Genomic DNA, 143,148 nt, shown 5'->3' with positions numbered 1-143,148 from the left:
CCAACTACTGATAATTACAACTGATGATATGATGATCAATCGAATGAGCGACAACAACTCTCATCAATCTTCCTCGATTCATCTTGATTGTAACTTTCGAATCATCTTTTTCATCGTAACTCTATAAACACTTTTCACAGAAAATTTACCCCCCTCCGTATAATTCCAAGCAAGACACTAACCTACACCAGTCCCACTATGGCTATAATTTTAGCTGACATTTTGAAAGAATTGGGTGAAGTAAACGCAGTATGATTGCTCCTTGAACCATCGGCGCTTACATTTGCATGAGATCATAGTAGTCAAGTAAGAGAAAAGTCGGATGGCTTCATATTTTTTAATGGACATGAACTAATGGAACACTCAAAGCCGCTGCTGGTGCAATTTGATTTTTGTTGGTTTGCTTGATGGCGCAATAATTCCCTTTGTTTATGAGCCCTCCCTCCACGTGGAGCTTCACATCTTCTCATTCCACGCCGTCCTACTGTCGGTGTCAGCTACAGTACAAAGGCCATGGACTACATCGTCTGTATTTATTGTAGATTATTTATATTTATATTTTTTATGATGTCTGTATTTATTATAGATTATTTTTTTATATGTATAAATAGACAATATCGAACTACATCGTCTTTTATATATGATATATTTTCTCTCTTTAGATGACCTTTCTTCTAATAAATTTCTAACAAAATATTTCAACAATTAATCTATCTATATATTTGCCACCAAAATTTAATCAATTAGTTTTTTAGCAATAACCGAAGGTGATCATTAATATAAAAAAATAAAAAAGAAATGGCTAACCAATCTTTTCTTTTATATCTTCACATGAACCGTGGCTCATGGATGGTAGCGACTCTAGTTATTAAATTGTCATTTAATTTTTAAACAATGTAATAGAATAACATTGACAATGTTATAGCAAATTCAAACATGTAAAAAATGTGTAACAAAATTAATCAATCAAATGTAAAGAAAGGATAATAAATTGCCCAACCCTAGATATAGCTGGGCAACGCTCAAAGAATATTAAATCGTTACATTTCTTTTTCTTCAAGCGACATATAGAAATTGTGTACCCTACTCTTCAAATTGGAAAGAGAGACAGACAATCACCAAACCCCACTTTTCTTGTTAAAATTAAATCATTTAAAAAAAATAAAAGTGATTTTCAACTACTACAAATATATGATTTATTATTATTTTAAATTATTATTTTATAACATTAACTATATTACAATATATATATATATAGGGATAGGATTCTCTTACACAATGTAAAACTCTTTTAGTTCTATACAGATTTAAAATTGTTGGATGAGTGAAAATAGATGGCTGAGATTAACGGTAGGAAATAAGAATATATTAACTGTAAAAAGAATAAGGAGTCAATTTCAACTATCTATTTTCGTTTATCCAACAATTATAAATCTGTGTAAAACTAAAGAATTTTATATTGTGTAATTAAATCCTAACCCATATATATATATAATACAAATATCAAATGAAGGATTTGGCCTAATGGCTAGGATGCCTCTACTTACCTCGAGTTCTCAAGTTTAATTCTCTCAATGTCACTCCTTTTCAATTTATTTTTCATCGTCTTATTAATTTTTTATTAAATTAAATAAGTTAAAATGAAGAAAAAGATCTTTTAATCAAATAGAGTGACATATGCCATGATACGTTTGTGAGAAGTGTTACTATAAAATTACAGGATTACATTTAATGAATTAAATTAAAATTAGGATCTATTGATAGAACATATATGTAATATAGATCAAATATGTAATTATATTAATTTTTTTAACAACCATAACATGTTTTCTGTTAAATGTTAACCGCTAGTAACTTAATTGATATTATTTATATAATTAAATCAATTGATTGATAAAATTAAAAGATTAATTATTAAATTAAAATATCTTAAAATTAAATGATCGTAATTATAATTTATAAAATTATTAAATATATAAAACAAAAACAAGAGAATAAAGGAGTGACGAAATAAATATATTACCCTAAAAATCCTAATCCACGTAGGTATAGATGGAAAATATTTGGGGATTCGCTATATTCATGCGTTTTAGAAATTGGGGTTAAGCTTAGGAATGACAAACGGGTATAATTTCGTGGATTTCGCACCGTATCTATTTTAATTGGAGTAGTGATGGGTATAATTTTAGTGGGTAGTGGGCGGGTGTGGATTTAGAAAGTGGTATCCATCGCGGGTAGTGGGCGGGTGATGGGTTTGAGATCTTACCCGCCCGTATCTGCCCGCCCATTAAATACCCATTAAATTTTGGACCATTATGAATTTAGGTATAATTTTAGAGAATAATTTATAAATCTTAATATTATATAAGATGTAACTTATAATTTAACCAAATATTATGTATAAGTTTATGAATCAATTTTTTTCTAGGCTTTAATTATGTATTTTATTATGATGTTTTATGTACTTTAAGATATATGTTAACACTTAACTCAAATAATCCTTGATTTATTTTATTATGTTTCTTAATGAACGTGTTTGTTTTATGTTTGTTGCTTATATATAACTTAAAGTTGCTGTTAGGCGGGTCTAGCTAGGTACGTCTCTAGTTAGGTAGTAGTGTGGGGATGAATTTGAGAATGTACCCATATAGAAATATGTGATTTGAAAAATTTTACCCATCATAAATAATAGACGGATAGTGAATTTAAAAATATTAAGTAGATATAAAAATAGAGAAAAAATATTCCCATTCGACCCGCCCATTTACCATGCTTAGTTAAGCTGTTTTTCCATATCAAAATTTTGGGGAAAAAAAAGGGTAAACGCCACGTGCATTAATTAATAGAAAAATTGAATTTTCACACTTAAAGAAGTCCATCTTCTACATATATAAAAGCACTCACCGCCACCATTATGCTCTGCAAACCCTGATTTTGCTACCTTCCAATTCCTTTCTTTCTCCCAAAGAAACAAAAAACATCGATTTCTCCAAAACCCGAACTGAGATCTCTGGGTTAAAGTTTGGGGATTTAAATGGAGTTTGTTCGAGGGGATACGATTGGACGTGAAAGTTTCGGCACTGTCAATTTGGTCGTACCCAGAAAAGGTTTCCCAAATTCTCCATTAATGGCCGTTAAGTCTTGTGAATCAATATGCTCTGTTTCTCTCAAGAATGAGAAGGAAGTGCTCGATAAACTCGGTTTTTGCCCGCAAATCATCCGTTGTTTCGGCGACGATTATACTGTCGTCAATTGCGAGAACTTTTATAATCTGTTCTTTGCGTACGCTAACAAAGGAAGTTTGGCCGATCGGGTGAAGAACAAAGGCGGGAACTTGATGGAATCCGATGTTAGAAGATACGTTAGATCGATACTTAAAGGGCTAAGCTTCGTTCACGCCAAAGTGTTTGTTCACTGTGACATTAAGCTTCAAAATATTCTTTTGTTTGGAAATGGTGATGTGAAGATAGCTGATTTTGGTTTAGCGAAGAGAAACGGGAGAGAAAAACAGAGGAGGATGGAAATCAGGGGAACCCCTTTGAATATCGCGCCAGAGTCCGTTAATGAGAGCGATTATTATTCCCCAGTTGATATATGGGCACTTGGATGCGCCATTGTCGAGATGTTTACCGGGAAACCGGTCTGGAATTTCAAAACAGGGATGAATGTGTCGGCTTTGTTGATTCAATTTGGGGTTGGCGATGAATTGCCTTGGATCCCTGAAGATTTATCCGAGGAAGGAAAAGATTTTATCGGAAAGTGTTTCGTCAAGGACCCGAAGAAGAGATGGACGGCCGAGATGCTCCTCAAGCATCCTTTCATGGCCCGCGACGAGGAGACAATGCTAATGAACCTAAATCAAGAAGAAGAATCAACTTCTCCAAATTGTTATCTTGAAGATATTTCTGAGTCTCCGAGATGTCATTTCGATTTCCCAGACTGGGTTTCAACTCAATCAACAGCTTCATCTTCTCAATCAATTTTCCAGGAAAATTCAAGGTTGGGGTCTTCGTTTATTCAATCACCTTTGGATCGGATTCAACAATTGGGTTGGGACGATGCACCAGAGTGGTCAGTGTGGGAGAACTGGATCACCGTGAGGTAGTGAACCTGACGGCTTTGATCCAATTGGTTGTGACTTTTCATTGTAAATGATTTGAGGGAAACCGTAGATCCGACTGACATTTATTTATTTTTTTCTTTGGGCGATTGAAGAGTTCTGATTGGCCACAGGTTGTATAGACCATTCTTTATTGAAATTTCATAAAACTTTTAAAATCTCAAGTTGTGGGTAAATAAATTCCAGGGTTTAATCTACCAATCCTTGTTTTTTTTATACTAACACTTGTTTTCTTACGAATATCATTGAATTAAAATATAAAATAATTATAACAACAATAATTATATCAGCAACAACGGGTTGGTTTAGTGACATAAGACATTAGATTACTTAATCAAGGTCAAGGGTTCAAACTCTGATGTTTGTGAATGGAACAACCTAGATTAGTCAATTAATATCCAATCATTATATATATATATATATATATGAAGGTTTTCCCCCTTTTGGGCCCTGTAATCTCAGCCCTTCATTCGAATTTCAAAATTAAACAATCAACATTATATAATGGAGTATCAATATTATTGTAGTTTAGAAAAAAATCACAATTAGTGAATTAATGATAAACAAAGCCTCATTGTCTTGAAGCAATAATGATGATTTCTCAACCGACAATTGTGTATTGAATGTCTGTCCTAAACCCATTTCGTAAAACATGTCGTCGGTGGTGGGTTAATCAAGATTTCTTTCACCTAATCAATGATTTTGCTTCATCTTAGATCTTCAATTTGTTTGAATAAGCCTTTTCATTTCTAGAACATGATCATACTTGTACCGGTTAAGTTAATCAAGAGTGGTTTAACACTTAATTAATGATGAACTTAACCATGAGAATGGGTGGTAGCTTTTTGTTTTTCTTAGGGAGTACGATGAGATTGACGTTGGAAGCAAAGGGCGGGTAATTGAGGCAATTAGAAGAGTTAGGCATCCAACTCAACCATGCTTTATCTTCTTTACCGAACTGCAAACAACCAAAATAACAGTTTAGAATTTGATAAAAACATAAGCCACAGGATAAGTGGCTGCCTTAGCTGCACGTGAGGAATTGAAAGCTGATTTATGTATACATTAATGGTTAGAGGGTTGTACATGCCGAAGGTCAAGGGCTTTTTACAGTACAAATTAAATGGTTAAGTAATTTTAAAATTTTAGAGAAATATAAACTTATAAAATTTTAAGAGACAAAAGTACATTATCAATAGAAAATATATTTTTAAAAAATATATGATAATTTAAAATTTTTAAATAACGATTGCCTTTGATCGTTTCCCCTCAATTCATCCTTGATTGGAATAAATCGTAATCTAACCTCATATCCCAAAGGCCAAAACTCGTTTAGATTACAAGTATAAACTACATTTAAACCAACGATCACCACTACATTTCCAATGCTCTGAGAATCATGAACCTTCCCGGAATCCGAGCCACTCTGTGTAACTGTAAACTTTGCCTTCCCATTGATACAAACAAATACAGCTGATGTATTATTGAATCACATTAGCTGTAAATGCATTTGTTTTGTAGTGAAATAGCCTTGTTCATCTTTTTGGGGTCCATGGTGACCCAACACTGAATCCTCTTATAGAACTTGGGCTTCATCAACCTTCCCAAAACATAAGCCCTTGAACGAACCATGAAGTCGAGTGTCAATGGCAATGGCTGAGTCGGTTCACCATTGAGACTAGCCAAGTTAGCCCCTCCTCCATACAAGGGAATATGACTCCCTTTCATCGTCACAATCAATGATTTTTGGCTCTTTCTCGATTGATAAAACGATCGTATCTGCAAAACCGAACACATATAATAAAACGATTTTTAATTGGGATGAATAAATAAATGAACCCCAAGTTTATGAAAAAGACTGCATAAAAAAATATTTAATATCGGTTTGATGAAGTCATCGCTGGTTTACCGATCCGGTGGCGACGGTGAGCTGAGAGTAAGAGAGATCTAAGGGTGCTGATGTTACATGGACCCCAAAGAACGTAGCTGTGTTTCGATATGTGAGCTTTATTGTGCAGTTGATCGACACCATTTCTGTGCTAACTCCCGAGAAATCCGCACCGGCTTGAACCCTGAATTCGTTAAATGAATGCTCTACAAAGCAAAAAACAACACAAAACCTTTTTTTTAATGATTTTGTGATCTAAGCTTAAAGGAGCAAAAATGACGAGATTGAAAAAATGCACTTCGAATCTATTTTTTATCTGACTGACCTTCATGGTGATTTTAGGTTTTTGGGGTCTACTCGCGCCTCATAGGATCAAAGAAAACGTGGGGAAGAGCACGAAGAAGCAGACGATGAATACTAGGAGATAGCAACGTCGAGGGTGGAGGCCTTTGTAGTCACCTTCACCGTCGAGTAAGCCTTCTTCTTCGATGGCGTCGAACTCTTTTCATGGCTGCTTGTGGTTGCGACCCGTGCGAGATCCATCGTGTTTACGTTGTGGTTTGAGGGATCCAGACAGGCGGGTGGAAGACGACTCGCGTGGAATGAGGGCCTAACGAAGCGTTGGAGTGGGAGTGAGGTGGTGAGCCGTCGAGTTGAACGAGTTGGTGGTCTTTTCACCATCGTGGGAGTCACTCGATGGAATCTGAACGTAGTACATTTGTCGACGAGGGGACCTCGCTGGTGAAGATTGACTCAGGATGCTCACCTCGGAGTCTGTCTTGGAGAGATGAGCCGACATTTTTCTCTCCTACTTTTGTTTTAGCTGAAGAAGAATAGCTTGAATTGGTGTTTACTGTGTAAAGGGAGTACGTTGTTTATTGGTATGGGATTCATTGTTTGTGAAAGTAATTAATGAGAGAAGATGGGGGCTTGGCAGAGGGACAGCAATAGCAGTTGTCCCCAATTAAATTTCTTTCTACTCATATTCTAAGTGTAAATTAAGGGGATGTGTGAGGCAAAACTTGAAGTTTGCTCCTTTGTCTATTTAGGGTAATCGTTATTCTAGTAAATCTAGTAGAATTCGTAATCTCTAAGAGCTCATAATAACATTGGTATAATTTTTTCTTTTATGTTAGTTTAAAGTAATTACAAAACCGTATATATTCATATTCTTTTTGGTTACTAATTCTTTATGAACATATACATAATTTATAAATACAATTATTTAAACTCAAAATTTTATGAAAAATAATACTCTTTTTTATCATTAAGATTATTTAATGAGTTCCACATTAGTACAACTGAGTTAATACACCCAGCTGCCAGATTAAATGGTATGAAAAGTGATTCAATCATTAACTGAAGCAATATATGCGAAGAGGTGAGTTGGTCCCTTGAGAATCATGTCATTGTCACGGTAAAATAAGTTCACTGAAGGGCGCTAATCACATACTTATCTTGAACTTAATGGAATAGAATTATCACATATAACGGACAGAAATGATAAAAAAAAAATTGGCGCCGACCTCAACGTTTTCCTCGCCCAATTCGGAAGTTCTTTCATCAGTTCTGTCCCCATTTAGATTATGTTTATAGCTCTGTTTTGGTATTTTTTTATATAAACATCTATTAAAACAACCTGCACCTTGAAACCAATAATCGAATCCAGTCATGTTCTAATTTGTTTTTCCATGTCCTCTATTTGATTACATATTTGTCCATGGATTTATTTGCGGGCTGAATTTTATATTTTTCAACCCAATTCATTATTTACTAAATAATCTAATATTTTATAATTAAAATGAAACAAAAAACAATTCATTATTTGTAAATCTTTTGGCAAGCCTCCTTGAACAGATACAAATAATCATATATCCAACATAAATGGAGAATCAACTTCACAGCTTCAACGATCATATCCAAGAGATCAGAATCTACATTAGAAAATTGCATATCCCAGATTTGTGCCATTAATTTCGTGTTCTGAGTGGAAGAGAACTTCCATAGCTCTAATCTGTATTTGTTTTGTATGCAAGGTTTAAACATGATCCATATGTGTTGCAGAAAAAAACAAATTTTTATTTTATTTGAGCATTGCATAAAAAAAATGGATTATTAAAGCACAAAGATAAGACAATAATGTGATGTATGAAGACTATGTTAAAAAAGCTCCTCCAGCTCCATTGGAATCATTACTTTGTACCTGCTATTTGTAAGCTAACTCCATGTAAAATATATCTCGGATTCTCAATGCAGCTCTCCGACAGGTGCCTCGTTGAGCCATAGGAAATGGATGAAATCATACAATTTTGCACTTACACTCACCTGGTTAGTGATAAGAAAAATGCTTTAAACTAGTTATAAGTTTGATCAGGAAAAGGATATTTTCATCATGTTACTCTAACAATACCTTGTATGGTGTTGGGTTTAATCTCCTGATGTGATCAGGCCTCATTTGCTCAAGCTGTTTGATGCAATGGTCTCTAATGTCCTTGAGAGCTGGTAATTCTTCTCTTTCTTTACCTTCAAGAGCCCAAAAAATAAAAATAAAAATCTTGTTTCAGAAAACGGGAATCAACAAATTGCTCAGGAGCCTCTCTTCTGCTCAACAGTATGTTACAAGGTACAACTAAGTACGGAGGTTCAAACTGGTCTGGTGTTTGATACTGATGTGGCAGGGGAACAGGAAATGATGTTTCGTGTATTGTTTCTTCATGTTCTCTAGACAATGCTAAATCTATTTAAAACTGGGCACTTTCCAGAAAAAATAAGATATATAAGGAATAAAAGAGACTACTGAATCGGTAAGGTTATCAATTCTGCCCTTGATAGGAGCCGAATTATACAAGGTTTGGAACCCCATACAAGGCTCTGCTTGCTACTCGCCCCTCTCTCTAAAAGAACTTATGCACTTCACTCATTACCACTAAACAACGAAGGCAGGTTCTTCCATAGTAAAGAATTGAAGATTGATTCTGAGCTCCTACCTGATTTCCCAGGCCAGTAACACTTCAGAAGCTCCTCAACACGCTTTGGTACCACATATGCTCTTTTGGATTCACTAAAAGGGTGGCGGCATAGAATTCGTTCTCCTATCTGCAGAATTGAAGAACAGAAAAATGAGGTCATTCAGCCTCATCATTTAGCATCTACGGAATTAAGTCTATATGCTGGTAAGCTGTGGTGCATACAGTTATTAGTAGTTGGTGACATGACAGGAATAAAACAATCCAAGCAAAAAAAAAAAAGATTATTTTGAAATCAAGCTGAACGGGCTACTTTAATGAGGATTTAAATCTCAATAAAGTGCATTCTAACACTACAAAGGTGAGTATCATTGTAGTTAATTAGTTTTTGATCAAGGTAGAAGCATTCATGCTGGGATGTGGGTAACTAATAAGATCATCAATTACATACTATCACAAACTTAGGCCGATATATTAAGAGTTTTAGTAAGTAGTAGATCATAATGCAGAAAAGTTAAGCATGTATTTAAGTTGAAAAATAAAATGATAGTATCTTTCTACATTGAACTCTCAAGTTAAAGTTAAAATTACATCAAAAATAACTGGCTGTAAACTCATTTCTATGTTCACATGTGACATGCCCTAAACCACACATTTTATAGTACTAAAGAGAAAATTAAGGATAAGACTGTTGGTAGCTAATCACAGAAAAGCTTTGGAGCCTATACAACTAGAGTTAATACCTTTGGACATGGTTCATTTTCCCCCGTCATGATGTCCACCAGGGAATATCCTTCCTTGCCATACAATCTGTAGCATCGCTTTTTGCATGGTATAGAGACCTAGCATTTAAGAAATAAATAAATGAAAAGAAGAGAGAAAGTAGGAAATTTATCATATGAAAGAGTATGCTGCTAAAATTTCAGGTCAGCCCAGTCAAACCTTAGACACATCCTCTGAAAGCTTGATGCGTGGCTGATTATTGATCTCAACAAGCTTGAAAACACAACCCAAAGCTGCTTGCGCATAGCAAGTAACCAAATAGGTTCCTATTCCAAAACAATCCACCTCATGACCCTGCAGAGGAAAAGTGTGGTTGAAGATGTGCACAAAAGTGAATGGTGTACTATACTGGAAGCAATATCATTCTGATTCAGGCTGTTAAACAGTAATGAATTATGCAAAGAAGTTTTAGTTTACATTACAAACCTGCTTTTTTAGTCCATCTAAAGTTTCTTCATTCAAATCATTACTAGCAGTAATGCTTGTCCTTCCAAAATCAGGAACCCCAAATTCCTTCTCAATTGTATGGAAGATCTTTCGGGCTTCACTAGACAAGTATGCTAGATCACCAGAGTCCAATCTAATGCCAACAGCTTTGTACCTGCATTTTTTTGAGTATTCAACGTATCTCAGGAATTAAGTATGACCCACCATGCTTACTGGCATGGATGAAATCCAGAGAGTCCTTCAGAAGTTATGTTGACAAAAGTATGATCTAAAAACTATATGATCCAACATGAATGAAGAAGATAAAAAGCTTTAATACAAGTATAATGTTACACATAAACAAAAAGAAAAGCAATAGAGGCAGTATCTGTTGACACATGACGCATAAATCCATGTTACTTTGTGCCTTTCTTCATATGTTTTAGTTTCAATGTAAGTTTAGCCACCATGATCCCAACATATAATCATACATTAGTCCATTTTCTCTCAAGCCAACAAGCAAAATTCTACCATGCCACTAATACAATCAGCTTGATTACATGAATTGATGTTTGAAAGTCATTGGAAATACAACAGAAAATTACTAAAGTGAAGGTAATTATAGATAAAGCATCAAATGAGAACAAAAGGATTCTTTTGACCCAAATTTTTGCAAATGAGTAATTGTTCTTATAAGAAGCGAGACTTCTATATATTAAGCACTTGAGACATACCCAAGTCATTGAGTGCCAAAGCAACTGCACAAAAGTTGGGGACTCCACTCCTCATTACCTGGTAAAATGGATTTCAAAACTGCAATGTTAATACTGATATATGACAATGTAGACTGCATCAAAATGTGGTTTTAAACTCAAAAGCTCAAGGAAAACTACTTACATCATATGTATCTACAAGAGCAAGAAAGTTGTTAGGAAATGCCAAGGCATATGATATGAAAGCTGCTAACTCACTCTGATTGGTCTCTCCAAAAGTGCCCCCCAGTGATTTCAACAACTACAAAACATGCAATGATTAGATATAACATAAGCTAGGTGAAGCAAAAGAATACATTGGTCTCTCTCTCAACCAAATTCCTATATATCATCCTCTCAAAGTAATAAAAGCTTGGTCCATCTAATTCATGTGATGTAGGTATAGCAGGAATGAGTTTTTGCATTACGTATGGAATCAAAGTTATGGGTGATAATCCTTTAAAATTAGTCATTTTTTTATGACAAAATATCAACCAATGTTGTCTAAAAGGCAGAAGAATAATCCATTTCTGAGTGATTAAATCTACCCATAATAAAGATATAACTTGGATTTTGAGAATAAAAGAACTAAATTTGTAAGCTTGATTACCCAATTTTTTTCGAACTTTAACATGTAGCACCAATCGATTTTGGTCAACGTACTTTGAAAAAAGTAATACCATAACATATATCTCTAGCTAAACAAGAAAAGACATCAAAGAATTTTTTAAAAGAAATTTACTAGGCCATCCACAACACCTGTATTTTGCTTAACCATGACTGAACAAGAGCGACAAAATCCTCACAAGTACTTGAACCATCAGAGCTACACAGGGATCTCTCAAGGATTTCATCTGGTCCCTGCAAATCAAAATCCGAATTATCTCATATTCAAAGAAGCATAAAAAGATCCAATGAAGATACCATAATATTCAATGCATGAAAACACAAGAGGGCAATGATCAAAAGAATGACAAAGAAAACAGGAAGAAATGATAAGCAAAGGTCCCGAACATTGATGGAGTATGGATCCATTCAACAAGAGAGAAGAAACTAAAGTATCAAACAACTAACATTTAGATATAAACAATGATAGGTGATACCCAATAGCAAGGGTTAAACTCAAGCACATTATCAGAAAGTAATAAAAGTGTTTTCCAAATTAAAAGCACTATACAGATGAAAACTTTATTTGTCACTCAAATCTCATCACTTGCAGTCACGTCATGCCACACATATGCAAATAGGTATTACCGCTCATATATTAATAATCAAATAATCAATGAAAATAAACAGGGCCAACAGCAAAGGAGCTAACAAAACGTGTCCATTCATGTGGAAATTTCTAATTATGACTTTACAGGTCAACATTTGCATATCATTGTAGACATGTGGAATAAACACATGCAAACACTTGAGCATATTCCACCCGCAGGTGCGTATATCTCCATAACATTTAAATTAAAATATTAAGTTAATTTCCAGCAAATTTGACTGACCATAAATGAGCTAACAAAAGCATGGGAATGCGTGCCACGAAGAGGTATATTGAATAACCTTCCAGCTGCAACATTGCTGGTCAAAACACAACATATAAACAGAAACAAACCGAACAAAATATTAGCTTAGATCAAGTATCCACATTAGTGAAGAAGAATAAGAATAATAGAGCAGATCTGCAGAGAACAATTTTTAACTTTACTATAGGAACACATGAAAGCAGAGTGAAACAGGAAATACATATTCAGCAAATCACCTGGTAGCATCAAAACCTCCAATATAGCAATACTTTGATGCCCCTATAGCACCATCAGGTCCCTGCAATTAACATGAATGGAAATATTTATCAGAGAGAAACTTCAAATATTAACACTTCAAATAAGTGGATAAATTCGCTAACCTGAGCCCTTCGAAGCCCAAACTCAAGCAACATTTTAGATTTTCCAGCAACAAGTCTATGTCTAGCAGCATTTGTAGACACCAAGGATGCAAAATTCACAAGATTAAGAACTGGAGTCTCCAGTAATTGAACCACCTAAAAACAAAAAATTAACATTTAAAGAAAATGTAAGATGTAAAACATAGGGGCTGAAAACAAATAACAATTCAAAACAAGCTGATGCAGCCAAAAAAAAAAATAGTTAGATGGTACTCACAGCGACTGGCCCCTCAAGTCGGAGTAGCGGAACCTTTGGGAAAACAACTGTTCCCTCAGAAATAGCATATACTTCAACATCAGAACAGTCTATTTCTTTTAGATAATTCAGAAAGCCCTCCTGTCATTTGCAAACACAATGAATGAGTTAACCATCAAATCTAGCACAGTTCAGAAAAGAAGAGAACCACAACCGAAATATTATTTAAATAAATCCTTAATAAAATCAATTTGGTTTACCTCACATGAACCAGGCAAGGATTGGTGGATAAAGGAAATCTCTTCCTCGGTTAACTTGAAATTAGCAATGAGCTTTATGCATTCTTCCAAACCAGCAAACACTGTAAATTCACCACCAAACGGATTCTTCCGAAAGTACAGATCGAACCTGAATGCATATTTTAAATGCTAAGTCAAAGCTCATAACATTCAATCTTTCCAAACGGAAATACTTTCAATTTTTCAATTCAGAATTTAACATTTAACTAAAATACCAATAGTTAGAAAAAAAATCTATTATTCAATGCTACAACTAACTACATAGCAACCTCAACTGCATCAAATAATAAAATTAAAAGAGAGAAGAAAATAACAAAAAAAGAAATATACTGGAAGCAAGCAACTATAACTACTAACTAACTAATAACCACACAGCAACTATAATCTATTTCCGATCCGATTTTCATGGTATCCAAACAGAGAATAGATAAGAAAGCAAAAAAGGAAAAAAATATCAAAATGAAGTGAAATAAATGGAAAGAGTTGGAAAGTTACACGGCTCGGTCATTGTGTTTGCCGGCTTTCCAATAAGCGTAAGCCATGGTGAACTGATAAAGATCGGTGAGGAGAGGGGTGACCATCGGGTTCGTCGGACCGTCCACGACCCGACCCGCATTTTGAGTCGGCTTATTCGATTTCGCCTCCATTATTAATGTACAAGTCAAATACTTCCTTGCTTTCTGGGACTCTCTTATAGCTCAAAAAAAAAAAAGAACCCGCCTGCTTATATATTAGTGGAGGAAAGCAAGCGTGAGGCTCACGAATATAAGCAGAAAGTAAGTTGATGAGATCGTTGAAAATGGAGCGTATTTTCGTGGCTTTTCCATTCTTTTTTCCTTTTTTATGGAAATTTTTTTAAGAAAAAACTTGAATTGAATTTCATCCAAAACTCGTAAAATATAGAAAATTACATTTATGAGAGTAAATAAATTAAAAATTAAATCGAATTATAATATTTAAACTGATTATAATTTATAATTTTAAAATTTTAAAATATATAATTATTAAAATTAAATATGATTTTTATTTAATTTATAATTAATTTTATCAATTATTTTAGATATTTTTATGAAAAATAATATCAAAACCATAAAATAAAATCATTTACTTCATAGGTTCATCCTTTTATGAATTAAAATTTATTAATTAATGTAAAAATTATAAAATACAATCATTTTTCAATATAAATTTAAAACTAGAATCGGTTGATATAAAAATTTTAAAAATGATTTGAAGGAAAATGATTTTATGAATAAATTCGGTTTTTGTGATTAATTAGTTACTTTTAAAATTGTTTTTATACACTTCAAACAGTTTTCCCCCTGAATTGGTTGATTCAAGTTAATAGATTTGAAAAGCATTAATAATAAGAAAGAATAAGAAAAGGACAAATAAAGGGACTAAGTTATTTTGTTTGTTCACTTACGCACGGTCAAATACGTCTTTTTGTGGGGAAAAATTAAAAGAAACTAAAGACTTTGAATACATTTTGGAATGACAAGGGCAATAAAGCATGTTTGTGGAAAAAATTCAAAGAAACTAAAGACTTTGAATACATTTTGGAATGACAAGGGCAATAAAGCATGTGAACCTATGATTTACAATTTCCATTTTGTTCAAAGTTGGTGTATGTTCAAAGTCATTTTTTCTTTTAATGTTTTTTCTATTATTTCAATCAGGATGAACGTATGATTTTATATTAGGATGGTGAATTTATAAAATTTTAAAGGACAACGAACATATAAATTTTTAGGATACGAAAATAGATTATTGATAGAAAATACACATAAAATGAAGACGAAAATATATTATTGATTGAAAATACACATAAAATGCCTAAATATAAGAAATTTTAAAAATTTCACTAAACGATTGTACCCACATATCCCCTTTCTATCCATCCCTACTTTCAACCATATGTGAACTACATCATTACTATTCTCCAATGTTTCCCACTGAAATTGAATAGTTTGCTCTTGTTCCTATAGATTTATTTAGTTCCCTGTACCACCGATAACTCTCATGCCAAATTTATTGTACAAATTTTAGAGAAAAACTTGAAAGAAAGAAGATAGAGAAAAAAATTCAATATGAAATGCATATAATGGTAACTCAACAACTAAAATATGTTAGGGTAAAGTACACAAATGGCCCCCTCAACTTTAGGATATTGCTTTCTTGAGTATCATGTCTATTAAAAGTTATAAAATGATCACTGACTATAGGACGTTACTTTGTTGAGTCCTCCAACTATTAAAAGTTACAAAATAATCATCCGTCTATTCATATGTTCCAAACTCATACTTTTCCGTTTGAAAATGATGGTCATTTCAGATGGACGTTGATCTATTGACTGAGATATTATAAAATTTAATCCCAAAATTGTTTGAGTTTTATTTTGTGGATCGACTTTCTATTTACATTATACTGTCGAGCCAATACTTAAAACATTATATTGTTGAGAAAATGCTTGAAAGTAACAGTGGTGCCAGTATGCATCATTAAACTATGCCCAGTTCAGATGACCACAATTTTTTTATCGAAAAATGATGAGTTTGTAACATATGAATAGTCAGGTGATCATTTTGAAATTTTAACAGTTAGATGACTCAATAAAGTAATATCCTATAGTCGAGTGATCATTTTGTAACTTTTAATAGTCAATGTATTCAACAAAGTAACATCCTATAGTTAGAGAATCATTTGCATACTTTACCCAATATTTTAATGAATTTTATAATTTTATATTAAATCATGAAAAATAAACAAAAGATGCCACGTAGACAATTTGTTAGATGAATCTATCATTACCTCGTATTTTCTTGAAGGTTTTCTCTTCTTTCAACTTCTCCTAAATTCATAATTGAATCATCTTTTTTCTCTTAAATTAATCAATTTTGAATTTTCCCCTTTCACCCTTAATTTCATTCTATATTCCAATTTTCTCTCTTTTCCCGTTTAACGAAGATACGTCCAATAGCTGTTGTAGCCTTTCAACAACTAAATAAAAGTTGGGTTTAAAATATAAAAATGTGCAATTTACTCATATAGATTAGATTTTTTTTAGAAGTACTAAATGTTACTTTGGGAAATAACAAATGTTTGCAATAGGAATATGCCCCCATTGAAAATACCAACCAAACATGGTTGTTGGTAGAGTCTTCTGCAATTGAACACGACATATAATGACATGAACCATATATACCATGTTGTTTTCTTTGCCGTCCTTGTTTGTTTGGATTCACTCGTTTGTATTCTTCCTAAAGTAATTGATTTAATCCAAAGATTGATCACACAGTCATTATTCTTCAAACAACTATTTACTGCGTATTTTTCAACCTTAATATACAGACACTGACATGTTTGTTTTAAGTCTATAATTATAGCTTCTTTGGTTATGTTTTTGTTTCTTATATATTATAATGTCATTAATCAATGTCGGAAAAGGTTGGTAGGCGGCAAGTCCAAGCAAATCTATCATAGAAAAATAGATAAGAAAATTTGACGTTTATATGTTATCGTGTTACAATGAGATGGGAGCTTCCAACTTGGCGACTAATGGTCGATAAATTTCCAACAAGACACAATACCAATATATGCCAGTTAAGTCTGATGTTGGGTTCTGCCAATGGATGTTTTAACAGGTATTTCAAGAGTTAAGACCTTGTTGTAAGAAACATAAAAGAGACACAGAAACCTGACAATAATTGCTGCTTTTGGGGTCCTGCAATGGTAATGATTCCCCCCTCCCCCATTGGTTTTATGCATTGTTGTTCATATGACTTACCTGAGATGACGAAATGAGCTGAAATGGCCCGAACTGGCCTTGGATTGATTCCATTCCCGATGATGTATTTGAAGAAACTATGTTCGACAGGTTGAGTATGGATTCAGGGGGCATATCGAATACCATCTGCGGAGAGGTTTCTTGATTTGCTGGCACCAGGCCCGACGCATTCATGGGACGAGAGCAGTCTCCGTTGCCGAAATCTATTCCAGTTTGGGAAAACTGGAGTGGTAGCAAAATTCCAGGCAAGTACATGGGATGCAGGCTTAATCCATTTCTCATTGAGAGCATCTGATATAGAAATACAGGGCAAATAAATCAGAAACCGAAGTTTTCCCCCCGAAATCCGTCAACTGACATCGTTACCACTCATCATATTTCCACTTGTTATTAGCAATTATACATAGACAATAAATGGATAGGATTAAGGTCACAAAACAAACATCCTGCAGCAGATAGAAATGAAGTCAAACAGTGTTCATGATTGAAATTATAGTAGACTAAAACCAATGAATAGCTTATGATCTTGCTAGTGAGCTTTGGAATGCTTTATTTTCTTTCTATATCTTCGAAATTCTCGTTACTTTAGACAGTGGATTCACACAGAAAAGAAAAAGGAAGTTGTAAAGTTGTCAACATACCCGAACTTGAAGCTGAAGGTTCTTCAAGTACTCAATAACTTCATCAAGCATCGAAGCCTTATCTGTCTGTTAATCCTTCATTATATTACTCGAATCAGTAATGCCACACGGTAGAACACAAAGTTATATGAATATCTCAAATTAATATAAATAACATAATAAATAGAAAATGAATACCTTGTTAGAATTTGGAACCAGTTTTTGCAATGCTTTCATTTTCTCATTAATCCTGTTCCTCCTCTGCATCTTGCAAGAAATTCAGAACACATCAGCGGTGATGTTCCATTATTTAGTACAGATTTAATATTAAAAAAACACTGGACAAAATCACTAACCTTTTCAGACAAATTATGAACCTCGGCAGCTCTGTTTCTTTTTAAGGAACTACGAGATGGTGCTGCTGGCTTTGTTGGTGTCTCAGCCAATGCTTCAAGACCATCCTGCTCATGACAAATTTCAAACTATAAAGAACAAAATTTGAATCTTTGTTCAATTTAAATTGTAAAGTGGCCAGAAAAAAAATTCTTTGAATGGTCATTGGTTTTTAATTAATGTAATTAAATTTTAATTACTGCATGTGACTATACTTGTTAAGATCTTAGCTTCCTCAACCAAAATGACCCAAATTCCTCCCTTTTCCTTCAACATTTTCTCGGCAAAAGGAATCGATAAAACCGCTAAACCAATACTCACCTCACGTTCGCATTCACAATCATCAGTAGTACCGTTATCGTCAGCAGCTCCGACGATAGAATCAACGCTCAATATCATCCCTTGCTTCATAGCTCCACCAATAGGCGGAGCCTCTGACCTGTTGCGGAAGACGGCTATCGGATAGAGCAAGATCGCAACTGATAATTTGAGAAAATAAAAATGAAGATAAAAGAGACACAAAATTTACGTGGAAAAGCCCTAAATAATATAGGGTAAAAACCACGGACAACGGTAGAAGAATTTCACTATTAGAAAATAGGAATTACAACTTCTCTCGATCTACCAAGGAGAAAACAATGATAATTCTCTCTTGATAAAAATGAGAAAACAACTCTTAAGAAACTCTCTAAATTCTCTCTAGTATTGGAAGAAAGCTAGAATGCTTTGGGATGATTTTGAAGCTAAATGAGCTAGGGTATTTATAGTTGAAGCTTAAGGACTAGTTTGGTGGCAGCAACTAATTTGGACTTTCCAAATTTGTATTTCAACAATCTCCCACTTGAAGATTTGATTGGAACAATCATATCTTCACACCATTCTTTCTACCTTGTACCATCATGTTGCTTACGTTTCTGACAGGTCACAAGAGGATCGACACCAGGTAAATTTATCAGCATTGATTGCCTTCGTCATGAAATCTGCTATGTTGTCTTTGGTATGGATCTTCTGCATATCTACCGTCCCTTCTTCTACCTTTTCACGAATAAAATGATACTGAACTCGTATGTGCTTTTTCCTTGAATGAAATGCTGGATTCCTTGCTAAATACAAGGCACTTTGACTGTCACAAAACATAGAGACATACTCTTGATTGTGCCCAAGCTCCTCCAATAACATATTCAACCAAATTACTTCTTTACTGGCTTGTGTGGCTACTACATATTCTGCCTCTGTTGTGGATGTAGCCACAACTGACTGCAATTTTGAAACCCAGCTTATAGTTCCACCAGCAACTTTAAACACATATCCTGTAGTAGATTTGCTTTTATCCAAATCCCCTGCATAGTCAGAATCAACATACCCATTGATAAGTAAATTTGATCCTCTGTAACATAATGCAACATTTGAGGTCCATTTGATGTATCTCAAAACCCTCTTTACTATATTCCAATGCTCTTTGCCTGGATTCGCCATGTACCGACTAACCACTCCCACTGCTTGTGCAATGTCTAGTCTTGTGCATATCATAGCGAACATTAAACTTCCCACTGCTGATGCATACGGTACTTGAGACATCTCCATCCTCTCTTCTTCACTGCTAGGACTCATACTGGAAGATAATTTGAAGTTAATAGGAAGAGGGGTAGAAATTGGCTTACAATCTTGCATGTTGAATCGTGACAAGATCTTCTTTAAGTAATTCTTTTGTGAAAGCCAAATCTTCCTATTACTTATGTCTCGGTGAATTTGCATCCCTAGAATCTTGTTTGTTGATCCCAAGTCCTTCATTTCAAATTCCCTAGCCAGTTGTGCCTTCAATTATTCAATATGATCTTTGTTGGGTCCTGCAACCAACATATCATCCACATACAACATCAATATAACAAAATCGTTATCACCAGACCTCTTGAAATAAGCACAAGGGTCTGCATTAAGTCTATTGTATCCAAGGCACATAATGAAGGAATCAAATCTCTTATACCAACACCTCGGCGCCTGCTTTAGACCGTACAGAGATTTGTTCAACCTGCAACCCAAGTTCTTCTTTTCTTCTTCTTCAAAACCTTCAGGCTGAAGCATATAATCTCTTCTTCAAGATTTCCATGAAGAAAAGTTGTTTTAACATCTAGCTGCTCTAGATGTAAATTCAATATAGCACACATTGCCAAGACTACTCGAACTGTTGTTAGTCGAACCACAGGAGAAAAAATTTCATTAAAATCAATACCTTCTTTTTGAGCATATCATTTGACCACCAGTCTTGCACGATACCTCTCAACTTGATCGTCACCATTTCGCTTGATTTTGAAGACCCATTTGTTACCAATTGGCTTCCTTCCTTGTGGTAGTGGCACAAGGTCTTATGTATTATTTTTATGAAGGGCTTCGATTTCTTCTTGCATCGCCATCATCCACAATGAAGCATCTGAGCTGTTTATTGCCTCCTGGTATGTTGATGGCTCACCGTCCTCTGTTAAAAGGCAGTATGCAATATTACCTTCTATAACATAATCTGAGTGCCAATTAGGATGTCTTCTCATACGATCTGATTGACGAGTTGTTGGAGCTTCAGAACTCTCTGGTTCTTGTTCATTATGTGCTGGTTCTGCTTCAGAATAATCTCCTTGTTCAACCTCCTTTTCCACATGTATCTGTGTAGTCTCTGACTTTTCAACGCTATCATCATCTTCTTTTCTTTATAGTTTATATTCTACAAAGATAACATCCCTGCTGATGATCACTTTGCGGGCAGTGGGATCCCACAAGCGATACCCCTTTATACCATCAGCATACCCCAAGAATTTGCATTTCCTGGATTTTGGATCTAGCTTTGAAATTTCTTGGGAGTTGTACATCACGTACACAATACTTCCAAATACATGGAGGTTTGAATAATCAGCTGGTTTACCAGTCCACATCTCCATTGGTGTCTTCAGCTCTATTGCAGTTGATGGAGCTCGATTCACCAAATAACAAGCGGTATTGACTGCTTCTGCCCATAATGATTTTTCTAGGCCTGCATCCCTCAACATTGCTTTTGTTCTTTCTAACAAGGTTCTGTTCATCCGCTCTGCCACTCCATTTTGTTGAGGAGTGTTCGCCATTGTGAACTGTCTTTTGATGCCTTCTTTCCTGCAAAAGTCATCAAATTTTTTTCTTGTGTATTCTTCTCCATTATCTGTTCTGAAACACTTGATCTTATTTCCAGAATCAAGTTCCACCCGAGCTTTGAAGTTTTTGAAAGTTGAAAACATATCTGGCTTCTTCTTAATAGGGTATACCCAACATCTCCTAGAGTAGTAATCAATAAATGAGACAAAGTATTTTGCTCTGCCTATGGATGTAACCGGTGCTTGCCATGTAACACCCCCAACCCGTTATCCAACTCAGATACGAGTCAGAGATATTACATTGACTTTTAAAACACAACTCATTATAAATAATAGCAAAATATTTGAACTTATATTACGAAAAATACAATAATATACATATGGTAATATAAGTTTACCAAAATATTCAGAGCATACACAACTTGACTCTTTAGTTACATGCCAACATCCATTTTCATAACAAAATGACCTACTGATTAAGTTGCTTCTGATCTGATAGTTGCAGGAGTAATGTTGTCCAGCTGCTTAACCTCGATCGTTTACTTTATCGGATCCTACGTGTGAAACACTCACACGCTAAGTCATCGACTTAGTGAGGCAATATAATAATAATATCGATAAATATAAAGTAATTGCCAAAATAAGATGGGTTGCAATGATAAGATGTATGTAAACAATACAATAACCAGAACCATGTTTCTTATCAAATTTACATTCATAAGTTCGCCTTAGTAAGTTCATTAGCCCATGGTACCATACAGAGAACCTAAGGTATGTGAGTATTGTGAGGTTGTGCAATATGCTGTCACCATAACTCATATAATTGCACCTAAGTGCCACGTAGAATTGCACCGGAGTGCCGCATAGAATTGCACCGTAGTGCCATATAATAATTTCCATAAGGACTACATATCATTCCTTAAGAATCATATACATATGCCAAGGATCAAGTATGTGTCTCACCAGACCTCACACATGTTCCAAAGAATACATATATGTCCCGAAGGACCACATATCATTCCTTAAGAATCATATACATATGCCAAGGATCAAGTATGTGTCTCACCAGACCTCACACATGTTCCAAAGAATACATATATGTCCCGAAGGACCACATAGACCCTCTACCCTTGGCATGCCAACTATACCTATAGTTCTCATTTACATAACATGGGCTTTCACAATTTATCTTATTTGTATCACGTAGACATATTATTTTCATACCTTTATCACATAACTCATATAACTTTTTCTTGCATATTCATGTCCCATAATGCATAGGGTATGGATTCATGTCATATATCATAATATGAAATACTATCATGTATCAAAATATTGAATCTAGACTTATCACAAGTCTAGAACTGAATAAAATACATATTCATGCTATGCATATGCACTCACCTAGATTTCTTTGTCTTTCCCTCGATTGATCATACTTGTTGACGGTTCCGGAACTCGTTTAGACTCGATATCTACATAGTAATTCATTGATACTTATCAGTATACTAATTAATATATTCTAAACTATCATTTCTTAGGCTAAAAGAAAAGCCATTTTCATCTTTTAATGGAGGTATGCATCGATGCACTACACCATGCATCGATACATAATCCTATTCGATGTTTGTATTTAATGGGGATGTATCGATGCACTCCTTATGCATCGATGCATAAATCCTATTCGATGTTTTCTTTTTAAATTAATGCATCGATGCACTGCATGTGCATCGATGCACTTTAAACAATTTCTGGAATTTATCATCGATGCATCGGTGCACAATGAATGTGCATCGATGCACATTGCCCAGAATTGTCATTTTAGCACGAAAATCTCTTCTTAATCTACTTAACACTTTATATTTTCCCTCTTTATATATCCTTAACTTGCATACTCTTACTTAAACTAATTATTATCCATTCCATACTTTTGAAACTTAAAAATCTAATTCTCCATGTAGAATTTAAGAATCTAACCCAAATTCCAACATGTTATAATTTGAATTCTAACACCTCATACTTCTTAGTTAGCTTTATGACAAGTCAAATTCCACTTCTAATTCTTATTAGGAACTCTAATCCAAGATTTCACTTTTCTACTTCCTTTCTTTGATTCTTCATATTCTCCTCATCTTATGGTTTTAAGATAATCTAAGCTTTCCTTAAGCTTAGTTATCAACTAAGGATCAATAAGAACCCTTAAATTCATCAAGAATTTAGTCAACAAGAAAACTCACATTTAGCTTGGCTTCACGGTAGAGAAGGAGAATAAAGAAGAAAGAAATATCCAAAACCTTGTTTCTCTCATTAGCTTTCCACGTGGTTTATTAAATATCCTTAAGAAACATTTAATTATTTCATTGTCAAAAGACTCATTTGCCTCTTTAGTTCCCCATGCTTTGCTAATTGATCCTACACCAAATATTTCAATCAATTCCCTTAACTTTCAATTTATCAACTTTGATCGTTAAATTATAAAATTTCACAATTTGATCACTAACCCGGTATGGAGGATGTTACATGCCATACGTCAAAGTGAACCAATTCTAGAACACTTTTGCCTCTAGAATTTGACGTGTTGAATTTCAACAGGTGCTGCTTACTTGTTATGCAATGCTCACACAAAGTAAGTGATGCATTTGTTAAGCCTGGAAGTAGGTTTTGCTCCACAAGGACTTTCATTCCTTGTTCTGACATGTGTCCAAGTTTTGATGCCATATCATTGCAGAATTTGAACTACATGAGGCAACAGAGGCTTCTGCTTCTAGCAAAGTCTCTCCCTTCAGCATGTACAAGTTTGCAGCTATCTTTTCGCCTTTCAGCACCACAAGCGCTCAACGAAACACCTTCATGATTCCTTTTCGTGTTTCAATCTTGCTTGCATTATTATCCAACAATCCGTAGGATAATAAATTTTTCTTCAGGCCTTTCACGTGCCGCACATCTCGAACAACTTTAATTGTTCCATCATACATCTTTAATTTGATGGTTCCCACGCCAATGATCTCTAAGGCATGATCATTGCAACTATACATAGATCCTCCTGAGACAGGTTCATACTGATGGAACCATTCTCTTCTTGAGGTCATGTGATATGTTGCTCCTGAAACAATGAGCCATATATCTGCAAATCTTTTTCTGCCTTTCACGGTGGTTGACGCTTCACAGCATAGAGCATCTCCATCATCTGAAGTGTTTGCAGTATTTCCTTGTGGATTGGAGTTTTTATTTAGACTCCAACAATCCTTTTTCAAGTGACCATTCTTTCCACAGTTGTAGCACTTTAAATTCTTCTTGCTTCTCGACTTTGATCTACCATGTCTGTGACTGCTGCTTTGGCCACGTTCTGTTGACCTCCCTCTCATCGTTGCTAACGCTTCTGCTTGTTGCAGATTTACTTATCTATCTTTCTTGTTCTTGCGCCGATTTTCTTCTTGTAGAACAACAGCTGCAACGTCATCGAAGACTAGACTGGTGACATTATTGTTTGTCAAGTTCATGATGAGTTGATCATACGAATCCGGTAGACTTTGAAGTATAAGTTCAGCACGTTTCTGTTCTCCTATTGTACATCTTAAGGATGTAAGCTGAGAAAATAACGTGTTCAGTGTGTTTAAGTGCTCCGTCACTGAAGTAGATTCTGACATCCGGATAGTATACAATTTCCTCGTAAGGAAAATTTTATTGTGCAACGATGTAGCCTCATACAATTTGGTGAGATGATCTCATATCTCCTTAGCTGTCTTCTTCTCCTCGATGCTTGACAATACTTCATCTGCTAATGCTAGATGAAAGTTTGCCATAGCATTCCCGTCTATTTCGATCCATTTGTTGTCGTCTGTGAAATCTATCGGCCTTTCACTGATAGCTGCTAGACAACCGTCTTTCCTCAGGATGGCCTTCATCTTCAATTTCCACAATGAGAAATTTCTCCCATTGAATTTTTCAATATCAAATTTTGTTGCCATAGCTTCTTTTACGGATAGCTCCCACTATTTCACTATCGTGAATAGTTCTCTAGAACCTTCAAAGAATGAGTAATAACTTCTTACTTTCTTATGTTGGAGGATCCACCTTTTGGTGGCAACCACAAAGATAATAAGTAGATATTACACACTCAAATCTGGCTCGGATACCAATTGTTGCGGAAGACGGCTATCGGATAAAGCAAAATCGCAACTGATAATTTGAGAAAATAAAAATGAAGATAAAAGAGACACAAAATTTACGTGGAAAACCCCTAAATAATATAGGGTAAAAACCACGGACAACAATAGAAGAATTTCACTATGAGAAAATAGGAATTACAACTTCTCTCTTGATCTACCAAGGAGAAAACAATGATAATTCTCTCTTGATAAAAAGGAGAAAACAACTCTTAAGAAACTCTCTAAATTCTCTCTAGTATTGGAAGAAAGCTAGAATGCTTTGTGATGATTTTAAAGCTAAATGAGCTAGGGTATTTATAGTTGAAGCTTAAGGACTAGTTTGTAAATATCCTAAATTATAATAACTAAAATTGAGATTTTACCATTTCAAAAGTCATCAAAATCATGCTGCCAATTGCTCCAATTTTCCAACCAAATTTCGGTGGAATTATTTTGTTTGTTTTTTTCAAACTTTCCACATAAAGTTTGGTGGCAACAGCTAATTTGGACTTTCCAAATTTGTATTTTAACATGACCTTGAGAACCGACGTGGGTTCTCAGCTGGACCACTAAAGTTGGCCTTCCCAAAAGACGAAGAAAACGAAAGACTGAAGTAGAATTTGATGAAGAAGATCTTTATTTTTTTGGTAACTTGAAGAAGAAGATTGGATATATCATCTGAATGAGATGATAAAAATGTTCTCAGAATTATAATTATAATTGTTATGTAAAAACAAGTTATTAAAATTATAATTATAAATATTATTGTTCTTAATATAGCGAAACATGATATGGTTAATGATATCTCCCATTTCTAGCTTTTTTTCTTCAGTTTAAAATATTTATTCTTTTCATGTGTTTAGGTTGCTGTCTTTTTTTTCAGAAACGAAGTTACATTAATGGGGAATGGGCAACTTTCATTTTTTTAATGAAGAAAAAGAGAAGGAAAAAAATGGTGAAATATAATAAAGTGCCTGTCGGTGGAGTTATTGTGATTTTCTCACGAAAAATTGACAGTCGAATTACAATGGTCACACATCAAGGTGAGACTCTTACGTGTAGTTAGAGCCTTAAAGACAAATCAAATTCAAATAATAAAAGAATATTTTTTTAAAATTTGAGATTAATATAAGATAATATTTATTTAAATTATTTTAACTATTTGATGATACTATTAAGATCGTTTTATTTGTATAAATTTATTTTGAAATTTAATATTAAAATTTGTGCTTTGTGAAATATTATTATTTAAATTAGTATAATGTAAATTTCAGAATAATTAAATTGGATTTCAAAATAAATAAATTTAATTGTTTTAGTAAAATTCGAATAATTTAAGTATCCATACTCACAAAACATTAAATCATAAATTTATATCCTTCACTTACCTATTAATCAGTAAGTTAAATAAACATTCTTATTGGTTTAATCAGTTAATCGCAATGCATTCCTATTATAGGTTTGTTTAATTTTTAGACTGGCACAAATTTTGATGAGCGAAAAAGAAAATATCATATACTGATAGATAAATAAACTTTGGTGAATAAAGGACCAAAAACGATTATAAAGTTATTTGTTTGAAACAACATAACGTGGATTGGGGATGGGTTGTGGGACACAATAATATACTTCGATATTAGTATTATATTTTTTTATAAATTGTGTCAATAATTTTTTAATTATAAGATATATTTTCCTTTTCAAAAAAATTATAAGATATATATATTTAGAATCTTTTAATTATAAAAAATGTTTAATTTAAAAAGTAATAAATTGATATGTTATCATTACAAATATAAGGATAGATGACATGTAAATTACTGTTGTTTTTAATAATTATTATTAATTTTTTATTGTTTAATTTTTTGAACAAGTGAATTTATCATCATTAAAATAAGGATAAACTACATAATATTTGTGTAAGTTTTGGTTTTCACCACTAATATTTTAAAAGTCATAAATCAGCCACTAACATTATTTTTTGTTATAAATTGGTCACTCGAATTACTTATATGAACTTTTGGCTGCCACATTAGAAGACCACTTGAATCCTTTTGACCAGTGCTTGAACTAATATGTAATTAATAAATAAATAAACAAATAATTAATAAATGGGGGAATCAAGGTTTCACCTACCATTCTTAATAATTCTTCTTCTTCCATAAACTCATTGTTTCTTCTTCCATAAAACCCATTTTTTTCTTATACATAAACTTGTTCCTTATTCTTCCATAAACACCTTCTTCTTCTTCCATAAACACATTTTTTCTTCTTTCATAAACCCATTTATTTTTCTTCCATAAACATATTTCTTCTTCTTCCATAAATCAATTTATTCTTCTTCCATTAGTCTGAGAGAAAAAGTAGAGAAAAAACGAGTAAAGAAAAACCATCGTGCTTACATGAATGTTACAATAAAGGGGAGACAACACTATACTTTAAGGTAAGATTCTTTTGGGTTTGATAGAAAAAAAAACCTTAGCTAGGAATCCAAAGTTGCAAAGAATAACATCAATGGAGTCTTCCATCTTCACATGATTTCTCTTCTCTTACAATTTTCAATTTTTTTAAAGAATAGAGATAGGAATGAAAACCCTAAATTAAGTTTAGGGATTGGTTTTTTAAAGAAGAATAAGTGATCGTTGAAGGCTTTTGGGTCTCCAACGTAGCAGTCAACCCAATAAACCTAGTCCATGTACGCAGTTAATACGTCAGCTGTATTTTTCCTCACTCCTGTTAACGGTTGTTAACGTCAAGTGATCAATTTGTGACAAACGATAATGTTAATGACCGATATGTGACTTTTGAAACATCAGTGGTGAAAACAAAAATTTAATAAATATTAGTGATCATTTGCGTAATTTACCCTTAAAATAATTATAGACTGTCTTATTATCTATAGACTGTCACATCATCGTTCAACCAAAAGTCACCGCAACAATTTTTCCTTCACAAACGTCTCTACCTACGTGTTCTTATGTCATTCGCGAATTTGATCTTGTAATCCAACCCTTTTGAGTCTACCCTACACGAGGGACCACCAAAGTTTCTGTGTCTCTATCATCAGACATAACACATTGAAGGATCATAAAAACATTCAGACACGATAAGTTAGTATCTATCACTGTGGGTGGGATCCGTGAGGGTTAGATTTAGACGTGTCAAATGGATAGGGTGATGATGCATTGAGATGTGAATTGGTAAACTAAAACATCGAAAAGTATGATCGCAAAGCGAATTATTATATAATAAAACCATAAGGATTATTCAGAAGGTCCAAAGCCATAACATCTGCAGTTAACAGGCACAGCAAACGAAAAATAAACAAACAACAACTTCAAAGATAAAGATACTGAGGAAATAATTCTTCAAACATGGAGATTAAAAAACATCAGCAGCATATGATGTTTTTTCATATTAAGGATCCAACTCAAATAGCCAAAGCTGTCTTCTTGCATACGGGACACAGGTTCTTATGCCCAAACCATTGCTTAATGCAGTTGAAGTGAAAATCATGTCCACAGTCCAGCTTACCAAGCTCTTCTCCATCGGCATAATCCTCCTGTAAACAGTTCCAAAATGTTAGGAATGCTGAATAACATCGAGTTCTCAGAATCAGACGAAATGAAATGATCTAATATAACCTGACATATGCAGCATTGTTCGGTTTCAGCAGTAGGTGCAGTAGGTGCAATTGTGATGGGCTGAAATTTGCGTCGCCTCAGATTGGCCTGAATAGTTGCCTGGCTTAGCCCAGTGCTAACATTCCCCATTCGATTTTCCAGGTCCAACAGTTCCTAAACCCAACAAATGATATTCATGTTTTAACAAAATCTGAACTCAATGACATTAAATTATAAAGAATTGAAATGTTACCTCATAAGACATGTTATCAATATCAAGGCGCATGTCATCATGAGTAGTTTCTAATGCATACATGGTCTGCAAAAATGAACGACCCATTTCCGTTGCATCCTGCCCAATAATACCCAGTTGGTGCAAAAGTAAAAGTTAAAACCTTGAATTATGACAGCAATTTGTATTACTATGGAATAAGCTTAAACCTTACCTCGGTTCGTAAGCCTCCAGATCTACGAACAAGTCGCAGGTAACTGCGCATCTGTTATGGCAAAGATTTGTTTAGTTCTTAAAACAGATTAAATGGAAGCAATACTTTTGAAGAAAATAGTGTATTGAGCAAACCTGAGATATCAGTCTTCTTCTCCTTTGCGCAGTCATTTGAGATGACATTGTACGTGAGAGTCGAATATTATTACCAGCTTGTCTCTCAGCAGCAATTGCTCCAGACCTTTGAGGAACCTGAGTTGGCCTGTAATTATTACTTCTCAAAGCGGCTTCCAAGTCTCGAATAGTATGTGAAGCATCAGTATATGGGATGGTTATGCGCCATCCTCCATGCCTCAGAGCGGTCGAGCATATATTCCAGTCTTTGTATAGTTTGTTCAGCCATACTTGGTTGATGGTACCCCACGGACGACAATGGTGAATTATACATACCCGAACCGGATTGAATTCTCGAAGAGGCGGCAGCATTTCCAACAAAGCTTGAGTTCCCATTGACCAAGTTCATGTTTGGTTGCACATTTCCCGGTTGAATCGTCACAGCTGAACCAAAAGATTGATGACCATGCGATGGCATGGCTGGCACATTCCAGTTTTGGGAAGACAGCGGAGTTTGCATCGGATTATGTGCTCCAACAATATTCTGCTGCTGCGACTGATTAGGGATTCCTACAGTAAGCTGCTGCAACTGATTAGAGACTCCTACAGTAGGCTGCTGTTGGTGGTGCAGCATGGAAGGATTTGCTGGAACCGACCTTATTTGTGAGTTTTGCGTTGATAAGGAACCAAATGGGGAAACCACTGGTCGTTGACGATGAGGACCAGTAGCTTGTGCATTAAAATTGCTGGAGTTCCATGCCGACGTGTTTACAGGCCCAGGGTTTTGTTGGCTTAGAAATGTTCTCAGCCGAGTATTGCTCTGATAGCTATCCATTTGTCCGATATGTATCGGAGAAGTAGCCACAGGTAACACAGGTCGAGCTAAATGACTGCCATTGTTGGAGGAACTAGCTGCAGTTGGGATGTTGAGGACAGCATTTTGGGGCTGTGGCACTTTAGACGCCCTTCTTTTGCATAAAAGCCTCGACTGACCATTAGTTAGAAGAAGACCCTCTCGATTGATAGTTTCTTCTACAACATACCCAGCACTTCCTGAATGAATCATAATTGGGCTCAAGGAATCAAAAGAGGCTAGAATTTGTTGATTACCTGATGTTCTTCCAGTTCTAGGAAGGTCTACTGTTAACTGTAGTGGCTCATTCAGGTCCAGCTGGAGCCGACCATAACCAATCCCTTGACCTTGACCCGATAAAATTGTTTGAGCAGTGGTGCCATGGTTGCCACTGATATGGCCATCATTAGGGTCCATCCCGTTGTTCTGTAGGAGAAGCCTTAAGGTCGGGTCTTCACTAGCGTTACTGCCATGACCTTGACCTTGCATTCTGAATTTCTGACCAACAAATATAAGTTCTGAAAACAAAAGAAACGAAATTAACTTCAAAAAATAATTAGAAAATATATTTGTGAATTTGTAAATATTACGAAACTTTATCACTCAACTTAATCTATTTGCACTGAAACATATACTCTATTGATTTGCTTGTTTTATGTTTCTTCATCCAAATTAATAATTTTTTTTATTTTCCTTAAAAAAATTAACAAATAAAGATATAAATTCGACTTAAAAAATAGATCTGACTTAATTTGACTCAAAATCTAATCGAAATCATTACAATTATCTGTCGTCCAAAAAAATCTTGAACAATAAAAATATTATTTTTTCAATATAAAAAATCATACATTTTACATAAAACAATGTAAAATGAAATTTTAAATAAATCTAAAAGATATAAAATATAAAATAAACCAACTACGAGAGAGGGGGAGGAAACCGTGTCTACTAAAAAACATCACCTTTTGTGATTATTTCAAGAAATTTTTACATCTCAGCTCCCTATGATTTCACATCAATCTTGAAGTTGAAAAAGAAAAAAAAATTGGGATTTTTTGTGTATGTCACATTAGTCCCAAGCAACACAAAAACTAATTAAAAATATTTGAGAGTGGGAAGAAGAATCAAAGGATGAAAATAAGAAAAATCCATGAGATTAAAGCAAATAATTTTGAGTAAAAGAAACTAAATCTGAAGAAATATATATAAAACCAAGCTTCACAATGAGTCTTGTAACAGTTTGAAAACAATCAAACTAAGAAGAAAACCACAAGCCTCCATGAAAATCAAATCTGAACAAATAACTCAAAAGAAAGAAAGAAGGAAGGAAGAGAATAAACCCTCTAAGTTGAACACAAACGAAGAGCAAAGGAGAGAGTGTACACCAAAAGTAATGAGAAGAGGCAGTGAAGTCTATAAGAAAAGGAAACGTATTTATAGGCAGAGAGAGACTTGGTTTTCAGTGAAGCTTATCGGTGTGAGCTTCAGATTGGGTGCAGCTTGACAAATTACACAAAGGATGATTTTATTACACTGCGTTGTTATTTTGGAGATAATAAGCGAATCTGAATTAATTACCAATGAAAGAGATGACTACTATGGTAGTAAGCAGGTTTTATGGTTATTTGTTGACCAATTGTATTCTCTGTATTTTTATGTATTTGTTGATATGTATCTAAAATGATTTTCAAACATGTATCATATTATGTTCAAGTCAAATCATTCTAATATTATTCGATTTATACATAATTTAAGATTATCTTTGAAATCTAACAAAAAAAAAAGAATCAAAATCCAATTCGTGTTATGTTATTTCACTGTTTAATCTTTCGTACATTAACACTTTTGTCTTATGTAAATCATGTGTGAATCTTTGTAGATTAATTTTAGTATAGGCTAATATTTATGTTCAATTGTTCTTTGTAATAATAGTTAATTTTGATTAATAATCATTTGATTGTTGTATTGTTCTAAATTACAATAATAATTGTAAGATTTTTGATTAATGTTATCATCAAATTATTTATCATTACATCAATCACTTGATAATATTCAACTGTCCCATATATGTCACATGAAATTTTTGTGTGTTAAAAGGGATTGAGCCCAAGAAAGAGAATGTTAATAGAATTTCATCAATTTTGTTATCCCAAGACCTTTTCTTTCAATTATACTGATTTAAAATATTATAGTATTTGACAATTGTTTTCTTAAAATATTTTTATCTAATCAAATATTATTGAAAATAATGATAAGATATATTATAATCTTAAACAAAGAGTTCTTGTTTAAACCTTCGTGATAATATTGTTAAGAAAGATAATCACAATCTTAAAATATTAGCATTCAAGAATCATAAAACAAACACGAAAGATATCTTGATAGAAATAAAAAACGTTACACCTAACATTTCAACAGTTTTTTTTTGAGAAAAAAATTCAAGTGTCTTCTTTGGTAAAATTTCAATGGTTTTTTCCATAAAAACAAAAAAACACGTGTAATTATCAATAGTCATAAATATATCTAAAAATTATCAATTTCGTTTCATATTGAGCCTTATGCATTACGGAAAAAACTACACAAAAGGTAAGGTAACTACAGCAAAACAGAGTTTTAGCGGTGTTTTTTAATTTCTATTGTGGCATTTTTAAGCGCTGCTAAAAGTACTTGCGGCGAAAGGAAAAACGCCGCAGGAAGGGCCGCTAAAACCAGCGTCGTTAAAGTTAGCAGCGTTTCTGATCCAATATGATTATGTGAGAAAGAAAAATAATGAATGAAGTGGGGGAGGAATAAGTTAATTCACACATATATAATGTAACGCAAGCATGGTCTGATCTTTCTAGACCTCCTAATTGTAATTTGGTGGACCTTCGATTGTAACACCTCAAATTCAATCAAAAATATCCAGTGGACTTAAAGATGTCACATTCAAATCACAAGAGTGATCCTACAAAATCTGTATACTTTAGGACTCAAAATTACTTAAATTAAAAGAAAATAAAAAAATAATAATCGATAAATGACAAAATATTGAGTTTCAATGACATTTACAAATGAGAAGCTACTTCAATAATATGTTGATATTGAAAATGTTAGATATTGATTTAAATTATAATTAGAAATTAAGTTTGATTTTGTTGTAATTCTATTGGTTGAATCTTACTTGATGATTAAGTTTATTCAATTAAGAATTTTATGGAAAATGGATTCTTGATGACCAAGTATTTGGTTATACAGATAGAGTGTATGTCTTAGTATTTAGAATTATTATAAGTGGAAATTATTTTTTAGATATGTAATCATTTTGTAGTCTCTGTAACTTTTTTAGAGTATTTTGGGATACATTGGGGTTTGATATATATACTGAATTTTTAGGATACATGAAATACCATGTATTTTTACTCTTTGTGGTCTCTACATTTATAATATATTATTATTTTTCTTATCTATAAGGATAGATAATGTCGAACCATGTTAAAGCTCACCTATTGTGTATATTTTATTTTATATTGATTTCGTTATGTTTATTTTTTTCTCTTATAAATTCATAACAATTGGTATTAGAGTTATAGTTCGAGTTGTGAAATTTCGAAAGAATTTATTGCTGCGAATTTTGTTAACAATCTTAGATACATACAAACACAATTTTACTACGAGTTTTCATAACAGAGGCGGAATTATCGATATATCAAGTGGTACATCAACAAATATTATATACAAATTGAAGTTGTTGAAGATTTGACGATGAAACTTCAACGATTTTTTTGGCTTACATAAGAATCAAAGTTTTTGAAGATTAAAGACCAATTTTCTAATGGAATTTATGTAAATAAAGAGATTGCTAGATATTGACTTAAATTCTAATTAAAATTTAAGTTGGATTTAGTAATAATTCTACTAGTTGAAGATTACTTGGTGATTAGATTTATTCAACTAAAAAATCTCATATATTACCTATTTCTTATTCTACATTGATTTCGCTGTGAATATTTTTTCGCTTACAAAACTCTAACAAACAAAATAGAGTTTACATACCATATCACAAATATAAACCAGGATGCTATAAATAGTGCATGCCCAACTATAGTGATATAATATTGTACTCATATACAGATGACACTGGAACTCGTAAACGATGTTAGTGCCTTGACTCAAACTCAATACGGTCTAACTACCTGTATAATATGAAATAATTGAATGTTGAACTTACAAAATTCAATTGAACACAACTACATAACAGTACAACATAAAATAGATAATGCATGTTGATTAAGTAAGAAAAATAAGGCATGTGATTTCTAACACATATAACATAATTCAATTTAGACATAGCTAAATGGATCTTAGACTGATTTGGAGTAATACCTAAACATATGCAACTTTATCATTATAACATCATTAATCACACATATAATGTGTCATTTCACAAATGATTCATGTGAGCAAAGCCTGTAGAAGTTTTAAGGAGACCCCATCATCTCCAGAATCATCTTCCATCAGGATCGTTATGTAGAGTCTATACTCCTTAGTATTTGACGTGATCTTTGACAAAGTTAAATCTAATAATTTACAATTATATTTTTAGATCGTCAGCCTACTAACATGCATGGTGATCATAGCTAGGCCTGATACCAATCATAAAATAATCAACATAAGAGTCCATCGGACAAACTTGAATAGAGGGTCTCTTCACTTTCTTCACTCTCACCTCTTCCTCATGCTTTCGTCTCTCTCACAAAGAAATACGGGCCAATAGTCATTACCTATTAGATGTGATTCTCCATCCAAATTATAAGGGGTGAATTGTCGGCATGACAAATTTATTCTCATCAACAATGATCGATATGTTTAAGGGTTAAACTAATGAATTTTAAAAATATAAATAGTTAAATTTATTAAATTATTTAAAAATTAAATTTATAAAAAGGATTAAAGGAGTTAGTATACAAGTTAAAACACTGTCATATCATCAATATAGTTAACTAGTTATCTGTCAATGACTAAACTGATCAAAATTTATAATATTGGTGATTAAACTGTAAATATATTTAATTTAATGATTAAAAACTCTTTAGTGATTACCGATGTAGTTTGCCCAAAAGAAAAAGAACCCGCTTAGACAAGAAACGGATGTAGCGGGCCCAGGCCACGTGAGAATTACAAAGACATACGACGCACGAAAAGTATAGTAATGTATGACAGCTAATGTAAGAACGTAGCCAAGCAAAGGCCACCATTCAGATAAGGTAGAATTTTGCTATTGATCCCTCTATTATATGTAAGTTATATATTTAATCTCTATACTCTGTTTTAATCTTTTCAAAAGTTGCAATTACAATGGTAATCAATATACACTCGTACAATTATAATTAGAGTCAATTAGTTCATATAGGGATCAAGAATCCACACACTAATTTAAGTTAGAGGGAACTTGAACCTAAGCACTCAAGGTTCCAGGACCTTAATCTTTGCCAACGCAACCGAGGTTTCATTGGTCTAATATGGTCATTTTTAATCCTTGTGTTTTTCAAATTTTTAAATTTCATTTTGTGACTCAAACAATGAATGTTACATTTTGAAACTAAAATTGATTAAATTGGGGAATATGTATGAAACCTGCCACTTAAGCATAGTAAAAGAACTAATAATAGAATCTAACCAAATTGATTAAACAAGAATTACTTGAATTAAGACTTAAATTTTAAAATTTAAAAGATAAAGGACTTAAAAATGACCAATTTAAAATACACAATCTAAATCTATAATTTAAACATGATATAAGGGCTAATAACAACAACTTGACCATCAAATAATAATAGGTTTAAAAGTCGATAACATTGAATCCAAGGCTACGGATTCCGAATCAAATTACTAAAATATCTCTAGCCCCATCGTAGATTCATGAATTTTTTTATTTTGTATTTTTTAAGGTACAGATACATGAAATTATGACAAAACAATGACCACATTTTTTGGGGTTATGTTGGTTGTATAAAAGTAGTATGCAACTTTCAACACCCTTTTCTTAACGTAATACGAAACTGAAAAACCTCAAGAAAATCAAAAGATCTGTGCTGTGTTTTTGAGGGATAATGGAGGAAGAGGCAGAGATGGAGCGGTTGCCGATAGACTTGTTGGCTCATATACTGGCGATGATCACTTCATTCACCGATTTAGCCCAGTAGGTTCTTTCTTCTTCTTTGTTCATTTATGTTTCTATTTTGAGATTCATTTGAATGGTGATTGTTATGGAGAGATTATTATGCGTGGTAGGGCAAGTTGGGTTTGCAGGAAATGGAAACAAGCGGTGACACAGGCTCTGGCTAGAAGACAGACCCTGAGTTTTGCTGGTTGTAAAATGGACGATGATTCCACTGCTCGTCTCGTTCGTCATGCTTATAGCCTCAAAGAACTCGACATGTAAATCACTTATGGGGTTCTTCGTTTGATGATTTCTTAATTTGTTCTTTTTCTCTGAATGCACACACACACACACACACATATATATACATATGATGAATCACATCATATTTGATGCATGCCTGATATGACAAGTACTCTAACTGAATTCGATTAACATAGTTTTATACATGGTAATCACTTTCTTCTACTAATTCTTGTAACAACTACAGTTCAAGGAGTCGTTGGGGTTGTCAAATAACTGATAATGGACTGTACCAGATCTCATTAGCAAACTGTGTTAGCAACCTGACATCAATTTCACTTTGGGGTATGACTGGGATCACTGACAAAGGTGTTGTTCAATTGGTATGTAAAAGCCTTTTTATTCATTAGTCAATCCCCTTGGCTTGCATTTGATGAACTTGATTTTCTCAACAGATAACCAGAGCCAATTCCTTGAAACACCTCAATGTTGGTGGTACATTTATCACCGATGAATCCTTATCCGCCATTGCCGATAACTGTCCACATTTAAAGGTGAGGCCCATTTTTTTATTTTTCAGGAAGTTTGTTTGTTCTTTAGAGATGATTGACATTCTGAGTTTTGGTTCATTATCATCTAATCCCAGAGCATTGTCCTATGGAGTTGCCGTCATTTTACAGAAAGAGGACTGTTTGTTCTTGTAAGTAAATGCCGAAAACTAGAGTCGATCAATGTGTGGGGAACTAGAGTTCCCTTGGATTGTTTCATTGGTTTGCTTACTATTCGACCAGCTCTTCAAATCAAACCACGAGGTTTGCCATTAAACGTTGGGGCTATGGCAATGTTACCTGTAATATAAGTTGTTCATTCTTCTGGGTATTTCAATTGTAATTTTATGAATTTGTTGATTCAATAAATTGAAGCTTTACCTCCAAGAAAGTGTTTGTCAACAGATTGGCTCGTTCAGTCGCCTTTAAAAAAGGATATTCAACAAATTCGAAGCTCGATTATCATAGGAAAACGTAGCCTATTAGAATCTGCAAGCTAAAACTGCTGTATAAATGCTATTGGTAAAAACTTTATTGTTAAATACAATACCGCTAATAGTTAATGCATACAAATTTATGAGACTAATAGTAACTTAACCATGCAGCTAACCTGGTAAATCATACAATACTAAAGTAGACTGCATACCTGAACTACTAGGTATACTTTACTTCATCAGAGGAATCTCAAGAAATATTTTGATTGTAATCCAATTCTATGACTCCAGAGTTTATGTACCGACGCATATTATAAGCCCTCCAAGAAGTGTAGATGATATCCTGAGAAACTACCTGTTCTAGAGAATTAATGAGTTGATCCAAGGAAATGAAAACAAGGCAAAAATCAAGTGGTTAGGATGATAGATTGTTGAAGTGGATCCCGAGAACTGCACGGGTCCAGAAAAGCTTCCGATGGTATTCGTCACCGGACTAGGAGTATGTATTGAAATGTTCTTGCAAGATCCAAAGGGTGCCCCAGGCTGCATAAGAACAAAACAGAGACATTGTTTCAGTTTCTCACTCTGATAAGTAATATCTGATAGCCATTGGTGAAAATTTGGATTAGAAAAACAGAAGTTCAAATTTGTAAATTCTCATGGCCGTATAATGCCTGTTAAAGTTCATACTGAACATAGCAGTATATTGAAGAAAGAGTAAACTGAACTTGTATTCATCAAGAAACTATAACAGCCCTTTTATACAACAGCCTGTATACCAACAGCTTGTATACCAGACTCAACTGACTCATAACTGACTCCTATCAGCCTTAACTAATCTTGACTAACAACAACTAACTCACAAAGCTCACACACATATTGGCTGCAACAACCAACCACGTACACAGCTATACTCCAACAATGCCAGCTATATAAAATGTTAGTATCAATGTGGAACAAAGGCTTGTTGCCAAATGAGCCTTCAAATGACTTCGATGAAAATCAGAACTCGAACAGTGAAAGCATATCAACAAACCTGGCAGGCTGCAATAGTATTACATCCACATAGTCTCTGGCCATTGATGCCATCCAGATCATGAAAAACACCACCTCCATCACTTCTCTGCATGATTTATCCCGTGTTCTGTGGTTAGTGCTTTGCATATTTTAGAAAAAAATTATAGATATCAGTTACAACTGAATACCAGGTAAAAATTGACTGCCAAGAAGTTCGGCATCATATTCCCGGCTGCTTTGTAGCAGATGAGGATCATGTCAGCAAGTGGTGTTGAATGCTCTTTGCAAGCTTGATCTTCATCTGGGAAAGTCGGAAAGTAATTCATAAGGAAAAGAGAGGCACTTTTCGAATTAAGCAGTTGTGATTCTTTTCTGTTCGGGCATTTGCCTGGCTTTACCCCTGGATCTCCAGCTGAAACCCGAAACACCATGAAGGCGTTACTACATAGCTAGTATACGATATGAACACATAAACAAAGTGATTGTATGTACATAGTCATTACCTTCATTTTCCAATAAGTACCTCCACTGATAAGCGATTCCTTCCTCAGCTTCCTTCGAAGCAACTGAAGTAAAGACCAAAAGCCGGTGATTTTCTCGCACCATTTCATTTAGGGTAGGCCAATCCTCACCCTTTTTCGGCATCTTGGACACTGGAAACCAATACTTGTTCAAACCAGCATTAGCAAAAAGCTTAGTCAGCCCTTTCGGTGTATGCACGTAGTCCTCGATTATAATGGTTACAATCTCTGTTGGATTTCGACTTAGGAATGCTTCCACTTCCTTCAAGGTGTTAATTGCAGGTTGCTGGAAACCATCAAATGAGCATATTGCAAATTATTCCATAAAAACTTAAAATAGATATTACCAAAGAAAAGATGATTGTTGAATTCTTAAGATAGAAAAGAATATATTACAAAGGCAGTGAAGTTGAAACATTGCCCTTGGAATGAATGGCAGAGCCAAATATCGCCATTGAAATCGTACATATCCAACATCAGCCCCCTAACTCCATTCTAAACGATGAACAAAAAGCAAAGCAAATTAGTTGAAAAATGAAGAATTTTATTTGCTTTTATTAGTTTCTCTATTATATACGATTCCTTCTCTTATAGTTTCCCTAAGATTCTAATAGAATAAGAAGGTGATTTAAAGGCAATAGAATTACAGACCATCAACTGATTAGTAACAGTGTCTTCTTGATTGTAAAATGTCAATCTTTGAACACCTGGTGAAGCTGGAGCATTCACTATGCTGAAGGAATTGTGAGTTACCAACCATGAATACTTGTTGAAAGGTAATCCACCAATCTACCATCCCAAAATTCACACCAAAAACATTAATCTCCATCACCAAATAACACACACAAAAGAAAGAAAAGAGCTCTCTTACCAAAAAGGAAACAAATTTACACCAAGTTTGCTGAAAATGAAAAAAAAACCATCATTAAGATGCAAAGAAGAAGAAGAAGCTTACAACTGAAGAGGGAATGGTGGCTTTGCCTCTGATACAAAAAGGTTGAGTCTTGCCTAAAGCAGGGCAGTTCCCACAATAAAGACCTGGACCACAATCTGTAGCCTTGGAACAGGAATCCAGAAGCTGCAAAATTGCTGAACAGTTTAAGTTCAAGCTGTAGAGATCATAAAACAAAGGGAAAGGGAATGTGAAAGAAAAAGAAGAAGAAAGGAACCTGGCAACTTCCATTAGAACAAGAAGAGGAAATGTTGAAGAAGGAAGAGGCGAGTAACAGAAGAAACAAGTACCCAACTGCAGTGGCTCTGGATAAGTCACGGCGGTCCGTAAAACAAGTCATCCTATTTATTTGTACTTTTAGCGATCATGGTTTATTATAACTAAACCGACTGACAAAGAACAATAACCGACATAACTGAACTGACTTAAAAGAAGAAGAAGAAAGCTTACAACTGAAGTGGGAATGCTGGCTTTGCCTCTGATACAAAAAGGTTGAGTCTTGCCCAAAGCAGGGCAGTTCCCACAATCTGTAGCCTTGGAACATAAACCCAGAAGTTGCAAAATTGTCGAACACTTTAAGTTCAAGCTGTAGAGATCATAAAACAAAGGGAGAGGGGATGTGAAAGGAAAAAGAAGTAGGAAGGAACCTGGCAACTTCCATTAGAACAAGAGGAGGAAATGTTGATGAAGGAAGAGGTAACAGAAGAAACAACTGGAGTGCCTCTGGATAAGTCACCGTGAACCGTGAAACAATTCATCCTATTTATTTGTATTTTTTGTGACCATGATTTATTATTACTGAACAGACCAACCAAAATTTCTAATCTTATTCTTACTAAAATCTATAAGAATGTTGGATTCAAATTTATAATTTAAAAACAATTACTTTAATGAATTAGTAAAAGTTCAAACATAAGATTTTTAATGTTTTGAGGGAAGTTGAAAGTTGCAGCCTAAAAATGGCAGAGTTAGTTGAAGATGTAGATGGATGTGTATGGACTTTGCTAGCATTAGGCAGTTGAAAACATGGTTGATGCTACAAATAGTGGTGCTTAACTTTTTTTAAGTGGAAACAATATGTGGCAATTGTGTATTTCTTCAGGTAACCAAAGTCACCTTCTTTAAATGCCAACTCAAAAGGTAGCTTTGGTTTAGTTGGTAGGAAATGGTTACTCATTTATTGTGGTTTTTACAAGCTCAATCACTCCATAATAAAATACATGTGCATCTTCCAGAAAACGTGCACTTTGGGCGTTGCCTGGTTTAGGTGTTTGTTTACCTAGAAAATTTTCAGATTGCACAATAATAAAAAAAGGAGATTATGCAATACTCGGGAATAAATATTGAATTTAAAACATTTGCCTCTTTTTTTTTCTGTGTCATCTGTGTAAGATTGACAATTTTCTTTTTGGATTTTAGGATGAAAATTATTATTGATGACTTGTGTTTGATCCATGCATGTGATTAATTCATACATGAAACAATTATATAAAATTAGTTTTATTAGTTCATGAAAGAGCAAATTGGTATATTTTGAGGGCCTAAATATTTTATATATATAAATTGGGTGCAAAGAGAAAAACGGATGTGCTTGAAAGGCTAATTTGTGAATTAAACCTTTCTTATTTTCACCCACAAGGTATCACGAAACAAATGGTACGAGTTTTCGATCATTATTTTTTAGATAAAGTACATAAATGGTCCGTTGATTATAGAATATCATTTTATTAAGTCTATTGATTATTAAAAGTTATAAAATAGTCTTCCAATTATAGGGAGTTACTTTATTGAGTCCTTCGACTATTAAAAGTTATAAAACGATCTCATGACTATTCATTATGTTTCAAACTTGTCATTTTTAGTTAAAAATGAATGATAGTCTGAGTTGGATGTTAATATGTTGACTAAGATATGATAATAGTTTAAGATTAAGTGATCAAATTTTATCATATCTCAAGCAGCAGGTTAACGTAAAAATCAAGCTATCGTTAATTTTTAATGGAAGAAGATGAGTTTTAAACATAATAAATAGTCAAGTGATCATTTTATAACTTTTAATAGTTTGAAGACTTAATAAAACAATATCATATAGTTAAAGAATCATTTGTGTACTTGATTCTATTTTTTAGCACTAAAATCTCTAATTAGCCCAAGCTTTTTAAGCCCAATCAGAAGCTCAAAACGAGTCATTGAAAATCCAATAGGATTTGAAATTCAATGAGCCCAATAAGCTTCATCGCGGCTTAACTCGACAATAATCCGAACCTCCTGTGTCGCCGCAATTTCAATCTAATTTCGAGATTTGTCAGGACGACACAAATCCTAGTAATTTATCGAAGAAGAACAATCCGGTGAACCAATGGTAAAAACTAGACAACAAAAAGCCAAACCCAAATCCAAAAACCAAGTAAGTTTTACTTCTTCTTCTGTTTATTTATATGATATTTGATCTCCTTTTCTCTTTTTTTTCCTTTTCTAAATTCAGTTTATAATATAGCTTTGTATCTATGAAGTTCAACTTTGTCATTGAAATCAAGATTTTGATTGATCAATTGGGAATATGATGAGTAATGCACTTGATTTTTGCTTCCGGATATCAATGTGTAATACAAGGGGACTCATTAAACAATAAAATCAACATTTTTATAGCACTTTCGCTTTAAGTAGCTTTGGGTTTTGCAATTTGTGAATGCTACTGGTATAGAAAGCAAGCAAATCACTGAATGATAGTTCAGTTTAATACTTCTCATGGTTGATTGTTTCTTCATCCTGCTAAATTAGCCAACAAATTTTGTTTGCTGGATAGGTAAAAAAGCAGGGAAAGCAAGCAGATATCTCACAGTTTCTTGCCCAGCTCGATGCATTGGACCTAAAAATCATCAAAGTGACTGCAGATGGTAATTGTTTTTTCAGGTTTGTATCTTTTAATTCGATTTTTTTTGCCCACTATTCTTTTGTGAATACTTTCATTAAATATTGTGTTGCATTCATGCCATTTACGTTCTTTATATCTGATTTTGGTACTTCATTGTCATTATAGAGGTATGCATCTTTGTTGGTTTTGTTGAAGTTGCTGACTCGGTTTAGCTATCAGGGCCCTTGCTGATCAGTTGGAAGGTGACGAAGAGCAACATGGAAAATACCGCTGCATGGTGGTGCAATATATAGTGGTAAACAATGATGATCAAAGCTTGGTTATTGTTTTCATTATAGCTTTGTAAGAATGTCTGAGTCTCTTTTCAGATGTTTGCATTGGACGTTAGAAATATGTTAACCATCTGTAAGTACTGTTATTTAATTTAGTTTAGTTTAGTTTAATTTTATTAGTTCCTGTACCTAGGAGTATTCCATATGTGTTATTATCAATGATTATAACTGATTGGTACAAGTGCAATAGCATCTTGAAATTGAAAGATAAGGATATGAACTTATAATCTCAGTTATTATTAACTGCACCTAATTCATGTGCAGAAACAAGAAAAAAAATCAGGTTAGTTTGATTCTTTGCCCCTCAAAAGGCTTGATACAAACTAGTTTCACAATTTCAATTTTATTGTTGAATAGTATATTTTTCTAGCAATTGACTCTAGTGATCACATGCAAATCCCTCATGTGTGAAACAATTGAAATGTGGAAATAAATGATGAGGAGTACCCATTTGGTGTGAAATGCATTATTTTAACTGATTTTTTCTTTTAAAAGATATATTTTTTTTTATAGGAATAAAAGGCCTCAATAAACCCCCTTGGTGGTTAACGGAACTTAAAAATAGTTCCTTAATCCACACAAGGAGGAAAGGAGTGCCCTAGGATTCAATAAACTCAAATATAACAAAGTAATACAAACCATCTCCCTCAAGAGATATAAAACCAAAAAGAAACAGCCCTTAACAGAGCATAATTCAACCAATACCCTTTTAAAAGATATATATATTACAGTAAATCAGAAGTTTTCTGGTTCTCTTTACGTAGATGATATTTCAAAAAATTTGTTGCTCGCTTGGATGGTTTATGATATGTTCCTCGTTTCTCTCATTCCCCTCCATTCCTCTCCTGTCTTTTCTTCTTATTGAAGATTCTAACTTGTAGGTAATCCTCACTTTTATCTGATATTAACAGAAGAAGCGTGAAATGTTTGAACCCTTTATCGAGGATGATGTTCCATTTGATGAATACTGTCAGTCCATGGAAAAAGATGGCACATGGGCTGGACATATGGAACTGCAGGCAGCTTCTCTTGTTACTCGCAGAAATATATGCATACACCGGGTAAGATCCTATCTTCTCCTCTCTCTATGGTTAGCTCTGGAGGACATCATCGAAGTCATCCCGCACGCTTTGCATGGTATACAGAACATGTCACCACGCTGGTACATAAAGAATTTTGATGACAGAGCAACTCGCATGGTACATTTGTGAGTGTTATAGTGCTCCTTAATTGGAAGCACTACTCATTTTGTTTTCACATTCTTTGGTTGTAGTCTATAGTATCTAATTCTGCTGTACAAAATACAAATGTTTTTCAGATCATATCATGACGAGGAACACTACAATAGTGTAAGATCAAAAGAAGACCCCTGTAATGGGCCAGCAATTCCAATAGTAATTAAGGTTTGATTTTCTTTTATAATTTTGCACTGTGACGGTTCTTGTATTTATTCTGATTTTAAGTTTGAACATATTTATTGGTAACTACAATCTACTAACTACTAGTTTGTCAAAAGGCGGATGCTGGTATCTCAGCATCATCTAATCAAGCAAAAGCTGCAGTTAGTAAGCCAAAGGGGGCAACTGGTAAGGACTGTATCAATGCGGGATCAATCAAATTAGTAATGGCCGGAAGTGGTTGTGAAAGTGTTGAAAAAGTTGAACAGGTGATGAATTAGCATATATATATTTATGTGGTCTCTTGTTCCTGTATAGCTGTCATTTCTAAGCTATGGCCTCAATTACCTTTTTTTGCACGCTCATGAATCATGACATGCTTGAATTTTCTCTATTACACATACTTTTCTCCCTTTTACTCTTCTTCAGGTTTTACTACAAGTGGATGGTGATGTTGATGCTGCTATCGAGTATTTGATAGCAGAACAAGGGGCTGAAGAAGGTGCAGCCCCAGATGATTCACATTCTTGTCATGCAAATGGTTCTTATGGTAATGGCCGGTCAGTACATAGGCTAATTCTAGATATTTTGTCAGGGTTCTCCCTCCATTACTTTTTCATTTTGTTCCTTATGTAAAAATGTTCACTTTGTTTTTATAACATCTTATGTAGGCATTTTAGTTAGTAAGACAGTTGTTGATGAGATTGGAAAGATCATTACAAGATGAAATATGAAAATCCTATTAGTAGTATGGGTCCTAATTTGTGAAAATGCAGGGCCACAATTTTCTCCCTTGTGCCCATTCAAGACCATCCTAGCTTTATTGGATTTATGAATCTGTCTCATGTGAAGATTTTCGGAGTTGATTAGGAAATATATGTTTTTACTTCAAATGGAACTGCACTCACTAACTGGTAGAATTCATGTTGAAGTCCTGCTTTGCCTTTAGTTTCTTAGTGATTAAAAACATTAGACAAATCTTTTTTATTACCTCTGTTAAATCTGATTTCTCGACATTTGGGGAGATTTCACTTTGCTTTTGCTTTCTGTGGTGTTTAAAGAGATTATGATTTGGCATATGTGATGTACTTATATATTCTTTTCATATGGTATCCAGGTAATGATGAAAATGGAAACAATGAACAACACAAGGAAGAAACTGTAGAGAAGACCACAGAACAAGATCCATCTAGTGATGGCACTAAAACCCTTGATGGTAGCACTTCTCAGTTGGATGAAAAGGTTCAATGCTGTGATGAGAATAATAAATCTTAAAAAATTTATATGGTTTAAAAGTAAGATTGTCACTCTTTAACTTTCTGAGCTGCAGAAGATTCCAAGAAACAAGTTATGCCCTTGTGGATCAAAGAAAAAATACAAGGCTTGTTGTGGATCTGTCTCAGGAAAGTCCTCGAATAAGCTAATAGTGTATACCACCTAAACTCTAGTTTGCTTTTGGGTCTATTTATGCTAAAGATAAATGCAATATGTATTAGCTCTATTGCTCAAGTTCAACTAAACATTGGCACGTAATGGACATTCTCTTATAGCACATGATATTGGAGCTTGAGTGGTTCTCTCTCTCTGCACTTAGTTTTAGATGATTTTCTAGCATATCAAGCTTCTTGGTGTTTGACTTGTTGCAAAAAGAGTTTATTTTTCCGAACCTTTTTCTGTATAGTAACCAAACAATGGAGGTCAGAAAGGGTAAAAAGGAGCGGAAACAAGGCAAGAAAGGAATATCTGCCAAATCTGCAGCATCTCCTGGATCTGATGGAGGGCCACCTGACATGGGAGCACTTTGCATATGATCTTAGTATCATGTGAGTGCTTTTGCCACAATTATCATCCTAAGTGACTTTGATGCATGGTTGCATATATTTCTTCATTCTAACCTTTTCAATGAGAATTTATTCTCATTTTACTTGAGGAAGAAACAGCACATTTGGCAGAAAAATTTTAGCCATTTTATACAAGTACATCCTGCTGATTTTTTATTTTCTTTGCTTTGTAGATCTAATACATGCCATTGGTAGGATCTTATCCTTTCAAGCTCTTCCAATTTGGTTCCAACTGTCCGACGTCGACGTATTCTGGCAGTCTCTGGAAAATGAATATGAATGCTCCATGCCCTCTTTCCGATGCTCGTTGTTTATTCCCGGGATTCCTTATCCATCCAATTGTTACGCAGGCAGGATTGACAGTTTCTGCTTATCCACGCCCAACTTTATTTTTGAGATTCCTTGTAAATAGGTCTTAAGTATCTTTGGCAAAACATGAAATTATACAAACATAGAATGACAACGAAAAGAGAAGTAATAGAAATGGTATAGATTCTTGTTTTAAAGATGCTACTTTACATTGTTTAACATTCGATCTAACTTTTAAGTATACGAGGCAGAATGATAACATTTGCTTCTAAAATATAATATATTTTAGGGTTCAGAACTGTGTTGTGTATGAATATGGAAGATGGGTGTTATTCCCTTGTACAAGTGGCAACTTGTTTTTATCATTTGGGCCATTCATGGCTTCAATGAAACTGGTTCTTGGGGCTTGCTTCAAGCACAAAGCTACTCTAAAGTCAAAATGCTCAATCCTACAATCAGAAAGTTGGTAAGGACAAACTTTGGTTTGATCATAAAGATTCTTCCTTTAAGGGAAGGCCTCATTCCAAATTTTCATAATAAACAAATGATGCTTTTTGGTAATTATAGCAAAATAACCATTACAATTAGATTTAATGATATATAGTTTTTAGTTTTTTTTATCGATTTTGGATATATGGTTGTGCAAATAAAGCAAGTTTTTCTTTATTTTTTATTTTTATATTAATTTAATATATATTTTAAAGATCCACAGTCATTTGATAATAAAAACTTAAACACCTTTGTAATATCTTATATTTAAACATGAAATTTGCAAAAATAATAATCATTTCTTTAACTTTAAGGTAATTGGATTTGTGCATATTTAAAATCCCTTCTTATATTAATTATAACATAAATAATCAACTGGCCAAAAAAGATAGATTTAATGAACCAAAAATTGTTTGGTTGCGAAAGGACATGCACACAAGTGCAATAACATTAAGGGTAAAGTAAATAAATCTGCGTTACTTTGTTAAGTCTTCTAACTATTAAAAATTATAAAATTGTTCTTTGATTATATGGAATTGTTTTGTTGACTCTCTCAACTATTAAAAGTTATAAAATTATCATCTGACTATTCATTATGTCTCAAACTCGTCCTTTTTCGTTAAAAAATTAACAGTCGCTTGAGCTTAACGTTAATATATTGATTAAGATATGATAGTCATTTGAGATTATATTAGTCAGCAAGTTAACGTCCATCTCAAATTTAACAGAAAAAATTGAGTTTAGAACGTAATAAATAATTAGATGATCATTTTGTAACGTTTAATAATTTAAGAACTCAATAAAACAGTATCTATAATGAAGAGACTATTTTTGTTCTTCACCCTAATATTAAACCTAGACCAGGCTAAAGAGACAGTAACCAGTATTTTCTCTCTCACATCATCACTGTTTCTTTGTATTATTGGTTGGAGAAAAGATCATTAATTGTTTCAGCTGTTCAACTTGTTACACGTGGTAATAAAAAGCTTCTCGTCCATAATTTTTTATAATCTCAACTATTATTTGATATATTAGTAAAAGAATTTTTTATATTTAGATTTTTTTTATTGTTTAATGTTTATATGAGATTTATAATTATTTCATTCACAACGTTGTTTTTAAAATTTTAAAATTATTTATTTTACTGAAACATAATATATTTTATTATCATATCTAATATATCTACGTTACTTTGTTTTATAATTACAAAAATAGATTTCATGTGCATCCATTATGTTGAAATTATAAAAAAAAGGGTTTGATATCACCAAATATTTTGAGAACGAGAGGGATTAAATCCACAATTTTATTTTAAGTTACAAGAACCGAGTAAAATTTAACTCTATTTCTCACGGCTTAACCTTTTTGTATTATTACAAACCACTCGATCTCAATGATAAATGAATTGTTATTATTCTTTGAGGTTACAGTCTCGGTGATCAAGTATCTGAAATATAAGAAATTTCAAATCTTTAATTACTAAAATATCAGCTGGTATCCGATTCATCAACTTCGAGTACCTATAAATAGAATAGCCATAAAACATGAGTGCACATATTTTCAGGTTACGGGTATCATAAATATCGAACAATATCAACCGAATCGATGGATCAACAGATTAAATAATTCAAATTGAGTTTTTTTTCAATATTCTAATATATATATATTTATTGCAGCAGGCACCTCGCAGTTCATCACATGCAAATATATGATTGGGATTTGACATGAAACCTAAAACTGATGCTTATAATAACTCTTCTTCAGCAATCCTTTGTATGTGAATTTTCCCAACAGGATTTGTTTCACTATATATGTATACTACACTTTACCTACGATTAATATTAATATCACTTTGAAGTTAAAACAATTGTTTTCGCCTTTCAAATTTTTTGTTGTTGACAATTCCTATTTAAAGACAAGGAAAAATGAATTGTGTTCGATATTAAACTTATAACCTAAAAGAAAGAGAAATTGTTACTTGAGAGGTTTTAAATCATTTGATCATATTTTATTTTTTTTAAATAATGTATAAGGTATAAACCCCATGATCATAAAGTGTCTTAAATTAATTTATTTCAGTTTGACAGAATATTATCTACTTGATTTGAGGGTTTGCATATTCTTCTATCGAAATTTGATGAATCGATATAAATAACATTTTTGATGTTTTCTTTATCAAATAAATCATTCATTAAACATGAAAATAATAATAATAATAATACAGTATGGATGACTCGATCAAAATTTTTGATTTAGAAGGTGGGCAACAAGAACAAGAAAAGAGAAAACCAACAAAATAAAAAAAAAATCTTCCAACAATCCCCCGTACCACGCCAATAATATAAAGGGTAAACTACACGGGAGACCACTAAACTATGGTCAAAAATCAATGTGACCACCAAACTTTCAATTGAATCAGTCAGAACATCAAACTATTTAATTGATTCAATCAAACCATCAGCCGTTGATTTTTAACAGAGGTGGTGACGTGTCCGTTAAGCTTAATTGGCATAATTATATATTTGGTACTTAATATTTACATATTCTATCAATTTAGTCACTATTTTAATTCAATTAAATAAATTTAACTATCCAATTAGAATGTGACACGTGTCTATTTTTGATTGAAGTGTTTTATTTATGAATTTTAAATTATTTAATTAAATAATTTTTATATCCAATCAGACATATGTCACCACCCAATGAAAGTGAAAATTAAAGGGACAAGTTGCACTCCAAGGAATTTGAACTAGGGTCACGGGGGTGATAGAGCACCAAACCATTGGGACAAAATAAATTTATATGAAAATTATTAACCGAATCGAATTAACAAATAAATTTGAAAAAAAATTGATTAACGGTTAAAGAAAAAAAATTGGTTAATTCGGTTCGGTTAATCGAACTAAAATTTATTTGAAAATTATTAACTGAACCCAATTAATTTGAAAATTATTAACCGAACCGAATTAACAATTTTTTTTGAAAATTATTAACTGAATTAATCGAAGCAAAAATTCGGTTAATCAAACCAAAATTTATTTGAAAATTATTAACCATACCAAATTAATTTAAAAATTATTAACAGAACCGAATTAACCGATTTTTTTTAAATACACCTTGAATTATTTCTGAACGTTGGGGATCATTAATGAAGTTATTGGAGCAGTTTAAGTGTGAAAACAATTAATATTTCTCCTTAGAGCGTGAGGGGAATCGGTACCCCCTCATAGGGAATCGGTTCCCTAAGTGTAAAATTCAAATATTCGACCGTTGAACAGTGGGGGGATCGATACCCCTGGGGGAATCGGTTCCCTCCGAGCATACTGGAATTTCTCAGAGTCAAACCATTCAGGGGGGAATCGGTACCCCCTTGGGGGGAATCGGTTCCCTCTGGACAAACTGTAATTTTTGGCTTTGAAACGGTTCGAAATACTTTGTGAAATTGTTTTGAAATTATTTTAAGATTAAAACTTAATTTTACACTTTAGTAAGGATTTAAAATGAACTTTGAAATACTTTGAGTAATATTTTGATATTTGAGTTAATACATCGAATATGCTTAGAAAAATCATTTTCAAAATTAAAATTCTTTTAATTTAATTTTTTATATTGAAACATCAAAATGTTTTCAACAATCTCCCCCTTTTTGATATAACAAAACATTTTAAGATTTTCTAATTTCAAAATGAATTTTGATTTTGAAAAATACTACTCCCCTTACTTTAACACTTTCTCCCCCCTTTTTGTTAAATCAAAAAGACCCTATAAAACGTTTTAAATAAGAATTTTGAAAAACGTAAGCCAATTGATTTATTAATATAAAGTTTAAGCTGCTAAGATCACAATCAAAAGAGATGTTAGCCATTAGTTTCATAATCAATATTCATAAACATGTAATGGATAATTGGTCATATATATCTAAAGATGCAAAATAAACACGTAATCCAAATCAAATGTATTAAACATAAGTTCAAACAACCAAAAATAAACAATCCAAAAGCATTCAAAATGTTTTAATAATGCAAATATCCAAGTTCAATCCAAACAAGCAAAGCAAAGATCAAAGTTTAAGCATCCGTAGGAGGATCGGGATGAGGGAAATGAGCTCGCATAGCTGTCATTTCATGAGTGAGTGCATTAATACGAGCGTTGGTTACTTCATTGTTTGCACGCATCTCCCATAGAATTTCCAATTGTTGAGCTTCCATAGTCGAGAAGTGAGATTCTATGGAAGTGAAGCGAGAATCCAAGGATGCATAACGGAAATCAAATGTCTCCATAAATGATTGAAAATATGGAGGCACTTGATCTTCTTGCTGAGCTTGTTCCTCGTGCTGCTCCGGCTCATCGTCGGCTTCGTCAATATCTTGCATTAATTGTTCAAGCTTGGGATCGTCGTCAGCTTCTGGTGGAGCTTGTGAAGAACTAGCTCCCGGAGTATTCTCAGAAGATCGAACCCATTCATCGGTTTCTTTATTCTTTATTCATCCCGTTCTCGTTAACGAAAGAAGATTAATTTGTTTCTTGAGAGGAAAGACGACATCTAGACCAACTCTAAGCCCGACTTTAGAAAATAGATTACTCAGAATGCAACCGTAAACTAGACATGAACAGAGTTTCTTATTAGGAACAAGATTTTAGGTTTCAACAATTTCAGCAAAAATAATCTGAGGTAGGTTTATTTTAATATTATTTTGGAAACAATGGAACCACCAAAGATCCAAGGCTCTAAGAGTTGAGTAACGACCTCCGGATGGTCGAAACTACCAAGAAATCATTAGATGAAGAAAACGATCATGAAGATCTAAGACACTCGCATTATCCCTTCTTTTATAACGAGAACCTAAAAACTGTTTTTCATTTGATATACCATCATTATCTAATCCTAATTCATTGGCTATGTAAGCCGAGTCAAGATGGAAGAATTGTCCTAGGAGATAGGAATGAACTCCTATGATTTTGGTTTGAGCTCGGTTTCTAATACAAACGGCATTAGAATAGAAGATGCGAACAAGTTGATGGTAAACTATAGGTTCAAGGTTACAAAGTTTATCAAATTTGCACTCTTGTAAAAGAGGAAGATATCTAAAATTGATATCTATCATAGCTTAAAGAGAAGGGATACGTTCTTCTCTAATTTTGTAAGAGTCAAAATATTGATAATACCAAAAACGATGATTTCTAGGACCAAGATGATTGAAGCACGAGTTTTGGATAGTCATATTAGGATCAACGGGATTAGGAATAGGAATTTCAAGAATATGAGGAGGATTTGGAGGTGGATTTGGTTGTTGGTTTGAACGACTAAATGAAGACCTAACAAGTTTAGGATTTGACATGGTTTAGGAAATCGGAATAAAATGGATAACCTGTAATTTAGAAAACACAATTATGCAATTCAATCAATCCCAAAACTCAATTGAGTTCTCAATATTTCAAGGTTCTAAAAAAATCCTAATGGGCAAAGTTTTGAAAAACTATTGAAAATAATGTTTGAAAAACCATAGTATATATATAGTTTACATGTAAATAACATAACTAAATCAAAAATCATCAATTTTAAAATTAATTAAAGATTTTCATTTTTTTTTATTTCGAAAATTCAAAAATTAATAGAAAATTTGTGAGATTTTGATGAAATTAGTTGTAAAAATTTAGTTTCTAAACACTAATAATCAATGTTCGATCACTATTTCTATCTAGAACTAATTGAAACCAGTCATATGTTCAAAATCAATAAAATAGAGAGTTTAGAAAAATTTACCTTGAAAGATGAGATTGAGTGGATTTTGATGTTGTTTGCACAATTTTAATGATGCTAGAAGGTTTAGGATTTGAAAAATAATGAAATTTCGACTAGAAATAGATGTTATGAAGCAAAGAGGAGATAGGGAGAGAGAGGAGAAGAGCACGGCGGCAATGGAAGAAGATAAAGAGGGTTTGAGAAAAATAGGGTGTTCTGCCCATAAAAACCAGAACCCCAAGGGGGTATCGATTCCCCTAGGGGGAATCGGTTCCCCTTCAAAGGAGGAATCGGTTCTCTTATGGGGGTATCGATTCCCTCTGCCAAATATTTTAAAAATATGTATTCTAAACATCCAATAGTGCTAAATTAATTAATCCTAGTGGTATTGGCAACTCATATTTCGAAAATTAACTATGTTCAAACAATCAAATTTGTCATTAAACATCATTTGAACAAACAATTAATTTTCACTAATAATCATAAACTCCCCTTAACTAATAACAAGAATGCAATCAAAAATATTATTTTAAGCATTTTTCATTTATTCTTAAAAATGCTAAAGATTATTTTTAAACACTAAGTGAATATAGGTCAGTTAAACCTAATTCTCTCCTAAGTGTCCAAAATCTTTCCTTATCTAAGGATTTTGTAAAAATATCCGCTAATTGGTGCAAAGTATCAACAAATTCTAGAACTACATCTTCCTTAGCGACATTGTCTCTAATGAAGTGATGTCTAATTTCAATGTGCTTAGTTCTAGAGTGTTGGATGAGATTTTTAGTGAGACAAATAGCACTAGTATTGTCACACTTAATATGAATAGTACCTACTTCAATTCCATAATCAAAAAGTTGTTGTTTCATCCATAAAACTTGTGCACAACAACTACCAGCTGAAATGTATTCCGCTTCAGTGGTAGATAATGTAACACAATTTTGTTTCTTTGAAAACCAAGAAATCAGAATATTTCCAAGGAATTGGCAAATACCGGAGGTGCTTTTCCTATCTAATTTGCATCCTCCATAATCCGCATCAGAAAAAGCATGCAAGCTAAAGCTAGAGTCTCTAGGATGCCAAAGTCCTAAACTATGAGTGTCCTTAAGGTATCTAAAGATTCTCTTAACAACTAGTAAATGTGATTCCTTAGGGCATGATTGAAATCTAGCACATAAACAGATACTAAACATAATGTCCGGTCTACTTGCAGCTAGATAAAGTAAAGATCCAATCATTGACCTATATAATTTAACATCTACACATTTACCTCCTTCATCTAAGTCAAGCTTTGTTGAAGAGCTCATTGGAGTGTCATGAAGTTTGCCATTTTCCAGTCCAAACTTCTTGAGCATATCTTTGATGTACTTAGCTTGATTGATGAAGATGCAATCTTTTCTTTGCTTGATTTGGAGTCCCAAGAAAAATAAGAGCTCACTCATCATGCTCATCTCGAATTCACTTTGCATTAGCTTAGAAAATTCTTGGCAAAGAACATCATTAGTAGAACCAAATATTATATCATCAACATAAATTTGAACTACTAATAAATCTTTACCTTTATGCTTTAAAAACAATGTAGTGTCAACCTTCCCTTTTGAAAAACCTTTTTCAATTAAAAAGCTTGACAATCTTTCATATCAAGCTCTTGGAGCTTGTTTTAAACCATAAAGTGCTTTTGTCAATTTAAGAACATGATTTGGAAATTTTGAATCTTCAAAACTTGGAGGTTGTTTCACATACACTTCTTTTTTATATAAAACCATTTAAAAATACACTTTTAACATCCATTTGATGTAAATTAAATTCATGAAAACATGCAAATGTTAATAACATTCTAATTGCTTCCATCCTAGCTATGGGAGCGTATGTTTCATCGTAGTCTATACCCTCTTCTTGAGTATACCCTTGAGCAACAAGTCTAGCCTTGTTTCTCACTATATTACCATTCTCATCAAGCTTATTCCTAAATACCCATCTAGTACCACCAGTAGATTTATTACTAGGCCTTTCAACTAATGTCCAAACTTTACTTCTCTCAAATTGATTTAACTCTTCTTGCATAGCCATAATCCAATATTCATCATTTAATGCTTCTTTAATATTCTTAGGCTCTATGCATGAGATAAATGCAACATAATTACAAATATTTCTAAGAGAATATCGAGTTGTTACCCCTTTGGATGGATCACCTATGATTTCATCATCCTTAACATAGTTGTACTCTCTTGGATAAGATACTTCCCTTTCTTCAATGGTTGGATTCTCAAGAGGATCATGAGTTACCTCATCTTTTGTTTCTTCATTTGATGATGGTTCTCTAAAGTCATGTCTAACTTCATTTGTATTTATAATACCTACCTCATCATTCACACAAGAATCCTTCCTCGGAAGGGGATTATCATCGAAAACAACATGTATAGACTCTTATACAACTAAAGTTCTTTTATTAAATACTCGATAAGCTTTAAAATTTAAGGAATAACCCAGAAAAATTCATTCATCACTTTTAGCATCAAATTTGCCAAGGTTTTCTTTACCGTTGTTCAAAACAAAACATTTACATCCAAAAGGATGAAAATAACTAATGTTAGGCTTTTTATTTTTGAAAATTTCATATGGAGTTTTCTTTAAAATTGGTCTAATCATTACTCGATTTACAACATAACAAGAGATATTTGTGGCTTCCGCCAAAAAATATTTTGGCAAATTATTTTCACAAAGCATGGTTCTAGCCATTTCTTCTAAAGTTCGATTTTTCCTCTCAACAACTCCATTTTGTTGAGGGGTTCTAGGTGCTGAAAAATTATAGCTAATACCATTAGAATTACAAAACTCAATAAATCCAAGATTTTCAAATTCAGTGCAATGATCACTCCTAACACTAGTTATAGAGTAACCTTTTCATTTTGGATTATTTTTGAAAATGTGATGAAATGTTCTAATGCTTCATCTTTAGTACTTAAAAATAGAACCCAAGTATATCTAGAATAGTCATATACCAAGACAAATGCATATTGTTTTCCACCCAAGCTAGTAGTCCTAGTTGGCCCAAAAAGATCTATATGGATCAATTGTAATACTCTACTAGTTGATACGTCATTAATGGATTTAAAAGAAACTCGCTTTTGTTTTCCTTTAGCACAAGCATCACAGATTTTATCATTATCAAATTTTAGTTTAGTCAGCCCTCGAACCAATTCTCCTTGAACTAACCGTTGCAAAACACTCATGCTAGCATGTCCTAGTCTTCTATGCCATAACCAACTATCATGCTCATCCTTAGCAACTAGGCACAAATTAGTCATATCAATAGAATCTAAATGCACCATGTATATGTTTCATATTCTATGACCAACAAGCATAACCCGATTAGATGCAATGTCAATGACTTTACAACCATTAATATCAAACATGACATTGAATCCCTTATCGCATAATTGACTAATACTCAATAGATTATACTTTAATCCATTCACATATAACACATTTTTAATTTGTATGGAAGAAGTATTACCTATAGTACCAATACCTTCAATGTGACCTTTTGAATTATCACCAAAAGTCATTTCTCCATTTTTGGCGTTAAGCTCTATGAACCGGCTTTTGTCTCCGGTCATGTGTCTCGAGCATCCATTATCAAGGTACCATGAATTTGGATTTGTTTCTCGTGCTTTGTAGCAATGCTCCTTTTCCTACAAACATAGATTAATTTCTAATTTTTGGTACCCAAATTCTTTTGGGTCCATATTCATTAGTTTCTAAAATCCTTGTCCCCTTTGGTATCCATTTATGAAGGACATCCTTATCTTTAGTAGTAATAAATTCTTTAGGAACCCATATACTCTTAATAATTTTACCATTCAAGGTTCGTTGAGGACTTCTATGATTGCAGCTTCTAAAACTTTTCTTAACAAAGTTAGATTTTGAATTCTCACTTTTTTCAAAACTTTTTGTTCCAACCTTATTAAAAGAAGTTTTAAGATCATCAATATTCTTTTGATGATCATCATGAACTTTTGAAAGTAAGTTATGCAAATCAGTATTTTTCTTTTCAAAATCATTAATTTTGATTTGCAATTCTTTGATCTTACTTTCAAGCTCCATTGTTGGTCTTGGATATAAGACTATTTTTCGTTTTTCAATTTTGAAATATCATTTTTGTATTTTGAAAATAGAGTCTTATAATCCGAAGCCAACCCATTATAATCCTCTAATAACTTATCATAAGATAATTCATCCAAATCGAATGAGTTAGAGGTTACCTTAGAATCTTCCCCGATAACCATCAAGCACAAGTTTGCAACTTCTTGTTCCTTTTCATCGGAACCTTCTTCATCGCTCCATGTAGATACGTGAGCCTTGTGCTTCATTTTAGATTGACACTTTTTCTTCAATTATGGGCAATCATATTTGACATGCCCCAGTTTTTTGCATTCATAGCAAATGATCGGGTCTTTCTCCTTCGATTTAGTTTTAAAGCCTTCATGACGTTTGAATTTTCTTCCTCGGTTGGGCATCATCAACTTTTGAATCGTTTGGAAAATAATGCCATTTCCTCGTCATCATCATCGTCATTCGAATCATTCTCATCTTTTGTGGATTTGAGAGTAACTCTAATGTTTTTCTTCTTCTCCTTCTCCTTTGGTGTCTCGTCAATCTTATCAAGGTCCACTTCATCTTCAAGCATCATTTCATGAGTGAGAAGGGAACCGATTAGTTCTTCAAGAGTTAAGGACGTTAGGTCCTTAGACTCGATGATTGCCGTCTTCTTTGATTGCCACGATTTTGGAAGGGAGTAGTGTAACACCCCCAACCCGTATCCGACCAGGATACGAGTCCGAAGTGTCACATTGACTTTTCAAAAATTTATTCATATAAAATAGTGAGTAATTTAAAACTTTTGTACATGTAACTTATTCAAAATATTTCCAGAACTATTCAGAGCTTAAATGTTTTTGACAAAACCGATCAGAGCATATACAATTCAAAAACATTAATTACATGCCAACTATTTTCAATGTACAGAATACATCTAATTCAAGAGATCTTTTCTGATCTAATATTCGGTAAGAAGTAACTGACATGTCTTGTTCCTCTTTACTTTTCTTTTAGCTTTCCAAACCTACGTGTGAAACAATCACACGCTAAGTTGATGACTTAGTGAGGCATATAAAACATATAATATTTCATATAACATAAAGCATACATAAACATATACCATCATTATCATAATCTCTATCATTATCATTAAGAAACACACATAACATCATATGGTTCATATAACACATTTCAAACCACTTACCTTTGATAACCATTTATAAACCCATCGTATACATATCTCATTTAGTATGCTTGTTTAATCACTTTATTAGCCCATGTACACTAGTGAGAACTTAAGGTATGTGAGTACATTGAGGTTGTGCACACATATGCTGTCACCACAGCTCGATCAATGTCCCGAATGACCAGTCCATAGATTCTGAAGAACCTAGGTAATCAGTCCATATGTCCCGAAGAACATAGGTAAACAGTCCATATGTCCCGAAGAACATAGGTAAACAGTCCATATGTCCCGAAGAACATAGGTAAACCCTCGACCCTTGGCATGCCAACTATACCCTAGCTCTTATATCACATAACATGGGCATTATCATTTAACAGTTCACATTACTTGTCATTTCTCTTCTGTCACATACCACATGTATATGTAACCATGTATTCCATATCATATCACATGTATTGCCTATTCATATGTCATTTCATATAACATATATCATATGTGCATGTAATCACATAGATCGTATCATATAGCTTCATTCATATCACATATTCATATAAGCTCATAGCTTCTTTCACATATACATGTAATCACTTAGTCTATTTTCATGTAATTCTTTTCACTTCTCATATGATTTTATATTCATATCTCACATAGCTCATATCATATTTTCATATCATATATCTTATAATAGATTCTTATATCATCATTTGTTTCCTTTCTACCTATTCATAATCATATATTCATATCAACCATATAATACATATATACAATAACATGTCAACACATATAAATCATACACATATATATTTCTATTTATGAATTCATGCATTTTACTATGGAAATAGACTTGTCGCAAGTCTTATTTCCATTTAACATCATATAATACTAATATGCACTCACCTGGCCTCACTAGTCCATTTCAATCTCTTATCTTCCCTTTTTATCGATCTTACTTGTCAATGATTCCGGAACTCGTTTAGGCTCTGAATCTACATAATTATACATTTTAAGACAATTATTAGATACCTACACCTTGTAATTTGATACTAGCAACTTAAACGAACTTATTAAACCAATATTTATAATTTTCCTTTAGGGGGGAATCGGTTCCCTCCTGTGGGGGTATCGGTTCCCCCTTGACATTCTGTAAATTCTGGTTTGCTTGAGGGGGTATCGGTTCCCCTTGAATGGGTACCGATTCCCCTTGCCCAGAAATCACATTTTTGAGCTCGAAATTCACTTCATTTCAGCTTAAACCTTCATATTTTACTTCCTTTAATAATTACTAAATAACCTTCATCATATATTTCAAATAATCATTAAATTATTTCATTCTTCTACGTTAGTCACCAAATTCTGAAACTTTTCAATCTAGTCACTAACCCGGTATTGCGGATGTTACAAATCTCCCCTCCTTTTTAAGAAAATTCCACCTCGAATTTTCACTGAACATTTTGATAAAACATATCTTTTAATGTTCTCATGTTACTTCATTTACTTACTCTTTCTTGTCATCATCAGGAAACGTACTTTTCAATCCTTTAACTTTTCAATTACCTTTTCCTTTATACATTCATATCATGTCACTTATCACTAATTACATTATCAATCAACATCATAAATCCATCTCTAATTACCTTATAATAATAACCAAATTCGTTTTCCATCATCATTTAACCAAGAACACGACCTTAAATCTTCTTTAAATATGATTCAACATACACTTTATAAAATCTTTTCACCTCACCAATCACTCTTTGCTCACTTGTATATCCAAAAATTATCACCTACACTTCCATATAACCTTTATCGTGTCTGATCCTTTAACTCAATCCCATTTCATTTCTTTATTCCATTCTTCCTTTATTTATTTCTTATACACAAATCATATATTTCCTTTCATGTTCACATACTCTTGTCTTATCACCTATATTCATCGTTATATACCAATCTTCATTGCATCCTCATAACTTTGATAACCTATTTCTTATACTTGTATTTTCATTTCTTAAAATTCCATGCAAATACTTATCTCATTTTCTACATCATAGCTATCTGATCAGAATACCAAACTATATTCAGATTCACATCATAATTGATTAACTCAACTTTACATTTTCTTCCAATCTTATAACTCTATCACTTTTACTCTGACAGTTAATCAATAACATCTGTCCAATCTAGAATACAACCCTAATCAACCAATCACATACATCCTTTCCAATCGAAATTATCTAAAAATTTGTTTACTTAACTTGTCAATTTCACCTCCATTCTCATACATCCTATAATTTCCGTTGTTCAACTAAACATTTTGACTTACTTTGTCTTATAAACTGATCATCGATATACCCATTCATAAACTCTTCTTATCAATCCTCAGCTTTACTCAAATATACAAATCCTTATTCCCTTTACTATACAATAGTACTATGATCCAAATATACAATTGTATCCAGATCCATTTCATATTTGGTTGTCTTATCTTAACAAAATCTCAAAAAAAAAATCAATTCTATACCTTTTCCATCACATAATCTGGTTAGTCAACGCTAACTCTTTTCATCTAGAATGCAAACCCTTATTATAGCCACACTCTTGCTTATACACCATATTATCCCTTTGTCTTAAATTCATAAACTCTATCTCCATATCTCTTATGCACTTGTCACTGATGCATCTATTCTTGAATTCTTATACAAATACTCACCATATCCTTTGATCTTTTTAACAATCTTATAGTGACACTTGTTCACCATATTCTATCTTATCCACATAATAACAAAACTACTCTATATCGTGTTTCCGATTCAAAACAATGAAAACTTTCTATCATTATTCAGATATGATTTCAGCTTTCTGAAATCAACTTTTGATCTTACTAGGCATTTCCTGAGGTGTCCGCTCTTCATCCTTGCCTGGCCAGGGCAGGTGAATAGCTATCACAATCAGGAATATCACCTTCACTTACTTCGAAATTATCACGATCGGATTTCTACTGTATTAAACTATTCTTATTATATTAGCAAGACAACATACTCCTTACACTATCAGATCAGAATTTTTTTTTCACTCTATGTTGGCATGTACACATTTTATGACACTTTGGACTTCGGTTTATGCCGAGAATCGGCTAAACCTTAGCTCTGATACCATTAAATGTAACACTCCCAACCCGTATCTGACCAGGATACGAGTCCGAAGTCTCACATTGACTTTTCAAAAATTTATTCATATAAAATAGTGAGTAATTTAAAACTTTTGTACATGTAACTTATTCAAAATATTTCCAGAACTATTCAGAGCTGAAATGTTTTTGACAAAACCGATCAGAGCATATACAATTCAAAAACATTAATTACATGCCAACTATTTTCAATGTACAGAATACATCTAATTCAAGAGATCTTTTCTGATCTGATCTTCGGTAAGAAGTAACTGACCTGTCTTGTTCCTCTTTACTTTTCTTTTCGCTTTCCAAACCTACGTGTGAAACAATCACACGCTAAGTCGATGACTTAGTGAGGCATATAAAATATATAATATTTCATATAACATAAAGCATACATAAACATATACCATCATTATCATAATCTCTATCATTATCATTAAGAAACACACATAACATCATATGGTTCATGTAACACATTTCAAACCACTTACCTTTGATAACCATTTATAAACCCATCGTATACATATCTCATTCAGTATGCTTGTTTAATCACTTTATTAGCCCATGTACACTAGTGAGAACTTAAGGTATGTGAGTACATTGAGGTTGTGCACACATATGCTGTCACCACAGCTCGATCAATGTCCCGAAGGACCAGTCCATAGATTCCGAAGAACCTAGGTAATCAGTCCATATGTCCCGAAGAACATAGGTAAACAGTCCATATGTCCCGAAAAAGCATAGGTAAACAGTCCATATGTCCCGAAGAACATAGGTAAACAGTCCATATGTCCCGAAAAACATAGGTAAACAGTTCATATGTCCCGAAGAACATAGGTAAACCCTTGACCCTTGGCATGCCAACTATACCCTAGCTCTCATATCACATAACATGGGCATTATCATTTAACAATTCACATTACTTGTCATTTCTCTTCTGTCACATACCACATGTATGTGTAACCATGTATTCCATATCATATCACATGTATTGCCTATTCATATGTCATTTCATATAACATATATCATATGTGCATGTAATCACATAGATCGTATCATATAGCTTCATTCATATCACATATTCATATAAGCTCATAGCTTCTTTCACATATACATGTAATCACTTAGTCTATTTTCATGTAATTATTTTCACTTCTCATATGATTTTATATTCATATCTCACATAGCTCATATCATATTTTCATATCATATATCTTATAATAGATTCTTATATCATCATTTGTTTCCTTTCTACCTATTCATAATCACATATTCATATCAACCATATAATATATATATACAATAACATGTCAACACATATAAATCATACACATATATACTTCTATTTATGAATTCATGCATTTTACTATGGAAATAGACTTGTCGCAAGTCTTATTTCCATTTAACATCATATAATACTAATATGCACTCACCTGGCCTCACTTGTCCATTTCAATCTCTTATATTCCCTTTTTATCGATCTTACTTGTCAATGATTCTGGAACTCGTTTAGGCTCTGAATCTACATAATTATATATTTTAAGACAATTATTAGATACCTACACCTTGTAATTTGATACTAGCAACTTAAACGAACTTATTAAACCAATATTTACAATTTTCCTTTAGGGGGAATCGGTTCCCTCCTGTGGGGGTATCGGTTCCCCCTTGACATTCTGTAAATTCTGGTTCGCTTGAGGGGGTATCGGTTCCCCTTGAATGGGTACCGATTCCCCTTGCCCAGAAATCACATTTTTGAGCTCAAAATTCACTTCATTTCAGCTTAAACCTTCATATTTTACTTCCTTTAATAATTACTAAATAACCTTCATCATATATTTCCAATAATCATTAAATTATTTCATTCTTCTACGTTAGTCACCAAATTCTAAAACTTTTCAATTTAGTCACTAACCCGGTATTGCGGATGTTACAAGTAGACTAACTTCTTTACAAGCTTTTCATTTGAAATGTTCTCTCCATATGATTTGAGACCATTGACAATCGTTGAAAATCTATTCGTCATAGCTTTGATATCTTCATTTGGTTTCATCCTGAAATTTTCATAGCTATGTGTTAGAATACTAATTTTAGATTTCTTTACCACATCGGTACCTTCATGAGTGACTTGAAGTTTACCCCATATTTCTTTGGCGGTTTTACAAGATGAAACTCTTCCGTATTCATCTGGTCCAAGAGCACAAAATATGATATGGATGGCTTTGGAGTTGAGCTAGAACATTCTTGTCTCACATTCACTCCATAATTTTGGATGAGTGAGAGGCTTGATGTATCCTTCTTCTACTGCATTCCATGCTCCCATGTCACTTGCTTGAATGAAGTACATCATCCTATTTTTCCAATAGGCATAGTTAGCCCCATTGAAGAAAGGAAGCTTGTTGACGGGCATCGAATCGAGACCGGAGTCGAAGTTTGAAGTAGAGGTCATTGATGACTTTGATTATCGATGTAACTCTTCCCGAATTGACTCAAGAAGCGATTAAACCTTCAAATGAGTTAGGCTCTGATGCCAATTGTTGAGTTAATCGATTGACGGAATCGGCCAAGAGGGGGTGAATTGGCAATTAAAATTTTGTGGAAGCTTTTGCAGAAAATTGAAAGTAATTACACAGCGATTTAGAGTGGTTCGACTTTTTCAATCAAAGTATACGTCCACTATATTAGCTATCCACACTAATAATTTTCCAACAAATTCACTAATTTGTTCTTTCTTTTGAGGCCAAAGTGATAACCTTACAACACCCTCAAGAATTATACCCCAATTCTTGAGAACACTCTTTCTTAAAGAGAAGATTACAAATTTCGCAAACTTACAAGAAAAACCTCACAAGGCAAATATGTTTGCATAATTCTAGAACAAAGAAAGAATACTCAAGAATAAATACAATTGAGCACAATAAGTGCTCTTGAAAGCAAAATGAATATTGAATGAAAAATAGGCTTGAAATGCTCAAACTTGAGGTTTGATTCTCTCTTGATTCTAGTTGCTTGATGTATCTTGTTGTTGATCAATGGCTTCTAAGCTTGTTTAAATACACCTTGAATTATTTCTGAACGTTGGGGATCATTAATGAAGTTGTTGGAGCCGTTTAACTGTGAAAACAATTAATATTTCTGCTTGGAGCGTGGGGGGAATCGGTACCCCCTCATGGGGAATCGGTTCCCTAAGTGTAAAATTTAAATATTCGACCGTTGAACAGTGGGGGGAATCGGTGCCCTCCGAGCATACTGGAATTTCTCGGAGCCAAACCATTCAGGGGGATTCGGTTCCCTCTGGACAAACTGTAATCTTTGGCTTTTAAACGGTTCGAAATACCTTGTAAAATTGTTTTGAAATTATTTTAAGATTAAAACTTAATTTTACACTTTAGTAAGGATTTAAAATGAACTTTGAAATACTTTGAGTAATATTTTGATATTCGAGTTAATATATCGAATATGCTTAGAAAAATCATTTTCAAAATTAAAATTCTTTTAATTTAATTTGTTATATCAGAACATCAAAATGTTTCAACATCTCCCGTATAGTTTACCCTAATATAAATATATGTTATGAATGAAATATTAATGAAATGAGTTATTTTATCAACTTTTCTGCATATTTAACTCTTCAAGATATTGGTGATGATGATGAGAGAGGAAGGTGGCCTTGACCTTTCTCCATATAGAAAATTTTCCTTTTTTTATTAAAAGAAATCTATGCTCTCCGTATGCAAAGTGCAAACTGATAAAAAAATATTGAAGAATGACGACCCAGATGACGAAATTGAAATTATTTTTTTAGTAGTTAATGGAAATTAAGTTTGTATTCAATTTAGTACCTTTATCTTATTGCCAATGGACGTTCAAACCATTAACAATTACACTGATGCAAACACCATATAGTATTAAACATCCCAAAGACACAAACACCCTTCACTTCCTCGTACAGTCTTCACTCCTCAGTTCAGTGGTGAAATTATAAAGGAATGAGTAGACCCATTCTCAAAAAATATAAAATTAATTTTTTTTAAATTAAACTTTTTAAATAATTCCTAATAAATAAATAAAGGTGAACTTGTCCATTAACAATCTTTCCATATTTTTATCAGACATTGAAAATGAGATTTGAGAAAACTCAGAAACCCCTTACCTCCTTGGCCAATGAAATTGTTTCTTCTTCGAAATGATTAGTTTGATTTGTTAAGGTGATTAGTATTAGGGTTTTATTCCTATATTATATTGATATTTTATGAGATGATTATAAATTATACCTATTAATTTTTTAATCCATTAACAATATAAATATCTTGTAAAAATTATGTAATCTGAATCTTTTAATAAGAATAATATTTTTTTAACATTTGCTGTAATAAGCAAAATAGGCAAGGGGTAGAGTGAAGAGAAAGGGTTAAGATGACAAAAAGTCCATCTTGTCATTATAACCAGTAACCACACATGTCCGATTGCTTTTGGTTTGAGAGAACTGATGCGAAGGACATAAATGATAGTGACTATTCATCACCGTCCCATTCATGATTTTCCCTAGCAGATTTTCATTCAAAAACGTTTAGATTCATTTAGTGATAATGAAGATAATTAATATAAAGTAGCACATTCAATATAAAATGGGGTATTATAATTATTTATATACATACAACTGTATAAGGCTGCAAAGCAATGCCATTAAAGACAACACAAAAAAGGTTTGAAGTAAAAAAAGAAACATTCAATAAGATTGTTAGTGAGGGTAGTTTTTTCTTTTTAGATGAGTGAATGGAAGCCATTTTGGTGAAGCCAAGTCTGGGAAGAAGGTGTAATCTGCGATGGGAATCCTGATGATGCTGCAGAATTTCCAAACAACTGTTGATGATCACCGCTTGATAGCGAAAGATCACTCCCAATTCGGCCTCCATTGCTGCTTCTTGGAAAATGAATCTAATAATTCACGAACAAATACGCTATAAAAAAAGAAAAAGTAATTTTGAGTAAATTTCGATATCTAATCAAAAGCTAAACAAACCTGGTAAGTTGATGGATTAATGTATGGAGGAATAATCTGAAACATCTCTCCAGGTCTCTTGAACTGTCCATTATTATACTTTGTTGTTGCTGGAGCTTGAATGTGTGTTTGACTCAACAGCATCATTGTTTCTTCCTCGCTATAACCCAAACCACTTTGCCTGTCAGTCGTAGTTTTCACATTGTTTGAGTTCGAATTCCCTAAGCTTAAGTCCAGGTTGTGATCTCCGGCATTACCGGACGTTTCTAAACAACAAGAAGCACGAGGAACGGATTCAACATATAAATCTTTCAAAGGGAAAATGATTAATGAACAATACGATGGAATTTAATTTACTTACCGCCAGAATTATTAAGCTCGTTTTCGTATATGCTGGGATCAAAGTTAGTAACAGCGTCTTTTCCATTGCACTTAATTGCAGCTCTGTCATAAGCCCTACAAAAATGGACCAGAAGACTCTACAGTTTATTTTTAATTTAGAAGACGAAAGAAGAAGGAAACACACGAACCTGGCTGCTTCAATCTCGGTGTCAAACAAGCCTAAATAAACATACCTGCAACAAGACAATTGAACAGCTCGATGAAGAAACAAACAATAATATTATTTGCTATGAATACAAGGATCAAGAAAAAAAGGGTTACTTTTTGCCTAAAAATTGGCCCATTCTGGCTTCCCATCTCCCACATTTGTGTAAAGTAACTCCTCTATATTTCGAACTTCCTCTGGGAAAACCGGTGCTTTGTCGGCGAAGAGCATGCACAAATTCTTCCTTGGTTAGGTTACTCATCTGTTATGCAACAAAAAAGACACAATCTTTACCTTTTTGTAAGACAAGATGAGATAAACTGCTTCTGCCTTAAGATCACCTGTTTCAAGTCCTCCTTGTAATCTTCGATGGTAAAGTTTATATCGGCCTCTAATCCCCGGAACTTGATTGCTGCCCTATCATATGCACTGCCATACATATTAAGCTTTTGTTAAGTTCCCCCCCCCCCATAGTTTTCTTTGTGTGATAAAAGAGATATAAAAGGGATCGAGACTCGAGAGATCACCGAGCAGCCGCTTGTGCCGTATCAAATCCACCTAACTCAGCCGAGAAAACGAAGAAATCAGACACGAAACTTGTCTGAAAATCTAATCGAAAAACTGATGAGAATAAAGGACAGTACTTATACCTAAATAAACTTGTTTTCCACAATCCCTGTACGTCAAATGACAAATCCAAAAACAACTTAAATTCTGATTGGCTTAAATATAGTAAGAAAGAAAAAGAAATTCCAAGTCTTGTTGTTGTGATTTAAATGAGAAAAAAATAAGTAAAACTAACCAAATATGAGACTCCCATCTGCCAGTTCTTCTATAAAAGGTAACTCCTCTATACTGAGAGCTTCTCGACCTAGGTCCTCTCCTGCTTTTCTTCATCGGGTGTGAAGCTTCAGCGGATCTTTCTGGGGTGAGAAGCTCAGATTGGCAGAATCTGACGCCTACCCAGTGAGCCTGGGGGAACACTGAAGGGGAACCCGTTTCCTGGTCTTGATCGAGAGGGAAGAACTGGCGGGTCACGGGAGCCGGGTCACTCTCCATGGAGCACTCTTCTTCTTCGTGAGGCACCGAGAAACCGAAAATCCTGCTACTTCTCTTCTTTAAGCATGCTTTAACTCGCTCACCATCTTCTTCGATCCATCCTCAACTACCAAAGCTGATGAGCTTGAATTCGACATGGATCCGACCCGTTTTCCCTTGTCTTCATCACCGTCTACGGAAGTCTTATGCGACGAACAAAAGCCCTCGGATTCATCGTCTCTCGGTTGTTGATACGGCGAGTCATTAAGATCCCACATTTTCCCCCTATTTCTCAGTTTATAATCTCCAGCAAAAAGAAAACAACAAACTCAAGAAAACATCATCACCAAACAAAATAAAGGCCAGAAAATTCAGAGAGAAAACTAAAAGAAAACCTCGGTCTTTTCTATCTCTCCCTCCACTTAGTAGATAAACAATGAGGGAAGGGATAAAGGAAAGATGTTTCGGAAAAGGAAAAAGAAAAGATGTTTCGTAAAAGGAAAGAGAATTGTTAGTTAGCTAAAAGATAGTAATAGCTAAGAAGGAAGGAAAGAAAGGGTTAGAGAAGACTGGAAGAAGTTGTAAAACAAACTCAGCTGCTGAAGGCAGAATAGAAGAAACAATTTTGAGTTTAAACTTATAGCCAAAACCATCCACAATCTCTTCCTTTATTAGTAAAACATTTCTTTATTATTTCTGTCTTATTTTCTCTTTCTTACCACTTGCTTATAAATAAATATTTGTCATTTTTGTGGCTCGCTTTCTTCTGAAACCCAATGGCTGTAGGGCTTGTTTATATATATAATTCGCCAATCGAATTTAATGAAGCTAAACTATACAAATTTAAAAAGTAAAGTATTTACTATTTATATTTTTTATATATAATATCTTTATTATTAAAATATTATATATTGTTAATGTTAGTTTAATGACATGATATATTTGTAAGAGAGATTAATTTTAAAATTTTAATAAAATATTAATTTAACTGGGCATTCGAACGGTTTCTACTACAATGACATCGTTCATAACTAAAATAAAATAAAAATAAAAATATTAGACAAATACTATACAAATTTTATTCAATAAGAAATAATGCGTATGATACATATCAAAAACACAAAATTACACACACATGCTATTTGGATGACAATATGTGTATATAAACATTGTCTTCATTCACTCAATAATTGTATGTTTAAAAGACTATATATAACCATTTAAAAAAAACTCGTATATAAACAATGTGAGATTTAAGAATATCATCAATCATGACAGAAAAATTATTGGTTTTAAGCGGTTAAAGATAGTTCTTAAACTTGAACATACTTATATTAGTATGACAGTTAAAAAATTATTTTATTATGAAATACTTGAGATCTTAGTATCCAAATTTGTCTTTAACAATTCAAAATCAATCATTTTTTTTATGATATTCTCAAATCTTATATGCTTTTATATAAAATTTTTGAAACATTTAAATACAATATTTTAATTATACAATTATTGAGTGATCGAAATTAAGGCTTATAAACACGTGTCATTAGTGTCGTTTTATCAGTTTATACTCATGCTCATACAATTACGCGACTTTAACATGCATCGCGTGAAATGTTTCTTTTTAAATAAAAGTCATATAATTTTTATCTCAATATTTTTATTTCTTTTCATTTTAGTCCTATATGACGTCGGTGTTGTACACATCTCCCTACCACGTAGGCAAAGATACTCTCTCTAAAATGAGCCTTTTGAAATGTGCTTCCACATAAACAAAACTTTTTCAAAAGGGTGTTATTTTGATAAATAATTATTTGGTGCCATTTTAGTGAAAAAAGTTTAAAAATATATTTTAATAAACAATCAATTTAACTCTTAAATATTAGATAAATAACAATTAATTCTTAAATTTGACTAAAAAATAAAATCACTTGTCGTCGGTACGATTACTACTGTCGACTTTCATTAGTTACCATCGTTGATGACCATTAAATCTTGCAAATTATAACTTTTTAAATACGAATATATCATTCGTCTCATTAAAATATACCTTAAATCTCACAGATTGATGATTGTTCCAAAGTATAGTGGAACAAACTTAGTATTGATTCTGAAATAAAAAAAAGTCATATTTTGATCTATCACATAGTTGTATATTTCAAATATACCACCAAAGTAAAACTAATATATAAATAAATGCTTATATATATGTACGTATATAACTTGTATAAGATATTTATTAGTAATTTTATTATTGAATGCCGATATATTTATAAAATGTTTTCAGGGTATAAAATCAATTTTTTTATATTGATTAATATTGTTTAGAACTTAAACTTACACATATAATTGTGTACAAACAATATGTGTGGGTATTTGTAGAATTATTTTGGTTTATATTTGAGTATATACTCTTAACAGTTTATTTATTTATTTATTATAATGATCGATTATAATTAAAATTTTACTTGTATTTTACTGTGAATGATTTGTATTATTATAATTCAAACTTACTAATTTTCATAAAGAAATTAAAATAATGCAATTATTGTTACGTACCATATTCTTAATATTCATGATAAACGCTTGACATCCATCAATATTGCACTTTGATTTATACGACACAAGTCTGTTTCAAGATATTTGAGTGATTTCGTAATCAGACAGTGGCATCTAATTGCAAGCAATTGCTATGATTACATGGGGCACCTATATATGCTTGGGATATTATTATCAGGAGTGTGCGTTCGATCGAGTTGATTTGAGTTAAAAAGTTTTGAGTTACTCGAGTTGATAAGTCTTATTTTATAACTGGAAGTGGACTTGGATTTTTTTCGAGTCGAATTTTAGAGTTTCTGTTTAAAATTAACTATAAATATTTATATATTATCATATCATTTTATTTCAATTTAAAGAATTTTATATAACCATATAAATACATATATATTTCTTTATATTTTTTTCATATGTGATATACATATAATACATGGTCCAAGGACTCGACTCAAACTTGAAAACCAATCTACTAATTACTAAAAATTTCTAGTTACTATTCGAGTTTTTGAGTTGTATTTTACAACTCAATTTGACTTGAAATTTTTTCGAGCTGAGTTTGAAGTTTCTACTTGAATTCAATCGACGATTTTGCTTACTCCTAATCATTATTAACAATAAATAATAAATGGGGACCATTTTTTGAAGCTTACTAATACTTTAATATTTATGTACATATTTTTTTTATAAGTCTGGAGTGAATATAAGTAAATTTGTTTAAAAAAATTTAATCGTTTAACAATGAACGAATACTCTTGCATATGCAGTGCCCAAACCTAAGACCTCAAGGGATAACAACAAATCTCTTAACCACTAAGATCATTTGATTCATTTATTACGTACATTATTAGATGGGAAAAACTTATTAAATGCTAAAAGGAGCAAGGTGGAAACGAATCCCTAATTTAGTTCGAGTTGTTGATATGGAAATGGAATAGATAGTTCTCAATTTACTTTTAAGTTACTCTTTATGGTTTATGAAAGAAATTAATTTATCAACTCATAATTAGGCAAATACAAATATTAGTATAGAACAAAGGGAGACATGTGTTTAAATGTATAGCTCTACATTTAGGGTGTATAGTAGTTTAAAAAGAACAACATAGAATTGAAATATATTATTATGTTTCTCTCTGTATTAAACAATTAAAAGAAATTTAAATTTTAGTTTTGAGATTCCACATGAAATATGACTTTCTTTTCTTGGCAAAGTATTGGATCCTATTCAAAAGTGTAGATGACAAAAGGGGTCTACATGAAGAAAAAAATGAAATTAGGTCCATGGGTTTTTGATAGTTTATGAAAATAAACCTTTCATGTATATGCAATAAACAAGTGTCCCCATTTGTGAGAAAACCATAAAGATAACCTCCTTCACATTGATTCTGGTTGACACGTGAAATCATAAGAAAGATTGATGGTGGATGGATGATGAATTGTAGTGATTATTGGACTTGATTTAGAAACTTTCTTAAAAGGAATTCGTGGTTGGCATGTATAATAAAAAGATACAAAAAAAAAGTAATAACGCAGACAAAAATATGTACTAGTCTTGGACCACCTCCCTTCTCCCACATTAAGAACGAGACCATAAATTACCATACACTGCATCAATCACTCCAAACAACCATTCAATGCAACCGATGTGGACCTCATTTTTTTTATTTCTTTCTTCCCTTCTCTCTAAAGACTATCACACCGGTCCCGGTTCATACGAATTGAATCTTGAATAAGATGTATTGAATTAACCTGAATGATTTTAATAGTTAAAGAGAATATTGTTCTCCTGAATCATGAATTATAGGGTAGTACATATTGATGTAATTATATGATATGAAAATAAAAGATCATACAAAAATAACACGAATAATTGATATGATAATGGCATGATTGTAAAACTACGTGGTTCCACTTCCAGTAATGGGGTCGAGTTGATAATGAATATTTGACAGCAAACAACAGATATCTAAGACATGGGTTGGGAGAAGATTGATTATATGCTTTGCATTATAAAGGTGATCTGATTTAGCTGAAACAAAAGTAATAATTGAATCTGGGAAACTGATAAGATATTGTGGATGTATGATACCTCATCCTACTGGATAACAATAACATGTTGAAAGCAGATGAGTTTAAGGACAGCTGGGTTTCAGTGGAGACTACTCTTTTCAAGCATCCAAAGCCCAAGTCCAATATTAATTCAAGTTCCATGCACATCAAGTTTATTGTACAAGGCTGAAGTCCAGATTTTGTTGAAGTTCCAGGTCCTTTTAGGAATGTTTTGTCCGTGCAATTCTATAAACTTTCGTTGTAGATAATACATTTTAAGGTAAATTATGTATTTTATCATTCATATATTTTTACAATTTACTTTAATCATTTAACTATTTTTTTAAATTACTTAATATTATATTTTAATTTCATTTAAGTCATTTATTATTTAAAGATACAATAAAATGATGTATCATCATAAGATAATTAATCATCATTAATAAATAAATAAAAATTACAACATTGATAGTGTTTTTATTTTCTAATGAGAGATAATAAAACGAAACTAAAATATAATATCAAATATAATTTATTTTAAAATATCATAACAAAATCATAGAAATAAATAAATAATTAAATAAATAATTTATCATATTATTCTCAAATTTTTAACTTGTTTAGGATTATATATATAGTTTGATAGTATAGATAATTATAAATAAGATTCATTCAATTTTTTAATCATTAATAATATATCTACAAACATAATTACTCGAATTCAAAATTTATAAAAAGAATAATATTCTCTTATTTTAAGATCGATTAATAAATATATATTTACTTTCTTTTTCTTATTTCTTCTTCGATTATTATGATAAGCAAGGGTTTATGTGGATTAAACAATATGAAGGCAGTAATTAACTACCATTATATACGCATGCACCATATTTAAATATATATATTTAGAACAAATCAAATTACATTAAAGAAAATATTATTAAAAACAAATATCTTAATAATTAAATGAATTATTATTATTTTTAAAGGTCACTGGTTCAAACGTCAACTACTATAAAGTTTAATGTAAATGTGATTGAACATTTATTATTAACTAGTTGAAAGTATTCAAAACATATACTACTTTACTTTATAATCATTTTATGTTTGTAATCATTTTAGCTTAATCATATATATATATATATATATACATTGAATTTAATACTCAATAAAATTTCAGAAAATAATGGTTGTCCAACTAAAAGAAAAGGGCAGAAATTGGAAATTAGCACCAAACATACAATTATCCCCCTTCCACCGTTCAATTTTTATCACCACAACTGGATCCCACCAATTTGCCTAAATAGAAAAACCAAAAAAGAATTCTCATTAAAAAACTAATAATTAATACAAAAGGCTTCATCGTTTTTTCCCATACTTACCTCCACTACAGTGTGCACGATACGAAATGCCGGTGCATTTTAGCAATGGCCATCCTTTTTGTCAGGGACATACCAAAAACTACAACTTTGTAATCATAGATGTTGGAGGGCCGTGATTCAAACAACTTCCCTTTCCCCGCTTTTGTTCCCTTCCCCATTCAGTATCCGAATCTTCCGGGTCAGGCATCTTGTTCAAGTCAACCCGATGTAAAAACCCACCTGTACTTGGCTTCAACTCCTCCTCATAACCATGATTATAATTGTGACGGTGGTGGTGAGCTGCCTCAAGCGCATCAACTCTAGCACCAACTTCGACAGCCTTTTTCCTTATAGAAGAAGCCGATAAATCGCCATCGCCGCCACCGAATTTTTCTCCCGACAAAAGGTCGGGAAAATTCAACCTAGCCGAGGGTCCACGCAGGTAAAAAACCGCCGTGTCGTAAGCTCGAGCCGCCGCGACGGGTGGAGTAAGAACCCAACCAAATCCTGGAGCGCTTGTTGGACTCCCTAATCTCAGCCACCCATTTCCCCCACTTCTCATCCTAATCCCTTTGTACGGCCTCTCCGCCGTAGACTTCCTCGAACTCCCTTGAAGCAACAACGGCCGTTCCATTCTCCATAGCTTCCAAAGTAATGGAGAAATCCTAAGTTTTGTCAGCTTGTGTCTGTCTTGGGTTTTTATCAGAAAAATGGAACTATGAAGAAGGATTGAAAAAATTTAGAGTGGGCATAGTCAGCTTGGTTGTGTCATGTGTTTAAGTTTACACGTTGGAATGAAATGTTTTTTCCGACACAACAAAACATATGTTGGAAGAAATACGGAAGATAAAGGAAGAAAATCCAAATTCACCCATACAGGTGTATGTGAAGTAATAAAGGGAATTGGTTATATACAATATTCTTTTCCCAATATTATTATTGAGGGAAAGAAGAAATCCGGACGTGGACTCGGCATATCCAGGCTTGTCTGGCCACCGTCTATATTTGTTTATGAAGAAAACAAATCATTGTTAACCTTACGTTTTATCAATATTATCACAAAAATTATCTTTTTATATTAATTATTATTTACAATCATTTAAATTTGTTAACATTAGTTAATATTTTAATATATTATATATCTTAATTATAAAAATAAAAGATAAAAATTATACCAATTATAACATTTGAAGGAGTGATACATGATCATAAATGAAGCTGCAAGTTAAGATACATAAGAAATATTGTGATTTGCCCAATCCTAGAGGCAGAATTATGTTGTACATATAAAGGCCTCTGAAATACTTGAAATATCGAAGAAAAATAGATAGTAGTTGAGATCGATAATAGCGAAATTGTTAAACTGATCTAAAAGATAACCACAATGACAATTTAGCTTAACTCGACTTATTTAAGATTTGTTAAACTGCGACTTAAAAGGGTCAATTGAGTATATACTAAGAGAAGGAAACTATAATCCTATTTAATTACATTTGCTACATAAACATTAAATTAGTGAGATACTGAGATGGTCATGATAAAAATTAGTGAAATAGAGCAGCTGTCATTAGGTGTTTACCTAAGATTTCATACTACAAAAAAAGTTTAATCATATGAATAAATAAAATTAATTAATCATATGAACAATTATGTAATTAGGAAGGCGGTGATGGAGGGATTTGGGGGTTGTCGTTTTTGTGAGAGTGAAGTGAGTTTCGATAGTTTTGAAAAGGAAACACTTTTGTTCTTCTTTCCAAGTTTTTTAATCCATCATTAATATACCATTTAATATTTAAATTTAATTTCACAGTTTAAATTAATATTTATATTTCCTCTCCAAATTATAATTGTTGTATATATTCAACTTTTTATCACGTGTTTTGGTATTCAATTTGATACTTTTTTTGATTAACTATTTGTATTTAATTATTGATTAACTAGTTTAGATCGAGTTACGTAAGAATCATAAAGAAAGACGACCCTTTCAATCCATTTTACTTTATTCGTAATCATCAGGATTTAAATTACTAACATTATTTAAGAAATTAATACTTTATCTCACAAGGACGTATTAATTATTGATGATGTTAATATGCAACAAATAATATATTTAGTTATTGTTTTGATTCAATATATAAATAACAATAATTATATTTTTATGATATGTTTTATGTCTTGATGATACGTTTTTCTTTACCTTTTAACGTTTTTGGTTGTTTGATCGATCTTTATATCACATATTTGTTTCTCCTTTATTTTTAATTTTTAATAACTCTTATCTTTATGACACGTCTTTATTTACTATTTGGCACGTTTTCGATTATTTAGTTGATTTTTTTCATTTATCTTTTTTAAGAATTGGATTTGTGTTTGTAAATATTTTTCTCATATCATTCGTCTATGATTTACAATTTTTATCAATGTTCTTTAAGTAGTTTAATCCTTTTTTATAGTTCATTTGTCGATATAGTCATATCTATATTTTGTTCGATTTTTTTGTTGATTTTTAATATTTTCTTATATGATCCTGATATGATTTTAAATGACTAATTTTTATGTTAATAGTTATAGAAAAACATCATAATTACATATTTAATTTATAATTATAATTATAATCTTTCATAATTATAATCTTTCATAATAATTTTAAATATGTATTTTAAACAAAATTAGTGGCTTTTATATAAAATTTAAAGACCAGATCACATATAATCATTAATTGAATTAAACTTAATTTTCGCGATGATGATGCCATTTTTTTGTTTTGCCCCCATTTTTGTTATTAATAAATAATTTAATGTATTTATTTATTTATTTTATGTTAAATTGGTGAGTAGGGAAGGATTGCGAAGGAGATTGGGTAGGTCGGTGTTCTGTCGGGGGATAACAGTAACACCGTTGGGACTTGACTTTCTATTCCGCGCAATAATATTACGAGTGCATGGGCTTTTTGTCTTTTCCATAACTTTTGCCTATAAAACCTCTTTGAGTTAATTTTTCTTTGTTTTAAAATAGAATATTTCTAAATTTAAATATTTAATTAATTTCGGCATTTGTCACCTTTTACTAATTTAATGTCTAATACTTTTTACTAATTTAAATATAATATTGAAATACATTATGTCAGGCATGATATATAATTGATTATATTGACTTCGAAGTAGAATCAATATGCGACATATACGATAAAGCTGAAGTAATGGAATACGTTATTAAATAATAATGCATGTGGTTTGTCATGCCGACCATTTTTTCTGGAATAGAATGCCAACATATATATAATGATGATATATATTATATAAACACATTTCTTGCAACCTGACATTTATTATATAATTAAATATTTGACAAAGGAATTACATCAATAATTGAGACTATGAAATAAATTGTTTATTTGAAGAAAACATACAATATGATCCCTTCTTTCATGAATATAATGTATAATTAATGGAGTCAAATGTATTGGATGCTAAGCTATGAAACAAAGAAAAATCACGTCCAATGAATTAATTGAAAGAAATGATTACACTAATAGGATTTGACTATATTGAAGATGAAGGTAATAACACTATTTATTTATTAATTCTTATTAATAACTTAGAATTAATATATATATATATATAAGAATAAATAAGCCGGGTTTTAGTTTAGGCTTAATCAAAAAATCTACCCCTGAGCTGTAACCTAATTTTCGTTTTGATCTTTAAAGTTTTCTTTATTAGAAGTCACCCTAAAAGTAGGGGTGTTCATAGTTTGGTTTCAACTAAATTAACTGACTGAACCATAGTTTTTTCGGGTTAATCGGTTAGTTAATGGTATTAAACTTCTGTTATCGATTAATTCGGTTCAAAATCAATTAATTAACTTAATTAACCGAAAATATCAAATATATTATATATTTATTTATATATTACCTAGCCTTAGAAGTGTTTAAAGTTTAGTTTTAACCGATCGAATGAACTGAATTAACAAAAAATATTAAATATAAATTATTTATAAATTTCAGTTAATTCGGTCAACCGACCAGTTAACCGAACTTTATTTGGTTCAGTAAAAAAAATTCGAGAATATTTTTAAAAAATTGATTAATGATATGTAGGAAATTCAATTCGACAAGTTAATTGAACCTACCGATTAAACACCCTACCTAAAAGTGTATTTTCATTACCTATTTTAACCCTGTAACTAACGGTCGTGAATATACGTGTACTTATAATTAAACAGCTTGTGATAAAGAAAAAAGAAATCTTAAGGTGTTTTGTTTTGTGCAGACCGCTTATTTTTCAGGGAGGACCAAGGCTTTTTATTATTGCTGTTGTTTCGGGTTGTTTTTATCGCCCTACAGCAGTTTTGGTTGATCATCGTTGCTTATCTGAGTAAAATAGGAGAAAAAGTAAAGTTCAGTTACTAAATTTGTAATTTACCCTATATTTTAAAGTTCACTTTTGATTTCAAAAATGGATAAACTACACCAATACTAAGTTTGAGAAATTTTTTGTTTTCCCGCTAAAGTTTTAAAAGTAATAAATTGATCACTAATATTATCGATTTGAAACAAAATGATCTCTCCACCGTCATATCCGTTAAATTAATGAAGTGAAAATATTAATAAACATTTTAATTTTTTGTTTTACCCCTAACCTATTGCTAAAGCATCAAATAGATCTTTGAACCGATGGAGTTAATAATTTTAATCTCTTGTGATAAATGAGCACAAAAGTTTGAACCGATAGATGTCGTTTTTCAGTTTCTCGTTGAGGTGAAGAAGAAGAAGAATAAGAAGGAACAAGTAGATTTTTTTATAATTGTCACGTAACGCTTCTATTAAGGGATTAACTAGAGTTAACGATCGAGGGACTAAAACAAACAGATCGATAACGTAAGGGACCAAAACCATTCTTTTTTAAAACTGGGGACTAAAATCAGACACACCAAAAATATAAAGAATCATTCATACTTTACCCTTTACTAATTTAAGGTTAAAAACGATATAAATGAAAGCGGCCGAATATGTGAGAAAAAATGATAACATTTTAGGTTGGATACAACTTAAAATGTGACATTCTCCATAACATATCCGGTTGTATTATAAAATGTGACATTCTTCATAATATTTTCGGTTGACAACTGAAAATATTACATTTTTTTGTAACATTTTAGGTTGCAATTGAGAATATTATGAAGAGTGTCACATTTTAGATTGTGTCCAATCTAAAATTTTATCATTTTTCCTCATATTTTCGGTCGCGTTCATTTTCATCATTTATTTAGGTGGTGTTTTTAGACTTTCCCTAACAGGGATCATATCCTTACCACTTACCAGTGAATTGTTTTTCTGGCGGTTCAACATTCTGCTTTCTTAAACGGGCCATCAGTTCCAGATTACACCAATCCTGTTCTTCACACTGCTGCTATACGATAATCTTCATTAATGCTCCTATTGAAGTTTGGTTTTCTTATCATAAATCAACGAGCTTTGTCTTTTTTTTCCCCATGAAGCAGCAGAAATATGTTAAAAGAAAAAAGCAGACCTAGAAGGAGTACAAAATGTATATGAAATAAGCAAATACTTAATCCAAATTGGTGACCGCAAAAGCTGGTTCAATCATTCAGTTTACACAAAAGGGTAACCGATAGTTTTACCAAGTATCAATGGCCCTTTTTCTCTAGCAAAACCAATGTCTAACATGAATAATATTACAATCGCCAATGCTGCAAATCAAAACTAAAACTTGCAGCCCAGACTTGTTTGCTCACAATCTGCAATGTATAAAAATAGTCAGATAACCTCGAGACTTAAGATAGTGATTCATTTTCCAAAATCTGCTTGAAGTTCATTTTCCAAGGTTAAAACACAATAAAAAATAACTTTTACTTATCAGCAGGGGATGAAGAATTTCAAGAACAAACAACTATTATGTTATTGATGAAAAGAAATCTACTACATTAACATGGAATAATGAAATGAATGAGGCCAGATTTGAACCAAAAAAACTCACCCAAAGCTAATTACTAAATGATTAACCAAATGATGAACTTTCAAAATATATATGAAATTAATTAATTAGAGGAATGCGTTCATGTATCAACAAAATAAAATAATATAAACTTCAATTTTTGTGTAATAAAGAATAAAATGAGAATAATTCAATAAAGGGGTAATATCATATTTGATATTTATATTGTACTAAAATATTTAATGTAGTGCGTGTATTTTTAAAATATCTAACATGATAAATATATTTTAAAATGTCTAATATATATATATTTTAATAAAATATCTAATATAATACTTGGATTATCATTTATATTATTACATTACATGTAATTTTTATTAATAGATTTAGTATTTACTAATAAAATTAGTTAAAACAATATAATAATACACGAAAATAACAGATTTAAGTAGGGTACTCGCTAACATGCAACTCACTTCTCCCTGAAGACCATTGTTTTGCCATAAGAATATATGAGCGAGACTGACGTTTGCTTTGACATTACCCCATGAACTTTCTGCGAAGCGTACTTAACTTGTAGTGGTTGAAACATTCTGAAAAAATCATGGGCTATAAACATCCACATTGTTAATCCAAAGCAAGAAACAAAAGCAGCATGATTTGTTGTTTGACGGCGGAATCAATCTAAAAACACCCACTTAATTGAATTGAATTGTTATGCAAACCCACGAACCTGTAAAATGAGTAGGTGGACTGTCAGTTCCAATGGTAACTAATTAATTAAGAAATGGCTTCATATTTAAAAAAGGTTACGTGAGAAGTAAGCCTGGAATTAATCAAGCCAAAACGACTTTTGGACTGTAATTAGTTATGGGTCGCTTACATGTACTTTACCTTCACCAACTCCTTGCCTCCAGGCTCCACCCACCCTGCTTTCCTCTGTTTTTTATTCTGCATCAAAAAATACTTATGTGTTTTCCATGTGGTCTAATTTGATTTTCTACAATAATATTAGGTTGTGTGTAATATCAGTTCATGTTGACTAAATTCCCCTACGTTGCTTCAACCTTGTGTATGCTCTTCTTTAAATCAAACCCCATTTTTATCTTCTGATTCATTTCAAGACAAGAGAAGAAGAAAAACTGTTGCATTTTGTCCAAGAGCCAAAAATGAATAACAGTATCAGCAATACTAAGCTCATTCTCCTCCATCCTTATATCCAAAAACAAGGGAGCTCAAACAGATTATGGCTCCTTGCTTTTGTTTCCTTCTTCACCATTGCTTTCCTTTAACGCTTAGATACACCAGAGAGTCCATCACTAGTAAAACGGCCGCCGCCAGCACAACCGTGGCCGCCGCTGCTGGTGTCTTCTTTGGGCTCTGTCATCGGTGGTCCGCCGTTGCCGACCACCGTCATCAACACGCTCCTCCATTACGCTTCGAAAAACAACGAAAGTTACCCACATGGCATACTCCGACTTGAAGCCCATCTCCGATGTGCTGCGCAAATGTTCTTCCCCTTGCAACTTCCTTGTTTTCGGCCTAACGCAAGAATCCCTTTTCTGGAAGGCATTGAACAACGGATGCACCGTTTTCATCGACGAAAACAGGTACTACGCCGCCTATTACTAGGAGTTGCATCCCGAAATCTACGCCTTCGACGTACAATACACGACGAAGATAAGCGAGACCGGGAAGCTAATCACGTTGGCTAAAGAACAGATTCAGAACGAATGTAGACCGGTCCAGAACCTTCTGTTCTCGGAGTGTAAGCTGGGGTTCAATGACTTGCCAAACCCTATTTACGAAGTGAATTGGGATGTGATACTAATTGACGAACCGAGAGGCAACCGACCGGACACCCCGGGAAGGATGCAACCGATGTTCACGTCCGGGGTGTGGCGAGGAGCAAAAAGGTGGCAACCCGAAGACTCATATATTCGTCCACGATTATTACAGGGATGTGAAGAAGTGTGGGGAAGAATTTTTGTGCAAGGAGAACATGGTGGAATACACTGATACGCTTGCACATTTCGTGGTGGAAAGAATGGAGGAAAACAGCTTCGAATACTGTCGCAAAAAGAACAATAATACGTCAACGAAAGGTTCATGATCTTCCTGGTTAAACCACTTATCGAATTATTAAAGAACATACACATTACACAGTCAAAAAATGGTACGGAAGGGAAGAAAAGAGATGAATATTTATGATGATTGTGTTAACCTTTCACGGGCAATGAGAAAATGTGGCTTCATTGAATCAGAAATGCAATTTCTTTTCTCCCCTTGGTTTATTTCTGGGTTTTTGTTTAAGGTTTATTTGCCAAATTATAGAAAGCGAAACGAAAAGGATTCCAAAGATAGTTTTTCTCTTCAACGCATTTGATCAAAGCTTGGTATTAGTACAAAACATGGTTGAGAGTGAAGCTACAGCCATAGTTGCATTTTTCTCATTCTTCTTTCCTTTTGTTTTAGTAGGGAAGAAGTCAAACAATGTCACAAGATTTATACTAGTTAAATTTTTTAGTACAACACCATAATATTTTAATATAACCTGAAATCTGATATGAAATATTATTAAATATATTAATTACATAAAAATTATAATGTTATATAAAAATAATAGTTAAATGCTTAAATAAAATTTAATCTTTTAGAGCGGTTTATACCAGGTCTAATCTTTTAAAACAATCAAATAATGGTTATTTAAAAAAATAATAATAAAGGACTAACATTTTATTGCAGTTTTTTTAATTATTAAAATAAGGGCATAATATCTTCAAAAAAATTTAGCCTCTGTAGTTTATCTGTCATTTTGACCCTCAACCTTCAAAACTTAATTAAATTATTATTATTTTTATAAAAAGACTTAAAATTATATACATGACATCGTATAGTAATTCATATATACTTGATCGTTGATTGGATAATTTTAAAAAACATTTATGACATTTTTTATGTACACGTGAATAGTTAGACAAACTATCATGTTAATACAATTAAGATTTTAACAGTTTAATAAACTTTTTCATTTTAAAACTAATAGTTTGACTAAATGTTAAAAGATTCAGAGATAAAATAAAAAATCAAGTAACAAAAAGATAAATATTAAGAATTAAATGTATTAATATTCTTCTAATAATTACATGATATTGAAATTAAGTGATTAAAACAAATTATAAATTTTTATAAATAAATTTAAAAACACTAAATCTTTTAAACTTCTTAAAAGCTTTGAGTTGAATAAATTTGAAAGCATTTTGAAAAGCTGGGATAATTGCAATTGATGTGATAATGGTGGAATCCACATGTCAAGGATAATTTAATAATAATGAATGAGAAACTGGACCGTTTTCACTTTCGAAGGTTGACGACGAGAGAAGGCAAAGCAAGAGAAAATTCATACTCCCTTTAGAGTGAATAAAAATGCAGGGTCCTACCTACTAACTTATCAATTTCTCCACCCACCTATGTTGACTTTCCCCAATTTACCTAAAATCCATTGCCGTTTAATTTTCTTATTTATTTCAAATTTGATAAATGTTAGTCAGTAACAATGACTCTGGATATTTAATGATAAGTTAATTTTTTTCATGATTATATTTAATTTGGTAGGATTAATTCTTATTTAAATTATTAATTAAATAATTATATAATATTTGTAATTCACAAACACAAAATAGTAATGAGATGCATGTCCAATCTGGTTTGACTTATACTCAGGCATTCATTGCATTTTGACAATTTGTATTATCACTTTGTTTTGTACAAAACAATAAATGAATCATTTGGCAAAGAATATTTTCTTTTAAAAAAAATTCAATAAAAATTATTTGTTCGTTTGTTTCACGGAAAACAAATTTCATAAAATGAATTACATTTCCTAAATACAAATTCCAGAAACCATTTTACGGTGATTGAATGATACATGTAAATCATTTTCTACTTCTTTTTAAATTTTTAAAAATTATTTATTATAAATATCAAGTATAATAAGTAATATTATTTATTAGAAAATAATTAATATTATTATTTTTAAAATATTGAAATAATTTGTTTAATATTTGTCAATATTATTATCAAATATTATTTCTACAATTTTATAAATAAAAATAAGACTATTATATTTTATTAAAATATTTTTTTTATAAATTATATAAATTATTCATTAAACATGAATATTATATTATTAATTATATTAGTTATTTATTAATTAAAAATATTATTATAATATTAAAACAAAAATGTTATATTATATTCTAAAATTAATTAATAAATATATTTTATATATGTAATAATTTAATAATATTATTTTATGAAAATAATAAATGAAAATAATTTTATTAATAATTTATTTTATATTATTAAAATAAAATATCATATATTATTATAGTATAATTTAATGTTATTATAATACTAAAAAATATAAATTGTATTATTAAAATTATTAATAACATATTAATAATTAATATTTTCATTAAAATGATACTAAAATAATATATTAATATTAAATATATAAAATAATATTATTTTAAATATTTATGTTTTAGAGTGAAAATTTTGAAAAGTAAGTTACATAAAATTAATTCATAAATCATTTTCTAAAAAATATAAAATAAGTTCTGTTTACTAGGAAAGCTAATTACATTGAGAATATATTTTCCATCAACCAAACAATAAAAAAATAAGAAAAAAGTTTTCCTGAAAATCAATTAGGAAAACAAACAGATCTTATATATTAAATATAAAATTAATGTAACAACACAAAAAAGTGTGCAAAATTTATACCCAACACCAACCTGTGGTTAATTAGCAACAGGCAACAGGCAACAGGCAACAGGCAACAGGCAACAGGCAACAGGCAACAGGCAACCTCTTTCTCTTACAGTGAACCGTCTCTAATCCCACAGGATTTGTCCACACCTTTCCAATTGTTTGACTCAATCTCTTTCTCTTAGTTTTTGCATTTAATTATATAAATTTTGCTTCACTGATTAAGAAAAAGAAAGATTAAAGTTGAATACTAATAATCTAAAACAAGAACCAAAAGAAAAAAAATCAATTTAATCCATGTAATTAAAGGGCAAGAAGAATAAAGAAAGCTCGGCATATACTTCACAAGGGGAATGAACTAATCCCATTGGAAAATCTGGAGATTGATACTTAAGTATATTCGTTTCGAAAATGATTTTTGGGATTTTTTTCAAGTATACTTAAGAGGACTCCAGGATGAGATTGGTGGTTTCAGCAACAGCTAGAGAATGGTTATGGTCGCCTTCATAGGTAACTATCAGCATCGATGGATCATCTAAGGCTCTTTCCACATGTTTGCGAGCTGGACATCCTCTTACACTGCTGCACTTATAGTAACCCCTGTTCCAATCATATATCCAAAACCAGGCACACAAAACATGTTACAAAACTGAAACCCGAAACCTTAGATTGGTGGTCGATGAAATTACCTAGGATGTGGAGATCCTTGATTGGTTTTTGACCGTATTTCCTCCATGAGTAATCATCTGGTGGAATATCAGCCAATTTCAGGCTTATTGCCGGAACCCTTACAAACCTTTTTGATCTCATCTTTCTTTCAAAACCCAGATTTTCAATACACAAACTTAAGTAAGAAATTAACGAAAAATTAAAAAAAAACATGGGCATGTGTATGTATGCATGTATGTATGTACCTTTTCTTAGAGCAATGGCAACGACCAGAACAGCTACTGCACTTACCAGAACCCAAGTTCTCAGAGCTACACTTTCTCTTCAAAGAAGAACAGAAAAGAGGCTTCCCGGCAGAGGAAACCTGAGAAAGATTGGTGATTTGAAACGCGGATGATGAAGATGGTTGCTTGCTATCAGTATATCCCGTCAAGGACGACAAGAACGAATTCCCAGCAGAAGAATATGAAAAATTGATGGTCGATGATGAATCTTTCCTCTAAACCCCACTTTTCACCGTCAAAAGCTCATGATCACGATGCGGAGGATGATGAGGTGGGGGAATCTGCTGTAACGGCGTTGCGTGATAAACCGCCTTAGTTTCTGGCTCTTGATTTGCTGGTGCTCTTCTGAAACGGGCGTGCCCGGTCCTGGATCGACCCAGAAGCGATATAACTCTCTTGAACTTGGAAACAGCAACATCTGCAACAGCTTTGCAGTCCATTGATAAATCGCTGCCATTGTTTTGTTGTTGTTGAGTTTGGGAAAGTAAACTGATGAGTTTCTCGACACTTTCGATACCCGAAGCTGCTTCTTGGACGGCGTTTTCTTCCATTTAGCTTCTAAACTGTCGCTGTTTCTATAACTCATCATGAGCTCCACCTCCATGTCCGCCACATGAACATGCAAAGCAAAGAAAATACAAACAAGAAAAAAGTGAAAACTTAAAAGAAGACGATTAGTAAGGGTTGTTGATAAAAGGTTGAGGTTGGCGGACTTTGGTCAAAATAATAGCGTCGGCTATTGGCCCATATAGGTGACTGATCTGTCGTCTTAACATTTGCCGTCAAATGTAGGTTCCAACAAGGTCCAACCACATCAAGCAAATCAAGAATTTTAACTTTTTTTTTCTCACTAAAAAATATTTTATTATTTTTCTAGTGAAAAAAAAAGTAAATTAAATTTGACGACTTTTACCCGGATTTATTGTGTTTAGTAATCGATATTTAAGTTATCTATATTTATAATCTACAATATATACAAAAGTATAAGCCCAAAAAAAACTTTATATTTTGGAAGTGAAAATAATCGAGTGGAAGAAATTAGTTTATTTAAGATGTCGGCAACACTGTCATTGACTTGTGTCTTGATATGATTATTGGGGCCATATTGGTCTAATAGAGGTTGGGACCTGGAATGATCAGTCAAAACTATCCTAAGCCCATAAAAACAGTCGAAAGAATTGCATATTCATTTGGAAAATTAGAGAAAAACTTATTGTACTACCATCTTCACTTTTCTTTAATCGATTATTATTTGGATTAAAATTAGGAATTTATTATTTTAGAAATAAAACAATATAGATGGTATGGGATATCAAAATTTAGAATGGATATCCAGTGTGGTGCGTGAAAGGAAGTTTCTTGGTGATTAATGATCATTTTCAACGTTGGTCTTACAAGGCGGAAAAGAAACAAAGAGTGCAATTTCCATGAACCACAACTCACAGGGTATACAAGCAAACCCCCTAAAGTCGAAACATGGAAACCACATGAGGTGCTACTGCTTTAAAATGTCATTTTCACATTTTAAAAAAACGATTTATTTTTGGATAAAGTACACAAATAGTCCTTTAACTATAGGATATTGTTTTGTTAAGTTTCCCGATTGTTTAAAATTACAAAATGGTCTCTTGACTATAGAGAGTTGCTTTGTTGAGTCCCTGAATTATTGAAAGTTATAAAATAGTCACATGATTATTCATTTTGTTACAAATTCGTCATTTTCTGTTAAAAATTAACGGTAATCTGAGTTGGTTATTAACATGTTAGAACATAATAAATAGTTAGGTAACCATTTTATAACTTTTAATAGTCAAGGGACTCAAAAAACAACTCGTATAGTTGGGGGACCATTTTGTAACTTTTAATAGTTAGAGAACTCAACAAAACAATATCTTATAATGACCATTTATGTACTTTATCCTTATTTTTTAAAGACAAATTAAAATCTCTTATTCATTACAACGATTGGAAGATGTACGTAAAGGATACTTCTCTTAGTAGATATTTGTAAGTTGAAAACTCAAATAATAAATAAAAGATATACAATGAAACACAAATGAGAAATATATGTCACGGATAAATGAAGATTTAAATTATATTCTTTAGATTTAATTGTTTGAATGTTCATCTCATGCTGTTGGAGTATATATATATTTGTGTATGTATAGTGACAATCGAGTTTGTAGCCATTTATTACTATTAAGGATAAATTATAATCGTTTGGAAATGAATTTTCATAACCTTTTAAGTATGATACTTATTGCCGTTGATACTATGATATAAGTATCAATACCCTTCAAAATATAATTATTAGAGGATTAAAATCGTGTCCTAAATAATAAGATATTATCAATACATGATTTGATTTAACAAAAAATATTTAAGAAGTATTGAATTAAAAAAAGAGATTCGAAAAAAAATTATATGCGAATAGAAACAAACATAAACATAATAATTAATCATACATGATGAATGGTTTATCATCCGATAAGGATGCACCAGTCTATAAATCAATAATTGAGTTTATCATCCGTAAGGATGCACCAACCTGTATTTCGATTATTCTTCCTCTTCACAAACCCAATGCAACATACATGATGAATTTCATAACGATGTATATCGGTAATCCGCACATATTCATGATACAATTATAATAACAAATAAACGGTAAGCAAATGTATATGTTCTCATTACTCAGGCTCACACACAATACATGATGAATGGTTTATCATCCGATAAGGATGCACCCAGTCTATAAATCAATAATTGAGTTTATCATCCGGTAAGGATGCACCAACCTGTATTTCGATTATTCTTCCTCTTCACACCCAATGCAACATACATGATGAATTTCATAACGATGTATATCGGAATCCGACATATTCATGATACAATTATAATAACAAATAAACGGTAAGCAAATGTATATGTTCTCATTACTCAGGCTCACACACACACAATACATGATGAATGGTTTATCATCCGATAAGGATGCACCAGTCTATAAATCAATAATTGAGTTTATCATCCGGTAAGGATGCACCAACCTGTATTTCGATTATTCTTCCTCTTCACAAACCCAATGCAACATACATGATGAATTTCATAACGATGTATATCGGTAATCCGCACATATTCATGATACAATTATAATAACAAATAAACGGTAAGCAAATGTATATGTCTCATTACTCAGGCTCACACACACACACACACACACACACACAAACATGATGAATGGTTTATCATCCGATAAGGATGCACCAGTCTATAAATCAATAATTGAGTTTATCATCCGGTAAGGATGCACCAACCTGTATTTCGATTATTCTTCCTCTTCACAAACCCAATGCAACATACATGAATTTCATAACGATGTTATCGGTAATCCGCACATATTCATGATACAATTATAATAACAAATAAACGGTAAGCAAATGTATATGTTCTCATTACTCAGGCTCTCACACACACACAGCATATCATCGATACTCAAACATATAACACGCATAAAACATTCACACACAATATTTGTAGCACAAGTCGAGGAACACACATTTAACAAACCGTATGGTCTATATTATACACTTTCCACGCTCAGTAACACTAGAGTGAGACAATTTGTGGAAATGTATCGAAAAAAGTTTAATGTCGATCGAACATGTCCTCCTCCACAACTCGTAAACAACGACCCAGGCGACGGTGCAGGACTCAATCGGTTCAAGATGATGTGGGAGTACGTTGATGTGGGTGGTGTACACGACGACGACAATGATTGACAACGGCGACATGAGGAGATTCAAATGCTTCCCTCTCTTTCTCTCTTCACTAACAGTGGTCGGCAAAGGGACGATGAGGGGAAGGGTTTGCTCGGGACAATGAGAGGACCACGATGGAGATAACGGAGATGGCCACGTCAGGACGGTTGCTCGACGGAGATGATTTTGTAGTAAAAGGGAAAAAGAAAAGAAAATAGAGAGATAAAGGAGAGAAAAAAATCTAAAAGGTTTCTATTTTGGCTATAAGTTGGTACTTTAAACCTAGGTTAGGTTTCAAAGCAATGGGTTAATCACCCAAAAAACCCTTGAACTATTAAAGGTTCACGGAAATGGCTAAGAAATTTCCCAAAACTCAATTTTGATCTTTAAAATATTAAAATAAAATTTAATCCCAAAATTTGGGTTATGAGAGTCTTAAAAATAATAATATTAAGACAGATTCAAACGTCATATATACATGTTTAAGATTATCTATCACAAAAAGATAATACAATTGATTTAGGTCAATAAAATTATATTTATATTATATTTTATTTTCTATATCATATAATTAAATACATTTAAAATATTAACAATATTTATATAGAAAAAAGGAATATAAAAATAATTATCTCAATTAAAATAAGACGAATTTATGTATGTTTGCCTGGCTGAAAAGGAAACTCGCCCACTTTCAACACCAAACGCTTTCTCCCCTTCTTACTCCACTGTTTCCTTTCAAACCCCAAATTCGTTTCCCCCATCAAGTTAGGTGCGCATCTGCAGCTCTTTTTTGCTTTGATTGATGAAATAATAACCATTGAATTAAAATCTCAGTTAACTAACAAATGGGAATTCTGGGTGTCTCGTTATTATATTCTTTTTGTTTGGAGCAAGAGAAAGTACACAAATGGCAATGAGTAAGAAACTGCAAATACGAATGCATTCTCTTCCCCCGTTTCGTAGGTAAGAAAAGAACCAAGAGAAAATCTCCCATTACAATTTCAATCAATTCAATTATTCACGTAACTATTTTTAAAAATTATGTTTAACAAAATTTAAATTTTGAATATATATAACACTAAAGCTAATCATTACTGTTGTGATCAAACTAGATATAATAGAATATAGTATATCACTTTTTTAATAAAATATAATATTCCCATTATTTTAAATGTATTTTTGGAGTGTTATTTGTTCGTGGGTAAAATATACAAATGGACTCTTGATTTAGGACAATATATTGTTCTGTCTCTCGACTATTAAAATTTATAAAATTATCATCAACTATAGAATGTTGTTTTGTTCAGTCATCTGACTATTAGAAATTATAAAATAGTTGATTGATATATGATAAAATTGATCCTATAAGTTTGAGTTGTATTTGTAGATTGACTTTCTGTTTACATTATGTTGTCGAGTCAATGCTTGAAACATTATATTGTCAAGCCAATGCTTGAAAGCAATAGTGATGTCAATAGACATTATAAAAATATATCATATCTCAGCCAGATCATTTTGTAGCTTTTAATAGTTTTGGGATTCAACAAAATAATATTCTATACTCGAGAGATCATTCTATAATTTTTAATAATCGGGGACTAAACAAAGTAGTGCCCTATAGTCGAAGAATCATTTTGTAATTTTTTTAATAATCAAAATACTCAACATATTATCACCCTATGATTTGTTTACTTTATCATTTATCCTTTATGTTTTAATACATAAGTTAATAATAAACCAAATTAATTTGATAATTTTTATTCAATCACATGATTTAGATTGAACAATTACCATGAACATATAATATTTTCTATTTGAATTTCTACTTTTATGTTTAGATTTATACTCATTTTCATTTATATTATGAAAAACAACTTAAAAGCTTAAATAATAATTCATGTAATAATTAATTATTATTTATGTATTAAATGTGACATAATTAAACTTTTTCATTATAATGAAAGGGTTTACAAAATCATATAGTAATTGATGGTTAATGATAAGTTATTACAATAGCATAATTAAAAAAATTAACAAAAAAAACTTTAATGTATAAAATAGTAAGCATCGTTGTCTAAGTTCAGCAAATTTATGAGAAGTAAGCAGACGTTTTTCCCAATAAATCACCGGTGATCAGTATATTTACCGATCTAACACCGGTCAGATTATATTTCCCGATCTAACACCCGTAGCAGTAAAGCGCGCCCCCTGAATCGCGTTATACGCTGATTTGGCGCCACGTGGGTATAACGCACCCCCTGCCCCGCGATATACGGTGATTTGGCGCCACGTGGGTATAGCACGCCCCCTGATCCGCGCTATACCTGGGTATCTGACACGTGGGGTATAGCGCAGTGCAGGGGGCACGCTATACCGCTAAATACCCGCCCCTCCACATCCCAATCCTCCCTATAAATACCCCCATCCTCAATCACTTTTATCACACCAAATTCTCTCAAATTCTCTAACTTTCTCTCAAATACTCTATCTTTTTAAGTATATTTTATAATATTTTTACTATTATGTATTTAATTTATTTAAGTATTTTACTAATATAATTCTTTTGCAGATATATAATGGAAGGCAGTCTACTTCGCTCGGATGGAAATCATATATCTCTACACTTTGCTGATACGGTAACATTTTAACGTTTTAATTTAATTTAAATTATTAGAAATAATTAGTTGATTTATTTAATGCATGATTATTAGATTAAGAATTAAATATCTCGACACTTTGCTGATACGGTAATATTTTAACGTTTTAATTTAATTTAAATTATTAGTAATAATTAGTTGATTTATTTAATGCATGATTATTAGATTAAGAATTAAATATCTCGACACTTTACTGATACGATAATATTTTAACGTTTTAATTTAATTTAAATTATTAGTAATAATTAGTTGATTTATTTAATGCATGATTATTAGATTAAAAATTAATTTTTGTAATTATTTATTTTTAGAAGAAGGACCGTGTATTATATCCTTTTATTAAGAATCTTAAGTTAGTGATATCCAGCCGTGTCTTGCCGTATTTAGTATAGGCTGGATTCGGTTACATAGGTAGATATCAGGGTCACTGTAAGATAGAGCCAGACCTGATTTCTGCCTTAGTAGAGCGGTGGAGGCCGGAGACCCACATATTCAATATTCCGTGCGGAGAGTGCACGATCACGCTTGAGGATGTTTTTATGCACCTGGGGCTTCCGGTGGATGGAGATGTGATATCGGGGATAGCTTCCGGTTCTTGGACTACTTTATGTCGGGATAGTCTAGGACGTGTCCCGGAAAATTTTATCGGAGGTAGGATACCGTTAAATTGGTTAGATGCCAATTTTCGGGAGTTGAGCGCAGACGCCTCTGAGGATGATGTTAAGATGTATGGACGGGCATGCATACTGTAGCTGATAGGAGGGTTGCTGATACCGGACAAATCGCGCAACCTAATTCACTACATTTGGTTGCGACATCTTAGCGACTTTCGTCTCGCCAGATCATTCAGTTGGGGCTCGGCAGTTTTGGCTTTGATGTACAGGGTGATGTGTGGAGCCACTAACTACAGGCGTAATGCTATCGGCGGATGTATCCTACTGCTGCAGTCTTGGGCATGGTATCGATTGCCCTTGTTATGTCCCGTTGTGAAGAACCCATTCGTATTTCCACTACTTCTGATGTAATTATAAAATTGATTTTGTATATTAATAATTTTATACAACGTATGACAATTTTTTTCCCTTGAATAGGTGGTTTACTGATAGGAAAAATTATCAGGAGCTACCTGATGATTTAGAAAAAATTAGGGTGCTAATCGATCAGAAGGCTGGCACACAGGTATGGATTTTTATGTTTAAAAATCGATTTTAGATTATAGTTATATAATTAGATTATTATTTTGATAAAAATTATATATTATTTGTTTTAGTTTGAATGGGTGCCATATTCTACTGATGATGTGAGGGTGGTGATCCCACCTGAGTTGAGGGGTCCATCTTTGGATGGCGATGGTCCCTCTGATCTGTTATGCGACCGTCGAGTGGCACTCCAATGATCGCGTGCTCCGGCAGTTTGGTTGTTTTCAACCAATTTCGGAAGCACCTCGTAATATGAACGAGTTGCATAGTTTAGATAGACGCGACAAGACAGATACATATTGGCTGGTGAGGCATCATGAGTGGGTCGTGTTGTGGGAGGATCGACATTGGCGCCTTCCACGTAGAGAGCCCATTTTTACTGACTTCTTGATGTATGCTGAGGATTATTATGAGTGGTTCAACAGTAACGGGAAACCGTTTCTACTTCTCGAGGATGCACGAGGGCAGATCTTTCCACGACGTCGACAGAGACGTTCACCGACACAGCACCATCGTCCCCCGACTCGTGGACGGAGAGCATGTGCTTCTGGTTAATCCTCAGTTGCACCAGCAGAACCTTCCCAGCAGCCATATATGATGCCGCAACCATATATGATGCTGCCATCGCCTTTTCATTACCAGATGCCACCGCCGCCTTCACCTGGTTTTATGACCCCGTTACCGCTACTGTCACGGATGACCCCTCCTGGAGGCTATTATGTGTTTATGTTTATAGATTCGACTTAGGGTTCATATACTGAATATTAGTGGGTTAAGCCTCATCACCCATGGCCGCAACACAACCCTCCTGTACAGTTTTCACACTCAGCGATGTCTGGTTTTTCCCAGTTTTCGCAGGCCAGTGGGATAGTCAGTCATACACCTCTAGGGTCCTTATTTTATGGAGGTGCTTCATCGTTATCAGCTCCTCATCAACCTAATGAACCTACTCAGGACGACGACGACGACGACGATGATGACAGCGAGGAGTCAGAACCAGTGATACGAAGAAATCCTCCTCGAGACCGACAGTCACCGCCCTGCGGAACACATTCGCGATGCAGGCATCGATAGATTTTTTTTATATTTGTATTTACTTTATTTTGTTTAATTGTAATTTTTTATTATTTCTCATTTAATACTTACTTTATTTTGTTAAATTTGTTGGACTTTTTTTAATATATTTCGGTTAATTTTGTTTATTACCATTTAATATCAGTTATTGTAATTTGGTTATCATTTACCATTTAATTCTTATTGTAAGTTTGTTGTATTTAAATACCAATTTGTTATTAGTTTGATAAAATTTAATGATTGTGTTCATTTTTTTAATCTTCATCAGCGATTATCGAATGACATTAACTTGAAGTAAATGCAAATTAAAATACAAGAATTATTATTTGATAAATCAATACATCATTTCCTCATCAATTGTTAATTGATGACAACAGAAGTGGACATGTTTTTCTAGTGTGTCTTGGGTTTCTACAATGGCCACATCTTCTGTCTTGTCTAGATCTTTCTCGAATATCCATATCGCAATGAATTCGATTGGATTTTGGACGACCACGCTCACTCAATAAACTCGGATTTGGTACAATCGGAAGCCAATCTTGAACCTCATCAGGGTCTTTGTCATTACCTATGGGGGGAAACTCAAATTCGTATACCTTAAAAACTTCAGATAGTAGGTATACGGGATCCACAAAATGGTTATAGTCTTGACGTGTATGCGAGCAAGCTGCTATCACATGAGACCATGGGTACTTCAGAGCTTGAAAAAACCCGCAGTCGTACGTTCTGTCTCTTAGATTTACTCTTAACGACACAACTTCAATCCCTTGAAGAGGTCGCGGCAACTCTGTGACACGAAACATTTCATGCCTTCTAGAGAAGCTTGTTACAGACATTCCATTTGATGCAGTAATTTTTTTCTGTAGATCTGCAACTAATCTAGGGTGATAGACATGACCGCCTTGCATCCAGTTTTGAGCTTGTCCCCCGAGCTTCGCAAAAAAACGTCTCCAAACGAAAATATATAGTTCTTACAAAAGCTGCTACAGGTAAGTGACGTGCACCCTTTAAGGTTGAATTGATTGCCTCAGCCAAGTTGGTCGTCATGTGTCCATATCGATATCCACCATCATATGCGTTCGTCCACATTTCTTTATCGATGAGGATGATGTAATTGTATTCTTCCTCGTTCTTCGCCCGCAAATCTTGAAGCATTGATTCAAACATTCGAGGAAGTAGTTCGTAACCTGATCAAAAAATGTATAACTTACTAACTTGCTTTCTTTGCAAAATTAAAATGATAAAAAAATGTATAACTTACTAACTTGCTTTCACTTACCCATGCACACAATTAATTGACGCTCATCATTATTCTTGTACATTCCATGATAGTTCGCAGCAATGTGTCGGAAACAATACCTATGTTGGACAAAGGGTGGTTGCCACATTGGACCCAAAGACTCCATTGCTGCTTTGATCCCAGCTCCGCGATCTGAAATGACACAAATTTTTCCCTCGTGATAACATGTGCACGTAAATTTCGGAGGAAAAAACCCAAGAATATGTATCTTCTCATTCGACAAGAGCAAAAGCAACTGGAAGAATGTTGCGATTGCCATCTTGGACAACTGCCAATAATAAAACTTACTTGTATTTTCCATACAAGAAAGTCCCGTCGATCTGGACCACAGGCTTGCAGTATTTGGCAGCATTAATGCACTGTGGGTAACTCTAAAAAACCCGGTAGAATTGGCTTTGATCGCGAAGAACTCGATCATTATGGTATGCATAGGAGGTTTCGAAGTCCACAATTATCCCAGGATTCAACGTCCGCACCAGCCTAAACCAACCTGGAAGTTCGTTGTAAGATGCATCCTATTCGCCATGAAGTTTGACAATGGCATTTTGTTTTGCCAACCAAGCTTTTTTATAGGAGACAGTGTACCCATACTGCGATTGTATAGCTGAAATCAACACCGCAACAGCTATATGAGAGCTTGTTTTTATCATGGGCATGATGGCTTGACATATCACTTCATAGTCCAAGTTGGGATGATCTTGGTTGACCTCTCCTGCACAACTTGTGTGAGGACCGTTGTATACTGTTAGTTCTCATATGTTGTTTTTCCTCTTCCTTTTCGATACGCGAACCATCCAATTGCATCCGTTTTCGCGTCGGGCATAGTAGCATACATATTTTTTGGCCGTGGATCGGTTGACTCTGGATTGAACAGAATTAAGGATATTGTAATTTTTTATAACCATCACCGCTTCTTCTTTGCTTGAGAACTCCATGCCTAAAGATAACTCACCATTATTTATTGATGAGTAATATCCATAGTCACCGAGATGAGGCATATCCGCAAATTCTGGCCCGTACATTGCACCATAATCAGCTTCATACATGTGTGCAGGAGGGTCAGTTTGTGCCACATTTCCTGGAACTTCATCATCATCGGAGTTGAATTGCGGTGATTCTGGGTGAATGAATAGTCCAGTCTCAGCACCATCCGCACCAGGCTCACGAAGCGGTTCTTCTGGTGGAGATGGTGGTTCCTCCATGCTCTCCACATTTAGGTCGAAGAACCTACTACTTGCACGCCTTCCCCTTGAACTCGAAGGCATATCGACATTGAGATCAAAAAAGCTCGCAGTCGAATGCCTCCCCCTGGAGCTTGAAGCCATCGTGTCAAATGGAAACTGCACAGATATATGCGTCGATGGCATCTCCATATGGTCAAAGAAATTTGCAGATGAATGCCTTCCCCTTGAACTGGACGCGGTGTTGCCATACGGATTGTTCGTAGACCCACCTCGATACATATTGTAAGGAGTTGCGGATGAATGTCTCCCCATTATGGCATTAAAATCATTACACATTACTGTAGTCGGGCTGTCAACTTGATCAACTTGTTCAGCCAGCCCATAGTATGAGCTTAAAGATTAACCCCGAACAGCACACACTTGAACAAAATGTGCATACATCTCAATAGCGGCGTCTGAATAATTACTTTGAGCTTCAACCAACATTTGAACATCATCATTGTTCGAAAGTTCGAACGAAGTTAATGGCAACAATGATATTGGAAATCTGTACTGCAACAATGACATTCTTGTACTACTTTCAACATGAATCTTCCTCGAAATCTTCGTTATCAGCTCCTCAAGAGTTATGTTTCTCTTGAATGATATTTTAACACGCTCATTTGATACGAAAACAACGCTGGTTTTATCTTCTCGAATTTCACCATCATAATAAACAATAGCTGAAAGTCGCGCCATTATTTGAGTTTAAAAGTGTGGCAATATTATATCTGCAAAAAAAATAATTGAAACAAACCTGATTAAATAAATTATATATGAACAAAAATATAACAAATTTTTTTTTACAAATCAACGTAAATAATTTAAATAATATAATTTTATATTATTACATGCACCGCAAAACTATTTCGACGTATACTCCCGCTTTTCAATTTTACAAACATAAAAATTAATTGAAAATAATTAGTATAATATTTTTTCAAATAATAATAATAAACAATAAGTATAATTAAAAAATTATAACAAAATTACCTTATAACGAAAAATCGCACGAACTTTTAAATCAAATATGAAAAGATTGCCAGAATTATTGCTCGTTGACGAAATTGTTGTATTAATTTATAAGTTGAGAGGAGAGATGCGAGGAGATGTGAGAACCGGAAGAGTGTATTTATAAACATATAAGGTGTGGTACCTGCACCGCGTTATATGTAATTATTATATAGTGCGGAGCAGGGGGCGCGTTATACCCCACATATAACCCAGTCAACGTATAGCGCGGTACAGAGGGCGCGCTATACTCTATGTGACGCCAAATCAACATATATCACGATTTAAAGAGCGCGCTTTACTACTACAGGTGTTAGATCAAAAAATATAATCTGACTAATATTATATTAATAAATATATCGATCACCAGTGATTTTTTCAGAAAAACACAAGTAAGTAAGCAAGCAGTAGCATCTTTCCATGCGCAATTAAATTATTATTATTTTCTTGAATTTCCAGCTTTTTAATCGTGTCTAAATTCGAGTATTAAGCTTTGTTGCCACCTGGGCCCCCTCCTTTAATCATGTGCTTATGTCTTAAAAGAAAAGAAGAAGAAATTAAGCAGCAAAACTTAAAAATTAATTCAACTATCATAAAATTTTTCCATTAATCAAGCTTAACTCCACACCTTCCCTTACCAAATCAAAACCAATCCCTCTTATAATTCCATAAACTTCTTCCCGCAGGAGCTTCGGGAGAGGGGCGACAATGAAGCTTTCGGCGTTGCACCAGAGCTATCTCAGCCGCCGGAGCAACAGCTTCAGGTCATCAGGACCGTTAGATTCGTCATCCGACACCGGCTATAAATCGCCCGCAGCTGTTTTCTGGCTTATCCTCCACGGTCTCTGTTGTTTAATTAGCTTAGTTCTCGGATTCCGTTTTTCTCGTTTGGTCTTCTTCTTCTTATTCTCCACTTCTTCCTCCAACCTCTACACGCCGCCGTTTCGTTCAGCTGTCGAGCTTGCCAAAACCCTCGATGTTCAGTCCGTTCTGTCCTCCTCCCCCTTCGCTAATAACCTCCGGTTGCCGTTGCCGAACAAGACGGCGACGAATTCACGAGTTGTTGTAGGGCGGCACGGTATCCGGATCCGTCCGTGGCCGCATCCGGACCCGGTTGAGGTTATAAAGGCGCATCAGATCTTGGAGAGAGTTCAAAAGGAGCAGAGGTTACAATTCGGTGTGAAGGATCCGAGGGCAATTATTGCGGTCACTCCGACGTATGTACGGACTTTCCAAGCGCTGCATTTGACCGGTGTGATGCACTCACTAATGGTGGTTCCGTACGATCTGATCTGGATCGTGGTGGAAGCTGGCGGTGTCAGTAATGAAACGGCGTCGCTTATTGCAAAATCTGGTTTGAAAACTATCCACCTCGGATTCAATCAACGGATGCCGAATTCCTGGGACGAACGACATAAATTGGAGTCCAAAATGCGGCTTCACGCTTTAAGGTAATCGTTTATTAAATTTTCATTTAATTAAAAAGTGATGGCATGTCAATTATGCGTTTCGGAATTAGGTTGTTATAATTGGTGGTTGACTCCAATTTTATGTTACTTTGATGGCAGAATTGTAAGAGAGAAGAAACTAGATGGAATTGTTATGTTTGCGGATGATAGTAATATGCATAGTATGGAACTTTTTGATGAGATCCAAAATGTGAAATGGTTCGGAGCAGTTTCCGTTGGAATACTTGCTACTTCAGCTAATATTGATAAGTCGTCAGATCAGGAGGAAGAGGAGAATCCTATAATGCCAATTCAAGGTCCAGCGTGTAATGCATCTAGTATGTTGGCAGGATGGCATACTTTTAATACATTGCCCTTTGCAGGGAAAAGTGCTGTTAATATTGATGATAGATTGACTGTGCTGCCCAGGAAGTTGGAGTGGTCAGGGTTTGTTTTGAATTCTAGGTTACTTTGGAAAAGTGGAGAAGATAAGCCAGAATGGATTAAGGATATAGATAAGTTGGATGGGGATGTTGAGAGTCCATTGGGTTTGATTACAGAACCTTTGATGGTGGAGCCACTTGGAAGCTGTGGTCGTCAAGTTTTACTCTGGTGGCTTCGAGTTGAAGCTCGTGCTGATAGCAAATTTCCTCCCAGGTGAATCTCTCATCTGACTCTCATTATATTTTGGTATTGTGCTGCCTATTTACTAAAGATTAAAAAGAAGACCAATGACAATATAAGCTCGTCTATAATGATTAAGTTTAATAATTATAGCTGTGCCAAATATGTTAATTTTTTTCCCACTTGATTGAGGTTTGATGAATATGAACTCTACAAGGTTAGATAATGAAATTGATGTCAGATTGACCATACAGTCATATGGTAGTGAAATCTTCAGTCATATGGTGCATCATGGGGGTTGAACAGGAGTAAGTAATTGTTGAGCGGTCATGGTTGTTGCTCTTGTAGATTATTTGGTCTAGTATTCTCTCTTGGACTTATCCTACTTGTGGACTGATATGTTAGCAGTCTCTGCATTTGTTAAGTTGTTTACTGAATGGTGTCAATTAATAACATTCAACTTAGGATGGTAGAAGTAACTTTTTTACCTTTTCTGATATGATTACGTATGCGTTTTTGAGGAATTCATTGTGATTGCAAGTATATTTATTATACCCTTATAGTTTTAAGTTACTTCTTTTGTTTGTTTGTTTCATATATGTGTGTATTACATAATGTATAACATGTTTCCATGATGCTTCATGCAGCATTCTAAACATATGGGCTATAGTTGTCTTTTATGCATGTATTGGTTTGCATGCTATAGTTGTTGGACAACCCATCAATTACTAGTTTGTACATCATGCAGATGGATTATTGACCCTCCTTTGGACGTCACCATCCCATCAAAACGCACTCCATGGCCAGATGCTCCCCCTGAACTCCCTACGAAAGAAAAACCAGAGACGGGCATTCAAGAGTCCATAGTGAAACATACTACCAAAACCCGAACATCCAGATCAAAACATCGAAGCAAAAGGAAGCATGAAACAAGAACAGACACAGGTTTCGACAAGTCATTCTGAACAAAACTAAAGTCATGGTTGGCAATTCATGCATTAAGAGATTCAAAACTTGTGCGAGAAGAAACTTGATTGACAAGGGAGAAATGCAGATGATCTTATTCAGGTGTTGGGTACGAATGAATAGACACCCCTTGCAGCAGGCCAGTTTATACATTCATTTCTGTTTTGAGTTTCTCTTCCTCCTCCCTAGTTTCTTCTTCTATTTTTCCATCTATAGCTTGTTGGGGTGATTGATATTCTGTTTCGTCGAGGAATGTCAGCCAGGTCTGGCTCTCTTGTCTTGCAAGATGCTGACATTTGACATGCTTTTCATTTACAAATTTATACATAATCTTTCAATAGAACTCATAGAGTTTTCATCCGTTGTTGGTTTAAGGTTAGATACAACACTAAGGTGGTGTTTGTTTTTACTGTATAAGGTCTGCAAAGCTCTTATGTCTGCGCCGCGCAGACATTGAGCTTCGCATACCGTTTGTTTTTTAAATATTAATTTTTTAATATTATATTATATATTAATATATAAAATAATTTATATGATATAAAATTAATATCTATAATATAATATTAAAAAATAATATTAAATTAATATATAATATAATATTAAAAAATTAATATTTAATATATATATATTAATTTTAATATCAATTTTTTTAATATTATATTATAGATATTTAATTTTATATCATATAAATTATTTTATATATTATTAATATTTTATATTTATTTTAATTATTTTGATTTAAGTTTAAATATAATATTTTTTTGGATTTGTTATTTTTAAATTATATTTAAACTTTTTATACAAAATGTAAGTATTTAAACCACATTGCTTAATAAAAAATGATTTCATTATTTGATAATTATTATTTTAAGATATAAAAAATTATAAATTATGTTTTTAAAATTTTAAAATATAATCACAATTAAATAAAAAATAATCATAAAATAATTTGATAAATTAAAAAATATTTTCTATAAATATTATATAATTATAAAAATAAATTATGAATATATATTTAAAAAATTAAAAGTATTACATAATTGCATATTTAAAAAAATCATATAATTTAATGATCATTTATAAATTTTATTCTATAAAACTTATAAAACTAAAATACATGTGATTATGTGAGAGTTATAATATAATTAATAAGGTAGTGTTTTTTTTAAAAAAAAATTATTATTGTAGTTGTATGAATTATTTAAATTTTAGTATTGTAAAACTAAAATTATTTAAATCTAAATATTGCAAAATTCTTTTAAGTTTAAAAAATAAGTTTATTTATATTTCAGTTTATTTTAGCAGTTTGCAGACGTTAAAAAACAAGCAGTCTTCTTCTTGCATACTGTAGACTTTTGGTCCACCTCTTCTGCTACAGATGCTTGCAGATGTAGTCTGCATACTGCAGATCTTTTACCTCTGCGAAAATAAACACCACCTAAGAAGGAAAAAAATTCTTTCATTTCCAAACACCTCATTCTGTGTCTTGAATTCCTGTAGATTAAGAATGAAATTTTTTGGAGAGGCAGCGGTTGCAACCAAAGATTATTGTTATTATTATACGTAACAGTTAATATGAAACAGGGTAGGCAGAGTGGTTCAAAGGGTTCCCTTGGCTTTTTATTTTATTGGCCATTATATTTAACATTTTGCTGAAATGTTAGTATGAAATGGACCTATCAGCTATCTTACAACCTTATCGGCCATTATATTTAACATTATATCAACATATCGGCTTTGCCATGAACCCGACGAAAACCTCCAAAATCACCAACCAACCATTCTTCTATGTGAAGCTAATGAGGAATCTTTTATTACCATAATAATAATAAAAATGGCACTTGTGTCAAATCATTTTTCTACAAAGACCTTTCTTAAAGTTACGAACTTAATCATTTGTGTCAAATCCGCACTTGCCTTACTTCAATGGGTTCTGGAGTTTTGGAGTTTTAAATCATTGATTTTTTTTTCTTGGGATACTCACATTGAAACCACATACAAACTAGTTGATTGAGAAGCCATAAATTTAATGAAACTTTATGTTTAATAACTGTTTTGACCATTATACTATAGCGGAATTATCAGTTTAGAACATGTTATTTATTTTATCGTTTTGGTACATGTATATCTATTCTCTCAGTTTGATATTTGTACTATCATCCTGTTATTTCCAATAAAAAAAGTGTTGTGTGATTCATTCAGAAACTTTCTTATGTACATAAAAGTTTGAAATAGTTCTAAAAATATAGAAAACCCTAAACATATAAAAGAAAAAGGAAAATGTTTAAAAATCAGAATTTATGTGTCGAATTTATATATATATTTTTTAAATTATAGTTATGTTTAATTTATTTTTAAAAAAATTAAAGAAAAATCATTAAATCATTAAAAAGTTTAAAAAACTTTTGGAGTTTGTAAAAGGAATTTCAGATATTTTAAATGAATTTTATTATTATATTTGAATTCTCTAATTTTTGAGGACTTTTTAATTTTATTATTTTATTACATATGTCATCATATCATTGGGTTATGTCAAAAAAATTTAATAAAAATGCAATGGGATACTGTGATAACAAAACTGACAGAAAAAAGTTTAATTTATTTTGAGAGATTCCATCCAAATTGGAACATTTATTCCAATGGAATTTCGTATGAGTGAGAATGGAGAAAAGAACATGAAAGCATGTTAGTGGTATGGGGGTGTAGCATATGATCAAATTGCCAAGAAAAAGATGAGTATGAATATTGGAGCAAATTTGGGGTTTATACATTTTGCAAGTTGCAACTATTTGAGTGCGTTAAAACAATTCTGCTGCAAACCATTAATTACTTGAAAAATAAGCCAAATATTTTATGGTCTTCCTGCTTCCATTCTTGGGTAGGCTAAGAGAAACCCTTTACCCTGGGAAATCTTTCACATCAAAAAGGATTTGATTTGTCCAAGTTCCAACGCCCCGCCCATCCCCGCCCCTTCTTTTAAAATTATTTTCCCAACCGTTCTACGGTGCGGTTTCAATTATTTAAACCATTTCATTCTGCCTTTATAAGCCCCACATTCTCTCTTTATTTCATCAAAGACTTCCACTCCAAGAAAACAAACCCTTTTCATAATCTCACATGGAAGTAAACCTTTCCGCCCTTCTTCTTCTTCTTCTTCTTCTTCTTCAGCTTGGCTTCTTCACCTTAGCTTCTTCTTCATCGAGCTGGAGAAGCGATGATGAAGTGATGGGGTTGTACAAATCATGGCTCGTTAAGCATGCCAAAGCGTACTTGGAGAAGAAGAGATGAGGTTCGGAATCTTTAAGGATAATTTGAGATTCATTGATGAACATAACTTTAAGAACACTACATTTAAGCTTGGGTTGAATAAGTTTGCTGATTTAACTAACCAAGAGTACCGAGCCAAGTTCTTGGGCACCAGGACTGACCCAATGCGTCGAGTCATGACGTCCAAGAACCCCAGCCGACGTTATGCTTACTGTGCCGGCGAGAACTTACCGGATTCGGTTGACTGGAGAGAGCACGGAATCGTCAGCCCGGTGAAAGATAAAGGAAATTGTGGTGAGTATTCGTTTTTAATTTCTAACTTCAGATTATAATATTAGATTACTTAAGGTTTAAGGCTTTGTGGTATTCGCCATTATTTTTTTAGTTTCAAATAGAAATATACCAGTCAAAAGATTACCTAAAATTTAATAATTTGGTTACAATTGCAGGAAGTTGTTGGGCATTCTCAACAATTGCAGCAGTGGAAGGCATAAACACAAAATTGTGACCGGCGAAATAATCTCTTTATCAGAACAAGAACTCATAGATTGTGATCGATCCTACGACTCCGGTTGCAATGGTGGCCTGATGGACTATGCCTTCCAATTCATTATTGATAATGGAGGCATCGACACTGAAAAAGACTATCCTTACCTTGGCTTTGATAGCCAATGTGATCCAGCAAAAGTCAGTTTTCAATGCTTACATCCCAACTCGTCAGTAATCTTGCAGTTTCAGTTTATGGATTCTGATGTTTTCTTTTTCTTTTAACAGAAAAATGCTAAGGTTGTTAGCATTGATGGGTACGAGGGTGTTATTCCGAATGATGAGAACGCTTTAAAAAAGGCTGTCGCCCATCAGCCTGTGAGTATCGCCATTGAAGCCGGTGGCAGAGCTTTCCATCTCTATGAATCGGTAAGCTCATCTATGCGTCTCATGCAAAATTGTCACTTCACAATTCTTTACAACAAACGGCGTGTTTAATAATTTGTCATTGTTTGAACATATTTTCAGGGAGTTTTCAACGGTGAATGCGGGTCTGCTTTAGACCATGGTGTCGTCGTTGTCGGATATGGCTCCAACGATATCGGTCAAGATTATTGGATTGTGAGGAATTCATGGAGAAGCAAGTGGGGTGAAAATGGATATATAAAGATGGAGCGTAATGTTAATACTAATACAGGCAAGTGCGGCATTGCATTGGAGGCTTCCTATCCAGTTAAGAATGAGGCAAATATCATCAAAACTTACGATAACGAAAGCACGGAGAATATAGGTAGTGCTTGAATATTTGATGCAATTGAAGACCAGAAAGACAGAAAGTAATGATATACTCGGACTTTATCATTGTTCTACATACATATATATATATATATGTATCAAGCACAACAGATGGAAAACTGGTATTGTTGCGACTTGTGGTTCATGCAATTTAAATTCAAAAGACTATCTTTATTTGCCGAGTACTCTCTAGCAATTTGGATTAACATACATAAATTCAACTTCACAACTAAAAATGATGTATATTAACAGGACTTGCTTGATTGGTTCCATCTTCTGCGAAATACATTTGAGAAGTTACCGAACAGGTGACAAGGAATGTCGTATTTCCCTTTCATTACAAACCATTATTTGGCAATACCTTTGGTTTCTCAAAACAAAAGCTTCTCTTTAGCATCCTAAGGCTAACTCAGTAAAAAGCTAGAGGAAATGAACAAATATGCAATATACTATTGGTGATGTTTTTGATAATACCTGTTGAATTTAATCCGTAGGAAGGTTGGTTCTTTCTTTTGAAGACACCTTCTTGCCATCGTATCGCTAACAAAAGAAACAAAGAATGACGTGTATTTAGCAACATCAAGCGCACAATCGAATAACACCGATGAAAAATATGACACCAAGTATCTCGGAAAACGGATCAGAGGGAATACCTGTTTCCCAAAGGAGAAAGGAACGTATTTATATTTGATCATGTGTGATATCTGTCTCTTCATGGTTAGGATGAAGAGGGTAAACCAGTAGAAAAGAAGTACTGGCCAACAGACAGGCACATCAAACACTCTGTAGAATGTCATCACAAAACCAATGCTAAAAGCCACCATAATAGAGTGCCTTCACAAAGAAAAGGGTGCATGTAAGCATTCAACACCAAACTTTATAGAATTTTATGATCTCTTCATTAACCAGGCATTGATATGATAATAATTAAAAGAACTTCGCATTAAACATTTTCTAGCAACTTTCTCATGATTCCATTCGATTCAATTAAATGTGGTTTAATTTTAGTTGAAGACAATCAAATGATGAAATCGCAGCAGTTCGGAATAGATAAGAGGGAAATGGCGAACCAGAATTTGAACTCGGGGAGTCGGCGAACGAAAGGGCGAAACTCATCGGATCCACGGGTGGGGAGGGAAGGGCCGTCCTGCATCTCGGGGTCCACCTGAGGGGAAAGGAATTGAATCAGCAGATTCAGCAAGTAGATGCCTAGGCCGTAAGTGACGATGTAAAAGCCCTGCACCAAGTACACGCGTACGGCGTAGAGCGCCATTAAAGTCAGGCATCCGATCCAACGGCTCACAATGTGCGGGATCATTTTGTCCAGGACGTGCCGGTACCGCCGGGAAATCTCGAAGATCCACCGTGATACGTTGGATGCATCGTTACCTCCAAGGGAACTTCCATTGGGTCTGGTTTCCATCGGAGGACCCCACAAAGCAAACAAAGGCCTATTTTATTTTTCTGATAAAACAGGACACTTCCTTCCTGTAAGCTTTTTTAACATAGTCTTCGTCCTATAATTAACTCTACAGAGCCTTTCCAAGCCTCTGGTTTTCGACCCCTGCTTCAGAATCAGCACATTTGTTTTTTGTGAGGTCAACGTCATCCACTGCTTGCGCTGAACCCGACCTTTTTCCTTCCCCTTTTTCTTATGTATTCAGATGATTTTCCCATTTTTCAAACAAAAATACCATTTTCATATTTAGGAATAATGCCGTATTTGGTACATATCTTTTCAAAATATCCATTTTAGTACCCATATTTTAAAAGTATTCAATGTTATACTTATCCTTTGATTAATTCTCTAATATTACACTTGTACTTTGATAAAATATTTCATGAAGTATTTATATTTCTAAAATATTTAATATAATATGTTTATTTTATTTAAATATTTAATATAATACATGAACTATCATCTTGTGTATTATTATAATATTTAAACTATTATTATATGTCTTATTATGATACCTGAGTTAATATCATTAATAAATATATGTATTATTATAATATTATAATACATGAACTACAATAATATATACATAATAACAATTCAAGTACCGTATTTGATAATTTATTAAAATATATGTATTGCATTAGACATTCTAAAAATATAAAATCACATTAAATATTTTATCAAAATACTAGTACTAAATGCGACAATATCCCTGATATTTTATGAATTTTGAAACTTAATATTTTGCTTATTTATACTCTTAAGATTTAAAGTTTGATCCTAAATAGTATCGGATAAAATGATTCAAAACTTAAAAAAAATCACATCAACTAACCATTAAACCGATAAAAAATTATGCTAAAGCTTAAAAAATCAGTTTAAAGATTAAGTGAAAGGAATTATTAAACTGGAAAAAATCTAATAAAATAATATTTTAGTTTTAATATCCAATTAAAATATTCTAAAGTTTAAAAATCAATTTATAATTTGATCAATGAAATTATAAAATTCTGCAAAATCTGATGAGACGTGTTTGAAGACAGTTTGATTTAATTCCACAAGGCAAAAGGCATGGCGTTCCCAACTCCAGCAAAACTGAACACAACACTTGCAACGTACCGGGCATAAGTGAGACTATAAAAAACAATAGTCGATGACAATGAGTTGAACCTATTTCTTTCTGTTAAGACCCTTTTTCATTTCATCAACCTTCTTTACAAGGTTAGATATCATCTTCTCCTGCAGCACAATTTTAGCATCTTTTTCCTTCAGTTCTTGCTTCAATCGTTCCATCTCTTTTAAGTGCTCATCAGGCTGATTGGAATTTTCCTTCGTCTCCTCCGCAATTTTCTCCTCTGCGATTTTTTCATCTGTCTCCACTTCTGTGGATTCGGTCGATTCCTTTGCTCTTTCATTTGACGGAACTTCGGTAAGAGAATTGTCATGAGCTGTTTCCTCGTCCGTCTTCAACCTTTTGGATTTGATCAGTTTTTCCTCGCCCTCAAATGCTCTTTTATTCGACCAAACTTCACGATGAGAATGGTCCTGTGCCATTTTTCGGATGTATATACTAGCGTTTTTTCCATTACCAAACTGAAAGTTAACTAGTTTCTGAGGCAGTCCGGATGAATCCTGACATAAGAGATAAAAGGACCCAAAGTTAGCACTTCATTAAAGACACAAAAGGGTGTTCCCATTGATGGCATCGACATTCATAAAATGTTCATCACAACGAAGAACATCATAATGCTGCAGAATGAACATTTGATGATTGATATATCGTGAAGAAATTGTGGCCCTGTGAATGAAAAACCAGGGTAGTTCAAAAAATATGCACCTTCTCTTCTTCGCCATCCATATTTTCATATGCTTGGCTTGCTTCTGGAGGACTATTAAAGACAGCAAATGCAGAATAATGACGACCTTGAAGCTTTTTAGATGGCTGCCAACAAATAATTCACCATATTAGAAACTTGGCAATGATAAATGAAAAAAGGAAGCTTGATGGGAGAGAGCTTTTCAAAGACCCATGTCTGACCAATTCTTCACTAGTCTCAAGATCCATGTCATTGACGATTAAAGAAACAAGAACAGATTCTGTAATGAAAGGGTTATTTGAGATTTAAGAATTTAGCTCAACTTTCAAGTGCCACAGAAGTGCAGTTTATCAGAGTATTTGGGAATATCTCAAGAGAAAACATCTCTTCACTAGTCTCAATCTTTTAAACATAAGATATGAAACAAATCCGCGTAAAGAAAAGCTAAGCCAAGGACCTCTAAAGAGAAGAAGAAAGAAGATATAATCAACCTTTGGTTCAATTGCAACAGCTCCAGGAATGATTCTGGAAATTTCTTCTCTACGAACATTGACTGGTATTTTGTGGAGTAGTAGCTTCTCCCTTTCCGGTTCAGGTGCCAGGTTTTCCAAAAAAAAATGAGAGGAAAAAGAACTAGATATGCGTAGATGTTAATGATAAACAATTGAAAATAAAGATAACCAGCGGTCAAACTCCATACATCTAGAACCAGGGTGATTTCACCACGCTCTAGCTTAGCAAGAACCAGTTTCATTGCAGCACATGCATCATCTAGACAATTATGAGCAGCACCTGGCTTTCGAACTTCGTATCCCAGTACAGACTGTAAAAACAATGCACAGAAAGTTAAAACCTAAAACAAGCATCTAAAACTACCAGTAGGTTTCACTTTCCATAGCACCATGCAAGTTCTTCACTAAGAACAAAGCACTCTTAATTCTGGTTACCCAGACACGGAAAGAGTTGCTACGGCTATGCTCAATTCATTCTTTATCCATATATTTTGGAGGGTTATACCTCAATACTCATATCCAAATAAGTGTCAGATACAGTTACTTCAGGGAAAATGAAAAGGGAGGGTAACATAGTTTGTAGTTAAATAGTCAGAACTCAAAAATATTAATATTTTTATTGATAACTCATTCATGGAACATCCTAAACATATGAGTTCTTAATTTGAGTAGCCAAAAAGGAAAAGCAATGCAGCATTTAATCTAAAAGATGTGAAACATGCACAAACAACACATGCAGCATTTCTGGTTCTTTCCCACAAAAAATGTGCTTTTTATTATTATTATTTTAAAGAAAAATAAACTACTAATACTTACCTTGCATAAGTTATTCAAAGATGGTTTTCTAAGGATAGGTGCATCCGAATATTTGAAGATATATGAGGTGTCAATCACTCTTGCATGGTTTATCTTTAAAACTGTATAAAGAAAACAGCAAAATTTGAAGGATGAGAAAGGAATCATAACCAAGACCTAATAGGCAGTTGGTTCCACCATAAAATGAAATCAAACTTTTAGCCATTATGCAACATACCTTGCAAATCATTGTGCAAACTATGTCCTACTGAAATAGTTCCACCGGATAACAGTTTCTTCATGGATTTCTATGAAATGTTCCATAGCTCAGATAAACAAACATTGAAGGAGGTCCAAGAAACATAAAGATTAGCCATTCCATACCTGTATGTCAGCTACTGAACAAGTAACACCATCCAAGTCTCCTGCTGCAACTCCAGTTATCTCAGTCCGATAATCAGACACCGCTTTGTTTGGTTTCACAAGTTGATCGATTTTGATCTGAAAAAAGACCAAACGCAGCCGGAAAAAAATCATTTTAGATAGAAAAAGATAAATAAATGATATATACCAATTAAGTGCATTTAGCTGAAGTAACTTGAGGGTACAATAGCCAAATTAGAAACATGGAAGAGGAAAGTACATAGCAAGTTTTATATTCTTCTGAGGTGGTTTATCGAAAACTAGTTTACATTAAGATGCTGCAGTATCAAAGGTCCCCCTTTTTTATAATTCTATAAAGAAATTACGCTTGATACCTGTAAATCACGATCTACAGCACAAACTCTCACCAATGCTTCAGTGCCATCTTCACAGAGAACCATTTCACAATCAACAGCAATCATTGCATTTGACTTCATCGCCTGAGATTTTTTAGGGGGCTTGGTAACAATCCATCCCTGAGTTTATTATAACCGATCAGGATTCTGAAGGATGGATAGAAGCATAAACAAGGTTAAAGCAGAAACCAAAAAGAGATAACAGTAATTAACCTCATCCACTGTCGGGAAGGCATAATCAAGTAGATATTGGGGGTGTTCCAGAGTTAAACGAACAAGACTCTGCACTGCCACATAACCAATTAGACCAATTACAAAATAGCACTACAAAGCTAATCAAGATATGAATTTCCTCAGAAAAATGTCATTATACCTGCTCAGGGGATTCGATGTCCCAAGATTGTTTTCTAAATTGTTCCACTATGTTTCTATTTGAATGACTTTGCAAAACTATAGAGAAAAGCTGCAAACAAGCAAGTGAGAGGGAAAAAACATAACATTAGCATCCTCAAACCAAGATTACCAAAAAAATAGAGTAATTGAAAACAATATGCAATCATGAATTTACTTTCAAATCATCCTTTTTAGTAAATGTCTTAAGAAACGATACTAAGACATCATTGGTCCGCCTCGAAGGATCACTCAAAGAAGCACCGAATTTTTTGTCATAACTTCTCAAAAAATCCTACCATCCTCCTTGTGTGCCTTCCAGTCCTCGCTTTTGAACTAACTTCACGATTTCAACAAGAATCTGTTCATAAAAACTGAGCTCAAGTAAAAATGTAACGTTATACTTCAAAAGTAAGTACTTCGATTAATCCACTTGCTAAACCAAAAGAATTACAAAATCCAATTTAGCAAACAGAACGAAACAAAATGCAATGCTTGCTGCAATAACTAATATAAATAAAAAAAATTACGTCGAAACACCCTACCTTCTTCTCAGCCGTTTCGAGTTTCTCGTCCATTAGGAATCCACGAAAGAGAGGAGGGACTGAAGGAGGCGTAAAGGGTTTCAAATAACGGCAGGGTAGTGGTGTCGCGGGCAGCTATTTCGCAGTATCGGCGCTGTCCACCACCGATGAAGACCTCAATAGTTGTCTGAACGAATTTCACAACAGCAGTGGATCGCGGCCACATGTAGATGTGTAGAAATAGAAGCAATAAGGTAACCGATAGCTTTTAAAAAATATATGCTTCTCCACAAACCAAACAAATAAGAGTATGAGATGAGACAGAGTAACAGGTGGGATTGAAAACATAAAATCAAATACAGCAGAGTGATAACGAACTAAAAGAAGCAGAAAACAGAGAGCTCAAAATCTCATGACTCAATGACAACTATCCAAATTATGTTTAGGTTTTCAAAAATTACAGAAGGAAACTTGGCGGCGGTATGTCTGATGACTGATGAGGGATGAGAGTAGGCGGTTCAACCGGGTCTGTTCAAATCGAGCAGTAACGAAGGGAATAGTTAATCATAAAATAAAGTACATAAATGATCCGATTATAAAATGTCATTTTGTTGAATTTTCACTTATTAAAAGTTATAAAATCATCCTGTAATTATAGGGTATTGTTTTTTGAGTCTTTCAATTATTAAAAGTTATAAATGATCATTTGACAATTTATATGTTTCAAACTTATCTTTTTTAATTAAAAAATTGACGATCGTTTGAGATGGACATTAACATTTTGACTAAGATATAATAAAACATGATCTTAGAACTATTTGAGTTGTATTGTATGGAACAAATCTTCATTTACATTATGTCGTTGAACTAGTACTTGAAATATTATGTTGTAGAGTTAGTGCTTGAAAGCAACACTAATTTCGATAGACATCATTAAAATATAAGTTTATTATATCTCAGTTAGCATGTTAACCTAAAACTCAAATGATTGTCAAATTTTTAATGAAAAATGATGAGTTTAAAACATATGAATAATCGGGTGAGCATTTGTAACTTTTACTAGTTTGAGGATTCAACAAAACAATACCCTATAATTAAAGATCATTTTATAACTTTTAATAGTTAGATGAATGAACAAAGCAACACTGTGTAACTGAATGACCATTTGTGTACTCTATCCTAGACTTAAATGGTTAAATATCAAATATGGTCCTAAAATTCGTTTTATATCTAATAATAGTCTTTTGCGATTATTGAAATTTAATAAAAGGTTTAAGTATGTTCCAAGACCATATACTCTTGTATATTTGGATTTAATCCTCTTACTTTTATTTTCAATAATTTACTTTCTACTCTAATGTTTAAAAATTCGAGACCAATGTATAATATCATTAAAATTCTTTTATTGAATCCGTCGATATATAAATTAAAATAAAAAAATATTAACATAAAAATCATGAAAATAAAATAAAATTATAATTTATTCAAATTTAATGACATAATTTTAATAATATTGATGCTTGAACTTGATTTTTACAATATAAAGAATAGAGAAACTAAATTTTAAAAATAAGAAATTAAATTTTAATTTTACAAAGAGTATATAAACTTGACACATTTAAATCTCATAAAAATGATATTACTATATCAGATAACTTTTGTTAATGATTCATTCTAGATTATAAACTAATGTTAATTGTGAAATAATATTTCTGGGATTATTATCACATATATTAATAGTGAATTTTTTTTATTAAGTAGAAGATATTACAATATCAATGTAAATATTAGAATTCTAACCCACACAAAATGAGATAATATGAACTTTTTTAACCGCTAGATCAATTAATGAATCTCTTAATGGTGAATTTTTTATATACTAAAATCAGTTAGTTTGACAAATGAAAGTATACAATGTGCACTGCCAAAAGTACAAGCTACATTATAAATTGAAATCATAAAATAAAGGTACCCAAAGAGTAAATAACTCAAAAAGTTCAAGAATTAAATGTCTTCTTCGTATGACTAAATTTAGTCACACCATCGTTCCGTTTTCTATTACATAATTTCTTTAGTTTGATTTTACAATTTAACGAAATTTCGTTGCTTATTTTCTTTCATTGTAAGTAAATATCAAAAAAAAATTATTTTTGAGGAAAAAAAACACAAAAAAAAATTATATATATAATCATGTTAGTTTCTAATTGAGCTTAATAGATGAAGAGAATGGGTAATTAATGCGGCATATTGTTTATTGGGCTGTTTGAGTATAACTTAAATTGGGCCAATCCTAGGCTTTTTGGTGGCTCATACGATTTGAGAAAGTAGGGTTAATAAAAATTTGGATGAAGTACACATTTAGTACCTAAACTATTACTTTTGTTCTATTTTGGCACTCAAACTGTTTTTTTCAAAATCATGCATAACGTTTAGTTTATGTTTTAATTTAATACCTCACTATTAAAAAATTAACAGAACCGTTGATGTGATATTTTTTTCAATGATGACATAACATTACTTTGTGGTGACACATCAACATCACCATTAAGTTTTTAACAACTGATAGCAAAATAAAACCTAAATTAAACATTAAGTATGGTTTTGAAATAAAATAAAGTTTAAGTACCAAAATGAAACAAAAGTAAAAGTCTAAGTATTAAACATATATCCTACCCTAAAAATTTGTTATGAAAGAAAGTTATTGCTTATAGCTTTAAATCACATGCAATAAAAATATATCAACACTTTGCTCAAACAAAAACAAATTTTACTTAGTTAATAATTTAAATTGTTTATTAATTAGGCATTAAAATTTAAGATTTAATATTGAATTTCGTCAAATGGATGATAAAATCTTCACCATTGACTAACACAAAGATATAGACACATTTTGGGGCATTCCTTTTTCAAGTCTACGTGTTTAATGATGATGTTGTGCAAATATGTTAGCGAAAAAACCTTAATATGCCATGATTACAGCCATTGATCCCAAACCAATTCATTGCCTCTTTGACATGCAATCATGCTTCATTATTTTCATCCTTTACAAAACAACATGCCATTGTGGTTGTTTATAAACATGTCGACGTGTAGTTGGATAGTCAACATTCGATATATAATATTATAAACCTTGCATTTTTCTTTTAACATTTCAGTCAAACAAAATATCCGTGAGTGTAGGTATGATTCATGATTGGGTATAGGTTTTAATGGTTCCTTCAAATAATCTTATAAGTAAGAATGAACATATAATTTTATGTTACGAGAATAATCTTATAAAATTTTAGGATAAAAGTAAATTATTAAAGAAAAAAATCTAAAATTTGAGATAATATAAATTTTTTAAAAAAGAGACATCTCCTTCGGTCCGTTGGTGCTTGAGGGGTTTTTTAAATGATGACAAATTAATGTGCGGAATTGATCAGACGGTGACACTACAATGGATCAACCATGATTGACAACGTGTAGAAATAATGGCAAGGTTAGCTGTTATGTATTTGTCATCAGCTGTATATACAAAAGTTTATGTGTTAAAAATTTAGTATATTTTTTTCGCTAACATATATTTAAAAGAGAGCGTATAATGTAAAGAGTAAAAAGAAAGCTGACAAAGAAAAAAATGGATTCCAAAGTCCAAACCAAACCCTTTTCTTTTTTTCCTGAAAAAAAATTAAAAGACATTGGAAACGACGGGAAATTATATATTTACTGCAAATATTCTCTTTAAACTGAAAAGGATATGATTAATTTAAAGACAATCTCAGAACATTTTGCTCCTTTTGGCTGTTTTTTTAATGATCAATTAATGTTTTTTACAGTAAGAAAAAGGTTGATTATGCAAAAGGTTTAGGCCATTTGCATTAAAAAAAAGAGAGGATAATTACAAGCCTGTTAACTGTTGACAACCATATTTACATTGCAAATCTCAAACTTAATCGTACGTAAAATAAAATTATTGATGTTAATTAGGATTGTAAAACAAAGGGACAGTAACCAACCTTATTTCGTCGTTGATGTAAATCTTTAAATTACCGGCCAAGTTTGAGAAAATTTTCAAAATGAAATGATACTTTTATATACATTTATATTTAAGAATATTAAATACCCTCTTAAAATGCACTGGTAGCAACATAAATTTATTCTTTAAGAGCCTAAATTAAAAAAATAATAATAATGCGATGGGAATAGTATTATACTAGCTCACCGTATTTCATTATAAAAATTTAATACTAGTTGTTGGTTATAGGGGTGATCGTTCTATCGAGTCAAGTTGAGTTAAATTTTTTTGAATTATTCGAGTTAACGAGTCTTATTTTATAAATTAAAGTTGACTTGAAATTTTTTTGATTTGAGTTTATAAAATTTAAATCCATTCGAATTTGATTAATTAAATTTTCGAGTTTATGTTTAAATTTAATTATAAATATTTATAATATTAAAATATTATTTGATTCAAATTTAAATAGTTTTTAACCATATACAATACATATATATTTCTTCATATTTTTTTTCATATGTGATATATATATATATATTATACAAAGTCAAGGGACTTGACTCAAATTTAAAAATTAATCCATTAATCACTAAAAATTTTAGTTATTCGAGTTTATTTTACAATTCGATTTAAACTTGAATTTTTTTTAAATTGAGTTTATGAAATTACAACTCAAAGTTAAATTATCAATTTTTTTAAATAAAATAAAGTTGAAAAATAATTTTTCGAATCGAATTGAGTATTGTTGATAGTTGGTTAAATATTTATACTAAGAATCAATCATTTTTCCCGACTAAACTAAGATGTCACTAAAGTAAAAAAAATAATTTTCAATTTAAGATAAAAATATTTTTGGTCTAAAAAGTATATTCTTTTATTATATTTAATTCTAAAATAAAATTAACTAATTCAAAGTAACCACTCCCTGACGTTTTCTTCCTCCTCCCCTTAGTAAAATATTTAAATTTACTTTTTCCCAGTAATAAAGAAAATCCAAACCTCCATTTTCAACCCCGAACAAGACAAATCCCGGTTTTATTTTAAACGGTCAAACGCTTTACAGCCCTCTTAAATTTAAAAAGACCCTCGATAATTGGCGCGTTGAACTCGCATTCATTAAAGTTCCGGCCCCTTGAAATGTAGTCGCTGTTAAAAGAATGTGTATGCCACGTAAATCGATATGAAAGTGGTTTCGGAACAAAGTTAGAGAAAAGGCAAAATTGTTGATACGCTTCTGTATGAATAAGGTATGAGAAATTGTTAATACGAATCAGTATCAAAATTGCCCATAGCTTTCATTTTCCCTTTAAATTTCTTTTTAATCTTTTCAAAAGATTTAAGTCTGCATAGATATTTTTTTTAAGAAATTGTCCTCATAAATAATAATATTTTTTTAAATAAATTTTCATGGAAAAACTCGAGGAATGTGTGCGTGGAACTGTCCTAATTTTTTTTTTACTCGGCGCCAAATGTGCAACCAGCTTTCCCCTCTAAATTTAATATTACTATTACTTCATATATAAAAATTATACATCATTTATGTTATCTATAAAAATAAAATGGAATGAATAGTTTGGAATCAATTCAAATTTAAAGAATAATTTTTATTAAATAAATGAAGTTGATGGAGCTTGTATATATTATCCCTCCCCCAAGAACATGCATTGGTTAAGGTATGAAAGTGAAATAAAAGATGCAAATACTAAAATTCAATTATTTTCCACCCTAATTTCCAATCCATCAACAGAAACCCATGAGAGCTGTGGTTTAAAGGAGGAAAAGTAAAACTGAAGTTTTTGTTATAATTTTTTTTTTCATTTTAAAGGATATGAACATTTGTTTTTGTGTTGTTGGTTTCCTCGCTTTTTCTTGTTTGAAAATGGCCCCTGCCTGCTTAATTATGTGCTTCAAACAAATTGTTCAACTATGGAAAGGATTAATAATAAAAAAAACTATGGAATAGGATTGACTGTGACTGCTTACGATAAAGTTGACAAGTGAACACAGATGCAGATAATAATAATAATAATAATAATAATAATAATAATAATAATAATAATAAAAGACCAGGATTTGAAGAAAGACAAAACCTTTTTCCATTTATAATTGTATTCTAAGAAAAAGCACTCTGATATAAGATTTTTTAATATTTTTGGTACAACGATATCTAAAATATTATTTTTATCAAAAAATATTAATATTATAAATATTTATTTTAGGTAGATAAATTAATATTTTTGGTAAAAAAATAATATTTTAGATATCGCTCTATCGAAAATATTAAAAAAATAATAATATTTTATGTAGCGTCTTTCTTTAACTTGTGTCGTACTGCAGAACTACCCCAATAAAACTAATCTCAAAACTCTGGTAGTTCCGTTGGACGACAACCTAATATAAAATTAAAGAAAAATATTACCGAAAATGCTATTATTTTTTAATATTTTCGGTAAAACGTTATCTAAAATATTATTTTTTTCTACAAAAAAATTTAATTTTGTTACCTAAAATGAATATTTCCGATATTAACATTTTCGGTAAAATGAATAACATTTTAGGTAGCTATTGATATTAATATTTTCGGTAGAAAAAATAACATTTTAAGTAGGGCTCTACCAAAATATTAAAAAAATATTAACATTTCCAGTAACGTTTTTTCTTAGTCTTATATTAGACTGTCTTTTCTTAGACATCTCCTCAAAAGGGTAGTTCTGGTGTATTACAGCCTAATATAAAGTTAAGAAAAGACGCTATCGGAAATGCTATTATTTTTTTTTTAATATTTTCGGTAAAGTATTATCTAAAATATTATTTTTTATTAAAAAAATTAATTTCACTATCTAAAATAAATATTTCTAATATTAACATTTTCTATAAAAAATAACATTTTAGATAACTTTTGATATTAATATTTTTAATAAAAAATAACATTTTAAATAATACTCTATCAAAAATATTAAAAAATATTAATATTTTTAATAACATATTTCTTTAATATTATATTAGGCTCCCTAGCCTTTGATATTCACGTTTTACCGAACTAATGATCCACATTCTATGGAAATAATAAAGGAAATAAAGAAAAAGAGTCAAAGCGTGAATAAAACCTTTTACTTACTTCATCTCTCTCATTCTCTTTCTAACCTTCTCTTTCTTTTGTCTTTTTTTATATAAAAAAATCTCTCTTCTTCTTCTTCCTCTTCCTCTTCCTCTTCCTCTTCCTCTTCTTGTGTTTACTTACTGATGAAAGAGTGAAAAATGAGGTTGAGATTCGTTGTGTTTTTCATGGTATTATCATTATAATGAAAGGAGAAATCATTTGCTGTTTCTTTGAACAGCCATGGCTCTGCAAGCAGAAGAGACACAGCAACAACAGATTCAAAGCCCACCATTGATTTTCGATGGGCTGTTATGTGAAGAAGAAGATTTAGGGGACTATATTTTTGAAACTGAAACTGAAACTGTGAAAAAGAAGGCGTTTGTTGTACCTTTATTCCTTAATGAACATGATTTGATCTGGGAAGATGATGAGCTAATCTCTTTAATGTCTAAAGAGAAACAAGCCCATGTTGGTAACATTGACGTTTGTTCAGATGAGTCTTTTGTTTCAGCTCGTAAAGAAGCCTTGGATTGGATTTTCAAGGTCAAGGCACGCTACGGGTTCAATGCCTTGACCATGGTTCTCGGTGTTAATTACTTTGATAGGTTCATTTTAAGCTTCAAGTTCCAAAAAGACAAGCCCTGGATGGGACAATTAGCTGCTGTGGCTTGTTTGTCTTTGGCCGCAAAGGTTGAGGAAACACAAGTGCCGCTTCTTTTAGACCTCCAAGTATGTGTCAAATGCCAACGAAATTATAGTCCCGAGTTATGTTTCTGAAGTTTTCATTCAGTAATTAAAGTTGAAAATTTTCTTCTTTCTTCTTCTTTAGGTGCAGGAAGCAGAGTACGTGTTTGATTCAAAGACCATACAAAGAATGGAGCTTTTGGTGTTATCAACTCTGCAATGGAGGATGAACCCTGTGACGCCAATTTCCTTCTTTGATCATATTACAAGGAGGCTTGGATTAAGAACTAATTTGCATTGGGAGTTCCTTTATAGGTGTGAGCGTTTGCTTCTGTTCCTCATAACTGGTGAGAGTAGTCAAGAACTGCTTTTGTGTTTCCATTGCTAATCAAAAAGTTTTTTTTTTGTTTTCTTGAGTTCTAACTTAGGTTTCCAATTCGATTTTGATCCAGATTCAAGGTTCATGCTTTATGTTCCTTCTATCTTAGCTGCTGCAACAATGCTGCATGTTGTTAAAGAGGTTGAGCCATGCTATCACCTTGAATATCAGAAACAGCTAACTGGTGTGCTCAAGACATGTGAGGTTTGTACATGATTACTTGTAGTCCTCTATTCTAGCCACTTCGGAACTTGATTTTTCCATCAATTGTGGGTTTTTTTTTTTCGACAGGGTAAAGTAAATGCCTGCTATGAGCTCATCTCGGAGGTACTTAGCCGGAACAAAACAAACGAAGCCCACAAAAGGAAGCATAAATCAATACCAAGAAGCCCTAATGGTGTCATCGATGCATCTTTTAGCTTTGATAGCTCAGATGATTCGTGGGTTATGACACCTTCGGTCTCGTCATCACCACGACATCCTTTCAAACGAAGTAGAGCTCAGGACCAGCAAATGCGTCTGCCTTCACTAAATCGTATGTTTGTGGATGTTCTTAGTAGCCGTCGTTAAATCATTCCTTGGTCATAATAACTAGTAGTCTAGTACTGTTGAACATGTTAAAAATCCTCTTGCGAATTCGGTAGTTAGCGTTCTTTAATGTGCAACTGATATGTGTTCCTTAACTTATTCGTTGCCTTTTATGGCCAAGTTTTCTAACATGGACCAGAGATGTATTCGTATCTGCTAAATTCCACTTTGATTCATCTTTGGAGGTCAGTAGGGAGATTGGCAAATATGCTATGGTTTATGATTCTTCGAATGTATGGCTCTGAAAGAACATATATCCAGGGCAGCCTCTTTTTCTGCATACATCTATATTGTTTTTAGCTTTTTATCTCAGAATTCATGTGAAAATAGAACTAACAGCAAAGCTAAACTGTCTTGTTACTTTTGCGCGTAGGATTTGGGACTAGCAGCAAAAGTCCCTAGAGAACAACAATCAAATTCCCACTAGCAGGCAGTGTTTACCACCATCAACCTTAACTATGACATTACGAAAAGTTATGCTCTGCCAAGCATTTAACCTTTTAAGTCCATCACCATCTTTGCACTTGCTGGTTTTTTATATCATTTTATTGGCAAAAACAATAGCTGTCATCTTGCCTTATTACCTATCATGTCTGCTTTTTCTTTTCTCTGTTTGCATGTCTTTGGTCCTTATAATTTGAAATAACTTTCTTATTTTGTCATTTTGAAGCTTGTGGTCGTATATTATTGGATTTACTGATATGTATTACTGAAGAAACTGCTGGCCTACAATTGTATGTAAAATTTCAAGGCTTAGACATTATATTGGCAATGAGCTTTGAATGCAATGATAAAATCATACATGAGAGCCCTTTGTGATAAGCAAATTGGTCTTGCATAGGGCGTGGAGTTTTCGAACAATCTGTTTTCTGGTTTCATTTTGACTTGATGAACATTAGCATCAGTCATCAGAAAGTGTCACGCAGCGGAAACTTGTGTTCCAAATGCAAGAAAGTTCAAAAACGAGAATAGTTTTTCGGAGTGCAGCTTGGTAATTCAAGCGAACTTGAAAAGCTTATGGGGGGAGACAGTGGAGATTTGGAGAAATGGGCGGGAAAAATCATTAGATGTGTAAGACTTTTTTTTTGAGGATGTCTTTTGTACCTTGTGGCCCTTCATTCCCCCCCCCCCCAATTTTCCCTTTGCTTTCATGTAGATTGTTTCACTGCAACATGTACATAATAGAAAGAAAATACAAAAGAAGGAGAAGAAGAAAGGAAATTCCATTTGTTTATCGTTTATAGCAACTCTTTTGTCTTTGTTTGGTCTGATAATAATGGAATGGAGGGGACAAAGCAAAATGAAAAAGGGAGGGAAAATTGGATCCCTCCACAGGCTAAAGAAGGGAAAACAACATATGTTTACTAAACACAAAAATAATGCATTACGAATCGTATTTCATGTTTATTATTGAAACCCATTTTATAATGCGTACCGTTATTCAGGTTTACACAATTGACACGAGAAAAATACACAAACACGACGTGTATACATGAATTTAAGGATTCACGGCGTGTCTTTCTTTTTCCATATATCATTGCCCATGTTTTTAGGGTACAAACAGCAAGGTCTCATCAAGTACAACAAGGAAGGCCTCACCTATGTTTAAAAACAAGAACCTTTGTCCACAAACGTTTGGGATTTCATTTTCACATGCTTCAATAGATAGTCTTCAAGGTCCAAACTTGGCAGAAAACAGTGTATTAATAGTGTTTGATTTTATGATATTGGTGTAAACAAGTAGAGCTTATTGCTGCTTTTTATAAATGTGGCAGCTCAAGCCACTGAATTCTCTTATAGGAAAACAGACAAAATGTACAACCAAGGGCATAATTTCTAACGCAATAAACATGTCTTGTTTAGTTTGGTGGGAATTTATGAGTTATTTGCAGTAGCTTCAATAATTTGGTCTTTTAGGTTCTGATCAATCTTGTTTGAACATGAACTTGGGAATTTCACTGCAACAGATATATCATACATTTCAATAGTTTCTTATGATGTACAATGCATTTATACTATACATTCCAAGGATTATATATGTATATCATGCATTTGAAAGACTCTTCAAATACATTGAAAAATAAAATAAACATATTCATGTCAGACACATACCTATACCCAAAGTCCTTGGTCAGATATGGCACATGTAGCCTGTATGTACGCATTTAATGGCGTTGGCGTACTGAAAGCAAACCAGTTGTATCATTGATTTCAGAAATAACGGAAGATCATCCTGCAAAAAACAAAGACAAAAAACGAACAGACAAGTCTAAACCTTTATTAGCTTTCTTTCAGGACCAGCATTAAAGTTGAAACTAGAAAGATCCTTGTTAAATGTTTGTTTGACAATTAAAACTCACATTGTACTTTACCTATACAAGTCATACTCTCCAAAAAGTAGAAAAGAAAAATGAAAATTGTAATGTGACTCTGAAGTTTTGTTAAGAATTTCTTAATGGATGATCATCATTCCGTTAGTTTCGAGATAGTGCATCTTTGGCAGATTCCAGGGTTATCGCGACGGCAGCCGCTGCAGAAGTGAGGACACTGCCACTGGTCTTTGGATTGCTTGGTGAATTGTGGTGACTTAACTGCACATTTTTCAGCTCTTGGCCTTGCCCTGCCGATGAATTACAAGAATCCACATTTCTTTCAACTTGTACATTTAAGGTGTCACCCTCCTATTCAAGGCAAAGTTTTTCTTTTTTAATCTTTAAATCTCAATTCAAGAAATCAACAATCACTGAGAAGTGAGAATCTGAAAAGGAAAGGGAAAAGAAAAAGCACCTTCTTGGCTCCCTTGTCCATATTGAATGCAATAGTTCTTAATTAAAGATTTTGCATTTTGATTTTAACAAGTGGGGGAGTATATTAGAAGCTATAAATGGTAACTAGGCCCCCTTATTTACTGGTTTTATTGACACATGGTTGATGAATGGTTGGTCTCCCTGTACCATTTTCTAGACAAAGAAATAGGCCCTAACATCAAGTGTACACCTAACACATGTCACTCTCTTTTGTGCAATTTTGAACTCAACCCAAGCTTTGAAACAAAAGTTAAGAAAAATAAAATGAAAATGAAAACCTATAAGTCGTTCATTAGATACATTTCTGAATACAAGGGTACTCCAAAGTTATTATCAATGTTTTATCAGTATCCATAGTAGTTTGAGGAAGATGGGATTTTGTCAAGAATTTGTAAGGCTTCTTTCATGGTGGGTCTCTTTTGTGGTATTGGAGATGCACAAATGTACCCCAACTTGAAACAAGCCACCAATGCATCCTCTTTGTCTTCTAACTCCCCGCGAATTGCCGCATCAGCCATTCTCAATGCCTTGTTTTGGTCCTCGACGACAACCCCGTTTCCCTTCCCCAACTCATCCACAACTACAACTTTCCCCGTTAGAAGCTCAAGCAAAATCACCCCAAATGCGTACACATCCCACTTCGGGTTGGGCTTGAGGCTCCGAAGCGACTCTGGGGCGAGGTAAGGCGATACACCGAACGAGCTCGGGCTCGGACTTGGACTAGGTCCAAGTAGTTCTTGGAAGCTATCCCTCGATGCAGTCGACCTCTTGCTACCGAAATTTCGAACCGACCTCCCGATTTTAGAGCTCGTATCGCCCATTACAAGCCTTTCAAGACCGAAATCTCCAATTTTGGGCTCCATGTTAGAGTCTAGGAGGATATTGCTGGGCTTCAAACTGGTGTGCACATGTTTCTTCTCATGGAGATATGCTAGCCCACGGGCCATACCTCTAGCAATCTTTAGCCGAGTCTCCCATGGAAGATGACAAGGCGAAGAACCACCTTTTCCTGGACAAAAAGAAATTAACAAAAAAACCCAAAACTGAGATAACAAAGATGGGTCGTTTTCACAAGTAAACGTCAATCGTTGTTTGACTTTACCATGCATTAAACGACAACGTTTAATTGCACCTACTACACAACGTTTTAGTTGTATACTTGTATGAAAAAATGAAAAGGTTAAAGGGAGAAAAGAACTCACTGTTATAACGAGCGTTGGCCAAGCTGCCGTTTGGTACAAAATCGTAGATAACGAGCTTTTCATCGACTCCCCAATAGAACCCACGAACCCGGACCAAATTGGGGTGCACCAGTTTAGCAATGGCTCGAACCTGGCTCTCGAAATCCTTGAAACGGTCCACACTGTTCTCACCGATCCGTCGGACCGCCAACGAGGACCCGTCTTCGAGCACTGCTTTATACATGATATTAGACCCCGTGGCACCTAATATGTATGCCGACGCTTTCAGTAACGTATCTAGGTCGAGCTTCTTTTCACCATCGACGGTCACCAATCTCCCTTTCTTGTCATGTTCTTGCTCTTCCCGCCGTTGATTATCTTCTTCTTCTTCTTCGGTGTCGGATTCTTCTTCGTACTCTCCTTTCTTTCTCAAACACGACCATATCGAAAACCCTCTTGGTTCCAACGATGGAGACGTTAATGACCGATTGTCTTGAGCTGCGTTATCTTCTTGCTTCAGTGTACTCTCGAGTGGCACTCTCTTTTTGGTCTTTATTTTGTAGATGACAGAGAAAACCATGATTACAAGTACAATCCCTGCTATATCTCCGACTATGATTGCCACTATTGTCCCTGGTTTGAACTTGTTTTGTGGTGATTTTTTAGCTCCGGTGTCCGGTGTCTTCGGGATGGCGGCAATTGCTGGAGGAGAAGTTGGTGAAGGACTTGGACAATCACGCTTTGTCACTTTGCCACATAGAAAAGGATTCCCCAAAAAAGATTCGGGTTCTCGGTTCTTAAAAACAGCGGAATCCGGGATTTCTCCTGTTAGATTATTGAAGGAAAGATCAATAGTGGCGTTACCAGGAATTTTCTCGGCGAATTCCGGTGGAATTTCTCCGGAAAGTCTGTTGTAAGAAAGGTTCAAGTACTTGATATTGTTGCCTCCGAAATTTGGAGGCAAATAACCTTCGACAAGATTGGAAGATAGATCTAAAACTTGAACTGACTGAAACCCAGTTGGAAGATTGCCTGAAAAGTAATTGTTCTTAAAAGAAACAACAGTTAGATTCTGGATAGTAGTGAGAGTTGCAGGCAAAGTACCCGACAATCCATTGTCGGAGAGGTTAAGGAATTGAAGGTTCTGCAAAGTTCCTATCGTTTCCGATATTCCACCGGAGATCAAATTGTTGGACAAGTCAAGAAAACGAAGCTTGGTCGAATTGAACAACGAAACAGGAAGAGACCCGTTCAGTGAATTGTTTGAAAAATCAAGATTCCGAAGGTGTTCGAGCCTACCCAGATCGGATGGAATCGAACCAAGAAGTTGACAATTCGGAAGAGACAAGCCTGTAACTCGAAGGTTTCCATCAATGGAGCCACAGACCACTCCGTTCCAAGAACAAGGCGACTGGTCGACGAAGTTCCAGCTTTGTAGAACGTTTAAAGGATCACTTTGAATCAAATACCTGAAAGAAAGCAAGAGAACCCCATCTGTGTTTAGCCCCAGAGATTGAACCACAAGAAACTCGAGAACAACGAGAGCTCCCCACCATGAATGGAGTTTAAAACCAGGGAAGGAATTCATGTTTTTTATAACTGATCACGCATTTCTCGTATGAAAATAGACACAAAGAAAGAGGAAGGAGAGAGACAGGTAGAGCAGTGAACTAAGAGAAGTAACTGAGATTTATCATTTATGTCAACGAAGTTGCAGAGAGGCCATGTGATGGAATTTGGCAGTAAAGGAAAACAAATCAAAAGGAGAAAAAAAGCTATGAAATTTTACACAGCTCTGTAAAAACAAACTTGTCTCATACCGCCAGAAATGTTTTGGATTGGCTGCACTCTCTGTGTCAATATATACAATTATTCTTAAATGATTATTGATTAATGATCTCACAGTTGGTTTTATGAGTAAATAAATAAATAAACAAATAAAATCAAGTACGACCTACAGGCTACCACATCAGAACAGCATCTTTGCTACAAGACATCTATGTGTAGATGAAAAAGGTTGCAGTGTTCTTTCTTAGACCATCTGGTTCGTTAGTTTTCTTTTAATTACATTAAACAAAGATGTGTTAACGTATAAAATCTCATTACAAAATCTTGATCATATGCTTCAATAACTTTTCCTGTTTTGTCAAATGTAGATGATTTGTCACAGAAATATACAGTATGCGTTTCCTATAAACTCGACTATTGCTTAAACAGGATTCGGGAGGGAAAATGAATCAAAAACTTTGACGTCATAAATCAGCAGGGGCAACATTATTGTGGAGGGGACCCTCATTAATATCGATATTCACCAGAGCGTCATTAATGCATTTATAGGAATTTTTAAGTCTTCATTGCTCTACCGTTTCCAAAAATTTGACCATCTGGTGAGCCCCCTTGCCATCATTACATATGCATCTCCTACCTACATACTTTAAACATGAAAATTCCCCAACAATGAACTACCAGGGACTTGATTCAATAAACCTGAGACGAAAGTAGAGGGGGTCAACTGTAATTAGACCTTAAACCTGATAGGAAGAAAGGAAGGGATAAAGGTAAACAAGAAGGAAAACGATAAAACCTTGAAAATGACCACCAAAATGAATATATTGGCAGAGGTTATTTAGAGTACAAAAATCAAGATGAGTCAAATATTTGTACTTTTATAATATTTTGTATAATATTAACTGATTCGGAACCCGGGCTGCAATCAGAATTTGAAAGCCTAACAGGACATGTTCTGCTGTCTACTATTTTTTTCTAAGAACCCCAAATCTTTTTCTACTCTATAACATGGAATAACGACCAATAATCAGCTATGATTCCTCTCCAAATTGTCCTCATCCAAGTTGATCAGGCTGTCCATTGCTCACTTTTCCTCAACACTCAAGATTCCAGCTATGGGTCCTAGATTTCCCATTGTTTTCTTTATTGGAACTAACCCAGATTTGAGTTCGACAACGATGGTGGAAAGCTTTTGCCTTTTGTTCTTCCACCTCAAATGGCAGAACCGTGAGATCTAAACTTGTAATATTGTTCACACCTGGAGGGGACTCCATTATTTCATCACTCTTTTATTAAAAAAACATTGTTTGTGGCAGCTTTACCCACAACGTTATAATGTAAATTAAACCAGTGGGGATACATACATATTCAGGTGTTGATAAATACAAGATTCAAAAGATTTTGTCTGCCTGACTTGTTTATTGTGCTTCATTTTACTTTGTAATTTCCATAAACAAATCAAAATACATTGGCCAATCGCATTCCTCTTTTTTTCCTAGAGGATGAAAATGAACTTTTGGAAAGGTAAATATGGGTCCACAAGAGCCTTGGATAAAAGATTTTGTGTTTTTGACAGCTTGGTAATTAACATCAGTCATCAGTTAAAAGAGAGAGCGAAAGGTACAGGGTTAATAACATTCTCTGCACTATCACTTTCCATCACTTTGCTTTTATGCTTTTGGATGAAATTCCCATAGTTTTTTTCCTTAATACAAAAATAAATACCTAAATTATATCCAAAGTTAACTTAGGCGTCTAAAGAATTTTTCGACAAAAATATATGTGTTTAACGTTATAAACATTATCATTTTAGATGTACATACCGTAACGACTGTTATATGTTAAATGACACGTGTCACACTATTATAATTTTTAAAAAAGTATTTAAAAAACTTTAAAAATTATTATATTTATAAAAACCCGTAATTTATCTAAAATTACAAAAGAAAAACCTCAAATCCCTAAAATCATCCCAAAATCTCTAATCCTAACTCTTATTTCTCCCTTGCCACCAACGACCACCAACATTAGTGTTACCATTGTCATCTCCTTTCTTGGTTGTCGCATTTTTCCTTGTCGTCATCAGGTTTAAATCGTGATTTAAGGTTTGTTGATTGTTATTTGTCATGTGGTTGACTGTCGGGTGGAGGTGCAGTCGGGTTTAGGTCTGGTCGATGGCAAAAACGACGACAAAGGGCGGCGACTGACGTGGATATAAGGATTAAATTATGATTTTATACATTCAGGGTTTTTAAAGATTTGAGAAAATTTTGAGTTTTTCTTAAAAATATATATTTTAATTTTTTTATTTTAAATAAAAGATCTCAAAATTATTACGACGTGACACGTGTCACTTAGGAATTTTTTTACGACGGTTACAACTCGAGTACCTAAAAATGACACCTATTTTTAACGAAAAACTCTTTAGAATCTAAAGTTAACTTCGGACTTAATTTATACACTTATTTTTACATAAAACCTTCTTTCCTTTAAAAAAATAATGAACAAACAATGAAAGTGGAAATAAGTGTAAACAAACAATTGTGAAAAAACACAATAATATATAGGATAAATTATATATTTAGTCATTAAACTATCACTTTTGTTTCATTTTAATTACCCAACTGTTTTTTTAAAATTATTATTAACGTTATTTTTTTAATTTTATTTTAGTCATCTGCCGTAAGAAAATATAATAACTGCTGACATAACTTCTTTTATTTTTGTCAATGATGGTGTGACTTTACCTTATAGTGACACGCTAGCAGTTGTTAATTTTTTTAGTATTAGGTGACCAAAATAAAATCAAAATGTAACGTTATTAATAATTTTTAAAAATTAATTATATGACCAAAAATAAAATAACAACGATAATTGTATGATTAAATACTTAGTTTATCAGAATATATATTGCTATTTTGTTCATGCTTCTCTCGTAAACCGACCTAAAGATTGATTTCTTGTAATAAAAGAATCAGTAAATCTGTTGTTTAGGTGAAATTTGCAATGAAAGTGTAGTTTACGGCAGGGTGTTAGGTTTATTTGCGCAACTTAATTAATGCGTGCAACACATAGTTGAGCTATTTTTTCTTTCTTTTTCGCCTTGGATTGATATTCGATAGACAAATAGTATATTGCTAAACTCATCATTTTTTTGTTAAAAAAGAATTTTCATTTGAACTAGAAGTTAACATGTTAAATATGATATGATAAAATTATATTTTAATGATGTCTATCGGCACCGACGTTGCTTTTAAGCATTGCTTCAACGGAATAATATAAACGAATAATCGATCCAAAAAATACAATTTAAACAATTATTGAATAAGATTTTATCATATCACAATCAACAGATTTACGACTAGTTTAGATGACAGTCAATTTTTTAAATAGAAAATGAAGAGTTTATAACATATAAATAACTGAGTGATTATTTTATAACTTTTAACGGTCATGAGACTCAATAAAATATCGTTATGTAGTTGATGATCATTTTACAATTTGTAATAATTGAGAAACTCAACGATATTAAATGAGAACTATTTGTCTACTTTACCCAATGATGATGTTGATATGTATTTATTTTTTATTTTCTATGTTATTTTTTTCTCATTGTCAACAATTTACATGACATTCTTTTATATTTATTCAATCAACCTTGTAATAACAAATAAAATGAGAGAAATATCACTACTAGCGTTAGAGGAGGGCGTAGTGAAATTCTATCAAATTTAATATTTTAATCTCTCACCTAAAAAATATGCAAAAGTGATATTAAGAGGAATCGAACAAACGTGAAAGGGGAATCAAACTGGGGAGGAATGCCTTAAAATTCAGCAAAAATAAGTATTCAAATAAAATTATATACCACCTTCAAATTATGTAAAATAGATATCAAGAGAAAATAAATTTGGGACACATATGAAGGGGTCCAATGTTTCACTACTTAACCAAGTTATATAATTATTATTTCTAACCAAACTTTTTTCAGGCACCTTGTCAGCGAGTTGGTTGGGATTTTCAGCCTTTCTTTCTTTGGACAAATGCTAAAAAGGGCCTAATAACAGGGTCTAATCAAGATTAAAGCCTTCAAAACGGTCTATCATAGGATTTGTAATACGTAAAATGAGAGAGTGATTTTTGAAATTCCTAAATTTATGAAGAACCTTAAGCCAATTTAAAGTTGTTAAAGACTTAAATTTTCAATGTGAATGCCATTAGTCTAATATCCCCTCTTAATTGATTTTTTTAATTATTATAATATTTTAATATTAGAACACAACAAGTGATTTCGATGATTAAAGAGAATATTATTTTCTTTTGAAATTTTAGATTTCAACAGTTACATCTGCAGGGTGTATACACATTATCAATAATTAAGAAAAAAAGTTAAATATATATTATCTTGTAATAACTTAAAATATTAAAAAGAATGTTGTAATATTAACCCATTTGATGTCATGGCTTTCAAGTTTGAGGTTTCCGAAATGTATTAAATGGGGGTTTGAAAAGAAAAAACATTCTGCGGCTTTCATAGTTGACAGGATAAACTCTTGATCTAATCATTTTGGTTAACATAAAATTCTGAATAACTTCTTTCTTCCCTTTAAAATAATAACGATGAACGTGCTATATATTCTGTTGGATATGCATTTTTAGAAACAGAAGACCTAATTTATAACAAGTTGATTTCAAAGAAATGGACCAATTGTGCTTCCATATTAAAACCCAAAACGATAGTGGCAAAGTAAGGGAGAAGCACGTGACGGGTCCATTGCCCAATTCAGTTATTGCTTCCACCAAACTTTAGGGTCTAGGGCTGGCTAACCACGAAAACAAACTTTAGGGTTTAGAGTACATGGTTTCGACCCAAATTCAAACCTTACCAACAACGATTATTGATTTAATTTATTTTTCATTCATTCAATTGGGAGACGTGACACCATTTGATTGGATAGAAAACTTATTAAATAAAAAATATTAAATCACAAAGTGACACATATCACCATCAGATTCAAGATTAAATTTATTGAATTTAAAAAAATTAGGATCAAATTAATAGAATGTGTAAGGAATGAGACTAAATGTGTAATTATACAAATTTTTATTAACTGACACATCATCTCTTCTGTTAATACTTAACGGTAGGTAGTTTGATTGACAATATTTAAATAGTTATATGATCCTATTGATAAAATTGAAAAATCTATGATTAAAGTAAAATGAATAAATAATTAAATAGTAAACGATATAGTTTACCTAAAAACTAATATTTTATAAAAAAATAATATTTAAATTAAATTATATTTAAAATTTTAATTAATTTATAATTATATATTTATTATTTTATAATTTAACATTTTATAAATTAATTTAATTATGATCATTATTAACGTTTTTATTTGTGCTCGTCAAATACGATAACATCATCCATTTACGAGACACCTTACATTTCCGTACATTTTTCGTTCAGGTAAAGAAAATGGGATGGATGAGCGACATGTGGTGATTTACACGAGGGGGCCGTTAAACGTGGTGACAGCTTTACCGCCTAGACTTTACGTCATACCACAGTAATAAATCGTCATCCGATTCGGCAACTCTTCTTGTCGTTTTGGGCCACCTCAGCGTTCGGCTCTTTCCATTTTTTCTTGAATACTTGTATTTAAAGGGAATACTTATTTCAAAATTAGTTCAACACCAATTTAAAGTCTTGTATAAAATTCTCATAATCTCTTGTGTACTTGTAAACTGTAAATAAATTATAGGACATAAGACTTTGGTTTTGTTCCTGAAGCAACCATGCTTGTACGCTCTTAGTTTGGAGCGTGTCAGCACTCTCGCCATAACTCCAAGAAAACGATGTAAAATGAAACTCAATTTCGGTATTTTCTACTATTCCTGTAGTGTGTATTATTTCCAATTTGTCTTGTTCTAAATTAGTATTAGTTAAGGTTGAGTGAAACGAATCTTAAAATGAAAGTTTTAGATTCATAATTAAAATTTGTATGAAAAGGAAAATTATTAAAAAATTCAGTATTAAAGATTATAAAAAAGAGAGAGGACGCGGAATTCGAATTATGTTGGTTCAAAATTAAAGTGGAAACTTCGATCCATGCAATCATTTTATTCCTTTTGATTATATTTCTCTCTTTATCTTTTGAGGCGCGAGAGAATGGGATAGAAGCTCCAGCGTTAGAGATTCCCAAAATGGAAAATGCTTAAGAGAGTAAATCTGTGCACTTTAGATTTATCTCGTGTCAGTTAGCCAGTTGTATACCGAACCACCCTTTCCCCTAACCGCTTAACTGGAACAGCCGGTGCCCATAATGCTCTGCTTATCTTTACCCTTCACCCTTTCAACCGGTTACTTCCTCTCCTCTTATATATCCTCCCCTTTGACACCACAAGGATAATAACAGAATCAAAGCATCGAATTTTCATTTGCATTGCTTCTAGTTTTGATTCCATGAATGTAACAAGCATATCAAACGGAAAAGAAATGGATCGGATCAAAGGTCCATGGAGCCCCAACGAAGATAATTTGCTGCAAAGACTGGTCCAAAAACATGGACCTAGGAACTGGTCTTTGATCAGCAAATCAATCCTGGGTCGATCCGGGAAATCCTGTCGGCTCCGTTGGTGCAACCAACTCTCACCCCAAGTTCAGCACCGGACCTTCACCACCGAAGAAGACGAGATCATCATTCGTGCTCATGCAAGGTTCGGGAACAAGTGGGCAACCATAGCGCGACTCCTTAAGGGCCGAACCGACAACGCTATTAAAAACCACTGGAACTCGACGCTAAAACGAAAGTGTTTGTCGGTTGGGGAGGAGTGTAATATTGTTAATAACGATGGGTATGATGGTAATTTGGAAGGGGAAGAGCAACAACCTTTGAAAAGAGCGGTGAGTTCTGGGCATTATATTTATATGACGCCGGGAACTCCTTTGGGATCCGGCGTGAGCTATTTCGGTGCTCCCGATTTATCGTCTTCACCATTGTACAAGGCCATCGAAAGGATGGGCGGTGTTAAGATCCACGTTGACGTGAATGTTACCCCTGAAGGGATCGAAGCGGCGGCGTCTTGCAACGATCCACCGACTTCACCGAGTCTGGCATTACCAGGGGCAGAGTCGTCCGAGGTGTCAACACACCCAGTTACTGAGTCGACTCAGATGCGGAACGAAGGAAAGGATGAAGAAAATAAAGGTAGGGATATGGGGTTCAATACGGAGTTCATGGCGGTGGTTCAAGAGATGATAAAGGCAGAGAGGAATTACATGGTGCAGATGCAACAGCAAAACGGTACAGTTATAGGTGGAGGAATGGGATGGGTTTAGGAATATGGGCTTTGAACCGAGTTGGGGTGAGTCGTATCGAGTAAATTTCTTTGTGAAGGTGAGTGTTTGATGACAAAGAAAAGAAAAGTGTTTGATGACAAAGAAAAGAAAATAGAATTGGTCTTTTTTTTTTTTTTTTTGATAAGGAGATTTTTATTATTTAAATAGGAAGTACAACAACTAAAGTCTCAAATGGGAGTATAAACGCTATTTACAACAACAAAAAATGTTAATCTATACCCCAATAATTACAAAGGTTAACATTAATTCTATCAATTCTATTAAGATTCCTGTCATTAAGTTTGATTCGGACAAAGTCTTTAATAATCCTTAGAACTTGATCAGTCGATCTCGACTCTCATCTAAAAATTCTTCTGCCTTTCTTCCTAAACCGAATAGATAAAAGCAGTCCATGCTAATTTCAAAATGATGATAAGAAGGGATTTACCCTTCCATTCCAAAACAACCCAATTAATCCTGGATTCCCAAGTGTTGTGTATATTACTCAAAGAAGTAAGACTCAAGATAGTGTTCCACAGTGAAGTAGCATAAGTACAGTGCACAAACAGATGGTTTCTGTTTTCAGGAATCTCATTACATAAGATACATAACTCATCAGAAGCAATCCCCATTTTAATAAGCCTATTCCGTGTTGGAAGTCTGTCAAGAATGGCCATCCAAGAGATAATATTGAGTTTAGGTATATGGAGAGGGAACCAGACTATTCTGTGCCAAAGAACCTTAGTTTTGTGAACTCTCAGTTCCTCACATAAATCCCTTGTCCTCTTTAAACCAGAATTAAGAAGAAGGGGCGAAGCTTCACTCCTTAGTCTGATAAGTTTCCTAAAACACCAGCTATAAGATGGACATTCATTAATCTCATTGAAGTTTTTACTTTTAATGACATAACAGTGAATCCATGCTACCCAAAGAGATCTCTGACCAACAAGTAATTTTCGGATTAGATGAACCATGCAAGTTTTGTTCCAAGAGCTAATATTTTTTAACCCTAGTCCACCTTCCGATTTAGGACAACAGATTTTGTCCCAACTGTTTCTTGCAACTGAAGCTGCTATATCAGAACCTTTCCAATTGTTCAAGACGTTTAACAACTTTTTTAGGGAAGGATAAATTGCCTACACCAGAAGTTGACAACACTGTATAAAACATTTTTAATAAGCTCTAGTCTTCCAGCATAGCTCAAGAATTTTCCAGCCCAATTATGAAATCTTTGTTTAATGTTGTCAATAAGAGGCAAGCAGTCTTTTTCATTTAATTTCCTAGTGACAAGAGGTACTCCAAGATATCTAATAGGTAAAAACCATGCTTGAACCTAGTAGCAAATTTAATAAGATCCATATTCCTAGCAGATATACCAGCAGAATAAAATTCAGTTTTGCTAACATTTAGCTTAAGGCCAGACAAATCATAAAAGTGATTAAGCATAGTCATGACTCCAACAATAGATTCCATATTGCCTTTATAGAAAATTAGAAGGTCATCTGCAAAAGATAAATGGGTAATGCCAATTTTTTTTACATTTAGGATGGTACCCAAATAATCCTCTAGCAGCAGCAATGTTAAGTAAATTGGAAAGAATGTTCATTGCTATCACAAATAAAATTGGTGATAATGGATCACCTTGTCTAATACCTCTCTGACCTTTAAAGTAACCTATCAAACTTCCATTAAAAGAAATGGAGTATCTAGCTTCTCTGAAACAAGCTTCAGTCCACTTTATGAAGATAAATGGCAATCCAATAGCATGAAGAATAGATAATAAGAAATCCCAATGAAGAGAGTCAAAGGCTTTTTGAAGGTCAATCTTAAGAGCACATCTTGGAGAAATAATTTTCCTACCATAATCTTTCACTAATTCTTGAGCCAGCAAGGTGTTGTCAATGATAGATCTTCCTTTCACAAAAGCTGTTTGGTTAAGTGAAATAATATTTGGCAGTAGAACAGTTAACCTTTTGACAAGAAAATTTAGTGATAGAATTGTACACCACAGAACAACAAGAAATAGGCCTATAATCCTTGACTTTGCTTGGGTTTTGAATTTTTGGAATTAAGGCTATTATGGTGGAGTTGAAAGCTGGTAAAATATGAGACTCTTGGAAGAAAAATTTGATAACATTAGTAACATCTTCACCAACCACAGACCATGCTTTATTAAAAAATAGAGGGGCATAGCTATCAGGGCCAGGGGCTTTGTCATTCCCTTGGTTAAATAAAGCTTACTTGATCTCTTCATTGGTGATAGGTTTAATAAGGTCAGCAGCAACTTCAGTAGGAAGGTTATAGTTCAGAAGGCTCTTAAGGTAATCAGGATCAGAGGAGATAACCTGTTGAGTTAATCGAATGACGAAATTGGCCAAGAGGGGGGTGAATTGGCAATAAAAATTTTGTGGAAGCTTTTGCAGAAAATTGAAAGTAATTGCACATCGATTTACAGTGGTTCGACTTTCTCAAACAAAGTCTACGTCCACTACCTTAGTTATCAACACTAAGGATTTTCCAACAAATTCACTAATTTGTTCTTTCTTTTGAGGCCAAAGAGATAACCTTACAATTCCCTCAAGAGTATACCCCCAACTCTTGATAACACTCTTTTCTCAAAGAGAAGATTACAAATTTGCAAACTTACAAGAAAACCTCACAAGGTAAGATGTTTGCACAATTCTAGAACAAAGAAAAGAACACTCAAAGATGAATACAATTGAGCACAAAAAGTGTTCTTGAAAGCAAAATGAATATTGAATGAAAATAGGCTTGAAATGCTCAAACTTGAGGTTTGATGCTTTCTCTTTGATTCTCTCTTGATTCTAGTTGCTTGATATTTTTGTTGTTGTTGATCAATGGCTTCTAAGCTTGCTTAAATGCACCTTGGATCACTTCTGAACGTTGGGGATAATTAGAGAAGATATTATAGCTGTTTTAGTGTGAAAACATTTAATAAAACAGCTTGGAGCGTGGGGGGAATCGGTTCCCTCTCATAGGGAATCGGTTCCCTAAGTGTAAAATTCAAATATTTCGACCGTTGAACAGGGGGGAATCGGTACCCCCTTGGGGGGGAATCGGTTCCCTCCGAGCATTCTGGAAATCTCGGAGCCAAACCATTCAGGGGGGAATCGGTTCCTCCTATGGGGGGGAATCGGTTCCCTCTGAGCAATCTGGAATTTTTGGCTTTGAATTGGTTCGAAATACTTTGTAAAATTATTTTGAAATTGTTTTATGATTAAAACTTAATTTTACACTTAAGTAAGGATCAAAAATGATTTTTGAAATATTTGGAGTAATGTTTTGATATTCGAATAGTTATATCGAATATACTTAGAAAATCATTTGGAAAATCTTAAAATCCATTTAACTTAATTTGTTATATCGAAATATTAAAATGTTTCAACAATCTCCCCCTTTTTGATATAACAAAACATTTTAGTAATTTTAAGATTTTTGAAATCAAGTTTTGAAATTACTCCCCCTTACTTTAACACTTCTTCAATTTATCATGTAAAACATTTAACACTTATTCTTCTCCCCCTTTTTGTTAAATCAAAAAGACATTGTAAAACAAGGTTTTGAAAATCATTTAGCCAATTGATTTATTAATTATAAGCTTAAGCTGCTAAGATCACAATCAAAAGAGAGGTTAGCCATTAGTTTCATAAATCAATATTCATAAATAATGTGATATGGCAAAAATTGGTCATATTGCTAATGATAATGTAAATGATGCAAAAATGAATAAAACACCAAACATATAAGTTCACACCATTCATAAATCCAAAATCCAACAATCCACAAAATCAAACAATTCAAAATGTTGAAACAATATTCATTTTGTTCAAAGTTTTAAAGATAAACATAAAATCAAGCATCCGGATCGGTAGGAGGAAAACGGGCTCGCATAGCGGCCATCTCGTGTGTGAGTTCATTGATACGAGTGTTGGTTGATTCATTGTTTGCACACATCTCCCGAAGAATCTCTAATTGTTGAGCTCCCATTGTGGATAAATGAGACTCTATAGAGGAAAAGCGCGAGTCCATGGTAGCGTATCGGAAATCGAATGTCTCCATAAAGGATTGAAAATATGGAGGCATTTGATGCGTTTGTTGTGTTTGCTCCTCGGGCTGCTCTTCGGGCTGATCAGGCTCATCTTCGGCTTCATCAATATCGTGCATTAATTGCTCAAGCTCGGGATCTTCGTCACCTTCGGGTGGAGCTTGTGAAGAACTAGCTCCCGGAGTAGAAGATCGAACCCATTCACCGGTTTCTTTGTTCTTTACCCATCCCGCTCTCGTTAAGGAAAGAAGATTTATTTGTTTCTTAAGAGGAAAAACGGCATCTAGACCGACTCTAAGCCCAGCTTTGGAAAACAGATTACTCAAAAAGCAACCGTAAACTAGAGATGAACAGTGTTTCTTGTTAGGAACAAGATTAACGGTTTCAACAATTTCAGCAAAAATAATCTGAGGTAGGTTAATTTTAATACGGTTTTCGAAACAATGTAACCACCAAAGATCCAAAGCTCTAAGAGTAGAATAACGACCTCCGGATGGTCGAAACCACCAAGAAATCATTAGATGAAAAACGCTCATGTAGGTCTAAGACACTCGCACTATCTCTTCTTTTATAACGAGAACCTAAAATTTGTTTTTCATTCGAAATACCATCATTATCTAATCCAAATGTATTGGCTATATATGCCGGGTCAATATATAAGAATTGTCCTAGGAGGTAGGAACGAATTCCTATGGTTTCGGTTTCAGCTTGGTTTTTAACACATACGACATTAGAGTAGAATATACGAACAAGTTGATGGTAAACGATGGGTTCAAGATCAAATAGTTTATCAAATTTCCATTCTTGTAAAATGGGAAGATATTTAAAATCGATAGCTAACATAGCTTGACGAGAAGGAATACGTTCTTCCCGGATTTTGTAAGAATCGAAATATTGATAATACCAAAATCGGTGATTTCTAGACCCAGGATGATTAAAACACGAATTTTGAATAGTCAAGTTAGGATCAGTGGGATTGGGATTAGAAATTGGAATAGAAGGAGGATTTGGAGGTGGATTTGGTTGACGACTAGAACGACTAGATGAAGACCTAGGACGTTTAGGATTTGACATGGTGAAGGAAATCGGAATAGATAGAATAACCTGCAATTTTAAAACAAATGTATGCAACTCAATTAATCCAAAAACTCAATTGAGTCCTCAATATTTCAAGGTTCTCTAAATCAATCCTAATGGGCGAAGTTTTTGAGAAACTTTTGAAAAATATGGTTTTGAGAAACAATATATGTATAGTTTTCATAATAACAACATAATTTAATCAAAACACAATAATTTGAAAAATAACATTTTTTTATTTCGAAAATTAAAAAAATTTGAAAAATTCTTGTGTTTTTGATGAAATTAGTTGTAACATCTAGTTTCTAATCACTAAATAATCAATGCCCTATCACTATTTCAACCTAGAACTAATTAAAACTAATCCTATGTTCAAAAATAATGAAATAAAGAGTTTAGAAAAATTACCTTGAAAGATGAAGATTGAGGGGATTTAGATGTTGTTTGCACGACTTTAATGATTTCAACAGGTTTAGAAGATGATATATGAAGTAAATTCCGATTAATATTGTCGATTTGAGACAAAAATGGAGATTTGAGGGTGTAGGAGGTGAAGAACGGCGGAAGAGAGAAGAAAATGAGGGTTTGGGATTTTGGGGGTGTTCTGTCGATTTTAACAGAACCCCAGGGGGTATCGATTCCCCTGTGGGGGGAATCGGTTCCCCTTCAAAGGGGGAATCGGTTCCCTCAGGGGGGGATCGATTCCCTCTGCACCAAAATGCTAAAATTCGATTTTTAAAGCACAAAATGCTAAATTAATCTTTTCTAATGGTATTGGCAACTCATATATCAAAAATTAATTATGTTTAAACAATTAAATTAATCTTTAATCGATTTTTGAACATAAAATTAATTTTCACTAAGAATCACAAACTCCCCCTAACTAATAGCAAGAATGCAATCAAAAATTATTATAAGCATTTTTCAAGATTTATTAAAAGTGCTAAAATTATTTTAAACACTAAGTGAAGATAGGTTGGTCAAACCTAATTCTCTCCTAAGTGTCCAAAATCTTTCCTTGTCTAAGGGTTTTGTAAAGATATCCGCTAATTGGTGCAAATTATCAACAAATTCTAGAACTACATCTTCCTCAGTGACATGGTCTCTAATGAAGTGATGTCTTATTTCAATGTGCTTAGTTCTAGAGTGTTGGATGGGATTTTTAGTGAGACAAATAGCACTAGTATTGTCACACTTGATAGGAATGGTACCTACTTCAATTCCATAATCAAAAAGTTGTTGTTTCATCCATAAAACTTGTGCACAGCAACTACCAGCTGAAATGTATTCGGCTTCAGTGGTAGATAATGCAACACAATTTTGTTTCTTTGAAAACCAAGAAATCAGCATATTTCCAAGGAATTGGCAAGTACCGGAGGTGCTTTTCCTATCTAATTTGCATCCTCCATAATCCGCATCAGAAAAAGCATGCAAGCTAAAGCTAGAGTCTCTAGGATACCAAAGTCCTAAACTAGGAGTGTCCTTAAGGTATCTAAAGATTCTCTTAACAGCTAGTAAATGTGATTCCTTAGGACATGATTGAAATCTAGCACATAAGCAAACACTAAACATAATGTCCGGTCTACTTGCAGTTAGATAAAGCAAAGAGCCAATCATTGACCTATATAATTTAACATCTACACATTTACCTCCTTCATCTAAGTCAAGCTTTGTTGAAGAGCTCATTGGAGTGTTATGAGGTTTCCCATTTTCCAGTCCAAACTTCTTGAGCATATCTTTGACGTACTTAGCTTGATTAATGAAGATGCCATCTTTTCTTTGCTTGATTTGGAGTCCCAAGAAAAATGAGAGCTCCCCCATCATGCTCATCTCAAACTCACTTTGCATTAGCTTAGAAAATTCTTGACAAAGAACATCATTAGTAGAACCAAATATTATATCATCAACATAAATTTGAACTACTAATAAATCTTTACATTTTCTCTTTAAAAACAATGTAGTGTCAACCTTTCCTTTTAAAAAACCTTTTTCAATTAAAAATTTGACAATCTTTCATACCAAGCTCTAGGAGCTTGTTTTAAACCATAAAGAGCTTTTGTCAATTTTAAAACATGATCCAGAAAATTTGAATCTTCAAAACCTGGAGGTTGTTCCACGTACACTTCTTCTTTTATAAAACCATTTAAAAATGCACTTTTAACATTCATTGATATAATTTAAATTCATTGAAACATGCAAATGCTAATAACATTCTAATTGCTTCCATCCTAGCTACGGGAGCGTATGTTTCATCATAGTCTATGCCTTCTTCTTGAGTATAGCCTTGAGCAACAAGTCTAGCCTTGTTCCTCACTATATTACCACTTTCATCAGTTTATTTCTAAAAACCCATCTAGTACCTACAGTAGATTTATTACTAGGCCTTTCAACTAATGTCCATACTTTACTTCTCAAATTGATTTAATTCTTCTTGCATAGCCATAATCCAATGTTCATCTTTTAATGCTTCTTTGATGTTCTTAGGCTCTATGCATGAAATAAATGCAACATAATTACAGATATTTCTAAGAGAAGATCGAGTAGTTACCCCTTTTGATGGATCACCTATAATTTCACCATCCTTGACATAGTTGTACTCTCTTGGAAAAGATACTTCCCTTTCTTCAATGGTTGGATTCTCAAGGGGATCATGAGTTTCCTCATCTTTTGTTTCTTCCTTTGATGATGATTCTCCAACGTCATGTCTAACGTCATTTGCTTGTACATACCTACATCATCATTAACAGAAGAATCCTTCATCGGAAGGGGATTATCATCGAAAACAACATGTATAGACTCTTCTACAACTAAAGTTCTTTTATTAAATACACGATAAGCTTTAGAATTTAAGGATAACCCAGAAAAATTCCTTCATCACTTTTAGCATCAAATTTACCAAGATTTTCTTTACCGTTGTTTAAAACAAACATTTACATCCAAAAGGATGAAAATAGCTAATGTTAGGCTTTTTATTTTTGAGAATTTCATATGGAGTTTTCTTTAAAATTGGCCTAATCATTACTCGATTTACAACATAACAAACGGTATTTGTGGCTTCCGCCCAAAATATTTTGGCAAATTATTTTCACAAAGTATGGTTCTAGCCATTTCTTCTAAAGTTCGATTTTTCCTCTCAACAACTCCATTTTGTTGAGGGTTCTAGGTGCTGAAAAATTGTGGCTAATACCATTAGAATTACAAAACTCAATAAATCCAAGATTTTCAATTCAGTTCCATGATCACTTCTAACACTAGTGATAGAGTAACCTTTTTCATTTTGGATTATTTTTGAAAATGTGATGAAATTTCTAATGCTTCATCTTTAGTACTTAAGAATAGAACCCAAGTGTATCTAGAATAGTCATCTACCAAGACAATGCATATTGTTTTCCTCCCAAGCTAGTAGTTCTAGTTGGCCCAAAAAGATCTAAATGGATCAATTGTAATACTCTACTAGTTGATACATCATTAATAGATTTAAAAGAAACTCGTTTTGTTTTCCTTTAGCACAAGCATCACAGATTTTATCATTAAAATTTAAGCTTGGGCAACCCTCTTACTAAGTCTCCTTGAATTAACCGTTGCAAACACTCATACTAGCATGACCTAATCTCCTATGCCATAACCAACTATTATGCTCATCCTTAGCAACTAGGCATAAATTAGTCATATCAATAGAATCTAAATGCACCATGTAAATGTTTCCTATTCTATGACCAACAAGCATAATCCGATTAGATGCAATGTCAAAGACTTTACAACCATTAATTTCAAATAAGACATTGAATCCTTTATCGCATAATGACTAATACTCAATAGATTATGCTTTAATCCATTCACATATAAAACATTCTTAATTTGTATGGAAGAGGTATTACCTATTGTACCAATACCTTCAATGTAACCTTTTGAATTGTCTCAAAAGTCACTTCTCCTCCATTTTTGGCGTTAAGCTCAATGAACCAGCTTTTGTCTCCGGTCATATGTCTTGAGCATCCACTATCAAGGTACCATGAGTTTGAATTTGTTTCCCGTGCCTTGTAGCAATGCTCCTTTCC

The 143,148-nt window shown here is 33.1% G+C and overlaps 17 protein-coding genes and 4 pseudogenes across 21 annotated transcripts; 9 read left to right on the top strand and 12 right to left on the bottom strand.

Moving 5' to 3' along the window:
• The first annotated feature begins 2,953 nt into the window (after window positions 1-2,953).
• Window positions 2,954-4,120, top strand: LOC120126979 (mitogen-activated protein kinase kinase kinase 18-like). The gene has a single exon (XM_039145002.1). The coding sequence runs from the start codon at window positions 3,035-3,037 to the stop codon at window positions 4,103-4,105; it is 1,071 nt and encodes a 356-aa protein (XP_039000933.1). The 5' UTR covers window positions 2,954-3,034; the 3' UTR covers window positions 4,106-4,120.
• Window positions 4,121-5,597: 1,477 nt separating this feature from the next.
• Window positions 5,598-6,807, bottom strand: LOC120126785. The gene is made up of 4 exons (XM_039144880.1): window positions 6,624-6,807; window positions 6,022-6,214; window positions 5,960-5,978; window positions 5,598-5,899 (listed from the first exon to the last, which is right to left on the bottom strand). Exons 1-4 carry the CDS (start codon window positions 6,805-6,807, stop codon window positions 5,615-5,617), a joined length of 681 nt encoding a protein of 226 aa, XP_039000811.1. The 3' UTR covers window positions 5,598-5,614.
• A 1,264-nt stretch (window positions 6,808-8,071) lies between these two features.
• On the bottom strand, window positions 8,072-14,206 carry LOC120127167 (nicotinate phosphoribosyltransferase 1-like). The gene is made up of 15 exons (XM_039145154.1): window positions 13,865-14,206; window positions 13,331-13,478; window positions 13,092-13,211; window positions 12,836-12,970; window positions 12,692-12,753; window positions 12,435-12,510; window positions 11,695-11,796; window positions 11,081-11,197; window positions 10,917-10,975; window positions 10,184-10,358; window positions 9,917-10,051; window positions 9,718-9,816; window positions 8,996-9,104; window positions 8,419-8,531; window positions 8,072-8,333 (listed from the first exon to the last, which is right to left on the bottom strand). The coding sequence occupies exons 1-15, from the start codon at window positions 14,014-14,016 to the stop codon at window positions 8,256-8,258; spliced, it is 1,680 nt and encodes a 559-aa protein (XP_039001085.1). The 5' UTR covers window positions 14,017-14,206; the 3' UTR covers window positions 8,072-8,255.
• A 2,686-nt stretch (window positions 14,207-16,892) lies between these two features.
• On the bottom strand, window positions 16,893-26,115 carry LOC120126784 (transcription factor SPATULA-like). Its single transcript, XM_039144879.1, has 7 exons — window positions 25,967-26,115; window positions 18,491-18,608; window positions 18,133-18,237; window positions 17,975-18,043; window positions 17,798-17,863; window positions 17,157-17,447; window positions 16,893-16,991 (listed from the first exon to the last, which is right to left on the bottom strand). Exons 2-7 carry the CDS (start codon window positions 18,578-18,580, stop codon window positions 16,893-16,895), a joined length of 720 nt encoding a protein of 239 aa, XP_039000810.1. The 5' UTR covers window positions 18,581-18,608; window positions 25,967-26,115.
• Window positions 26,116-28,860: 2,745 nt separating this feature from the next.
• On the bottom strand, window positions 28,861-30,954 carry LOC120126783 (probable E3 ubiquitin-protein ligase HIP1). Its single transcript, XM_039144878.1, has 6 exons — window positions 29,949-30,954; window positions 29,634-29,842; window positions 29,500-29,550; window positions 29,307-29,405; window positions 29,075-29,227; window positions 28,861-28,992 (listed from the first exon to the last, which is right to left on the bottom strand). Exons 1-6 carry the CDS (start codon window positions 30,952-30,954, stop codon window positions 28,861-28,863), a joined length of 1,650 nt encoding a protein of 549 aa, XP_039000809.1.
• A 5,423-nt stretch (window positions 30,955-36,377) lies between these two features.
• On the top strand, window positions 36,378-37,783 carry LOC120126789 (F-box protein At5g67140-like). The gene is made up of 5 exons (XM_039144884.1): window positions 36,378-36,646; window positions 36,739-36,885; window positions 37,098-37,233; window positions 37,306-37,404; window positions 37,497-37,783. The coding sequence occupies exons 1-5, from the start codon at window positions 36,558-36,560 to the stop codon at window positions 37,707-37,709; spliced, it is 684 nt and encodes a 227-aa protein (XP_039000815.1). The 5' UTR covers window positions 36,378-36,557; the 3' UTR covers window positions 37,710-37,783.
• A 305-nt stretch (window positions 37,784-38,088) lies between these two features.
• LOC120126787 (PI-PLC X domain-containing protein At5g67130-like) lies at window positions 38,089-41,048 on the bottom strand. Its single transcript, XM_039144882.1, has 10 exons — window positions 40,970-41,048; window positions 40,773-40,856; window positions 40,540-40,663; window positions 40,326-40,448; window positions 40,022-40,159; window positions 39,767-39,865; window positions 39,353-39,656; window positions 39,038-39,261; window positions 38,869-38,955; window positions 38,089-38,375 (listed from the first exon to the last, which is right to left on the bottom strand). Exons 1-10 carry the CDS (start codon window positions 40,981-40,983, stop codon window positions 38,193-38,195), a joined length of 1,380 nt encoding a protein of 459 aa, XP_039000813.1. The 5' UTR covers window positions 40,984-41,048; the 3' UTR covers window positions 38,089-38,192.
• Window positions 41,049-42,607: 1,559 nt separating this feature from the next.
• Window positions 42,608-47,317, top strand: LOC120126788 (OVARIAN TUMOR DOMAIN-containing deubiquitinating enzyme 7). The gene is made up of 12 exons (XM_039144883.1): window positions 42,608-42,729; window positions 43,129-43,235; window positions 43,417-43,492; window positions 44,441-44,590; window positions 44,675-44,736; window positions 44,848-44,932; window positions 45,046-45,195; window positions 45,356-45,476; window positions 46,044-46,168; window positions 46,257-46,354; window positions 46,608-46,749; window positions 46,941-47,317. The coding sequence occupies exons 1-11, from the start codon at window positions 42,682-42,684 to the stop codon at window positions 46,735-46,737; spliced, it is 1,152 nt and encodes a 383-aa protein (XP_039000814.1). The 5' UTR covers window positions 42,608-42,681; the 3' UTR covers window positions 46,738-46,749; window positions 46,941-47,317.
• Window positions 47,318-66,362: 19,045 nt separating this feature from the next.
• On the bottom strand, window positions 66,363-68,996 carry LOC120126990 (annotated as a pseudogene).
• A 5,150-nt stretch (window positions 68,997-74,146) lies between these two features.
• LOC120126993 lies at window positions 74,147-75,173 on the bottom strand (annotated as a pseudogene).
• Window positions 75,174-81,434: 6,261 nt separating this feature from the next.
• On the top strand, window positions 81,435-82,447 carry LOC120126991 (annotated as a pseudogene).
• Window positions 82,448-85,478: 3,031 nt separating this feature from the next.
• Window positions 85,479-86,610, bottom strand: LOC120126992 (annotated as a pseudogene).
• Window positions 86,611-98,853: 12,243 nt separating this feature from the next.
• Window positions 98,854-106,951, top strand: LOC120126986 (beta-1,4-xylosyltransferase IRX14-like). Of its 3 annotated transcripts, XR_005516497.1 has the most exons (4): window positions 98,854-99,667; window positions 99,785-100,321; window positions 101,037-101,363; window positions 106,811-106,951. XR_005516497.1 is itself a non-coding variant. In XM_039145006.1 (3 exons), the coding sequence occupies exons 1-3, from the start codon at window positions 98,925-98,927 to the stop codon at window positions 101,251-101,253; spliced, it is 1,497 nt and encodes a 498-aa protein (XP_039000937.1). In that variant the 5' UTR covers window positions 98,854-98,924; the 3' UTR covers window positions 101,254-101,647. The 3 variants fall into 3 exon arrangements, 2 of the variants coding, with proteins under 2 accessions (XP_039000937.1, XP_039000938.1); XM_039145006.1 differs by lacking the exon at window positions 106,811-106,951 and having other exon boundaries at window positions 101,037-101,647; XM_039145007.1 differs by lacking the exon at window positions 106,811-106,951 and having other exon boundaries at window positions 98,856-99,667; window positions 99,785-100,354; window positions 101,037-101,121.
• LOC120126782 (germination-specific cysteine protease 1-like) lies at window positions 104,539-105,029 on the top strand. The gene is made up of 2 exons (XM_039144877.1): window positions 104,539-104,815; window positions 104,971-105,029. The coding sequence occupies exons 1-2, from the start codon at window positions 104,539-104,541 to the stop codon at window positions 105,027-105,029; spliced, it is 336 nt and encodes a 111-aa protein (XP_039000808.1).
• LOC120126989 (oryzain beta chain-like) lies at window positions 104,987-105,893 on the top strand. The gene is made up of 3 exons (XM_039145010.1): window positions 104,987-105,208; window positions 105,296-105,436; window positions 105,536-105,893. The coding sequence occupies exons 1-3, from the start codon at window positions 105,110-105,112 to the stop codon at window positions 105,806-105,808; spliced, it is 513 nt and encodes a 170-aa protein (XP_039000941.1). The 5' UTR covers window positions 104,987-105,109; the 3' UTR covers window positions 105,809-105,893.
• On the bottom strand, window positions 105,957-107,433 carry LOC120126987 (protein RER1A-like). Of its 2 annotated transcripts, none has more exons than XM_039145008.1 (4): window positions 106,873-107,433; window positions 106,456-106,636; window positions 106,277-106,342; window positions 105,957-106,222 (listed from the first exon to the last, which is right to left on the bottom strand). In XM_039145008.1, the coding sequence occupies exons 1-3, from the start codon at window positions 107,223-107,225 to the stop codon at window positions 106,286-106,288; spliced, it is 591 nt and encodes a 196-aa protein (XP_039000939.1). In that variant the 5' UTR covers window positions 107,226-107,433; the 3' UTR covers window positions 105,957-106,222; window positions 106,277-106,285. The 2 variants fall into 2 exon arrangements, with proteins under 2 accessions (XP_039000939.1, XP_039000940.1); XM_039145009.1 differs by having other exon boundaries at window positions 105,957-106,231; window positions 106,285-106,342.
• Window positions 107,434-108,325: 892 nt separating this feature from the next.
• On the bottom strand, window positions 108,326-112,318 carry LOC120126770 (small RNA degrading nuclease 1-like). The gene is given in 12 exon segments (XM_039144866.1): window positions 108,326-108,893; window positions 109,099-109,203; window positions 109,570-109,675; window positions 109,777-109,901; window positions 110,407-110,507; window positions 110,624-110,693; window positions 110,770-110,886; window positions 111,144-111,284; window positions 111,378-111,446; window positions 111,538-111,627; window positions 111,733-111,915; window positions 112,100-112,318. Coding segments are annotated over 12 exon segments (1,602 nt in total). The 5' UTR covers window positions 112,133-112,318; the 3' UTR covers window positions 108,326-108,431.
• Window positions 112,319-119,287: 6,969 nt separating this feature from the next.
• Window positions 119,288-120,987, top strand: LOC120126975 (cyclin-D3-3-like). 2 transcript variants are annotated; one of them, XM_039144999.1, is made up of 4 exons: window positions 119,288-119,904; window positions 120,005-120,206; window positions 120,348-120,442; window positions 120,530-120,987. In XM_039144999.1, exons 1-4 carry the CDS (start codon window positions 119,416-119,418, stop codon window positions 120,806-120,808), a joined length of 1,065 nt encoding a protein of 354 aa, XP_039000930.1. In that variant the 5' UTR covers window positions 119,288-119,415; the 3' UTR covers window positions 120,809-120,987. The 2 variants fall into 2 exon arrangements, with proteins under 2 accessions (XP_039000930.1, XP_039000929.1); XM_039144998.1 differs by having other exon boundaries at window positions 120,312-120,442.
• Window positions 120,988-123,972: 2,985 nt separating this feature from the next.
• LOC120126778 (probable LRR receptor-like serine/threonine-protein kinase At4g37250) lies at window positions 123,973-126,648 on the bottom strand. Its single transcript, XM_039144873.1, has 2 exons — window positions 124,836-126,648; window positions 123,973-124,642 (listed from the first exon to the last, which is right to left on the bottom strand). The coding sequence occupies exons 1-2, from the start codon at window positions 126,400-126,402 to the stop codon at window positions 123,978-123,980; spliced, it is 2,232 nt and encodes a 743-aa protein (XP_039000804.1). The 5' UTR covers window positions 126,403-126,648; the 3' UTR covers window positions 123,973-123,977.
• Window positions 126,649-133,066: 6,418 nt separating this feature from the next.
• On the top strand, window positions 133,067-134,032 carry LOC120126964 (transcription factor MYB73-like). Its single transcript, XM_039144990.1, has one exon. It carries the CDS (start codon window positions 133,072-133,074, stop codon window positions 133,945-133,947), a length of 876 nt encoding a protein of 291 aa, XP_039000921.1. The 5' UTR covers window positions 133,067-133,071; the 3' UTR covers window positions 133,948-134,032.
• A 301-nt stretch (window positions 134,033-134,333) lies between these two features.
• Window positions 134,334-136,292, bottom strand: LOC120126781 (the record flags this gene model as incomplete). The annotated part of the gene is made up of 4 exons (XM_039144876.1): window positions 134,334-135,083; window positions 135,352-135,449; window positions 135,601-135,917; window positions 136,189-136,292. Coding segments are annotated over 4 exons (1,269 nt in total), but the record flags the coding sequence as incomplete, so codon positions are not given.
• Window positions 136,293-143,148: the final 6,856 nt, after the last annotated feature.

Source organism: Hibiscus syriacus, unplaced genomic scaffold, assembly GCF_006381635.1.
Source record: "Hibiscus syriacus cultivar Baekdansim isolate YM2019G1 unplaced genomic scaffold, ASM638163v2 tig00110462_pilon, whole genome shotgun sequence".
NCBI classification, from domain to species: Eukaryota; Viridiplantae; Streptophyta; class Magnoliopsida; order Malvales; family Malvaceae; genus Hibiscus; species Hibiscus syriacus.
The sequence above is the reverse complement of the archived record's forward strand: the minus strand, read 5'-3'. Positions and strand labels throughout refer to the sequence as shown.

Bases quoted from the DNA above. Each gene is read 5' to 3' on its own strand.
- LOC120126979 (XM_039145002.1), top strand. From the start codon at position 3,035: ATGGAGTTTGTTCGAGGGGATACGATTGGACGTGAAAGTTTCGGCACT.
- LOC120126785 (XM_039144880.1), bottom strand. From the start codon at position 6,807: ATGTCGGCTCATCTCTCCAAGACAGACTCCGAGGTGAGCATCCTGAGT. The intron at 6,215-6,623 runs GTTAGGCCCTCA...TTTGCTTTGTAG, and splicing joins CACTCCCACTCCAACGCTTC to AGCATTCATTTAACGAATTC.
- LOC120127167 (XM_039145154.1), bottom strand. From the start codon at position 14,016: ATGGAGGCGAAATCGAATAAGCCGACTCAAAATGCGGGTCGGGTCGTG. The intron at 12,971-13,091 runs GTGAGTACCATC...TTTTGTTTTTAG, and splicing joins GACTTGAGGGGCCAGTCGCT to GTGGTTCAATTACTGGAGAC. The intron at 10,052-10,183 runs GTTTGTAATGTA...TTTCCTCTGCAG, and splicing joins TAGATGGACTAAAAAAGCAG to GGTCATGAGGTGGATTGTTT.
- LOC120126784 (XM_039144879.1), bottom strand. From the start codon at position 18,580: ATGAAGCAAGGGATGATATTGAGCGTTGATTCTATCGTCGGAGCTGCT. The intron at 18,044-18,132 runs GTTAGTGATTTT...ATTTCTTGCAAG, and splicing joins TTCATAATTTGTCTGAAAAG to ATGCAGAGGAGGAACAGGAT. The intron at 17,864-17,974 runs GTATTCATTTTC...AAGGATTAACAG, and splicing joins TGGTTCCAAATTCTAACAAG to ACAGATAAGGCTTCGATGCT.
- LOC120126783 (XM_039144878.1), bottom strand. From the start codon at position 30,954: ATGCAAGGTCAAGGTCATGGCAGTAACGCTAGTGAAGACCCGACCTTA. The intron at 29,551-29,633 runs GTTTGCTCAATA...TTGCCATAACAG, and splicing joins GAAGAAGACTGATATCTCAG to ATGCGCAGTTACCTGCGACT. The intron at 29,406-29,499 runs GTAAGGTTTAAG...ATTATTGGGCAG, and splicing joins CTGGAGGCTTACGAACCGAG to GATGCAACGGAAATGGGTCG.
- LOC120126789 (XM_039144884.1), top strand. From the start codon at position 36,558: ATGGAGGAAGAGGCAGAGATGGAGCGGTTGCCGATAGACTTGTTGGCT. The intron at 36,886-37,097 runs GTAAATCACTTA...TAACAACTACAG, and splicing joins AGCCTCAAAGAACTCGACAT to TTCAAGGAGTCGTTGGGGTT. The intron at 37,405-37,496 runs GTGAGGCCCATT...ATCTAATCCCAG, and splicing joins ATAACTGTCCACATTTAAAG to AGCATTGTCCTATGGAGTTG.
- LOC120126787 (XM_039144882.1), bottom strand. The intron at 40,449-40,539 runs GTTCCTTTCTTC...GCAATTTTGCAG, and splicing joins GTTCTAATGGAAGTTGCCAG to CTTCTGGATTCCTGTTCCAA. The intron at 40,160-40,325 runs GTAAGCTTCTTC...TTGGGATGGTAG, and splicing joins CCACCATTCCCTCTTCAGTT to ATTGGTGGATTACCTTTCAA.
- LOC120126788 (XM_039144883.1), top strand. From the start codon at position 42,682: ATGGTAAAAACTAGACAACAAAAAGCCAAACCCAAATCCAAAAACCAA. The intron at 44,737-44,847 runs GTGAGTGTTATA...AATGTTTTTCAG, and splicing joins GCAACTCGCATGGTACATTT to ATCATATCATGACGAGGAAC. The intron at 44,933-45,045 runs GTTTGATTTTCT...GTTTGTCAAAAG, and splicing joins CAATTCCAATAGTAATTAAG to GCGGATGCTGGTATCTCAGC.
- LOC120126986 (XM_039145006.1), top strand. From the start codon at position 98,925: ATGAAGCTTTCGGCGTTGCACCAGAGCTATCTCAGCCGCCGGAGCAAC. The intron at 99,668-99,784 runs GTAATCGTTTAT...CTTTGATGGCAG, and splicing joins ATGCGGCTTCACGCTTTAAG to AATTGTAAGAGAGAAGAAAC. The intron at 100,322-101,036 runs GTGAATCTCTCA...TACATCATGCAG, and splicing joins GATAGCAAATTTCCTCCCAG to ATGGATTATTGACCCTCCTT.
- LOC120126782 (XM_039144877.1), top strand. From the start codon at position 104,539: ATGAGGTTCGGAATCTTTAAGGATAATTTGAGATTCATTGATGAACAT. The intron at 104,816-104,970 runs GTGAGTATTCGT...TTACAATTGCAG, and splicing joins GAAAGATAAAGGAAATTGTG to GAAGTTGTTGGGCATTCTCA.
- LOC120126989 (XM_039145010.1), top strand. From the start codon at position 105,110: ATGGACTATGCCTTCCAATTCATTATTGATAATGGAGGCATCGACACT. The intron at 105,209-105,295 runs GTCAGTTTTCAA...TTCTTTTAACAG, and splicing joins GCCAATGTGATCCAGCAAAA to AAAAATGCTAAGGTTGTTAG. The intron at 105,437-105,535 runs GTAAGCTCATCT...ACATATTTTCAG, and splicing joins CTTTCCATCTCTATGAATCG to GGAGTTTTCAACGGTGAATG.
- LOC120126987 (XM_039145008.1), bottom strand. From the start codon at position 107,225: ATGGAAACCAGACCCAATGGAAGTTCCCTTGGAGGTAACGATGCATCC. The intron at 106,637-106,872 runs GTTCGCCATTTC...TTCTTTGTGAAG, and splicing joins CTCCCCGAGTTCAAATTCTG to GCACTCTATTATGGTGGCTT. The intron at 106,343-106,455 runs GTATTCCCTCTG...TTCTTTTGTTAG, and splicing joins CTTTCTCCTTTGGGAAACAG to CGATACGATGGCAAGAAGGT.
- LOC120126975 (XM_039144998.1), top strand. From the start codon at position 119,416: ATGGCTCTGCAAGCAGAAGAGACACAGCAACAACAGATTCAAAGCCCA. The intron at 119,905-120,004 runs GTATGTGTCAAA...CTTCTTCTTTAG, and splicing joins CGCTTCTTTTAGACCTCCAA to GTGCAGGAAGCAGAGTACGT. The intron at 120,443-120,529 runs GTTTGTACATGA...TTTTTTCGACAG, and splicing joins GTGTGCTCAAGACATGTGAG to GGTAAAGTAAATGCCTGCTA.
- LOC120126778 (XM_039144873.1), bottom strand. From the start codon at position 126,402: ATGAATTCCTTCCCTGGTTTTAAACTCCATTCATGGTGGGGAGCTCTC. The intron at 124,643-124,835 runs GTGAGTTCTTTT...CTTTTTGTCCAG, and splicing joins GGCCAACGCTCGTTATAACA to GAAAAGGTGGTTCTTCGCCT.
- LOC120126964 (XM_039144990.1), top strand. From the start codon at position 133,072: ATGAATGTAACAAGCATATCAAACGGAAAAGAAATGGATCGGATCAAA.